Source organism: Echiichthys vipera (genome assembly GCF_963691815.1).
Source record: "Echiichthys vipera genome assembly, chromosome: 10".
Taxonomy (NCBI): domain Eukaryota; kingdom Metazoa; phylum Chordata; class Actinopteri; order Perciformes; family Trachinidae; genus Echiichthys; species Echiichthys vipera.
In genome coordinates this window covers 21,172,008-21,275,932 of record NC_139835.1, presented here as the reverse complement: position 1 = coordinate 21,275,932, position 103,925 = coordinate 21,172,008, and the positions used below count along the sequence as shown (strand labels likewise).

The following is a 103,925-nucleotide window of genomic DNA, read 5'->3' as shown; positions in this document are numbered from 1 at the left end:
CCCTCTGAGCGCTAGCAGAGCAACAACACATTCCTGTCCGCATTCCAGCCTCAGGAAAAACAGTGTCCGGAACATAATAAAAGGCCAAGCACGTCATTTGTTTTTAAACCCACTTGCTCACTGGAACAAAACTGCACTGAGGGCAGGATTGGGCAAATGTGTTTGTGCATAAGAGAAAGAGACAGTGAGATGGATGTGTTTGTGTTGACATAGATGCGGTAATGACACACGGCCTGCGCCCAGCCACACGACCTGAAATACAAATGCATGGAGAAAAAAGGAGACACACTCTGATCAGCTCCTGTCTCCAGTCGTCAAGCCTGTCAGCACATTATATGTTACAATTGTCCCATTCATCTCCTATGCCAGTTGTTATTGGCATTTTGTCCAATTTGTCTCATATCTCTTTTGCACTCTAGGTCAAAGGAAAATCCCCAGGTACACTGTGACCTTGTTTTGGCTACCTGCACTTACAGGTATCTGCTGTTCAAACAAACGCACCGGACAATGGCACACAAAGACAGAAAGACACACGCACATATTTGGCTGTACACACAATAATTATCATGGGACAGCTGATAAGAGGAGTGCTGGACATTTTGGCGCTGTTCAAGTCGCTCTGACAGTGGTGGCAGGTTGAAGGTCAGGCCAGTTTTAATGGAGTGTTGTGTCCGTGGCGTATCCTTGGTCAGAGAGCCCCTTGACCTCCACATCCTGCCTGGAACAATATCACTTTCACTCCCCCTAGACTAAGCCAGCAATCACTCTCCAAGAATGACTGTGACTGATTTCAGTGCAAAAGCTTCTGTGTTGACATTTCCCATCATTCATCCCTATTTTTGTCTTTTAATCCATCCAGTCTACTACATCGCCCCCCCCCCAAAGTCCTAATCCATAGCACTGCTGACCTCATCCTGTCCTCCTCCGTCTGTTGCTCCCTCCTGCCGCCGGTCCCATCAGCTCCTCAGGAAGCTAATAATTTCCTTCCTGTATTTGACACAGAATGTGGCGGCTAGCGGAGCCCATGTGTGAAGGGGATGCAGGTGCGAGTGTGTGAACTTACACTAGGTTACAAAAACGAAACAACAAAAGGGAAAGAAGGGAAACTAGCGTTGCCCTTTTTTTCTTATTTTACCTCACCATATCACACTTTGACTTGCTTTTGAAAACTGTCTGTACATCTAGTCTGAAGTACATTCTCAAGGAACATTCGGTTTTTCATGAATGAGGTTAATGTGTGGGAAATGGTACATGCATGGTTTTATTAAGCGGCGACCTCCAGGACTAAAAAAATATGGAAAGAAGTGCCAAAAACTGGAGTTCTTAGTATGGCCACTTGAGGCGGGCTCCAAGAGTGAGTCAAACTCCCATAGAGCCCTACTTTAAAATGCTGAACTTTACAGTAGAAATACACATTTTTACAGCTTGCTATATAAAAAGGCTTGGTCTCTATAGCTAATTTCCCCATTAGCAAAGACGGTAGGTTTCATTTAGGCCTCAGCTTAATCCACGCTCAACCTCTTTGCCTAGATTTGCATTATACGGGGGCCAACTACATTGTTTGTTTTTACTGTCGGTTGGTGTCTGGAGCATGGGGCAAAATCAATTTCTCTGTGTGTGATAATGAAGTTGCTCTCAATCTAAATCTCTTTAGAAACATTTATTTATTTGTTTATTCCGAGCATGTCAGTTAGATCAATCATAATCCCACATTATCTTAGTTTAAATCATACAATTCACAAGCGGGGAAGCAAAAGCTTATCTAGTCCCGCCCCCAATTATGGGTGACGTCAGCTCTGATACACACAAAACTGTAACAGCAAAAGTAAGGCCTCTATCTTCATCCAGCTACATGTGATCTCACACAGGTACCCCACAAAGGAGACATCAAAAGGCCAAAGTTAACAACCCACCAATAAACCAGCAGTTTGTACAGCCCACCTCTTACGACCCAATATCAAACTACCACTCCGTTAGGACTTGAGGGACCAATAACCTGTGTCATTAATGGCCGCTGTTGATCCTGCCTCTTGACCTGGACATTTCTCGTAAAAGAGGAAGAAAAGAAGTGAGCTCCACCCATTTAACCTCCTTTCTCTACTGTTCAAGCCAGTGAATGTAGGTACACGTTGCCAGGCAGCTTCTTCATTTTAAATGACAATACCACTTGGCTAGGTAAGAAATACTGCTATTTCATTGTAACAGTCAGGTAAAAAAATGCTCAAAATTGTCTTGCTCTTTCAGTCTGTCGCTTTCACTCGCTCCTATTCTGTCTCACCCTGCTTCTTGTTTTCCCTGTAATGGTCTTGATGTTGTAATCCACACCTGGACCGGCGCCAAGCATGTCTGCAGACACCTGTGTCAGACTGACTGGGAAAAACAAGAGTGAAAAGAACAGATCCCTCCCCTTCATCCCTCTGCTCCCTCTCTCTGTGTGTCTTCCTCTGTGTTTGTCTGTGTTTCTCTACCCTCCATCCTCTCGTCTCTGTGAGTATGAATGGGTCATGTGACTTCCTTCCTGTTGTTTTGACCCTGGGGTCAGTCTGCCTCAGGGTCAGTGCCCCCCCCCCCCCCACCACCACCACCACTACCCTTTGCTTATTAAACACAATCTTAAAATCTCTTTCTCTCTCTCTCTCCCTCTCTCTCTCTCTCTCTCTCTCTCTCTCTCTCACACACACACACACACACACACACACACACACACAACCACACATACAGACAGATCAGGAGAGAGAGGGAGAGCGGTGTGCCTCTGCTGAATCTCATTGAACTTTAGGAGAACTCAATGACCACTCTCTACTCCTCTTTATGGTGCTCCGCGCCTGACCTTTGTGTCTGTAGAGGACGGCAGACGGTGGGGGGTTGGGTGCTAGCCTCTTGTTATGGCTAACTAAAATAAAGAACACACTGTTTTGGGTCCAAACATCGACTACCATTAACATCTGTCAGCCGCAGAAGATACATCACATTCTTCCACAGCCTACACAGCAGCGTATCCTGAATGTTCTGCATGTTACTCTGTCTTTCATGCAGCTCTTCATTTTAATATCAGTTATCTAGGGCAACCATTATTTTTGGCTTTCAAAGGAGTTTTGTTCAGGTCAGTACAACAGTTCAATCCAAAGCCATCACAACATAAAGTGTACATTATCAAAGGTCCCGCTATCTCACAGCAGGCTTCTGTTCCTATCTACACACCATTCACAACACTTTGCCCATTCAGAACAGGCGTCAGAGGGCCCACAGTGGATCTAGTGTGTTGTCATGGTAACAGATAAGGCTGTGCGTTATCAATCTCTTCAGCTAAAGCACATGACTATGAATTATAGGGCAAGTGGTTTATATGCGTATTTGCGCATGTGTGTGTGTGTGATACTGGGTATTTGTGCACGTGCGCACGTAGTAGCAGCAGCGTCACAAGCTGCAGGGAAAAAAAAGACATTCACGCAATGAGTCTTACTCTTACTGAACTTGTCACTCGTCATCACAGTCTATAAAGTAATCAGTGAGTAAAAAACTTCTCTTCACTTATCAGCAGAAACTTTCCTGTCGATGATGGACTGGCATTTGCACTGAGTGAGGAACACTCTGTCTTGCTCTATGTTTAATCTTTCTGTGTGTGTGCGTGTGTGTGTGTGTGTTTGTGTGTGTGCGTGCGTGTGCGTGCGTGTATGTGTGTGTGTGCGTAGCAAATGCTTCACTCCGTGTACTTCAGCTGAGCGATAGAAAGGGGTGTTCTCCGCACTGCTTGACAGCCCGGGGGAACGCAGGGTGTTAAGCAGTCCAAGTTAAACCTGCCTTCGGCTGCGTAACGTTCTGTTCCCAACCTGGGAACGATGAGGCCCCTGGCACAGTGGCAAACAGAAGTTTGAGTGCTTCTCAACACCTTATTCAAGCAGAGCAAGGTGACCTACTAGTGTCATGTCAGCCATTTGTGCAGAAGAAAAGTTGAGAAGACAACTTTCTCCTTGCAAATGATAAGGTTGTTTGTTACCACTCAGGTGGAAGACAACAAAAACAGTGCTGATAAGCCTTTTTTCAAGATGTATTAATCTATCTGTAAACAAAATGATGCTTATTTTGCTCTTTTAAATCTGCTAGATAATTTTTCATCATGCAAACATGACAGCCTTGATAGTTAGGAATAATGTTTGCTAAGAAGAAGTCACTCAGACATTTATACAAGCATGAAACTGACAATTGCCAATACTTTTACTTAAAGAAGTTTGTGTCTTTGAGGGGCTATACATTAACTAATATATAAAGTTCTGCATGTAAACACAGCAAACATTTTGATGCTTTTAAAATGCGCCTCTGAGCCCAGAAACTAGCAAGTGTTTTTACAGTAAAATGGGAGTTCAGCTTATTATTGGCATGTTAGTTATGCAGTCGACTGTGAAGGAGCTGCTGTATAAACGGTGGGCTGTCCGAGATGAGAGCAGACCTCCGCAAGTCAGTAGCCACCAAAGACTAACCTCCACACCACTCTCTCTGTCTTTCTCTTTACATGCTCTCCCTCACTCGTATACTTATTATATGACCACTAAGACTTTTCAATTCTGAATGACTGGCAGGTCTCCATTAATTTCTAGTAACTGGACAATAAAACCACACACTTCTGTTGCCAGTGTTTTCTGTTGTAATGAATGCATAAATGATAGTGATAGACATAAAATAGACAAAAATTCCGGAAATGTGGAGAATATCGCGTTAAGTATGTGTTAGAGAAAGAGTTGTCCTGGCCTATTGGACAGAGATTCCTAAAACATAACACAAAATTATTAAAATTTGATCCTAAAACACACACAACAACAACTCTATCTCACTACTAAAGCAAATAAAAAAGCTGGTTAAAAAGGAAAACATGAAGATGTATGCCTTGATGATGTAGATCAGAAAAATCTGGCAATCAAGAGAAGACAGGTTGTACACACCAATGAGCATTTTGATGACCTGAATGCATTTACCCAAACAAGTCTGTCCCCCATCATGCTACTGTGTGTAAAGTGCTCTACACTTAAATGATAGATCGTTGTCTGATTCTTGCTTCCTACTGACAGAGGGCGTCGGTTTCTTTTTGCCACAACCACAACCTTTCCTTAACCACCACTATTTCTATACGTCCCTTTTGTATACCTTGTAAGCATTTCACCATAACATGCTATCCTAGACCTCGAATGAACCCAAAGTTGGATTCACAGAATTCCTGTTTGCTGTCTTGTGTACTGGGGAGCAGAATTTGTCAAAAACTCATGCTAATTGCCATTGCAAGTGAGCATTCACATAACTGCCAACTGTGATGTTTAACAAATATTTTATCATGTCTTACTGAGCTATTTAACACATAATAAGAAGTCTGAAAAGGGCTGTAAATATGGAGTAAAAAAAATCAACCCCCCATCTCATGTCCCTACTAGATGGGTTGCAACCTCAATGTGGAGGGCTAGTGCTGTAAAGTGTAGGTTTAATTCAAGCACACTCATAAATCCACAAGCATCCATCTCTGTGTTATGTTTTTTAATCATTCTTATAGATAATATGGCAACAAAACAAAGTATTTAATCCACATGCATTGTTCTTATGCATTGTTCCTATACCATAACCTGAAGAGTAGGTAACAAAATGTGACAGAAATCAGATGACTTGGGTGTGTGTGTGTGTGTGTGTGTGTGTGTGTGTGTGTGTGTGTGTGTGTGTGTGTGTGTGGCTGTATACTAATTCATAGATCTAATGTGGTTATTCTGATTTGGATGACCACTCTGACAGGATGAGGAGATGAGAATCATGAACGTGGAGTACTTGAACTAGAATGGTGCCAGTACTCATACACACCTGACAGGCAAAAGGGTGGAAGGCTTGATTACTATACATGGGGAAAAAAACACTTTTATTGCATGTCTGCTTTACTGTATTGTATGCAGATATTGTTCCAATACTGAAAATGTGTCAAGAGAGTTTTGATGCGTATATAAACCATATTTGCAACTCTGTTCTCAGTCACAGTACATCAAGTTAAACATCTACAAGTATAAAAGTCAAATTCAGAGATGTTTGCTGCATGTAAACATATTAACTATCTCTATTTACAACTACAAATTTAGATCAAATAAAAAGCAAACATCGTTCTCATTGCCATAGTACTCTCATAGACTGTTGATTGCCTCAAGCACCTATTATTTAAATCGTATCTATTAAATAAACCATGTCACCCAAAATGTTCCATATTCATGGGATTTGTTCAGAGCTATACGTATTCAAATTGTATACCTATCCATGCACACATATGTAGTCTCTCCCACTTATTAGTGTGCATGTGTGGGTGCGTACATGTGTCTTTGTGTCCTTGTCAGGTCTTAACCCTTAATTTTCTTGACAGACAATAAATGCAGATGGCCTGTGGGTGACTCCAGGGGAAATTAGGTCGGACCAAGCATCTCATTGTGGCACCTTACAGACAGCCAACCTTAATTAAATTACTTATACCTCTTAAGTAGGGCAATTATGAGATTTAATTGGTTAGCGAGTGGTTGATTAGATAGTTAACCAATGCTTGATTAAAAAAGTGCTACAGCACTATGCAGTGCTGATTTTCATTCACTCTTGGGGGAGGGTATAAGTTATGAAGGGGAACTCAGATCTTTTAAAATAAACAAATGTCCATGTACATGTAGGATCAAAAGAAAAATGGTAGGGTGTTTTCCTCTCTCCATTTGCCACTGCGTCTCCCTCAGATGTTAAGTGTATAAATTGTCTGGGGTTTCTCTAATCTTTCATTTTACCACTGACAACAAAGACAAATGAAGGAAGAAAGCCAAGCCACCACACAAAGGCGAGGCATAGGGGACCAAGCCGAGGAACTTCTGACATTTTCTCCTCTTGGCCGGGCTGCATTGTTTGCGGAGCATTTGCATATTCCTGAGATTTTACCAGATAAATGTCCCTCTTCTGAATTCATGGAATTCATAATTAATTGAACTTTTGAATGTACAGATCCATGGTATCAATCAGTATTTTCACAAACCCTGAAAAAACACTGAGCATACAAACAAGCTGATAGGCATATCCCTTTAACACCGCTCTTCACAGGCGCATAGACCACGCTATATAGAATACCATATGTTAGCTTTTGGGAGTAATGTAAACATGACATACCACAAAGAGAGATCCTTGGAGAGACGGCACGAGGGGGGGGAAGCAGCATTGCAACACAATGGTTATGCTGCGCTGACAAGGCCTCCCGTTGCCAAGGAAACGATGCAGAGGTTATTGACATCATTTTCAGAGAGTTCCCAGGAATCCTACATTATCATAATTTTGTCCATTTCCTTGACGCCTGTATGGTAGAGCGACTGGAAGAAAAAGCACCTGATGTTATATCCACACCCTTTTAACATTATATATAACATATGAAAGCAAAAGCGAAGTGAACTGTTGGATCGTTAGTGGAGGCCTGTTTTTTGCACTATACAGGTTTGTAATCGCATCTGTAGCCACATTACGGACACAATTACATCTAATTACGGTTTCCCCATGATCCCCTATGAGTACCCTACCTCACAGACATGTATGTGTATGTCCCTGTCTATATGAGCGAAATGTCTGTCTCGGTCTTTCTGACCTCGTCAGCACGATAGAGCCATGTTAATTGCCATGTTAATTGGCTTTATCATCAAAGACCGCCTCAGTGTCTGCCGATATGCTGACTGCTGGGTAAAAAAAGGAATGGAAAGAGGACGATTTCAACCGCCGTCTGGATTCAGGGAGGGTGGAGCAGACAGGATTCATCTTCTGTTACTGATCTACTGTCAATGATTTATCACTTTGTTTTCCTTTTCTAAAAGCATATGAGCACGGCACGGGATCATTGTGGTTCTATATCAAGTCACAGATAGCAAGAGAGTCTACTGGTCGTTTATCAAGTTCAGATGGGGGATGGAATTTCCATGTTGGGTATGTTGGAAGCGCATGTGTTTGTTGAGCTATTGATACAATGCTTACCTCTACATGGGGACTGATGAAAACAGTGTTGGAGGGTGGTCAGAGTGGAAAGGAATTAAGAATGCTTACTCAAATACCATACACTGCAGAGGGAAATTGATTAATGTACACATAATTATCTACAAGTCTTTTTGAAGATTAAGTGGGGTTTTTTGTGATTGGAAGGCGATGGGGCAACCTGAAAACACAAAAGACCTATTGTCGCCCTACATAGTTAATGACAAACGTGTTTGCCAACAGTTTACACATCCAGCAGATGCCAAGAAACATTAGCATTTATTTGGAGTTGTGGCGTCCAATATTCATTATCCTTAATTTTATACTAGCTCTCTTCCAGTCTCCCCTGAGAGAAAAACATCTGGCTCACTGTTTGTTGCTGGGCAGGTAGAGTTAATTCAGTTTATCACAGCTTTTCAACTGAAAACACATCTGCCTGCTGTGGCTGGAAACAAGGTTGAATTCTCCATAGGTTTATCACTACTAGCCTTTGTTTGTATAATACACTACTGTGGTATCCGGCTGTGTGATTGCAAGAGTCTCTGTGTGTGTAAGTTTATGTCTAATCTGGTGCTTCGATGGCTGATCTGATGTGATGGATGTGTCTAGAGAGATGGACCTTAAAGTCGTTAATTGAAAATTGAGACAGTGTTGAGATGATGTTATTGATTTTCACACTCTCTGTGAGCAGTATGCGGAAGCCCGTGCCATTGCGAGAAATGGGTAAGGAGGCGATGAGGGAACAAAAGTAAAGGGTCAAAGGAGGATAGAGAAAATGAGATGGGAGGATGAGGAAGAGGGGATCACAAGGTTAGGGTTATATGCAATAAAATGGAGTTAAAAGATGGACATTATGGCCTTTAAATGCTTGGAAAAGAGCTAGCATCTTATGCGGCTCAAGGTATGTTACGAGCATAACCCTAAACCTCTGGCTATCATAAAACCAATGAAGGTTCACAGCTAAGGGAACAACCCTTCTAACCTGCGCCTTTTCATCGCAGCATCGATCAGGCTGGAGCAAGGCAGTCCCCAGGCTGTTTATAAGTCAACATAAACCCACGAACCCTACAACCAGTGCTCAAGCAATCAATAGGCGGGAATCGTGTTTACCCCTGTGTTTCACGGCCTTTCATGGCTCCTATAGCTTTCATCTTCTTCCTCTCTCCTGCTGATCCCTCTTTGTCAAGTGCACACACACACACATAGACACAAAGATAAACAGTAGTGTATGTCAGTCTGTCTCTGGTGAGCTTGTATAGGTGGTTTGTAGACCAATACAAGTACATATTATCAATAACTTGTCTTTCCATTCTCATTGGCAGCACATCGCATACAGTAGTTTTCCCTTTCACCCCCACCCACTCTGTTGTGCTTTCTTGGAACAATAACAACCTCCGGGGTTTGATCCGGCACAAGATGATGCAAACCTATTATGCAAATACTGACAAATGCATCCAGACTCTTGAATACTGTGAATGGGAACTTTGTGTTCAGTTTAAATTACCACTGACCCGAACCAAAAAAACACCTCTTGTTATAAGGGCTACCTTTCTTTTTATGGTCAAATACAGCAGAGGACACGGTTGATTTAAATATCCCTATGCATGTGGTGGTCACACACCTGCCATGACCTGCTGGAGATGCTCCCGCTCCCTTTAGTTACTGTTGCTACACCCTGTACGCCTCTAGCATGGCACATATGCAGTTAATGATGATAGCGTTGACAGATTTGTTATGAAAATGCTAAACTCTTTGAAACAGTTGATCTTAGAGTTCAGGCAGTGGTCATTTCCATCAACTGCCAAATTTGCTGACCAAATTAACAGTTGCGGGAAGATTTTATCAGCTCTAGCTGGAATGGTCAATTCAAGGAAAAATGCTTTCTGGTCAGCTTCTTTCATATGTTTTTTTTCTTAACCATTAAAACACACGGACACAGACACACAAACACTAGGTTATTTATAGCCGCAGTGCACACCTGGGTACATACTGCTCCTAAAGTATCCCTGAGGGGGAGATGGAGACCAAAGAGAATCAGGAGAAACTGAGGATATATGGCAAAGGTGACCACAGTTAGTGCCCTAAATGGAAGACGGAGAGGAAGGGGATGTGTGTTTGATTCAGGGTTTATTGGTGTAGCATCAGGGGGCAGTTTGGTCCATATTACCTCTTGGCCATTTACCCCCTCCTTCTGTGTAATGGCGGACCTTTTCAACCCAGGAAGTGGCCTAGTTGCCATTTCTAGTGGTGGCAATGAATTAGGAAACAGCACTTCTGTTGTAGTGGTTTGGATTTAGATGAATGGTCAACAGATATAAGGGAACACCGCCACTGTTCCTTATTTAACAGTTGAAAGACATTTTTTGTTAACAAAGAAGAAGAAGAAGAAGAAGAAGAAGAAGAAGAAGAAGAAGAAGAAGAAGAAGAAAAAGACATGCAGTGTTAGGGGCTTTTACAAAGGTTTGTTGTGAAAAAATTGACTTGAGAAAAATAAAACTAGGAAATAAAAGCACTGTACTGTGTTGGGATAAGTACTGAACCTGTACAGCAATAAAGCACAATTGTGTCAATGCCAGTCTTAATGTGTGTGCGTGCACGTATGAACACAGTGTAAGTCAATTTGTGGGCCCATAAACAGGTGCCAATAAACTAGACGACCTCCACCTCTAAATAACTCATGCCAATAGTGTAAAGGGATGATATATGTTTTTCAAATATGGCAAAGAACAAATAAATACCTGGGAGCTGTAGTTGAAAAATAATATCAAAATGGCGAAAAATAAGAAAAAAAGAGATGGGTGTGGCCCATAGATACATGTTGGATCAAAGAAAAGAGCAACTAACCAAGGAGTAAAAACATAATCTCACTGCAGTAATTAGATTGGATCAGATTGTGTCTCTCCTCAGTCCTTCACTGCTTCCCACTCATCCATATACTGTACATCTGCATACATATGCCAGGTGTCTACTAGAGCTTTGCAAAGTGTTTGCAATGTTTATTAAATATGAGTTTTGTAATGATGTCCTTGAGTTTGTACAGAACAAATTGAATTAACCAACCAGTTTTTACTGCTACAGCCTGAAGCACATACCTCCAAACATGGATAGTGATGTTGTTAGTAGTATAAATATTCACAGATAGGGAGTTCCTAGTGACTAATAATAAGTGGGCAGATATTCAATAAATGTTTGTTACAGAGACGAGCTATTAACTGCTTTTAATATCTGGGTATTATAATTAAATATAATAGTTTGAAGAGTGTCACAAGCAGAGCTTTGGAGCTGCTGTAGACTGGTGGTTGGTATGCTGGTAGATATTAGATCAATCATAGTAATAGCATTTATTATGTTGTATTAATATGATAGTGTATGGACATAGACAGCTAAATTCTTGAATATGGTCTAAAAGTAAGAGTAGAAAAGGAGTATTATTAGTTAAATGTATCTAGAAAAGGTATTGCTAAAGTTATTTTATATATAGTACAGTATTTTATATTCTTACTCCAGACTACGTTAAATACATGAAGTTCAACAATCGTAACGTCTCTTTTTTTCTTTATAAACATGTCCATCACTCTTGTAAACTGTTTTGAAATGATTATCTCAGAGAAAATACCGTACACACCTAGGCGTGTATGAGTCAGCACCCTGTGGTAAAAGCTGCTTACTATGACACACGCTGACACATAAACTTCAAACACAGGCTCCCACAAAATGAAGTGAGTCTTCTATAGTGAATACTGCTTGGGGGAAACATTCCTCTAAGGTACTACAGCACATTATTATTGCGGGGAGACAATGTTCGATTGTTCCAGCTGACAGGACTTTTGCTTGTCTAGACCTGATTCTGAACAGAAACCACAGCAGGTTAGTAAATACCTGGAGGAGCAGCCTCTTCATCCTGGGAAATGTCACTTCACACTGACATTGGGCCCTGCAAACATATTAAACCGATTAAAGACCTAGATATAAAAGACCTGGGGAAATGAAACCGAAACTATCTGTATGGTTACACATAGGGTTACACGTGATGCAATGTCCTCTCACTCTGTTGTAAAACATTCATTTCTATGACTCATTTTGCTCTACACATGCCAATCATTAGTTGTATGATTTTTGGCTATATGCAAATAGAGAGCTACTTAAAGTGATACACACGCATACCAAGCCAGTGGTGGTATGTAACCAAGTAAATAACCATGAAGTACTTTACACTGTATGCTACTTTTTACTTCAACTCCACTGCATATCACAGTAAAAATGTTTTAATTTTTACTCCGCTACATATGACTACTTTGGTTAGTAGTTACTTTTCAGATTAGTAGGCGACTGAAACGATTTAGCAATGCCAGGCTCACGACAGCTAGTTTTAAAAAAGGATAAACCTGAATGCAGAGCCGTATATATATATATTTTTCAATTAATTCTTCTTCCATGTAAAAACTTGAAGCCTACATTACCCCCAAGCTCAAATAAACCGCAAACAGTTCAGGTGTGTCAATAGCGGCTCATGTAGCCTCGAATGCCTTTGAAAGACTCCTGGGCCAGACAGTCATTTAATAGAAACTAAGTGGAGCTGCACCTCTCAAACCCCTGCCTGCCAGTCAAAACTGTAAGACCTAACGCCAGAATACTACTATCATGAGAGAAAAAAAAAAGACTCCTCTGAACGCATTGATGTAGATTTTATGTTTGTGGTGTCAAAACCAATGGGAGCAGGTTAGAAAGCTGTCACTGTCCTCAGTCTCCATGGTAGTGAATGCACCAACTATTTTCATACTAAAATTATGTATGAAGAGTAAAGCTCTTGAAAAACACGCTGACAGACCGCAGCACTGGACCGGAAGTGCAACAATGCGCAAAAAAACAATTTCACAGATTTAAGCCAACAAAAGGTGAAGGTTAGGGTTAGGCATGAAAAACACTTATACTGGCACTAACTAGCACTCTAGCGAAAAAGATGTGGATTGGTTTAGTACGGACAGAAATTGAACCCTGCTCCCCTGGCTTAAAGTTTGTTGTTTTTGGAGCTGTCTTATACTAAGTCCCATGCGTTCACTATGGGGAATACTGTATGCAATAAATACATCGAATACACACACATTACTGTGAATTACTTTTCGTTTTTATGTGTATGAAAACAGCATGAGAACAGCCTGTTGAAATACTGAACTGTCTTTCAAAAATAGTGGAGGTTCTCTGATCTGATACTATCACATACTGTAAACTACATACAACAACATGTATAGTAATTGTTCAAAGTACTTTTGTGCAAATAAAAAGTACTATATCTTTTCGTACACACCAAATTACATGGGGAATGGACACGCACCGCATGTTTGCAGGGTCTTACCTACTATACAGACTCTGTCGGTAGCATGTGGCTGCTGCCAGCTTTTGAAGCTGTGCTGCTTCAGATTGGTACAATGAGGTATGTGTTAATTATTTTTAAACATATTGTGCTCGTGTTTTGTACAGGTCTATGTAGTATTTAGCTGTTGGAGGGCCGCATAGCAGTGCGCAGATGCCTTAATTGGATATAATGGGTGCGCAAAAAAATGCATTGCCCCAATTGAGCTGAATGTTCTGATGTTGGAATCAAGTTACTTCCAGCGCTACTTTACATTCGGTTAGATAACACAAGGTATGGTGGCCGTTCTGGATAATGACAGGATCTGAAAACGTCCACAGCTACACAAAACATTCAGTCCCACACTTTTGTTATTACATATGGGTCCTGGAATTGACCTGGACTGTTTTCATACGTGCACGCACACACATTAAGACTGGCATTGACACAATTGTGCTTTATTGCTGTACAGGTACAGTACTTATAAAACATTGGGACCATAATAATTATGAAATATCATATACAGTCTTTTTCTTTCCAAAAACACATATGTATGCAGGTTAAAATATACTGTATGTCATGGTCAAAAGAAAAACTACAATTAAAAAAAAAAACATTACGAAAGGCAGTGAGATACCCTTGTTATTGTGACAACTATACATGGGACTGGGGATAATAAAATGGCCATTCTGCACTGGCTGTAGCACCAGAGAGCTGATCTCAGAGCAGAGGATTTTTTGTTTCCTGACAAACAACAATGACTGGCTGCCGGAGTTTAGTAATGCTTAATGACAGACTGAGCTAGGTCATCAGGGACTGTACATGGAGGGAGCTGATATGTGCACGGCTCAATCCAGTTAAAAGTGGATGATCAGTGTTTACATGAGAGACGGGGGACAGTGATATGATTCACAGTGCAGTGGGAAGCAGTTCTTCACATTAGACAGCCTTTAAAAAAAAAAAAAATCTTTTCACCATCAGCATTTTATTAAGGGCCAGGCCCAACATGTGGTGATGCAAGGTAAAATACACTGATATGCTTTAAAAGACTTTAAAACAATTCATATCATCATTTTAGTAAACATGGTAAAACACAACCGTAGCGCACATGACTTACCAGAACCCTGATCATAATGAAGGACCAATACAGAGGCTATACCTTCTCTTTCATTGGCACTGGCAAAGTTGAGTAGCTTGATCTCGGCTACTTCCTATTTCTTTGATTACATATAGGTTTAAAATCATGTGAATCCTGTGTGAATGAGCTGAACGACACCATGTTTGACATGGTTCTGCATTTCAGTACTCATGCAACCCCAGTCACAGCACAAAAGGTGTGAACCATGGAGCAAATGAAAACCTTATTAGAAATGCTGCATCTTTTTTTAAAAAAAAGGACTGTATACATAACTTTTGAAGACAATAATCACATTAAGCAGTCAGGTACACTGTATAGATACAGGCAAATGCTCCAGTAATAAGATACACAGGGTTTCAGGCAGTGAAAGAAAAACTTTGCATTTATACATTCAGCCAGTCATTCATAAATGCAGCTCAGATGATTTACCATCTCTGTTGTGAATATTCGTGATCTCCTCTTAATGCCTCTTGAATATTTGTGCATCTTCGCACACCGACAGCAGCTGAGATCGATCCTGTGATGGTGCTGCTAATTCGTAAGGCTGAATCAATCAGACACATTGTGGGTGATCAGTGGGAATGAGAAATCAATTACAGCTATTGATACTTTGCGGCTCTAACAATCTGGACCGATCTTCGAAGATCAAACAGCTTGTCGAGACACACCCAGCCCATTACAGAAGTCAACACAACACCACATAAACATTGTGCAATAAAACATCCATATACAATGAAAATATCGGCCTTGCATCATAGAATAACAGAACAATGGGGTCAAGAGTGGGGGAAACAAATAATATTAAATAGAGTATAAAGAATTTCATAGCCATAGACAATCATTCTGAAAAAAAGATATTCACATTTTAAAATAAACCTCTTCTCTTTACCTCAGTCATTGCATCTAACCCTAGACATTCTTAAATCTCAGTTTCACCATCATAGACAGTATTATCTCATCTCTTCCCCGTCTTTCAATTCAGTCTCTGTGCTTTTCTGCTATAGTAAAAGCTAGAACATACAATACTGGTGACTATTTACAAAGTGGTTACCATGGAAACACCCGTAGAGTCGGTTTGATCCATTAGGAAAGAAGGGGGGGGGGGCAAAGACCAAGTGGGGGTGAGGGGTCTGTTTGTTAGGGTCAAGAGGGGAAAAGAGATAAAGGGAGGAGGTGGAAGGTGATGGGCAGACCCACAGTGGGGGAACCTGTACAATAATCGAGTTCATCTGTGCGCGAGTTCCTGAGCTCTGCACAGCCTCCCAAACAACACTGTACACATGAAACTGTTCATGATGAGACACTAGTTAGGTTGCTACTTTTGTGAGTGTAGACTTTGTTCTTTTCTTCTTTTCACCATGTTCTTCTGATCTCTAATGTAACATCATCACTAAACCCCTATAACAGCTATGATTTGGTCATTTATCTCTGTACATATGAATATATGGGGGCTACCTGTATGCATCTATTTTTCCATTTATATGTCTTGGTTTAGATGCATCTTTCACAAGTTGTTTCACTTTGGCACAGAGTTTCATGTTCACAACATGAACTTTATACCTGTCAGCTAAAGCTATGTTATTTAAGCTTAACCTTTGTATCTAAAACCAAAGCAGGGAGTTTTTTGTTGGATAACCTAATAAAGGCTAGTGCAGTAGTTTACATTTTGGCCAGAGGTTTCTGTCCCTCAAAGGCTGGTGGTAACAATGGCGTAGAGAAGTGCACATTGGGATATTACTGAGGTTACCCTGACCCGTGGACGCCTGATGCCAGTGCCGCAGTGATAGGCTAAGTGAGAGCTGCACCAGTGTCAGTTGACTTGTAAACTTCAGATGACTGAGTCTTGGGGGCGCACGCACAGGCATTCATGGTAACATCACAGGACAGCACGTCAAGTAAAATCAGCACCATGTTTTGGGATGGAGCTCCTTTGTGTTCGGCAGAACAACATGTATACTAATATACAGGTAGACTAAAAGGGCCATTTTATCTGACTACTATGAAAAAACTGCTCGACTGCTCTTTATTTCAGCCTGTCAATGATGGACGGCATACATTTTCTATCAGAGACACGGAAAATAAATAATGATCTGATGTTCTGTCTGTTAATACAATCTTTGATCACAAAAGAAGAGCTCCCCATGGACATCAATTGTGTCTGCATTCCACCTTTTTTTCATACGTAACACTTGTAAGTGTTACAGAGTGCTGGGCCTATATCATATAGGTCTGGGAATTCTCCACAGTCGAGGTCAAAGGCAGGACCTTCAGCTCAGGGACGAGGCTCATGTGTTGGGACTTGGGGCTTTAACCTAGCCCCTGGGCATTGAGGTTACTTGGTCCATTTAAAAAAAAAAAAAAAAAAAAAAGAAAATAGCAGGGAGGAACTTCACAGCCCAATACATGTGACTGCATTACACAACCCCTGTCATGGAGAGGCCTTCCTATTGGTCCAGAGCAGCGTGGGGGGCAGGGATGAGGACTTAGATGGACGATGCTTCCAGTCACCCTGCCCCTCACACTGCGCTCGCCTCCATCGCAGAAGCGCCCCAAGGGTGGCACTCTCATCCCCGTTGGACAGACGTAACCGCTGGAACACCTGGAGTGGAGATTGAGGAAGAGAGTAAAGAACATGTGTGTTTACATTCAGATCACACATGACTTTCTTCTTAATGGACCGACATGTGGATGACAGAAAGCCGAAATGAAAAGGCTGTGATTGGAGGTGGTAGGAAGCGTGGAGTGTAAATGACAAACAGTGGTTTTATAAAGGAAAACCTTTTATCTCATTGTCACTGGGAAGGCATCCTAAACAGATGCAAGAGATTTAAAATATCATCACTTCTCCATTAGAGTTTACCACCCACAGAACAAGAAAATAGGACTGTTTTGTCTGATTCATTATCTTGAAAGAGGCAGTGATCACTGGGCTGGGGTTCTTCTTTACTTAAAGTAGGACAGTTTTTCTCATGAATCATTTTAATAAACAACACATAGATGAATCTGACTGACAGCTTAAACAGTGATTTCCATATTCTGTGTCTGGACCCTCCAGACATCAACCCAAAGAAGGTCTAGCGGATTACAGTAGGGACCCCATGTGCAGCGAGCACCTTATATGTCACAGACACTTAAATACACAAAGGTACACAGATGCGCATCATTCTGGGTAATGCACGTTAGTCAGTCAATACCGAGGTACGTAAATCAATCAGACAGGAATTCCAATCTGCCTCACTGAGTAATACCAGCAAAAGGACCCTAATGATCAATCAACAACTGATAGGAGTGGGAGGTTGTAATGGTGACAGTTGATGGGCTGTTAAAGTGCAAAAAACTGTTCCCTCGTGGTCAGAGTCGAGCTCTTAAGGAATTACTATACTGTAAATGTTTTTTACAGTCAACACATCCCATGAAAAATGGCTCAAAATATATTGTTTCTTTTTTTATTTAAAAAAAAAAAGGCTAAATCATTTAAAAGACATGGACACAGTAGTTTTTAATAAAAGTTACCCAAACAGGAGAAACTATTACATTTGTCAGGGACAATTTTCAGCCGTGGATTGATAAATAGATTAGATTAGAATAGATTTGTTGCACCACCGAGTATTTACTGCAAGAGGATGTCTTTCTGAGATTGAGACTAAATCCACACTAATACATTTTAATTTAAAACTCCGGGGTAGCATTTAAGTCTGCACGGGCAGAAATCGAGACTTATGGGGAAGATGATGAAGACACGCGTCAGTGTGGGTACTCCTTTCCTTTGGCTCTCTCCTGCAATGGATAATGTTCCCAGTACCACTTTAATATGTCGCTGTTTAATACAACACCTCCCAATATGAGTTTTTCACCACCGTTACCGCCTTACACTCATGTGTAACATTCAGTTCCACCTCAGTTCCAGTCCAAACACATTCCTGGTCTTACTTTTTCGCCATTGCTTCTCTTCCCTGAAATAATTTCTGTATCTTAAATTCATACATCCATGAATTCCAAAAGCAGAATAATGTTAGAAAATCTGCTTCCTGTTTGCACTGAAGTGCACACCCAGTGTACGTGAATGGTTACATGACGTTACATGCGTTTTCAGGTGTGGTAATATGGACGGAGAGGATTTCTGAAATGGAAATAAAATGTTTGCGTGGATCGTTTTTGCAGCTAGAGACAGCTGTCATGACTGGATGTAGCCTGTCAAAATAAACTAGTCTGCCAATGTTGCTCATAATGTAGTAACATGTCACCCAGTGTAATGGTGTGGTTCATTTGTAGGTTTTTCAACCATTGTTGGACAACAATGGGCCACATCGTGTGCTGTATTGTATAACACTTAATTTTATCGATTCATTGTTGATTGATTTTAGTCTTTTCATGGGATTTATTGACAATAAGAAGAATCTATTGCTAGCCCTATCCTTACACATTACCAACTGATTAAAACTTGATTTAATGCTGTAATCACAGTTGCCTTCATAATTTGTCTACTGGAAAAGTTTTTCCCTCTCCTCAAGTGAACAGTACATAAAATGCAACATTTTCTCTCCATATTGCCAAGCATACAGTACATTTAGTGATGCATTCCACGCAGACATTGCCACACACACACACACACACACACACACACTCACACACACGCGCGCACACACACACACACACACACACACACACACACACACATAAACAATAAATGCACGTTGCACACAGTAAATACTTGGACAAACACACAGAGCCAAGATCACATACACATATCTCCGGAACAGCACACCTGTGAGTGTTCATGTGCACATGCACTCAAACACACGTACACATTGATTGCCTGCACAAGCATAATACTCAGCGACCTAATCCATAATTTACACCTCCCTGCCAGGCTATTCTCTGCACTGGCGCCATCCAAGAACACCAGCTACTGGAACAGTAGACAAGTAGGAACACTGTGTCCTTCGGCATAGCATGACTGTACATGGACACACTGTGGCCTTGGTGCCATAAAATATAAATCATTTTTAAACTCATCTTAAGAGTGTCTAGGTTAGACAGTATTGCTGCATTTAGAAATGTACCTCATTTCTAAAACTCTCTCTTATGGTAAGTATGTGGACAGTTAAACATCTCACTTGAACATCTCAATCCCAAACCACAGGCCTTAATATGTTTCTTTAACAACTTCTTTGAACATGGCTGCAGGGATTTGCTCTCCTTTAGCCACAAGAGCCTTTGTCAGGCCGGTCAAGTACTTTCACTCCAAATTCAGAGAAACATCTCGATGGACCTTACTTTGTGCATAAGGGGGTGGACAGAGGCTTCCCCAGAGTGTTGCCTTAAAATGGGGATTAATTACACTGTAACATTATAGATTTCCATTCATTAAAACCAAGAGCCACAGACGCATACAATTTATAAATCTGAAATTTTAACCACACCCTTGCTCACAAGGCCATGGGGGAGGGAGCCGATATCCAACCAACATGTTAATGAGTTGTTGATGCTAATGACTAGTGTTCACTCCAAACTATTACTCACAGACTGGCTGTCATGACAATAATCAGAGCTTTTTCTCAGAAACAAACATCTACTGCCAACTCCTATACATGTATGTTTTCTGATTGATCCTCATTTAATTTTGTTTGTATATCAGATATACAACCTCTGCACAGAATATAAATAATTAACAATATATTGGTGCCAAGGAGGTGCTATAGCTTCGATCATTACAACACTAAGACAAGGGGAAAAAATCAATACTTGTTCTAGATCTTTATCAAAGGAGTGAAAACAGAGAGGTCACTAAATAGCTTGTATTTCTTGTACAATCTTACCCGGACTGTTTGTTGGAAGGAGAGAAAGCAATGGGTGGCAAAATAGAGGGACGGATTAGAGGGAGAGATGGTCATTGAAGACCGTGTGAGGTCTTTCCTTGAAACGTCACTGGATGGGTTAAGTGACCTGGGGATCTCAGAGAAACTAGCTCTACTTTTTTTCCCAACACTTGCTTTAACCCTGGCAAACATGGCAGATTCATGCAGAGACTCTCTGTTCCTGTGTGTTCTTCTCATCCTTTAAAAGTGTTGTTATTCTGAATAGCAAATGTGTGGCAAAGTCCTTCTCCCACCTGCCTGAATTTTGTCTGAAGGGAATAACAAAGCATATTAATCTATGAACCATCCAATCATTTAGTTGGCAAAACAGACAGTCCGCCTATTCTTTATATGATTAGTCTAGTGCTGCTGACTACTAACTACAGGTTCCAAAACAAGCCAGTCCATTCATTCTTAACAGAATTATATGTCCCCTTCTTCTTCCTTCATCCTTTCCTTTTCATTTATCCCATTAGATCTGCTAATCCTACATAAACACGGACAGGAATGCAGCTAACTGAAAGGCATTCTGGGTCACCGAGCTGTTCCCATCTCTTGAATGAACTCATGGTAATGAACCTGTTCCAGACAACACATCAGATAAGTGAAGTAAGGAACCAAGACAAAAGTGTCTCCCTTTCCACTTTTCAATGGCCCTGGCCAGGCTCTGACAGACCAGTTCTTGCACAGAGATAATATCAGACATATGAGGATGGAGATCTGGAGTTACTTTTGAGGTTATAAAGCTCTTAGTTAGATGTAAGACCAGTGACAACAGAGAATCTGGAACCTTTTTTAGAAGGGTAAAATAAGGGGGTACTGATGATGGATTGAGCAACTTAAAATCCCAGCAGATGAATAAAGGACGATGAAAACGGCATCTCTCATTTTTTGAACAGACTTAATCCAAGTTTGAGTGTCCGTTAGCAGTAAAATGCATGTGCATCACTGTTGGTATGCATGCTCATTTGCATGGGCATTATCATATGCAAATCCAAGGACAGAGCCAAAGGAAACAAGGATGCCTATGGTCACTACATGATGCATTTAATTAACACTGATCAACACTGGTCACCTCACGTCTTTAGGAATGCACAATATTGAAATTGTCAGCAATATCTAATAAACTACATTTTAATGGTAATTTTGAACAAACACAATTTCAACTCTAATGTAGAAAATCTTGCCAGAACATTTTCAAAACTCTTATTTCTTGATTCTTTTCCACAGCATGTGTAACCTAGAAAACTGTAGAAGCTGTCTGTCATGTTGCTGCCTCTAATGGAAAAACATCTTATATTTCAGATATCATATATTATTGTATATATTTTGCACTGATGCTGGAATCATTTTTGTTTTAGTCTGTACAGTTGTTTGCCTTGTTTTGCACTGTTTGTTTTCGCTGCTGTTGTTTTGTTTCTGTTTTGTGCGGTACAACTACTCTATGTGCCCTTGAATTGTCCCTCAGGGACAAATAAAGTTTCTTGAATTGAATTGAATATCAGCGTCAAAGTAGAACAGCTAAAATTACCAAATGAAATATCCACACATATATACCTCATATATCTGGTATAATTTTAATATCACCAACATTTAATATAAAATATAATAATAACAATAATATCTCAAATAATTATTCAGTTATATGGAAACGCTGACTGATAATGCGCACCCAATCCTCTCTCACAAGAATCCACTGCATCGTTACATAGATAGAAAGCAGATTTTAAAATAATTCCACTGAAGCAAACAATGCTCATAGCCTTAAATGAGATGGATTTTATGTATGTATGTATTTATATATATATATATATATATGGGGAGGAGGTAAAGCTAAAGCTAAATCATGCCCTGTAAAAGCAGTGGTTTTCAAGATTTTTCCTCAGAGAGCCGACATTTTCCAGAAGAATTGTATATTTGGATCAAAACATTGTTATAATTTGCCTTAAATACTGGTAATTATGATTGGAATGTATTATGATGCATTGGTAATTCATGATGACCACAGCCTCTGTTCTCCATGAAGGAGCAAACTAGCCAATCAACAGGAGGGTAAGCCATTGATACTCCAAAAATTGACTTAGGTTGGAGTATTACTTTAAACTCAGACAAAACTTCTGGGGCTTTTCTTTGTTTCAAAGTAAGTGTCAATACTGTTACAATCCCACACTAGGTCTATGAAAAACACTGCTATTAAGGGTGAAGAGCGGCAAGGAATGACATACACTCACCACATCCCTACATGTGAACAGAGCTTCCAGTGAAACCCCCTGCCCTCCCTCGCTGTTTTAGAGGGCGGCCCCCGCACCGAACGGAGAAAAGTTGAGATGACCCCTCTGGAAGATAAAGGAGGGAGTGAGAGTATAACAGCCAAGCTCATTAGAATCAAAGGGAGAGAGAGAACCAGAGAAAAATTGTCTTTTTCATACAGCCCAATAGTTCACATATTCTGAGAAAAACCTTGGGAAACTAACAGCAGAAAGAATGTGCTTCAGACTTTTTGAAGGGTGTAAGAGGGCGGTCTTAAACAGGTGAGTTTAATCAACCTGAGGATCGTGAGGTGGGTACACAGTGTACCACATCTCTAGTGGCAGTATCTTATGAATGGTGTGTCCTTAGTTACAGTAAGAGAGGAACACTATGTGCTTTCTTCATTCTTGTTCTTTATGCACCACTGATACTGACACTCAATCATTCACTGATGCAGTCTGTGATAAATCCAAATCAGTTTCCATGTGGTGAAACTTCCTTTTGAGTCTAGACCGGGATGACTCTGCAGCATCCCGGAAATTGATGCAGTTACACAGAATATTATATGTGGATGCCATTATCAGAATCAGCTTTACTGGCCAAGTATGAATAGACACACAGGGAATTTGACTCTGGTTTGTTGTTTCTTTCGATTGTACATACTCAGAAGAGACATACAGCCAAGAGGAAGACAGCAAACTGAAGGAAGATAAACATTTGTTTTACTCAGATATATGTAAGCAAATGAAAAGTGTTCACCTCCTTCTGTATGTAACTTGCATTATTTTGACTTCAAAATTAAACTAATGCAGTGGTGGAACAACTGTGCAGTAAAAGCTGTAGATCAATTATTGTTGTGACAGCCGGTGTCTTACATGAATCCAATTTCCTGTTAGAGTGTGTGGCTTCACTACTCAGCCTGTGGACATGATCTTAGTTACAGCAAAGAGAAAGAAAGTAAGTGTGTGTGTGTGTGTGTGTGTGTGTGTGTGTGTGTGTGTGTGTGTGTGTGTGTGTGTGTGTGTGTGTGTGTGTGTGTGTGTGTGTGTGTGTGTGTGTATCTCTGTGTGTGTATAAACAGATTCCGGCTGTGTCACTTTCCGGCAGGCCTCAGCAGCCACATTTCTAATACCTGTATATAATACAGGTACAGTTGTTCTGCCCATATTTTTCATGTTTCTCAAGCATTAAAACACATTGACAGCTTATTCTGAAAATGTGTAACAGATGCACATGAATATGACAACCTTTTGTTGCCTCCAATGAGTACGCATTTTAAATGTCAATACAGCTGTATTTCACAGCAGAGTTGCTTTCATTAATGTGTTTTTGTTTATTTTGTCTTACGATGTGATTATAAAATAATGATCTTTATCTGCAGCTCAGCAGATTTGTAATAAATGCTTATGAGCTGCAGACACACACACACACACACACACACACACACACAGAATGGTGAGGGATCGTCTCCCAGAGCCGCTCATGAGCCGGATAGTGAAGCAGCCGGATCCTGTGTACATTAGCTGCTCAGGAGTAGTGAGTGTATTATTTGTAACCAGATCCTTTTCTTCTCTTTTCTCTCCCAGTGAATACTTTTCAGGTTGCAGCAATTCGACTCCAATGGGATGACATTATCTAAAGGGGAAGTTATAAGAAGCTATAAACCCAGAATAGAAGTTTTCATGGTGGCTGTATGACTAAGCCGCTAGACAAGAAAAGATAAAAAAAAGTGTGGGTGGATCTTTTTCAGCCTAATGGTTGATTACTAAGACAAAGGGAAGTCTGCAAATCTAAAGGGAGAAAGACAAATCGGATTGAATGTCTATTTTTGCTTGAGGTGAAGGCACAGGATAATCTGGCTGTCCCTGAGGAGGTATTGTACTGTATGTTGTGATGGTCATTATCGAGCTGGCAAGCCCCTATGTGTTTAAATCTTTAAATTATTAAGGCTTTCTAAAGTACGTGCATTCAGCAGTTTGTGGTGGGTTTCACTTTTCAAAAAGTTAATTCATTCAAGATGGTTTTCACTTGGTCAGAGTTTTATCAATTGCATATATCAGAGGCTGTGTGTGTGTGAGCCTTCGTGCAAGTGCTCAAGACATTTGATCCTGTAACCATACACCTGTCTACAGAGCGAGAGAAAGCTCGTATGTCATGAGTGATACATGTTGTTCAAAGGAGGCCACTTTCCTGTCCACTCAAAATGTCAATAAACCCACAACAAATACAGACCTGATATAGCTGTGTTGTGACTATGTGTTAGCGTGCATTTGTGCTGTTAAGTGCCTATCTTTGCGTGCTTTACCTGAGTATGATGGCTGTCCATGTGTCTGTGCAGAGAGGTGGAACTGGAGGAGTTTGACTTGCTGTGACTCTCATCCTCCAGCGACCCTGAGTGAACACACAATATCAAAAGCACATTACACAGCACAAACATCTGCCTGCAAGTCCTCCCACACACAGGCAGGTGCAGACTGAAGGACACCTCACTCTTCAAACACAAGCAGGGGTTGAAAAAGCTTTCCTCACACAGAAAGAAATGGTAAGAAAAGACCCTGGTTGTCAATTTCTCTGAGTGTTTCAGGAGTACTGTGATCCCTCTTTTATGATATCTGTGGTCTTCTTTCCTTATTTCTCAGGTCACTTCATAATGTAATTTCCCTCCTACCCTACTTCAGTACCTGTGCAGTGCTTTAATTTCATCATCATCTTTTTTTGTGCAACGGCCCCTGCCCCTCTCTCCCTTCTTTGCCTGTTTGCTGCTGTCGTGCGGCAGGGGATCTTTAGTGCCAACTTGTCCGGTGTCCCCAGTTTTTAAAGCCCTGTCTACAGTGCAGCTTGCTATCTCTGCCTGTCTTTCTGCTATCTCTTTAATAACCTCTCTAATATCTTTTAATAAACCTTCATCACATTGTGTCTCCTGTTTGTTGTTGCCTTAGAGTCGGGTCATAACAGTTGTGACAATATGATAAGTTATCATCTTTCAATGGAATCATATCATGAGGAAATCATATATTGAGATATTGTTATATACAGTAACACTGTCTAAATTGATAAAAACAAGCACATTCATTTTTCTGAAAATTTGATGTGAAATATTTTGAGGTAATATCATTTGAAGATTGAATTACTTGCGGTCATGCATGTAAACAGGCAGTGTTTAGCTGGAAATATAGATATTTTCTATATTTTAATAAAATAATAACAATATATATATATATACATTTTTTATTTTTCTAATAATTTCACTTAAATCCCAAATGTTCATTTTGCGCTAAAGTTTTTGGTAAATTGAGAAAATTCATAAAACAAATATGAGTAGCTTTTCCAAAATAGGCTTTACCTTGTAGTTGCTTCATATAGACTATTTATTGAATAACCAAAAATATGAATATATAAGAGATATGAAATGACCTATATCAGGATAGAAGATTTTGGCCATATCGCCCAGACTTAGTTGTGACATTGTAAGAGAGTAACAGATGACTTCCAGATTACTCTGGATTACTCCACGGGTAAGTGGTTAGTCTAGTTGTAGGATAAAAGCGTCAGCTAAATGAAATGTAATGGATATTTCAAAACATTAATTTCAGCAGTAGCCTATTCTTTATTTAGAATCACATGACCTATATGGTTCCTGATTTAACAGTCGTTTTTGCTGTAGTATAATGTAAAATAATGCAAATTTAAAATACTTAGGCTGTTACCGTTGGAGATCTGGTTGCCGTTCTCTACGGGGGCGGGGCTTTGGGAGTGAGGATGTGCGTGGTTGTTGGCGTTCTTGTCCTGTAGCTGCAGAGATGGCGAGGTTGGGGCAGAGCCGCATTCTTCCCTCCCTGGCAGATTGATATTAGAATTGAATCCTAGGAAGAAGAAGAAGCCAAAAGAAAAGTACACTACATGTCAGTGCATGTAATACACAGTGGAAATTAGAAACAGAATATATTTAGATTAAATCATGAATAGTATTTTGGTCCAAAACAGTGCAGGGAGTGTGTTGTTTTAACTGCTAAAATTGCAAAATAATCAAATTTTGCTAATTATATTATTCTTACTATGTATTTTTTATTCAGCTAATCGTGTGTTAACTTCCAGTATCTTCTCTCCACTTAGTTCCATCCTTCCTATCCCATCAAACCTTTCAACCACCCTGTCTGGTCGGAAGGTGACTCCACATGACCTGCCTGTGTCCTTGCTGCTGCTCCTCTGGGCTCACATGCTCACCCACTGAATGACTAAGTGACTGTTGCTACATACGTGCATAGGAGTGTGAATTGGAATTTGTCAGCTGCTGTCCCACACTGAGAATGTGTGCCTCCTGCTCCCCCCATGGTCACAAGATGCCTAAATATAAACTAAGCAAACTCTACTATACTGTAGGTCCCATGGGGCAGGTATGTGTTTCTGAGGGACAAAAGGCCTGGTTCAGGGAGGGAGTCCATGTGATGGTTGCATGCTTGTGAAGAGTCACTGTGATTATTTGAATTTGTACAATGAGGACTATGATGAGGGACAGTTGGACTTTTATCCAAATTTCGGACATTCGTTTGTTGCTGGCCATGAGGAGACAGTGATTTCCCCAAGCCTGCCAAGACCGCCTGCCCTCTTCCCTTACCATTCCTGTGGTTTTCTCATTACTTTAGGATGAGGAAGGGGAAGGAGGAGGAGGGAGAGGCAGCTGCTCTTCACAGAGATGTCTGGGATAGCAACTGTAACCCCTGGCCACTCCCACAGCGTCAGGTATCACAGTCAGTCATTTAACAGCCGAGAGGGAACGGAAGTAGGCAATCCTGTTAAGCCCATCGGCATCCCTCTGTGCTCTGATCTAAGCAGGCCGCCTTGCTTTGCCCACTCAAAATAACGGCAAGGATGTAAACCCCAGTGCCAGGTTCCCCTGTCACACACACCATTTCCATGACGCCGGCGCATTTCCTACTCAGGTTCAGGTGCTGACGAAGAGTCAAGCACGGGGTGTTACGTGAGGCAAATGCGTCAGCCTATGCACTTGCTGTCATGCCGTCTCTTATAAGGAGTTCAGCCTCAATGCTCCTTGAACTTCTGTTAATAGAAGTATGATACAACTGTGTCTCACATAAATCATGTTGCTGCACAATAATATGAGCCTCTAGCAAAATGACTGATTATTGACACCAGCTAATACGTTCACTTGATTGTAATTGTTTCCTGCTGCTGGGCAGTCACAGTGCCTTCAGTAGAACATGAATGAGCTGTTAAATATTTTATACCCATCCTCAACAATCTACTGCTCATGAATTATTAACCCAGCCACAACTAATACACAAGAAACAGAGATAAAAACACAGTGGGACAACACAGGTTCTACCTTTTCTCATATGCCTGTGCTTCCTCAAGCTGCAGCATCAATGGGAAGCTCATTTTCATAAAGGCACCACAAAGTAATCTCTCTGTGGATTTGAAACCTCTGACACTAGGACCCTCCCTTTTCACTGACTCAGTATGACAAATACGTTTGGCCTCTTTTTGCAAAGGTCGACCTTTGCATCAGTGTCACAGAGAATGTATGTGCTCTGCATGTAGTGCACTGAGCTATAACACGCATAAACACAGCTAGATCATACTTAAAGTGTAGTAGGATGCTAAGTGGGCTACACCAGCTTGCTCATTAGGTAACATATTAGAAGGCAGCTGCAGCAGCCAAAGGGCACTGCACTGGAGACCGTAACAAATGGGTTGCCTCAAGTGGGCCAACGAGGGTGGCTGGCTACAACACCTGAATCAATGCAAGGAGTTTGAAAATGTAGAAAAGGGGGATTGATGAGAAAGGCTATTATGTGCTGGTCCATTTCTCCTCCCTCCTACTCAAACACAGAGCATGTGTGTATATCCACAGACTCATACCCCCACACAAAAAGGTGGTTATTACTTACCTACAACCCTACACTACTCCTGCTCTACAGGAGGTAATCTCCCAGTACTCAATAAATCATGTGGCACAGAGCTGGCTGAGACTTTGATCATGAACTCAACACAGTAGATAGAACACATAAACACACACACACACACACACACACACACACATACACACACACATACAGACACACACACGGCATAGTCTGGCCAACGTTATCCCAACAGTAAAATGGACCATTCACCCATGAATATAGACGCATTTAAAAACAATAAATGGTGGAAAAACTAAAGACAGTATAAGAAATGTTTATTGTATCCTCATGTATGTGCTGTAATATTCTCTCTGCTTGTGTTTTAGATGTGTTGGACTGCGTGTGAGTGTGCAAGTGTGTGTGAGCATTACTAACAGACCTCCATCTCTCATCTTGCGGCCAGAGGTGGACTTCCTTAGCAGGCTGCGTCCTGAGCTGAACAGAGTGTTAAGCTCATCCAGCGGGCTGGTCAAGGGTCTGCCGTTGGCTGGATTGAACAGCAGTGGAGAGGAGGAGCATGAGTGTGCTCTCCGAGGCTCAGGACGAGACATTTTAACTGGAGAGTAGGGAGGTGGCTTCCCCAGTGCTTCCCCACTTACTCTTTGAGAGGATGAGGTTTTGGGGGAGTCCGAGCTTCCTGTGACAGATGCTGCTCTGGTCAGAGCCAGGAAGTTGGCCTCAGGCGGGAAGGGGAAGTGTGAAGGAGGTCTGTAGGGAGGAGGTAGGGCACTGGGAGGAGGAGGTGGAGGTGGAGGGGTGAGTGGAGGTGTGGACTTTTTGTCTGGCATGAGGACAGTGAGGCTAGGGGAGGAGTCAGCCCTTTGGCGGGCATATTGTGGGGACAGGGGACTGTCTGGACCAGTCGCATAGTTTAGGTTGGTCTCAAACACAGGCAGCTTCTTTACCTCGAGCGGGGTGAGAGGTGACTCATCTGAAGCAGGGGAGCATGTGACTGGGGAGGGGGGGAACACCAGCAGAGGCGGACGGTGGGGAAGCAAGTTGGGGAAGGGAGCAGGGATGTCACAGCTGCCATCTTTGCCATGCTGTGTTTTGGGAGCCCCGCTGTTGGATGTGCTTTGTAAGTGAGTGACGTCCATGGCAGTGGTCACCCCTGCTGACATCCGTTTGATCTCCCCGCTCTGAGGGGGAGATGCCCCTAATCCTACCAGGCCCAAGCCTAGAGCCTCCAGTTTGGCTGCCTTGCTAACCACAGTGGCAGGAGTTGCACAATCTTCATGAGGGAAATACTTCATCTCCTCATAGACGGCCTCTGAGTCAGCCAGCTCTGGACTATCAGGGGGCTCCTGGAGGCTCCGAGCTCGCAGCTGGGAGCCCAGCATCTCTATGTACACATCCTCTTCGTCTTGGTCCCGGTAAAGGCTCAGTCCTACTCCTTGTGGGGCATCTACAGAGGCTGCTTTCATCAAACCACCAAACCCTCCAAATCCCCCAGCACGGGACAGCAAGGCTAGCTTTACATCAGCTGGACGAAGCTGGTGGATGTGGGGTGCTACAGCATTGATCTCCTCATACGAGCCTGTCAGCTTAGTGTTGGGACTGCGCTTAGGTTTGGGGGGTGGCACTTTCCTCATTGTTGTGTAGTCATCACTGTGGGGACGGGGCTTGGACAAGGCTAAGGAAATATATACAAGAAGCAATTAAATGCAGAGAAAGTTAAGGCATGAGGCAACAGAATTAAGGCACATAACACCATCTGTTGTGTCATCTAGAGGTGATTTACCTGCAGGGTCTGTGGGGGAAAGCTGGGATTTAGGAGGGCTCCCAGCTGGTGAACCATACCCTTCTGGAGTGGGACTCTCTTTGGCTGCCATTGTCAACCCTGCACTAACTGCTTCATAAGATGCACTCAGACGAGTGTTGGGGTCCCTCTTTGGTTTGGGAGGAGGTTGCTTCCGAGGAGAGGAAAGACCTCCCCCAACCGCCCCGTCTTCGTTTGTGTGAGCTACCGGCTGAAGGGCTGGTTTGATGGGTGGACTGGCAGAAGAATGGACCATGTTCTCCATGGCGAGAGGGATGGGTACTGAGCTGGACCGAAAGTGGCGAATAACTCGACTGCCCCCATTGACAGGACCCTCATAGATTTTCCCACTTTTCTCCATGACCCTATAAATGGGAAGAATAACAGAATAAATATTTAAATGTAAAAGAGGAAACAATTTTTGGACCATTAGTATTATCTTCTTCACTTGTTCTTGATTAATTAAGAAGCATATAATAGCTATACAGGCACAACTTTTCCCCCCATCCTATAGTTTTCTGAGCCACATTGAGTTAATGACATTATTTAGATCAGTATGCTCAGCTGTCATGCCACAAATATAAGCTAAAGAGGCCAATTGCAGGATAAAGACCAAAGAGATTATGCTTTAAATCAAATCTCCTTGCAGTAATTTGATAACATCTATTTTGATATTTCCATTGCTAATCTGTGAGCCATCTGTTGGTTCCAGGATTGCAGACGGGTGGCCGAGCACGAGTGTAGGCGATGGGGGAAGGCATGTTAAAAACCTCCAGAGAAATCAGGTGAGTTTGGGTGAATATTAAATCCCCTCTACGATACGGCAAACACAGCTTCTCTCCGAGTCCACCTACTGACACCCCTTCTCCTGTTGGAAGCCTTTGTGTGCTCCTGTCTACAGTCCCAGCACCAGATGTAAAATACACAAGGACACATAGAGGGCAAATAAATCATTTGTGTATGTTTCTTTACATCTTTCAGAACGAATTGCTTAACCCAAATGTTAAAACTCAATTAAATAATTAAAATATCTCAACAAAACTTCTGTTGTGCTTATTACAATGTGGTGACTTCAACTGTGGTCATAAATTAAATGGTATAGTGAGTCTTTTTCCACTTCTTTTTTTCTTAGCAATAATTTTCAAGCTGAGCTGAAAGTCAGTATTATGTAACAATGGCCATAATCAACACAAATGCAGAGAATAAGACGATGGTCTCGAAATTATAAATTAATTATTCCACAGAAAATATATTACGTGTATGCATTTAGATGTTTGTTAGTTTCCCCTCTAAAGAGATGCTTATTATCCATTTTTTTAACCCTTTCTAACTCAGCCCTCCAGGATTATTCCATTTTCTCCAGACATGATATCTTATATTAGAATGAGGTAAGGTATAAGGATAGTGTTTCATAGGTGCAGCACAATACTAATAAACTCTGATAACACAGCTCATTATCTGACTATCCGTCATTACACTTAAAATGGAATACAATGATCATAATAGAGGGAACATATCACACATGGGCACAGACATGCAGAAATACACACAAACACACACACATATAAAAGGCAAACAATTCCTTCATACAGACATAAATCCTGTCAATGACAGTAACTGCAGATTGTTTACTTTCCAGGCTAAATGCACTCACTGTGAGGCCATCACACATAGTATTATGACTTATACTGTAATGAGCAATAAGGGCCCTATTTCAGAGAAAATAAAATCTTGATTGGTTGCATTAAAGTGAAGAAGTCAGTGCTATAGTAATGGCAAGACTATGATTCAAACTTTTTTTTTAGTCAAATGAATATTTGGCGAGAAAAACAAAATTATATCAGATTTACAAATGGGGGGGGAAAAATAACTGCACATCCACATTGCTTGATTTCTCATATGTGTGCTGATTTACCTCCTGACAGGCTGATCCTCCTCCTTGCCTACTGGCTCAGGCCTCTCACCAAGTGGTGGGCTGTTGCTAAGGGTGTTGACAAGGCTGTTGCCATGGCAGCGCAGGCGGTCGCTCTCCCTTGCGATGTCGGATGCGTTTTGGATGACCAGCTGGTCATAGGTTCGCAGTCCCATGTCTTCCGCCCCCTGCAGGAAACGCTGCACATTGCACTCCTCTTTCTGCTGTAATGACAGCCTGCGATGAACGCGCTGTCTGGCCAGCCAGCCACGCACCACTGAGACATTAGGAAGAGGAGGAGAGGAAAACAGATGTCAGAGGAGTCGGGTGAAGAAAGACGGATTAACCCGTAAGAACAACGTGGGTTGTTGGTTCTCTATTTTTGATCTTACCTTTCTGACAGGTGATGATCTTTTTATGAAGCTGGTAGCAGCGGTCATTAAGCTGGTCTGCCTGCCAGTATCTCAGAAACACTTTGCTGCTGCCCATCTACACACACACACAAAACAACACAAGTCATGTAATCAAACATGTATGCAATAACACTGTTGTAAACAACGCTGCCACCATCATCAGCTTCTGGGAGTCTGGCTGTCTTCTGTTGGAAATCTCAGAAGAGTGTAACTTGATGGTTGAGAGATGGGAAAGCAGTGATGAAGCAATGATGTATGATAATAGGTGGGTGTGGGGAGGGTATGGAGTTTGCGTGTTGACACTGCATTCACTTCCTGGACTCAGAGGGCATTTGTGGGGAGACAGAGGTCACTCTATACCAGGTGCACATAACTGTGGGAGTGATATGCTTCCACAGACACTATTCATTCCATCACACGCTACTTGTAGGAGTGGTGCGTGTGTGAGTGTGTGTAAAGCGGAGCTGTATGAAAAGGTGTCTGCAGGGCATTGTGGTGGAGTGTGCATGCGTGTGTGAGGCGGGAGCTGACGTGACCTGTAGGGTCACACACTCAGACACAACAGCAGTCTGGCAGACAGGACAGAGAGGGGGGAGGAAGGGTCCATGCGGCTGCTGTGTGTGTGTGAGGGGAATGATGATGAGGTAGGACAGCTGGAACGAGTTGTCAAAGATTCCATGGGATCTTTAAAATAGAGGGTCAGGGATTAAGTCATTTGGCAAATCTTTTGTTATTGATGGAGACAGAGGCAAGAAACATGCATGCGCACATAAACACACCTGCCATCCCTGGAGTTTGGACTGTTGCAAAACTAAGCGACATCTCTCTTCTGGTGACAATTTCTTCTTGTCTCTCAAAGTTGGGACACAGAGGTCCTTATATCTAAGACAAGCAAATAAAGACAGAAAACATTAGAGATGAAGTGCTTAACTTCAAATAATAGGTGGAACAAAGTAACCCCCCTCCAGAAACAATAGATTCAAAGGTCAGTCGGGTCATACGGCAGACCAACCAAACAGCATCTGTTCCAATTGGTGTTGCCCTAGGCAACCGTTGCTACGAATGGTCAGCTGGATGGAAACAGTGGATTGTTTGTGCTTGGGACAGTGGGGGATGAAAGGGAAAGTGATCAAGAGAAATGTTGACACAGAATCAAATCACAGAAAATGTATAGCTCTTTATGTGTACATAACTGTAGATGTTTCTGTATGTGACGTGAATTCTGAATGTGTAGATATGAATGAAAGAGTCAGGGTGACAGAAGCTGGCCAATTAAGGAAATTGCCAATCTGAATGCCCGGACCACATAAAAAAAAAAACATAAGCAGTTACTTTTACCCATTTCCACCTGTTCCAAGAAGACTCAGCGGCCACACAGTTCTTAAGTGTAAGCATAATTGAAAACTCCATGAATATGGTTAACATGGTGTAACTGACCACAGTGCTACACCAATAGCCAGTTGAGGTTTGCTCCAAAGCGAGTCCTTCCCCATAGACCTCCATCTTAAACTGCCCAACTTTACAGCAGAAATAAACATCTTTACAGCCTGGGACAAAAAACGCGTTCGGTCTCTATAGTTAACTTCCCTTTCTCAGGACAACTGTATGGAATGTGACTTTTTTTATACAACTTAACCATTTAATTTATTGAAGTCTTGAAGTTGTGCATAATAAAGGGGCATGGCTGATTTGGGTGACAGGTGGGTGCCATTACAGGTGGCTAGCTTAGCAACCAGGCTTCATTCAGCCCGTCTCGTTTGCACTCTGCCCCACCTCTTTGCCCATTTTTGGATTAGCTGGCAACTGGCGTGGTCAGGCACCACCAAGATAGTTACGGCCAGAGCTGAGCTTCACAACGGCTCTTCAGAAACCCATTGTTGAACTCACATAGACTACATCCGTGTTTTATATGGTCCATGGTATACAAATGTTGTAAAGAGTATATGTAGATAAATACACAGATAAATATTAGAGAACAAATTATAAATACATGATTATTCTGAAATACTGTTATTTTTCATTGTTCAGAATTTGATAGACTATTCGCTGTGGCTATACCACTGCTGCACTAGCATGGTTTTTAAATAACCAAGGCACTTCAACAAAAAACTTTATTTTGTGAAAAAAGCAGTGAGTAAAATTAGAGAACAGTAACCACCGTGTAAGAAGATTTCAACAATGTTTTCTTAGGGCTATATGATCCAAAAATGAATATGAAGTATAGAGGCCCTTGCTTTGAATGATTTCAGCACATCTGCGCCCACAGGAAGTCACTATTCTTCTTGCAGTCTCTTCCACAGTTCGGTGGGTTTCTTAGCCATTACTTTGTTGCTAAGGATTTGGCAACTAATTCAATCAATTCTGAGTGACAGAACTGATTGCGTGCTCATTAAACAATGACAACGACAAATTTGTGCGACATAGAAAATAAAGATTTTTAGTTTAAGTGTATTTGTTCTGAATGTACTCCAGCAAGCAAAGAAGAGCGAGGTGTATCCAGCATGCCATTAAGTGGCTTGACATTTATTAGGAGTCCCCTCTCAATACACTACAGTATGTTTGTAATGCACTTCTTCTGGGCTTCTGCCTTAAATGTACATAGCTAATAAATATGGCCCGTCGATCTCAAGAGCTTGCACTCAACACTACACTTCCTTGGTTCCTTGGGAATACACCCGCCAAGTGTAAAGTCAACAGGATGAACAGTTCTTGAGAAAACAAAAGGACAGACATACCCACAACCTCCCTCCATTTTAGGTAGATGTAAGCTATGTAAGGTAGATGTAAGCTATGTAAGAGTGTATACTGTGTGTGCACAGATAAGTGCAAAAGAATGACATTATCTGAATGAAATGGGAATATGACCATTAACAAAACCCCTAAACTTCACATCAGTTGGTTGGTGCATTTTTGACTTTTAGTGTTAAGCCTGTATTGTTATTAATGAGAGGCAGAACCAGTTGATCTCAAATGATGACGCTACATGAGAAAAATTTAACAAGCAGATGGCTGGAAACATAAACCACTTGTGTTGTCAATATTGAGTAAGTAAGTGCACGTGAATGTGGGATGCGTTTGATTTGCAGGAGTGGGGTCTGTCTGAACTCTCCTTAACCCTCTCTCTGTATGGTAATACCAGTCTTGCAGACAGCACACGCTGTCCCCCTGGACTCATAAAACACAAAGGAACTCTGTAAACCCATGACCTCCCCTATGAGGATATGAAAACCATCGATGGTCTCTGTTTTTACAAGACCCAAGGGGGCTTCATATGGAGTCAGAGAAGTGAAATAACGCCTTTGATAAGAGTTTAAATGGAGGTCTACAGCACGCTAATGTGGTTTCCTGTGACCAACATCCTTCAGATCACTGTTTGTGAGTGTTGCAAAGATGGTTTAGGCAATGCAGCTGGAATCTAAACAACTCACTTCCTCCTATCTATCCGACAAACGTTCAGCAACATCCTCAAAGCCGGTTTTGTTTAAGTCATATATATTCATCCCAGTGGTCAGTCTGAAATTATGGATAGTCTTCTGTAGGTAACTTAATAACCTACAAATGTGTTTATCCACCAGTGGAAGGTAAAGAGGACTTATAGAAAACATGTCCTATATGCTTGTGAGCATTTTTATATGCTCTATGAATACGGATGCCTCTTTCTCATCCATTTTGTAACAATGAAGAAGTGAGGAAAGAAACAAGGTTCAAGTGGTAGTATTTGACCTTACACATTGGCAGTAAATAAATTCTACCTCAAAACACAGTGTATCATAAAAGACAAATAAAATCAACAGTAAAATAGATTTACTCATAAATCACTCTGGTTACCAGCACAATAATGAATCTGCTTCAGGCGACCACTATGACGTGGAAAAGTGGCCTGCATGGTTACAGTGTGCAAGTGTGTGTTTGTGTGTAAACATTGGTGTGTGATTGTTCACGAGAATATAGCAACCTTACGATTAATGATTGATTTATGGCCCTGCCATTTGTTTAGTCAAGGGTTGGGTCCTGTTTTGAAAGAGTTAAAAATAAAAAATAAATAAATAAATAAGAAACAGGAGAAAATTGAGACAGCGTGTGCACACAAGATATGGCCATGGAGAAAAAAAACCCCTAAGATAAAGACTGAAATGAAGAGACTGAAAGGGGGAGGTGGGGGGTTGTGTTGTCAGGTAGAAAGAAAAGGCAGGATGATGAAAGAAAAAAAAACAAAATGGCAGTTCAGAAAAGGGATAAGAAATTGAGTGAGAAAGCGCTCTGAAGACAGCAGGGCCGTCCACCCCCACTCTGCAGCAACTCACTCCTTGGCCGAGGCTGTGTTCATTCATTGGCCATGTCTGTGTGGAACCCAGTGGAGGAGGGAAAGAGATATGAATGGCACTTGGGCTGAGCTGACTGGTGTCTTTGTGAGTGGCAGCCACTCAAATTAAGCATGGCCTTAATGTATAAACAGAGGAACAGGGACACACGTCAGACAAAGGCCCGCTCAAAATGTCCATTTGTATGAACACAAAACATCCATATGCAATGTATACAAACCAGTGCTGGGTAGTATTACAGAGTTAAGCGTAACAGTCATTTGATTACTTTATCAATTATGATTATAATTTGAAATTGATTAATTTAACTACAGTTTCTAATCCAAATAAGATTGTTACTTTAACATGATGAGAATTCATGAAGCCGTTCAGGGCCCTGCAAGCTCAGCCATCCAAGTGTATCAATGAGAGGATGAAAATCTTGATTTGTGATCTCCTTACTCAACACACCATGCCAAGCCAATGTTACCACATTATACGCAAAGCAAGCATCTGCCTGCCAGACTTTCTAATATTTTACAGTACAGTAAATCATCCAATTATAGAACAAGAGATGGCAAAGCATCTGCATTCTTTACTACAATACATCTGCTGAGTACACTGAGTGGATGGATTGCTGCTTTCCTTTCCAATGTTCACCATTAGGGATCACAGAGAAGATAAAATGATCTGGCTTCTCTGGAACAGCTGGAAGATCTGGTAGAGTTGAAGTTTTTTTTGGTTAAATTCACTACTTTACCTTCAAATACTGGTCTTTCCACAGTGTCTCTTTGGTGTGAAGGAGCCTAATAGAGATTAAAGCTACCCAGCTGTCCATGCAGGAGCACAAAACAGTTCGCTGGCTATGAGAGGGATACTAACTTTACTGACTTTCAAGCTTACCGCACTAAGCATCCAGCAAAAGATCAGACCTGACGGTGAAATCAAGTTTTATTGTTTGCCTCACCTGTATCTCATTTGATGCTGTCCACTAAAATCTCCCAAGGGATACATCTGTATTCTGCTTTCATAGATTCAGAGTGGCAGGTGACCAGTTTGACAATTCCCATGACATGAAAAGTGGAGAATTCCTTTTAGTTTATTTTGAGAATAGAACATCGTCAATGCTACCGATGGTTGGCCGCTTTATTGTCAATTCTGCAATATGTTCCAGACAGAGGAATCGGAAATACATTTCTCTCTGACCCATGGTGCAATAGTACAATATGTATATATATATGCATACATACATACATACATACATATATACAATAAATAAATAACGCCTAGGTTCTAAACATTCTTAAGTCTTGGTAAAACTGCACCTAGCTTGGCATAATCCCCATATGAATAATGTCTATTGAAGTATTCTGGCAGACCATTATGATGCCCCAGTGAAGTTAAAATGTGTTTTGAGAGGTTACAGTGATCTTGACCACCAAAATATAATTAGTTCATTCTTGAGTCCAAGTAGACATTTGTGACAAATGTGAAGACGTTCCCTCCAGGGGTTCCAGGGATATCAGAACTGTCCTGCTTCTCTATCCTTCCACTGACGATGAGCTCTATCCACGCATGATGCACCAATGTGCAACAAAGTCATAGATGCCACCCTTACATCTCTGACAAGCCGCTTGAGAGTGATATTACAGTCTAAATCACTCCAACCTCTGACCTATTAGCTGGAAATACACCCAACCGAAGAAAGTTAAGTTTCCGCTTTCTGGTGACCAGCTGGTCCTTGTAATGCTCTGTTATCTTCTATTCACACCCAATGCTAACACAGCTTATCATTCAACACATGGCTGCCTAAATTTATCTGACACTCACATACCCACACACAAGTATGGCTTAACAAACAGATTTCACAAAACCGTCTGCAGGAATCTTTCAATTACAGCCTGAACAATGAGAGCGTTGGCTCTACAAGGTATATCCATCAAAAACACAAAGGAGCTGGCAGCAGCCTATGGACAGACAACACTACTATCTATATTGGATTCACTTCACCATTTGACATGGTTCTCCAGATTCATTTCCCTGTCCAGGTTTTTCCTCATGAAAATCTATTATATATGAGTTGCAATCATCTATTACAATTCCTTCATGTTATACCAGAAAATATTAAGTGTCAGACAATAAAGGCAGCACACTTCAACCACACCTCATGGGTTATCTTTTTCAAACATTCCACTAGTCAGTATTTTTGCATATTCCATCCTCTTTGTCGCACTACACAGCTCTTTTAATTTTAAAACAGATATATTTGACTAATTTATTTTATCGTAAATGTATTTATGATTCTTGGCTTTTTGCAGTACTTTGTTTTTTTTTCCTTTTCTCATACTGATGTGTGTGTATGTGTGTAGGGGTTGGCTGGGTGGGTGGAGGGGGTGATGATGTTTACAGCAGGGTAGTGGAAACTTTTGGGGGGGTCATGTGACCAGCTTTGTCCTCTCTTATTATCTGCCAGGAATGGTCATGTTAATCCCTTTATCCTCAAAAAGAGCGAGAGGCTGGGAGACAGACTGAGGATGGGGGAGGGAGAAAGAGAAAGAGAGAAAAAGAGAGAGAGAAACTGAAAGCAGCTAAGTCAAGAAGCAATTGAAGTAGTGAACAAGAATCTACCACTTTGCAGGAAAGCCGGGAACACAGTGGAAGAGTTAAGCAAAGAGGTAACGAGGAGAAATAATGTTGAACATTTAAGTGTTGGGGGCACAGAGACCTTACACACAACTGACTGGTTAATGTGTATGTGTCGGGCTGACATGGAAACTGTGATAGAAGCATTCATCAGCTGCAATAGACTCCCATCATACTCTAAAAAGCCATTCAAGGTCGTGTTATCCTGGGTTGCAGTAAAGGTTGCTGTGACTTGTCAATGCTAATGTGGCAGTCTGCATGTGAACATGTGATCCTGTACAGTATATGCCCTTGTGTTCATTTTCAGACGTATAGAAGGCATACACTGTCTAGCTTTCGGGTTACTTTGACCTGCTCGCCCTGTCATTTATAAACCAACAGAGATCACGGTGCCCTGCTGCGAGTGTAATGTATCTGAACAACTGAGATCAGTAAGAGGAAGCAGAGAAATCCATCATCTTTAAGACCTTTCCGTTAAAGAAGAAGCTGAAAAAGAAGAAGAGGCTCTGAAGTGAATGAATCAGCATACAGAGACCAAACAATAAACATTAGAGGACAAGTTATGGCAGCTACAGCACCCTTAATTATGCAACATGCTCTTGCACTGACCTGCTGAGGAAGCCTGGGAAGGACAGGCGGACAGGATATCCATAACGGATCATGCGCACCATCTCAAGCACCCCGATGTACTGCAGCTGGGTAGACACATGGAAGCTGTCAAAACTGTCTGGCTGTCCATTGGCGTTGGGGCGCACACACTCCACAAAGTGAGGAGTGCAAGCCTGAAGCTTACTGATCACTTCTGACAGCGAGTTCTGAAAGAGGGGAAAAGGAACAGAGAAACAGTTTTAGGCGTCACTTTTAATTTTACAATCATTACAGAATGAGCAATACGTTGTGCTCTGATCAACAGCATATGCCTTTCTCACACAGTAAGTACTAGGTAACTAGGTAGTGACTGGAGTGAGATCACATAATGTTTTGGACAAAGTGGTCTGATTTTTGGGGGTGTGTTTTGCCTCTGGAGAAAGCAAAAACACAAAGAGCTCTTTGCTCTTTCAAAGGGTGTGTGAGTGTGAGAGAGCTTTTCTTCCAGCCCTGAATTCACAGATGCTGCATCGAAAGTCACACACACACACACACACACACACACACACACACACACACACACACACACACACACACACACACACACACACACACACACACACACACACACACACACACACACACACACACACACACACACACACACACACACACACACACACACACACACACACACACACATTTGTGTTTCTGCCACTTTTCAAACTGACGTCAATCTATGCTCTGCATCCCTTAGGTACAATGATCAACACCTCATCCTTCATGTTTGAACGTCACCACCAGTACTTACGTTGCCGTCCTCCCTTCAAACATGCACACACACAAAAGCGGGCGCAGGGCATACAGTGGTTGTTGTTCATTGTTCATTCATTCATGTGGAGGGCTTCATGCTTGGCTTGGTACAGCATCATTCTTCGGCCCACTCTCTCCTTCCCTGCCATTCCCCGAGGGACTCGTTCACCACAAGCCCACAACTCTGATTGTGAAACACACTGGATTCATTCACGCCAAAGGTACCGCTTCTCTGAGCCACATTTCCGCCCCCTTGCATCACCGGCAAGCACTGAACTACTTTCCTCTCACTGAATATTTTTGTTGCTTTATTTAGTTATGAAATCACAGTATCATGCAGCGATTTATTGAGATGAAGACTTAATTCATGAAAAAACTGTTTCATTAACAAATTCCTGCGTTCATATGAAATCAGATCCAGATGCGTGCAGGTACTCTATGTAAGGGACGGGTGTTAAGTAAAATAAAGAAAGGAAATTACACTTGAAAGGAAATTAACTTGGGCTGTTATACAACATATTAGCTGCAGTAGATGCTTGTCATGAAAATGACAAACACTACTTCAACAGTATGCTTGTCAAGTTTTAGCTTAATTTGTTTAGATTTCTTTAACATTTTGCAGGATTGAGAGAATTCATTAAACTCAAAAATACATGCATTGGGCACAAGTGAGGGCACACTGTCAACTGGATCCTAGATCATTACAGGGCTAACATGCAGATCAACAAACACAATTAGACCTATTACAATTTAGAAGACCAATCATGTGACCTGCACGCCTTTTCACTATGGAAGTAAACTAGCGTGGGAGAAATCTCATGCAGATGACAATCAAACTCCACACTCTATGGCCGGCAGATTCAGAGCTTCTTGCAACCATCCATCGCGGTTTCGACCTTGAATTAGACCTGACTCATCAAAAACTACAAATGTGTGGCGAATGGAGGGTAGTGGGTCTTACCCTGAGCTGAACAGCCATTGTGATGGGCCCACAATGCTCCAGTCGTTGGAGGAAGGAGCTCGAGCCTTTCTTCTTTAAGATCTGACAATGGAAAGAGAAAAATGAGAAAGCTATGAATTTAACTTCAAGAGTCCACTGAGGAATATGGAGTCATTACCACATAATTATCAATAAATTAACATCAAATTAGGCTGCATGGCTTTGACTAGAGATGAAAACATGACACTTAAAAATCCTCATCTTGATTCTGTGCAGAATGTTTGTAAAGCATGCTAAACAGTCCCATTAGACGACTTATCCATCAGTCCCAATTAGTCTGTTTCATATGCTTTCAGCCCAACTCTTCCCATGGCATTAATTGTCTTCTATTGTCTTATTTACCGTTTTTACATCCAGTGTCGTACTGCAATATTACCTAATGTTACTGTATAAGGCTGCTGGGACAGATCTGGGAAGTGAAAGGGGTCTTATGTAAGCCTGTTTTCTAGATGGCTAATGAGCCACAGAGACACAGGCCGGGCACCCAGGAGGTTACACAACCAGCAAGTCTTTCCAGTCACACAATATGCTTTCCGAAACCCTAAAAAAGATCAAATGAAGACAGAAATAGAAAGAAGGGGAGGATGGACTGAAAAAAGAAGGTCGAGAATATATATATTTTTTATTAGGTGGGTGATGTGGTTTTATGAGTAAAGTGTGATCACATGACTGCGTGTACACATGTCTGCATGCTTGGGGAGTTTCTATGTGAAATAAATCCCAGAGGTTTATATATTCAGCACTGTGGTGGGAAGTATATGTAGTAAGACTCCCCCCCCCCCCACACACACACAAACACACACAAAAATATCTTTCTTTGTCCATTAATCAACACAGCAGTCAGTTGCCCTGAACAAAGAGCTTGTGACTCATTATCAATGGTTGTTCAGCTAATCAATTCCTAAATTTTATCTACTAGTTTCAAAAGCTAGCATGAGTAATGCACATTTTGATTGTCAAATCGAATCCCCAAATGATAATAATATATTTAGTGGCCAGAAAATGAATAAGGCCTTCAACATCCTTTGATGCTTAAGTGTATTGTGAATTTGGTGTTGTACCTTGGTGAGGTCATGGTACCTCCGGGGCTGTGTGGGGACAGTGTTGGCAGTGATGAGGGAGGCTGAGGGCATTCTGCGGAGTAACAGGGCAGCTTTAGGCCCCCTCAGTCCTGTGCGTCCCTGGGCTGCTGGCACCAGAGAACCAGTCTGAGTCAGCTTGGACTGGAAGAGCTGCTGCAGTAACACACTCTCACTGGCTGCTAGGCACAAAGAGATAGGGAGAGAGAGAGAGAGAGAGAGAGAAAGAGAGAGAGATAGAGAGAGAGAGAGAGAGAGAGAGAGAAGAAGAAGTAAAACAACAGTGAAAAGAAGCAACAGCATTGGTGGAAATCAAGGGGTGGAGATGAGTGAAGAAAGAAAGGTGGAATGAACAGTTATAATGAAAGAAAGGAGGGGAGAACAGTGGGGAGGATGTAAACAAGGAAGGCTAGAGGCATCAGAGGAGGTGGCATAAAGTTAGGCTCCATGTAAACAATCAGTCAGGCAACAAGAGGGGGTGGACCATGCTACTCGTCAACACGTGGAGCGGTCCACAATAACAATGAGCTCATTCAGTAAGCCAAACAACATGTGTGTGAATGTGGGCGTGTGGCTCTCATCTGAAAGGCTGAGAGAGAGAGAGAGAGAGAGAGAGGAGGAAATGATGATGGCAGGTAGGCGTTCTAAGCAAAGAAAAACAAACATGAGTCCTGGACTCATTTAAGGACTTAATTACACACAGCTCCATGGGTAATTGTCTTTTCAATAAAAGCAATCACTGCCACCATCTGAGTATAGACTTACATTAATCCCTCTGCTCTCCTTTTAGCTTTAAGGCTTAAATGTTTAAGTGGGGACGAGTGGGGATGACGTCCATAAGAAGAAATCACGTAGTACACATGTCAGTGTGTGCCGCTAAATAGCAGCGACGTATCGACCCGGTCAGACAGAGGGACAACAGCCATGTGTGAGTGAAGGGCTAGCCTTTAGAAGATTAGCCTCATCATGTAAATTATAGCAATTAGGCTGCTGGATGCAAGGCTAGCTTGGCAGTCACACAACAACTGCCTGTGTCCTGCTAACCACAACACCCCACATCTGGCACTTTGTATAGACAATATACACACAGACGGAGCTGTCTGCTGCATACGGGATGAAATGCACACATAAAAACACTACCACACTTAGACAAAGAGTGGTTCTGTGTGCTGTTAGTTTAGACAAGAGTGCATCTTTGTGATCAAGTGTGCCCTGACGCCAAAATGTGCTCATACTGTGTGTTATTCATTGGGTACTTACACTTCATTGTGAACAGGAGATTCTGAGGAAGGGAGTCCTTGTTTCTTGTGAGTGATCCTGTGAGGTCATATGAAATCTGGTGGAAAAACAAATCATACATGCATATTCACTTACTTTTAACATCTTATATGCAACATAAAATAGTTCTGAATATAGTTGACATGGCACATAATTCTTTGTAAAAGAACCAAACCGGTTTATTTGGCTATAAGATGGTAGCAGAATTATAATCATTAATAATGATGTGTTTGACGTGTAGGGCTTCTTTCATGTGTTAACCTGATGTGCCCGATTGTTTGTTACACAGAACCATCTGAGAGGCCGTCATTGGACATTTTTTGGAAAAGGGCACGCATTTAAAAAAAAAAAACGTGGCGGGTGATTGGATGAAATATCTCTCGCTGAAGTCAGTCAGGAGAAGAGCAAAAGAACATCATCTCCATGGAGAAAAGCCTTCAGTGCTGTTCTTTGCTCTTTTTCAAGGGAGAAAAACTCTGCAGTTCTGATATAACTAATGCAATTGCAGAATCTATGCTAACCTCAATAGGAGCAGCCATTTTTATTTTAATTAAACAGTCGCACGTCACACACACCTAAACCACGCCCGGAGCTGCCAGTAGCGCCTCACAAGACGCTGATCGGTGGCTCGAACACAAATGCAATAACTTGAATTCTGACAAGATGGATTTTCATGTGATCGTGATTAATTTTATAATGTATCATTATCGTTCAAATGCTCAGACCGACCACCTCTAACTACACTTTCTGTAATACAGACCTGTCCGGCGTAGTGGCTGACAGTGAAGGCCGGGCCCTGGTCTTTGGGCGGTGGGTTTCCGTTGCCATCCTTAGTTGTGAGGGAGAGACCGTGAGTCGGACTGGACTCAAGCTGGGATGACAGCCTTTTGTACAGGGTCTGCTCTGCTGGCCGCAGGCTCTGGCTCTCCTCATCTAACACGCACAGTAATCCTTGAGGCTTCTAGACGAGGAACAAACAAATGCTCAAATGTTACTTATGTCAATCATGTCCCAGTGCTTTGATAAAAACAATAGGAATAATTTTTTTTCATTAGGACACTTATTGATCTGTTTTTTGAGCATTTTGGCCGTTACTGAAGTGAGTGGTGTTAAAAAAAAGGGTAAGTGGTGTAATTAACAGCAGCACAGTCAAAGGTTTGTGTACAGACTAATATATGCTATATGTTTGTATTAATATAATCAAATATAGTGCAAGAGTCAATGTAACTTACAGTTATATTGTACATTATGATATAATGAGGGGAATGACAGTATAAGGTGCAATAGAGTAGTAATATACCGTAGCAGAGAATAACACAATATACAGTAAAGTACTACAAGATTAACACTATGTAGTAAAGTGCATCAATGTAACCTGAGAACTTTAGGTAGTGCGCAGCAGTAGTATAGTATAACATATTGTATGATATAACATATAAATGACCCTTCAATTAAAAACAAACTCATTTTTCTGAAATTATTTCCAACTTTGATAAAAAGAAGAGGGGAAAAAAAGCAATGAAATAGAGCACATTTAAGCTGTGTAATTTTAAAGCTTTTATCAAAACTCTGGGAGGGCTCGCATTGTTGAATTACATCATGTGACACCAAACTGGCCTGGGCTGGTCTAAACCAGCAGTGTACAGTACCTGAAGAAAGAAGTCCAGAACCGCTTGCTGGTTGCCTAGGGAGCGCGGGGTCTCCATGGCGATGCCCTCCTGTAGACACTCAGCCTGTTCCTGCTGGAATAGCACCTCACAGATGTACTGCCTCAGCCGCTCGTTGGTCACATTTACACACAGCTGGAATGCACACAACATACACGTTAGTGCACTTGGCATGACATTTATCCTCAGAGACGCAGTGATGTAGGTTTGTTTTTAAAGCAAACAAAAGCACAAATACAATCTGAAACACAAACTGTTGCGGCACCAACGGGGAACTCAATGGGGCATAAATTAACCGATTATTCATATTACACACCCGAACCTGGAATTATGAGAGTTGTTTACAGGGACACCTCATGCATGGTATACATAGTAATAGAAGTCCCCATGTATGGTCTTTTTTTCAATCCCACTACAATATAGACAAAGTGTTCCTGCTGAAACACATGAACTCTTCCTAACCCAGCAGTCAGCCAAACACAGCACAGGAGTCAATCAGATGAGCTTGTCTGGCGTGTGTGTGTGGAGCTCTGGAGGGGAGACTCAAGTGTGCCTTGTCACATTGATGTAATGAGAAGGAACATAGAATATGAAGTGGAACAACACAGGACAGCAGACTGCAGGAACAGGCCCGTATAAACTTCTCCTGAACCCAAAATTTGTCACAAAGTGGAACACAAAAAAAATCAAAGTGCTGTAGTCTAGAAATGAATTTGTCATTCTTGTACTTCAGTGAGGTGTCCCTCATTTCAACCTGAGATTTGATGCATCTATCCTTTGACATCAGAACGAAAAAAGGTAAATAAACATACTTTAAATATTCTCTTTGGGCATTGTCATACTATTAAATTAGTGCCATGACCCACATTTTGTCTCACAGCCTGCTGATTGACATGTGCTGATCTAGAGGTGTGTTATGCTGTGCTGCAGGCAGGCAACTATGGTCCTGTTTTCTTTCATCAGTGTTTGTCTTTTCTTTGTCTTCAAGCTAGTCTAGTACATTAAAGGCTTAGTCCCAGCAGGTGGTTGATTGAGTTAGCTCATTAGCAAAGTGCTGAGCAGGTACAACACACCCCTGACAAACACAGCTCTAATTAACAAGCCCTAATGACCCTGATCATGTGGAGCCTAGCGTTGTATGTGTCGCATGTGTATACAAACATGTCAGAGTGGGGGGGGCTTGTTTGCCACATCTACTGTAAGAGATCATTGAGTTTGTTTGTGAAGACCTTTCTCCTCCTCTTCTCTCTTCTGTGGGTGGAGGGTATTCTGTGTGATTTGAACAGGCTGATATTACAGTATTGCCTATTACAGTAATAGGCAACTATTAACTAACTCTATCTAACTACTAATTAACTCCTAACTACTATGGAGAAGATGTCTGAAGAAAAGAGGTGGGCGATGCCACGGCCTGCCAGAGATTCTCTCTTTTTTCTCTCTCGTTTTGTTAGCCTGGCACTTGCACTCTCCGTGACCTGAAGAGGACAGGTCACACAATCCCTCGCTTCCACTTGGATGAGAGAACTAAGAGATAAGGACATCTTAGTGGCCCCCGCGACACACACACAGACACAGACACACACACACACACACACACGCACACACACAACTAAAGTCAAACACACGCAAGCAACGACAAACACCCATTGGCCTTAATAAAAACTGGGAGGAGATTGAGAGTTCCAGAGGGAGGGAACGTAAGCATCGAGTAGCAGCAATAAGCACTTAGCCTCTTGAGCACTATAAATTACACCCTAAGACCTCCCCCCCCCCCACACACACACACACACCCACACACACCCACACACACGTACACACACACACACACACACACACACACACACACACACACACACACACACACACACACACACACACACACACACACACACACACACACACACACACACACACACACACACACACACACACACACACACACACACACAGTCTTGTCTGCCTGGTATTACAATGGTCTATAGTCTGTTAACTGTGAATGCTTGATGAGCACACAACAGATTTACAGCCCATAACAGGTGAGCTGTAGAGAGCTGTTGTACTCACAATGTAACCAAAATAAGACAAACAACCAAGCATCGCAGACATGCTGATCCATCCGTGTGCATTTTACATGCAAAAGCACACACTGTAAAATACAAAAACACATACACACAGGGGATGGGGAATTATGTACACTGAGAAAAAGAAAAAAAAGAAAGTTGTAATTCCTATTTTTATTTATTCTCCCAGAAACTTTGTTTCCAAAACCAACGCTGTGTACGCAGCATGCCAACTTTTGTAGGAAACAGGGTTGTAAAAAAAAAAGGAATTTAGGGGCTTTTGCTGTTCTATATTCAGACTCCTACTGTCGTGCACTGAGCTGAGCTCATACAAGATGGATTTACTCATATTTAAGCCAGACTGCTAAACATTAAACATAACTGGCTGTTGAACTTAATGTATGACTTAACACTTTCTTTACTTTGAAATAATTTAGGTAATGTCCATTGTTGCTGCTACTTGGCTAAACAGCCAAATGAGGCACGCCTAAGGATTCCCATGTTTTGTTTTATTATAATGAAGCAGGGCAGAGGTGCTATATACATACTGTAAGAATCAAAAACACGAGAAAAGTACACAGCCTGTATTCAGAAACTGTGCCTTTAAATCAACCATCAGGTCTCCCGAATGGTTGTGATGTCAAAACTATATTATATATATAATACTAATGATATAAGTGATTATTAACTTATATTAACACACACACACACACACACACACACACACACACACACACACACACACACACACACACACACACACACACACACACACACACACACACACACACACACACACACACACACACACACACACACACACACACTTATAGTTGCCCATCACTCCGACATCTCACACACAGAGCAGTCATTGTGTCGGCCACTGGTTCATTTGAGGACAGTTGAAAATTACGCCACAGTCGCCTGTCAAAGACCTCATCTCATTCATTAAAGTTACAGCCTAAATTGTTCAGACTAAAATAGATAAGAGTCGCAGATATTTTCACAATTGAATTAAGATTGGTTTGAAACTACAGTGGAATGTTACGAATGCATTTGTCTGGATTAGGAAGTAATAAGAAGTAATTAAATTAAGAAGTAATCTGTTGGCTTAAAGGGAAAAGGAACACAACTTTGATACGTTTCTTTGGGATTGGCTGGAATCGAATAAAAGTAAGCATGGTCCCACCTGCTCAAATCCATTCCTCTGAAATTCTTCAAAACCAAAGATGTCCAAGATCCCAATTTCCAAAGCAGGATCACTGGAAAAAAAATTGACAGAGAGCATATTTATTATGTTACACCACTTTCACTCCAGGTTCAACGCAAGAACTTGTTTGCTTGCTTGCGTCACTCTGACAGGAATTATCATGCTTGAGTGAGTATTTGTATTTTTATAACACAAACTGAAGGGGGTGTGCCAGTAGTGAGTAGTGTGGTTGACAAATGTCTGTGGTTGGTGTGTAAACAAGGCAAAGCACAAACACATTACAGAGGATGGAGCACCGGTTATCTGAGTGTGATAAGACTCCACAACATCAACAACACCAAGGATGGCCTCCACCTGTGTGTATTTAAGTTTTTGTGTGCAAGACCTTCACATAAACCTTGGGTGTGTCCTCCATCTCTACCTTGTAGTTCGGTATTTTCCATTTTTTTAGCGTGCCTATTTGTGCATGTCATGAAATGAAACTATTGCAAACCTCCACTCTAAACTAGGAGTCATGTCACAGTATCAGCGTTATCACTCCAGAGGCCCTGAATGAGTGACTGCTCTTGCGCGATGACAGATAGACTGCATTTGTGTTGTTTGTGATAACAGTTATGAACAGCCTGGGCTTCCAAAGAAAATTCTTTTAACGGTTGACACGGAAAAAAACCATGGCACACATGCATAAACACAGACGTGTGCACACACAGAGAGCACGCACACACACACAGATGCGCACACACAGACGCGCACACACAGACGCGCACACACAGACACGCACACACACAGACGCGCACACACACATACACACACAGACACGCGCACACACACACATACACACACAGACACACACACACGCGCGCACACACTCACACACAGGCACACACACACAAAGACAGCTATACCCAATGCTGTCGTCTTGTCCCTGTAGGTAGTCGTTGGTACTGTTGACCAGATAGCTGAAGAGACGTCCATAGATGGACTTTGCAAGCTGGTCTCTGTACTGCTCTGACATCTCCACTGTGTGGCGCCGAGTGATCACGTCACCTGACACAAAAGGGAAATGGCAACAAAATTTCTTGACAATCAGGTTGATAGCCCGGTAATAGTAAAGTATTTATATGGTCAATTTTTGGATTGAATGTCCTAATGCATACAAAAGTTGTTTTCTTTTACAAGAAGACACTGATGATTGTGGTTTTAACAAGTCCTCCGAATAATTCTAAATAAGATCGATACATCTGCATAGCAAAGATGAACAGCTGATTTCAGCTTATCTCTTAAAACCATAAAATGTCTCGCTCTTTACATATCTTGGTCACAATTAAGGATCCTGTATATCATATGTTTATGTTAAAACACAAATATAAGCCAATATATTGTCAGTCTTAGTCCGGCTTATCATTCATGGAATAGGGGGGAAAAAAGCTCTTGGCTGTTCTTATTTCTTTAAGCCAATCACAATTGTCTTTGGCAGCACTAAGCCCGATGCAGCAAGGATTAGTAACAGCCTCGAAGAGTCTTCCTTCTAGCTTTCTGGAGCTATTTTACCTCACAGAATATATATATTTTCCAATATGACGTTATCTACACCCCCCGCCCAATTTGGAACATCTACTGTAATTCCCTAAACACTATGATCAATACTCACCTACTATAGGCACCACATTAGTACATTAGACTGATATTACTCTCATGAAGACATGCTTCTAGTTAAAATGTAAGTTGCTGCACCTTATTATAACCATTGTGACATGTGACTCTCCTTATGTGTGTGGAACAGTTAAGGCAAAGGATGGTGAGTGGATACCTTTGAAGTACTGGACGTCAGAGGTGAGGGCAGTGCTTAAGTCATTAGGGCAAATCTGCAACAATCCAGCAACTGTGCAAAGAAAGACCGGAAGAAAGAAAAGAATAAGGTACGTGATGACAGGAGGAAAAACATCTAAAAAACAGTATTAGTCACCGAATGTGAGGATGGGATGTGTGTCAGAAATGTAGTGCTGATAACATCCCAGAAATAAATCTGTTCTGAGAATGACATCACGTTGCCAGCACAACAAGCTGAGCTCTGCTTCAGATCATTCCCACTCAATCGATCCGCAAAGCCAACAGCAATTAGTCATCAATGGATTTCTGAGCAGAACCCACAAACAAGCAACAGACACAGGTGACAGCAACCCAGAACCCCTTTGCTGACATCACTAGCCATGACATCACATCTCCCTGACAACTGGCTGACCGGCTCTTTCCCGTTCGGGCACTGAAGTCATTTGTTTACCATCTCTCTAAGGTAAGGGGTCACAGGAGCAACTGTAGTGGTTGCGTAACAAAGGCAAAACACCTAGACATCAATAGCGGGAAAGTTTGTGTTTAAGAGGGATGTGTCCTCACCGTGGTTACCCTTTGGCAGAAAATGTGGCTTACCAAACAGGTGACTGTCTGGACTTTAGCTAGTGCTGGCAAGCTGCCAAGCAGAGCTCCAGGGAGGAGAGAGAGGGAGGAGCGATGACGATCAAGTAAACAAGTCGAGGTGGTGTGATGCACCCCTCCGTCCTGACTCCACACAGGGTGGAAATGTGACCACTGTCGTGTGTGTGTGTGTGTGTGGGGGGGGGGGGGGGGGCACTGACCTCTGTCCAGCAGCTGCAGGTCAGAAGCGAAGGCTGTATTGGCATCTGTCAATGCAGTAAAACGAAGGTCCCCAATATGGAGCACAGCAGACAGCAGCGTAAACACTGAGTCAACCTCCTAGCAGAGAGAGAGAGAGAAAAAGAAGGGGGGGGGGGGGGGGGGGGGGCACGCAACAGTTGGAGATGAGTAAAATCTTGGTGCAATCAAAATTATGTATTTACTTCTTTTCACTAATTATTATTAACTTGCACTTCATAAAATGCTGAGGAGAATTTTCATGATCCTAAATCCAACTTTTAAAAAATATTCTATATTTATCTTAATGTCAAGTCCCATTGAAGACAAAAAAATGTACACATAAAATCCAACCCTTTTCATAATGCATCCAACCCTCTGATCCTCCCTGCATTCACACACTTCTATTCCTCTGTCCCACTCTCCCTTCCTCTCTGCCCTTGAGTAGAGGACGCTTAATGGAATACCCCATTACCCACTGCTCTGAATCTCTGAGAGGGGGATGTTCGAGTTTGAGGGTGTGTGTGTGTGTGTGTGTGTGTGTGTGAATATGTCTTTGTGTGCACTCTCTCAAGGCAGGATATTGGAGCTGATATCAGGGAGATAAACACAAGCATTAGTCTCTGTCTGACACACTATACACAGAAAGATTCAGCTTAGGAAGGAGAATAAAGGGAGCGAGCGCGCAAGGGAGAGAAAAGGAGCGATAGGGAACGTTAATGACGATTGACCTTTGGGTCTGGACTGGGAGTCTTCCCATGATTACAATTAGACAGAGACCAATGGGTGGTCTACCACTTCCACTCACACTCCCCCACTCATTCTGTCGACTGGACTCTCCCTCTTATCCAGTGGACACTAGTGCCCTCTGATATAAGACTATCTATCCCTGTATGTCCCTTCGGCCTTGCCTGTGTGTATTGACTGCTGCTGGATTAAAAGGTGAGATGGTGGTCAGTCACTGCTGCCAGATGCTGACTGAGAATCTAAGAATAGAATCCGATAATGGGCTGGGAACACGGCTGGTGGTGCACAGGGCACACTGTACCGCACACTGTTGCACATTACATGCATGCAGCATGCATAAATCTAAGACCTTGTCTTTTGCCTTTGGTCACAAGTTTCATATGGTCTTTAGATAGATAATTGGAACAGATCATGAGTCCCAACTCAGGATACTAAGAAATCTAACAATCTAGGTTGACTTTGTCATAACAGACCAATGAGGCCCATCTCATTTCAAATGTGCAAGCATAGGGAGTACATGCTGTTTTATCCTTGCAGTGGTCATTTGTTTAATTGAGCATGGGCAATCCTGTTTAACTTAGAAATTACTTGTGACCATACCATTATTTACCAGGAATTACTAACATACATTTTGACTGCTCTCTGTGAGATTAGAGACACATCATCCGGGAAGATCCAGCCCATGGACTCGGACACATTTACAAACTTAGTTTGTGCTTGTAACAACCTGGGGTAAGATCTCATCAATGATCTCATATGTGGCCACTTCAGGATCCGTGACATCAAAACTTTGAATGATCCCTGCTGTCAATAACCTTTGAATAAACAGGCTCAACAGAAGCCGTATGCAGTGGCAATCCATACCTGCTTGTTAAAGCCCACGGCTCGCAGGGCTTGTTTGACTGCTGCGAGGCGTTCCCTGCTCTGGGTAGAGGCTGTAGCTACTGGAGGGTTCTCCCATGGAAGTCCTCCACTAAGATACCTAGAGTAAGGACAGAAAGATGGGACTACGTGGACCAATATTTCAGACTACCACAAAAACAAAAGTGACCTTCAGTGACTATTCAAATATGTCTGATGCGTCGATCTAAGGAGGGTTTTATAGAACAGATACACTTCCATTATATTAAATGTATCAATCCAAATGACCCCCGCCCAAACACACAATTCTTTTTACGCTTTAAGTCTATTTTTGTTGCATTTAGGCTCAATCTCCATAGACGGTGTTTAAACCACAAATTCACCCTGCTGTATATGTGTTTTGAAATTATATCAACAGTTTCTACAAAAATTGAGGCTCCCAGTCTGTCTGTGCGCTTGCCTGTTTCACTTCAGGAAGATTCCCCTAACCTGAAAGATAAAAAAACACTGCAGATTTCTTCTCATGAAGGAGCCGACATGAAAACTATTTTGGTTCAATAAAATTCTGCTGTCAGTCAGCGTGGTGAAGGCACATTAGCAAGCTGCTGTCTACTCTAACAGCAGCTGAGACAAGCAGGCATTTATTGAAGACGTGGATTGGATGACAGAACGCTTAAATAAACAATAAAAACAAAGCACCTGTATAACGATTTGGACGTGGATTACCATGGCAACGGTTGAAGCTTTGAAGCATTTGGGTTGACTTTAGTTTTTAAACTGCAGAACTTGTAATGCACACCCGGCAAAGACACATGGAGACCCAGTGGGTTAAGTTCAATGTCAGAGGGGCTAGCGTACCTCTCAGGCTCCAAAACAGAGCGATTCTGGTGGCGTACAGTGGATAACAGAACAGTAATAAAACTGTCACCCTACAAGTAAAAACACATGAGTAGAGATATGCAACAAAAAATATCTGATGCAAGTAAGTAATGCACGTTCATATAAATTGTCATACATAGACATGCACAGAAACCAGAAGCATTCTCTCTGGGGATATCATATATTAATTTATTACAATGTCACTGCTGGACTGGACTGTATATGTGAGTAGCTGTTTTGCAGAATGTACTTCATGTCAGCAAGTTGAGGCTTCTGAAATGATCAAGAAAGTGTCCAAACTTTTAAAGAATAATTTACCTCAAGAGCTCTTGTGGATGCGATCACCAACCCACAGGACTTTCAACAGTGATTTTATGAACTGTCGATATACAGTCACGTACCTATGAGCCAGGACATTGTTGAGGTAAAGTGCGCTGTTCTCCTCAGCTGACAGGCCTTCAGCCATCAGATAGAAGATGTTGAAGCTGTGTTGGTGAGGAGGCAGGTGGACCAGACGAGATTTCTCCAGCATGTGGGTGTGCACACGGGCTTAAACATCAGACAGGTTGTATACTTCAATAACGCCAGTGTAAATTACATTTTAACAGTGCTGATGATAGTAGTAGTACTGAACATTCAATCTGTGGCCAGTGCTGACTGATCAAAATAACTGGGGTAAAATGAGGTGAGCAGGGATGTAGCACAAATAGAATTGTGGGCTTTTACTGCCTCCTGCTGGTGATTAACTACTATGCACCTGATCCCATAGGAAACTACAGTATATCATCATACAATACTGTGCCTTAGATATATTGTGAGTCTTGTATGGTTCGTGTTTAAGATCTCTGTACTATCATCATGAAGCAGTGACCCAGACTGTGACTATTTGTTATTTAGACATTAAATATTTAATTTATTCAAATGAAGAATTAAAATATGGGGGAATAAAAAAAATGTAAGGAAACATTTTATGTCAGATATAGCAAAATCAAATCATAATAAAGATATTTTGAATAACTAAGCCCAATGTTTTGACAGCTTTTCATCCAACTCAGGGAAATATAGACAATACTTTGTGACAGTGAAAATAAAGCTCAGTAACAAAGTTTCATTAACAGAAATGTAGGTTACCTCTGAGCAGTGTCCTCCTTTTGTCACAGTATTGGATGGTCAACAGCTTGATAAAGCGGCTTGAGTTGTTGTTCCTCCGAGTCTTTGCATGTCCAAAGGCCTCCAGAATACAGTTAACCTGCATATTTCATCAAACCAAAGGAAACGTAAACAGTGAGTTGAAATATCCTTTGGAATGACTTTCGCCGAGTGTGTATCCCTTTATCTTTTTCAAAATAATCAAATCAACTGACACACAGTATCTTTCCAATACAGATGTCAAAACCAGAAAGAGAAGGGAGTACTGCTCCCATTCCACTTTCTACCACTAGATGTCAATATGCATCCGTTGTTTGCATTTTTTGTGTCCCAGGATGATCGGAGAGCAAGCTGACCCAGATATTGACTACATAACGATGACTTCATCAGAACACAGCACTTGCAATCCCAGGCTGCACACTGCTTTGTTACCCAACTGATTGTAGAGTAGTAAATCATGTGTTAAGCACCATGAACACATCCCAGTCTTAACCGCAACCACACAACATAGAAGACAACAAGAAGCAGCAGTTAGAAAGCTTTCTTTCTTTTTCATATACAATACGAGAGGGGATACTAAAGTCCGACTTTGCTTCAACGCATTCAAATACAAAATCCAAATTACTGGCCATCATCTATACAATGGTTGTAGGCTTTCTGATTTCTGGAAAAGTTGCCATAAAGATAATATTGGTATTTGAAGTCCTATTGTACTTTTTAAATCAATACTCCCTTATTACGCTGCAAAGTATAAGGAAAATGAGCTGCCTCCTATGACAAACACCCAAACAATTTACTGCGCTGCTAATGGTTCTTTCCTAAAGAAACAGCATTGTAACATAGCGTCATCTTAATGGAAAGTTTGATGATGTCTTAATGCTCAAATGATGTCTTTGAGAAATGAACAGCTAGGAAGAGAAGAAATGACTACCAGTATTGCCCCGGACTCTGGTGCACTAACCTATTCCCTCCTCCAGCACCTCCTTCTTCACTTTGAAGAAGACACAAATAATCATGAGGACTGATTGTGTAGATCAAGAAATTTGAAAATAAAAGCAGCACATGTGTCTACTGTTTGATTATTTTTCCAGTGTTTTGCAAATCCAAAGTAAAGATACAAGGACATGACACCATCAAAGTATTCAAGACTCATGCCAAGGACGCTTCGGTTACATCACATGTTCCTTAGCCATATAAGCCTCCAGGACACCTGACGGCTGCTTGAAGTGTGAAATAAAAGAGTGAGAGATCCAGACTTACGTGTTTCATTCTTGGCTCCAGCGCAAAGCCTTTGGGGCTGGAGCGGGCTGTCAGGTGTCTCACTATGTACTTATAGGCCTCCGTTTTCCCAGAGCCACTTTCACCACTAGAGAGATAGAAAAATTCTCATTTATTTGTAGTTTCTGCCTTCAGTGATGTTCATATTTATTCACGTGTTGGCATTGCCCCTTATGTTTTATTTACAGTACAAACATTAAGCATCTGTGTGTTACACTTGCATTAGTCATCAGGGTGTTTCCCAAATATGTCACCTCAGATACATTTCTCCACCTACCTGACATCACCCTTTCAGGGAACCCTCCACCCATTAAATTCACAATCTATTCCATCTTTCTAACACAACCAATATTGTTCAATTGATCCCCACTTTCCACACGCTGTTACAGCCACAACTTATCTGGCAGATGATGCCTGTTCTTAATTTGGCGTTGAGTGGATGTTAAATGTGACATAAGGTACCTCTACAGTACATGCACTGACACTCACTGACACGCAGAGAATTGAGACCGGCATAGTCACACCAAGCAGATGGCTTCAGAAGGTCAGGATCCCTCACTAATGACCGCAGTGTGCTGTGGTGGGCTGTTAGTCTGTTTCTATATTTCCTACAAACAGCCCTGCTGAGTGCGAAGTCCAAAGGCCTTTCCACTGCTTTTTCATTTACCAGTTTTTTATTAGATTTCAAGGGCATTTTGGTAGAGCACTAGCCTCGAAGGATCATAGCTGCTGATTGCCTGTAAAGATGTAGGTGTGTGTGCGTGTTGTGCATGTGTGAGGAAATACAGAAAGTGCAAAAGGGAAACAATGAAGGAAACAAGTGTTTGTATGTGAGAATGCACGGTACAATGTCCCAGCACGCGTGTGTGTATTGTGTGTGTGTGTGTGTGTGTGTGTGTGTGTGTGTGTGTGTGTGTGTGATTGAGATGGATAGCCTGTGGCCAAGGCACATTAACTCTCTGCCAGATTGGTTACAACTCAGCGGGAATGTCACTGGAGAGCCGGAACAGAATTTAATTGCAATCAGGGATCTGCCTCCGTCCAGCCGAGGACACAGAGCAAGAAGCTGTAACACTCCAAGCAAACCTCCATCTCTGCGTGAACACTGAACAGGTCCACAACTCTGCTCAGGCTGAGAGCATCTCTCAGGGAGTGTTTAACAGGTGTGAGGCAGAGGGGTGTGGACAAACCAGATGGCCATCTTAACGTCACTATTATTCAAACGATTATTTCGCTCTGTTGTGATTTTTGTCTCATAATACCAGTGTGTTAAAGGAGATGGGTGTACCTCAAAATAAAACACTGCGGGCGTCTCTCCTGCAGCATCATGTGGTAAGCTCTTTCTGCTGAGGAGAAGATGTGAGGTGGCAGAGAGGAGCACAGACGACCCGTGGAGCTCAGGTACAGCTGACTCACCTGAGAGAGAAAGACAGGTAGAGGCCATTGATAGTGCCAACAGATACTTTTCTAAGTAACTAAGTGAATGTTGATTGCACGATATGATAGCTATAGAATAATGATACCACCAGTGTTTAGATTGCTTTGCTATAATTGTCACTGTCTGTAAGCAGATACGAACTCTCGGCAAAATGATGATTCGCTTTACGGTACAAAGTTAGAGGAAAACGCTTGAATTGTGCCTGCAATAAAGTAATTAAAATAATAACACAGAGGATTCATAGTCTGAACCAAGACAGCAAACTATTTTGCCTCCCACACTGTTCAACAGCAGCGCATTACAACGTCACTATTTCTTTCTTACCTTTAACAAAAAAAGCCCTATACATATAGCATTTAAGTCACACAGCATCTCTGCTTACCAGAAGCATTAGGCAAGTCAACAAAATAGTTTACGACTCAACAGAATATCTATAAGTAGCTATCATCAGTTAGTGTGAATGACAGACGGGGGAACAACTGAACTCTAACGATACCGTCAAGAGAAAAAATCAGCCCTGTGGACAGAGGAAGAGGGAGAGTGATAAGAACCACTTTCTACTAAGCTAGACCAGGACGTAACAAAACCATCCTACTTATTAATACTACTGGCTGTTTCAGAGTACTGAGATTACAGTTGTGTCTAGCCATGTTGCTAACAATATGAACAAGTAAAGGAGCCAACCTGACATGCTTGATCTACTTGTTCATTGGAAAACATATGTCATCACCGTATAAAATATGTTGCCGTTTGTAAACAAATGCAGTATGCCCTGTGTTGTTGGTAACTGAGCTCTGAGGAACACAGAAAGAGATCCCTATCTGGCTGTCTTTGATAATGCAAGACATTGGATTACAACCTTATTTAACATGGATACACACATGGGCTGAGCAACACACAGGATAAAGTTTCAGCAAAACAGTGAAACCACGCAGGGTGTAACTTTCCATACCTGTGTGTTTGTGTGCATCCAGCTCACTAACAAGGTGTGGTTTACCAATCAGTCTAACCATGTAATTCGACTCAAAGTGACAAGTGATCAATTAGGCGTTGATTGAAAAACTGTCATCAATGTAAACACACACTTAAGCTGACACAGATGCAGCTTAAAGGTAGCATATTGTAAAAAGAGAGGTTTCCATGTGATTTTAATTACAAAGGAGGTCAATATTTTTAGCGAAAAACACTCCGTAATCGTTGTAAAGTAATACTACTACTGGGGGAACTATACAAATACTCATTAGAATTTTGAACAATTAGACTCAACCTAAAAATGTTGACAAGCTTTTGACAAGCCCAGATCTGAAATCAGTTTTTGTGAAGATGTTATCTTTCGGGCGTCTTTCGTTTATCATCAAGATCTGCTTAAATAAAAATAATAAAAATAATAATTTGTGAATCAGGGATTCCACATATTGCATTTTGCACCATAGTATATCATTTAAAATGTTGCACAATGTATGCCTATACATAAGAAATTGTGAACACTCTTAGTTCCAACTGTATCAGGGAGAGAACCCTCCATTGTCTGTCATAATGAATATGTGATATGATTGCACTCATGTCACACCTCCCATCTGTAACACGTCCAGAGGATTTGTGCCAGCTGTATTTGTGGCTCTGGTAAAGGGGAGGAAGGATGGGCCGTGGACCACCAGACCAAAGGGGGTGACAGACGACCAGCAGAACACACATGTTGTGACATATGTCCTTTTCACACTGGCTCCTCCCTCGTCCACACACCCTCTAAGTCGGGTATGGATGCCTGGAGTGAATCCAGACACATGCAGGAATGGGACAGCCAGAAGGGACTTGGCTTCATTTTATCATGGCAGGAGAAGATGTCTCCTCTTCCATCCAACCCCTCCTGGGTCCATGTGAGCAAGCTCTTAGCTGGCATTAATTTAACTATTTCAAAATTAGTTATCCACTGTTGAAAATAAGGTGACATACATTGTTGTTGATTGATATCACATTATTAAACAAAGGATACTATCTAAAAAAGTGTCAGCCATCCACTAACAGTTTTCTCAAATGCAAACCAATAGTGTTTTAAAATAATTGTGTATAGTGAAGAGGTGGTGAAATAAAGTCTGTGCGTGTGTGTGTGTGTGTGTGTGTGTGTGTGTGTGTGTGTGTGTGTGTGTGTGTGTGTGTGTTAAACTGGATCTCTCTCTTCCCGAGCTGATGCAGAGTCAGCCTAGTGCTGTGTATCACTGACAGGAAGACTGCATTATTTATCACCCACAAGGTCCATTTCATCTGTTCATGCTCTGCTTATTATACAGAAAACATACCTTCTTTATGTAATGCTTTTGCATGTAAAATGCATAGCCTAGCATGTGTAAAGCCACATGTTTTAAGCATGAATCATAGTACATAGACCTGCAAATTCAACAGTGAGAGAGCTAAGCATGGCATATTGTAAGCCTGTGTGAAACAGAGGTAATTTAAATGCATGCTTACCAAAGTGGAGTAGATGGGCAGCTCTTTGTTTGGATTTACCAGCAGAAGGATGTGTCCAATGTAAGTCTACAAAAGAGAAGAAAAAAAGCACCTTACTGATCTAAGCATTTTAACATTTATCTTTTTGGTGGGAGTTTGACCATTTTGACACACAAACAGGCTAAGGCCGGATTATAAGTACTTAAAGACTGCCTGAAGCTAGCACTAAACTCAAAGTGCTTTCATTTACATCAGTATTCATGGTGGCGACAATCTCTATCCATAAGTATGGGGTATGGTAATCTCATGGCTGAGAAAGGTCATGAGGAGACCTCCGTCGATAACCTCAGTACCGTAATGCCCTTTCTCAAATAAAACCCCCCAAAACAATTCTGTCCTTCAACACAGCGTACACCCACAAACCCTAAGACCATTTGCATAAAAATAACCACATCCCAATTCCTGACCCTTTCCACTAAAGTTCTAACCCTCTGTTTCTTACAAAGAGTCCTGGAGGCTGTTTGAAAGCTAACACAGTCCCATGGGAAAGCGCAGACACTGCTACAATCTATAACATGCTGCTCTGTCCTTAGGCCCTGGCTCAAGGTTAATGACTGGAACGAATTCCTGCTGCTTGCGGATACAGAGCAAAATTCGCACTTCAAGCTCTTCTTTTTTTAACGGAATAAAACTTGACTGAGAACAATGCACCACTTCCACGTTAACTGATGAAGGCTGAATGATGTCGTCTGTCATATGCTTCCTTAGCTCCTAGCAACTCTCCTTAGGGGTTTCGTGGTGCACTGGTCGTTCTATCCTGGCAGAAGGCAGCAGACCGGTCATCAAAGCCCCATGTCTGACCACCCTGCTGGGAACATATGGAGCATTCACTGCCTTTGTCCTCCCCCTATTTCTGTCCTTCATCACATCTCTGCTTTGTTCACCTCTTTCTTGAAATGCCCTCTCTGATGTATATAAGGTCATACCTTAAGTACAGAAACAAGGAGGTGAGGAAGGGCATAAATGCAAAGAAATTAATTAATTTGCCAACATTAAAAGCGTAACAAGTTCATTTCTAAAGTTTTAGACAATATGGCTACTATGTTGAAAACTGTATATATACATGCAAAGCTCTTATTTGCTTTCCTGGCTTATTTAGAAATAAGTTTGCATGACACATGACTGTAGCGTGTGCTCCAAGACAGAGGAGTTATACACAATAGGATCAGGCGTGCTCCTACAGTATATGCCCGTGATAGCTGCAATTTGTCCTTTCGTTTCACTTTTTCTTCTTCCAAACTGGACTGCACCTCAAATCAGCCCTCATTATTCTAAATTCTAATCATTTCTCTTTTTTTTATCCACCACTCTACGGCCTTTTATTGTCATTCTCTTTTCTGTTGTCCCCTGCTGTGGCTAACCCTACTGTCTGTCGCCCATCTGGGTTTCTATAATAACAGACTATTAATGCCTCTTCACAGAGAAGAGAGAGCATTGGATAGCTCCACATTGATCCGGTTCCAGTCTTTATAGAGCTTGGTCCCTGTGGAGAAGTATTGGCCAGGCTACAGTTTTAAAGGAAAGGAGAAAATGACAGGAGTATAAAATGGACCAATTGTTGGAGATGAAGGCATTTTACTGAATAGAGTTATGGATTTATCTTACCAATCGATATAAATGGAAGGGATTTTACAAGTGTCACCAGTGTAAATATGTGTGTGTGTGTGTGTGTGTGTGTGTGTGTGTGTGTGTGTGTGTGTGTGCCGCATCAGAAAGGGGAAAGGATTCAGCTCATGAACACCAAAAGGGTGTACACACTACTGAGACTAATACAGATTTAACTACATTCAGCAAAATAACTGTTCACCAGCAGTCATTCACTGCCTGTAAAAGTAGCCAGGTGTCAGAGGTCACAAATATTAATATTATCTGCACAACAGTCTTCAGGAGAGGAGGCATAGGATTTGTGATGCACTTTGTGTGGTGTTTATATTTCTGAAAGGCTGGAGGGAAACCTACTGCAGTGCTCATGGGTATAAAGAACATGTGATGTGATCCAAATAGCACACTCTGAGACGGTAAACAACACAACACATTTTGCTACAAATAAACAATCATAGTGGCACAGTTATGCACAAGAGTGTGTATTTTTTTTTCTGTTCTGTTTTGTTTTAATGCATATTTAATGTTGAGTGGGACTTAGAAGCAAAAGGACAGTGGAGGCTTACGTAGATTTGGTCGTTGCCAAAGCGCTTCTGCATCTCGTAAAGCAGGCTGCTGTCGGTCAGTTCACTGAGGGACGCCAGATCATCATTGGGAGCTGGAGGCATTAGTTTGACCTGAGGAGGTAAGGTGAGAGTTAAAGACACCATGCTGACATTACAATCTGCAGCTTGAGGCAGAGTATTTGACATATATCATCGTATATATCATACTGTCTGTCTGAATGTACCTCTATTCACCCTCTTTCTGAAATGCTTTGATTTAACGTCTGTCTCTGTAAGACCCCCTAATGAAAAAGCCCAGTCTTCTCCGATTGGTCAGCATTTCCGGTTCTTCTGCGAACGGTCCCAGCAGCCGAGGGATGACTTTAGCACTGTAGCAGCACTTTCTACCCATACGTTGTCACACCGCGCTGGGGACTGACCTGTCTCTGGGTTTTCCGTCTTGTGAATTTCATGTTTTATTTTGAAAAGTAACTCTCCTCTCGTTTCAGGTCACTTGCCCTTCCTCTTGTGTCAACGGTCTGTGGTTCCCCCCTGATCCATGATGGTTTCCACCTGTGTTCTGTGTCTGTGTCTTCCCGTCTCGTTGCCAGAGTATTTCGTTCGTCTTGTCGAATATGTCCAGCCCCGATCCACAGCCTTGTCCCAGTCTTTGAGTCTGAGTATCGCCACGCTCTTGTTTTCCGCTTTTCCTCTGATGAAGAGTGATTTTGATTTTGATTGCATTTTTGTCCACTTTGTTTTTTGGAGAAGCTAATTTTATAGTCCCTTTGTTTTCCTCCTGTTCAGATTGACTTTGTTTTGTGTTTTTACCAGCTCAGTGCAGCTTCAGCTTGGTTTTCAGCCTTTTGAGAGCTGAAGTTTCAGAATAAAAGCCAGCATAACCTATTCACCTTCGCATCTGAGTCTTCATTCCTGCCCAGGCCTGACATACGTATAGTATAGTTATAACATCACATCCATAAGGAATTGGCTCGTTGAAAAGACGTTTTCTAAATACGCAATTTGTATCAGTTTTTATGTTTTGATTTCTGTTAGATTCCCTGCCTCTTTGTCTTTCTCTTCAGATACTTGTATGAAACACCAAAGTAAATCTGTAGTGTGTGATGTTCAAGATAAATATGAGCCTGAAAAAGCAGACGTGAAATGCCATGCCTGAAATTCACAAAACAAGTTTAATCTGAAATTGATAAAAACATAAAAATGTCAAATTTTAAGTTGGTCCAAATTTGAATTTCTTTGGTGTTTGGCAACTCTCTTTTTCACTTATAAAAAAACAAAACAAGGCAAAGTAACAAATGGAATACATGAAACTGTTCTTCTTGTGGACATTTGGTATCCTCTATGTTCTTGTCTGCCTTACTGTGTTTTTTTGTAGTGTGGGAGCTGTAAGATGACAACATACCTGCTCCAGTTTGTTGGCTCCAGAGCTAAAATGGCCATCTAGGCCATTGTCCTGCGAGGGCTGTCGGTTCAGTGCCCCACCTGCCTCTCTGAACATGGCACACTTCTCCAGCAGACTGTCCCGCTTAGAGATAGAGAGCCCCAGGGGGTTCCTGTGTAATAGGTGGATAGGGATGGAGTCGGGGGAAAAAAACAGTAGATGGAGGGAAAGATTTGGGGCAAAGTGAGTGATGTGAGAAAAAGAAAAGAAAACATGATTTACAGTCTGTGTCGTATCCATAAGACAAGAATTGTGCCCATGAAACAGTTAACCCACAAGTTCTTGATGGGTGTGTTGAGGTCGTGTGAACCGCCATCATAGCGTTGGTCAGTGGAGGGTAGAGGAGTGGAAGGGTCCTTTAGTCTCTGCAGCCAGCTCTCCTCTGCATTCAGTAGCATATCAGCGATTGGCTCTGATGCGGCAATGTCTGGTGAAACGACACACAACACAGGCTAATCAGTACAGCTATTTGTTGTGACGTGAACTCCACGGAGACAAGTTTTATTTGCTAGAGAGGTAAACTTCAAATGTCATATTTGTAAGCTCCAAAATTGATTCTCACCATTCTGTGCAAGTGAACAGCTAATATTGTAAGCTTGAGACCATAATACTTCACACTCTAAAACAGCCAGGTACGCCGTCTTGTCTTTCGACATGCCAACCCTCCTTCACAATCTGCGTGGATGAGCCTGCACTGGTGCAGAATGTGTACCCCACTGTGGATCAATCCAACTGTGCTTAAGAGGAAGGGGGAGATAAATTCCCCCAGTCTGTAATGAGGTCTAACAGGGCACGAGGGAGGGGAATGGCTTCATCCTGTCTTTTTATTTCTGTGTGACTGACAACCCCCTAGACTCCTATCTCTCTTGCTCCGGCTTTCTTTCGTCATGTGGCTGCTGAGGGAGGGGGCGTGGGGCTCCATGTGAGAAAGAGGGGGATTGTGTCAGTCTCCAAGGACTTGTCTCATCTTTTCCAAGCCTACATGCTAGAAGAGGCTATTGATTAAGGTCGGAGTGAGGCAGTCAGAGGTGTGATGAAGCAATGGGAGTAAATGGTTAGAGGCAGCTATGATATTCCTTTCCACAAGTGAGAGGTTAAAAGCACAAAGACCATCTATATGACACATTGTATAAGTATCACACAAGAGACGACGCTTACACTTTCAATGACTACACTACATTCATCAGCGACCTGGTTCAGTGAATGGTTTTATAATGGCTCTGTTGAGTTTGTGATGCAAGGAGTTGAACCCCTGCTGTGTGTTTTTGTTTGGGAGGAGATTTTTCTAGATTGATTGGGATCATCATCAACATTAAGGATGGATTGAAATTAATACAAATATGTAAATGAATACTATTACACCCACTTGTTTACACATTTATAGCCGTAGTAGTTTAGTGTTTCTCTTCAAAACACATCGTGTGCATCTTTGCAGCCTTGAAAATGTACTTTCACTTCTCATGAAACATTTACAAAGCCCACTTTTTGAAAATTTTGAAACATGCAATGTTCCCTGCTTTTTGTCTGTGCACTGCCATGTTTCTTGCAGTGTTTTCATCTCCGACTGTTGATCACTGGTATAGCATGAAACCAAGCAACAAACAAAGGGGCTCTCACTATACAGTATACTCTTTCCTTCCATTCTCCTCCCTTCCGCTGTCTTGTAGTAAGACCAAAACATTACAGGCTACCTTTAATGCCAATTAATTAGAAGAATAGCATTTAAAGAGGACATTTTTACGGTAGCTGTATCAATCTGCTATTTGCAGCTCAATGAAAAAAAAACAACATATGCCCCTTCATAATATGATACCTTTATGCCCATAAACAAATTAATCGCACAAACCTGTGATTACTGCTAAGACCTGATTTAATTACTGTGTGTTTATGTGTACAAGCATGAGTAAGGTGTTTTTTTGCATTCAAATTAATTATCTCTTTCAGATACACTGAGATATGCAGATAGGCTCAGTAGATGCTGATTATGACAGAGCCTTATTCACTTTGTACAGTGTGTGTGTGTGTGTGTTTGTGTGTGTGTGTGTGTGTGTGTGTGTATGTGTGTGTGTGTGTTTGTGTGTGAACGAGCCTGTGTTTTATATTATCACCGTGATTATTAATGCATTAATTAATGCAGACATCAGCTAAACAAGTCAAAATCCATTTATTCGCTCCTTTGCTTCATTAACTCTTGCTTGCCAAAACACGTTTGCCCATTCCAGCAGCAATATTTGTGTTTGTTATGTGCACACATAATATATTATATAGTATATTTGTGTGAATGCCTAAATATGTTACCTGAGGGCTTGTCCTGGTTGCAGTTCAGCAGAGTTGGGTTTGCTCCATGCCTCAGGAGCTTGCTAACGATGCTTGTCTGTAAAAGATGGGAGAAACGCCCACATCAATTTTCATCAGATAACAGAAAATAATTCTACCATGTCTGGAACACTGTTAACAGCATCTACACTGAAACGATCAGTGCAAAAACACATTTTTTTTTTAATCAGATATAGACCACAGTCCATGATGCAGACGTGTAACACATAGCAGGTCTATATACAAGTGGTGCCCCTGACTGAGGAAATCCTTTAATGAGCAACCCTTTTCCATCACATATCATAGTGGAAGAACCCCATAGTCGTCTACCCTCATTTCTACAGACAGTGACCTGTGATGGCTGTCACCACTGTCCTCTATTGTTCTGTCTAGGTTTTTCTTTCAGTCTAAGCTCACAACCCCTCGGCCTTTCAGTCAGACTTGTTCCTTTTTCCCTCTCATTGACCTCCTTTTTGCATTCTCTCTCAGTCACAACCCCTCTTTGACTGAGAATATCAACTGCATCGAACCCAAGAAGTGTGATGTATGTGATCCCTGAATACACATTAGTGTACGCAATATGTTGAAGTATCTGAAGTGTGACAAAATGTATTGATAATAGACAAGAATCTTCCATCATCTCTAGGTAATGTAGGAACAACGGCATGACCCAGAAACTCAGCAGCTCAATAAATAGAAAGACATTGTTTAAAAAATTAAAATGAGACGAGTATAGTTGATAATTAAACCTAGTCAACCGGAGACGATTACTAAAAAGTGAAATTGATAAGCCATCAGATTGCATCACATCCGCTTCTAATTGCTAGTTTTACACACACTGTTTTTGTTGCGGTTTTTTAATGTTGTTTTTATCAAATAGAGACAGGAACAAACGTCACAGGGCATACATGACAGAGCTAAAAATGAATGAATAAATAAAAATGTTGAAATTGAAAATTGGATCGAATTGTGACTCCATAAGCAAATCGTGGACCTGGAGAATCACAACACCCCTACCATAAAATGTGGTACCGTGATCTAAGTTTGGAACACACCATGACAGCCAATCAGGTGCCATATTTCCAATTATGTGCAGTTAACCGGTGCATAGAGTACATTAAACAGTAAGAGACCATATTACTATGCTTGAGTTAAGTTAACTTTGCTGAGAAAACGACAAACTACTTATTCTCAGCTGTTTACTGCATCAAAAAAGGCTTACAGTAAAATCATACCTACATTTTAAAACAATAAAGGGGTAATTTTATTCATCATGGGCACTACTACTACAAAAAAACCTCGTGTTGTGTATTTTGTGGCTCTGGAAGAGCTTTCCAAAGTAGCAGAAGTTATTTGTACAGCAGAGTAATGAAACATAGCCTGCAGTATGAAAGAGAGTGATTCAGCACAGTCAGACCTCCTCTGACCCACAGCTGTTCGGCTATCTGTCTACAGTATCTCTACTGCCCACAAACCCTGTCAGCGGCACTCACACCCTATAAATACAGACAACACGTCAGTGGCACCACAACATCAGAACTCTTCAATGGGTTAGGAGGATCAGGTAAAGTTCATTACATTGGGCTTAGCGGGGAGAGAGCAACTTTATAGCTGATGTAGATTCAGACAGTTTTTGGCAAGGGCCCAAATTTCTTTTTTTTTTACATATTTCAAAGACTGCAAAACCTTGAGATTGACATTAATGTACTTTAATGTGCTAAAATTAAACTGATTCACGCTTTCACATGTACCTTCATTATAAAATGTAATAAAATAATCCGATCCCAGCAGGGTCGTATTTTAACATCCTGTCATTTTTGTTTTAAAATCCACCCATAATACTAATTAAAATTCCTCCCTTGAGAGAACACATCTTAAAAAGCCTCCACTCAAACCCAGGACTCCGAGAGCCAGGGTCCAACTTATCAAAAGATGTGAGAGGGAAGCTTAATTAGCTGAAGTAATAGGGTCATGTATCTTTTTAAAGGGTCAGTGTAGTATCTATGCTACACTACAGAGGGGGTCTCTGGGTTTAACATACCAGCTAGCGTTACAGTTGCTGGCAAGTGTTTGTAGGCAACAGCATCATATCAGCAAAACCATCTTCTTATAGTGGGACCAGTGGTTTAGTTGGCTGTATACATACACATATCTTGAACCCATAATATCCTGCATAACTGACATGTCACTGTCAATACAAGGGCAGGGTGACAGGAAGTGAGTGTTAAGAAGGAACAGGGAGTAGTTGGTATGCAGGAGGCAAAGCACTGGCACCAGTAAAGAGCCGATGGCTGAGGTGATTTAGCACTGCAAGGGAAACCTAATCGAATCTCCAATCCACTAGTCTGCCACTCTTAAGTCAGATGCACTTACATTTTACAAACACGCACACGCGCGCACACACCCACACGCGCGCACACACACACACACACACACACACACACACACACACACACACACACACACACACACACACACACACACACACACACACACACACACACACACACACACACACACACACACACACACACACACACACACATTGGAAGATCTGTACATTTACAACTGGATGGAGGAATTCTGTGATAGGATAAAAGTAATCTGTATGAATGAATAAACATAGAGAGGTGGTGAGGTAAAAGTGAGGAAGAAAGAGTTTTCAAGAGACACTCTGGCACTCTACGGGGGGGGGGGGGGGGGGGGGGTAACATGGCTTGAGGGTAGAACCAAAGAAGCAGAGAGAGCGACTCTATATAGCAAATGAATAAATTCTCTTTGTCAGCAGCCAAAGCACACAGCCCAGAAATGTAATTAAATATCCAGTTTGGTCAGCAGGATGTGAACATGAGCACTTTCCTGCCTTCATAGTTGGACCCCTCCCAAACCACCATCTCATCGCTCTAACAGCTCACCTCCGCCCTATCTAGAAATCAATCTCTTTTCCTCTAAGAGAGACCATTAAACTGCTAATCTAAAATGCTAGAACAAATGCATGTACCATTGCAGTACTGCTCTGTTTCTGATCAATAAGCCCAAAAAGAGCAGTTTATCAGCGTGTGTGCAGGGTAACCGGAGGCAACTTCCTCAGAGGAACAATCCATCCATCAACAATTGCCTTGTTATTTCATTAATGATTACATTCACATTTGATCAATGCAGCTAGAGGAGGAGTAATTAGGGAGCTACTTCATAAATGTCAACAACATTCTGACATTTTGTTGAGCAGGTTGGAGTTACCTGTCCGTATTTAGCAGCCAGGTGTAGAGGGCTCCAGAAGTTGTTGTCAGCAGGATGAGGGTCCGCCCCACTCTCCAACAACACAGACACCACCTCTCTATAACCACTGGCGCATGCTATGTGGAGCTGCAGAGAAAGAGACAAAAAGATAAAGTTGTGACAGCAAAAAGGGGAAGCCACAGTGTCTAATAGAAACTGAGCTAAAGAACGAGAACACACCATAAAAAGAGAGGTCAACTCAAAAACACTTAAAAACAAACATGACCTTACCAGAGTGACGCCATCATCATTGGGCTGGTTGAGCTGTCCCCCTTTGGCTACAAGCTGTCTAACATCAGCCATCATTGTGCTGGGTCTCTGCATCTTCATTGTGTGCATGGATGATACATCAACACCTAAAACACACACGCACAGACACACACACACACACACACACACACACACACACACACACACACACACACACACACACACACACACACACACACACACACACACACACACACACACACACACACACACACACACACACACACACACACACACACACACACACACACACACACACACACACACACACACACACACACACACACACACACACACGCGTAACAAGTGTTACAGAAAGTCTTTAGTTGTCATAACTTAAGAAATAGTTTAACTATAGGGGAATACTTAGAATCACTTGCCACGAACTAGATGTCAAGAGAAGGTTAGTGTAGCTTAGCATTCAGACTGAAAACAAAGTAAATCAGGACCCCAACGGAGAGGCTACGTCTATTTTTTATACAGTCTATGATCGGCCTCCACCTGATAAATTACGGATTTACAGGGTGTAACATGCTGGACTATTTATTGACCGGGAGCAGCAAGTTCCTGTCATCAATAATCTCATCCCTCAACAAGAAAGCAACAAACCCATATTTCCCAAAATGTCAATCTATTCCTTTAAAATAGAGACATACATGCTCATCCATGCCAAAGAAGGCATGTGCTGGGCCGAATGTAGGCACATCTTACAACAGAAAATAATAGCTTGCACAATTATCACATCAATTTATTGCACTAAGGTGCACCAATCATTTTCTGTTGTCTGAACTATTCCTTTAAACCTCATACCCAAGATTCAACTGTTTAGAAGAAACTAGTTGGTTTACTGACTTCTGCAAGATGTAAGGATGAGTTACACTCAGGTACCGGGTTCTGACATGTTTTACATTCAAACATTCCCCAATTTCTCCATGTGATATGGTTAGGGTTCAGCATTGTGTGTCCAGTCCTCAACCTGATTGGTTCAAGGCCACTGTAGCTCGTCTCCTGGGCCAACACAGGGTGTCTGACCCAAACTCTGGAGAGCAATGCACTGCTCCATATTCACATACACACAGTGGACCTGACTTGGCTGCTGTAATAGTGTGGATTGATTATCAATCAATCTATATTTCACTCAGATAAGCTCTAGGGCCCAAACTAATGGGACTTTTCCAAGTAGACTGGTTGGATTAGCTAATCAATAAGTTTGACAGCCACAAGGTAAGTAGCTTTTTGAAAAAAATGCTCATACAGTTGTAACAGAAGATCATCCTTATTCTCTTTAGTGCCAATAATTGGACAAATCCAGTATTACATGAAACACATGTCAAGTGAATAAAAATATAATGTATACTTGATGTAGAGACACATGGTCAGTCTGTCTCTTTCCCACAAACACAGAAACTTGATGTGGCTAGAGAGTGTACAGCCAAGTTGCTATAGCAACAGAGGAAGAGTGAGCCTGTGTGAGTTAGAGTGTGTTTAATGGCGGCAAAGCCAAGCACGATGAAGGGGATCTCAAAAAATTCAGTGGCTGGGGAGTCAGAGTGAGCTTGTGTGTGTGTGTGTGTGTGTGTGTGTGTGTGTGTGTGTGTATGTGTGGGGGTGTGTGTGTGTGGTCTGAGCTCTGATGAGTCAGAAGTCATCTTGCATTTGTCATGTGAACTTGTTGCCAATGGCAGATGGATGAAGGAAGACCCTCCATCACCGCCCATATCTGTTTCTGTCTAGCTTGCCTGGCTAGTTTCTGCATGCTTCTCTGTAAATCTCTGGCACGTTTCCCCGCCTCTCCCTCTGTCACTCTATGTCTGCCCATGTTTGTCTCCTATGCATTTATCTCTGTCATTTGAAGCTCATGTGTTGACCTTCTCCTTTCTCAGTTGGAGACAAGTGCCCCAATGGCAATCCACCATCATTAGGCCTGTGGGTGCATTTCACCTTCAAAGAAACACACACACAGAGAACACCTCCTGTTTAACCACAAGCATAACATATTAACACATTATACGCGCAATGCCTGAATGAAGGAAATTAAATATTTACTTTTTCTCACAATGCTTTTATCTTTTTGTCTTTCTGAAAGGGCTGTAGGACATAAGCCAACCTTATCCACTGTTAGTGGCTCTCATGTTAAATTAAATGTGAAATGCCAATGTTGAGAGTTGAGCAGAGCTTTACCATTTTCCTCCAGGTGTTTTCGCAGGATGTAGCTGGTCTCAGTTCCCTCTGAGGCGTAGTCCAGAGGAATGTTTCCGTTGACGTCCTGCAGCAGAACATTCACCCCGGCCTTCCACACGCAGGGCAGAAGAAAGAAGAGAAGACACAAACACAAACTGAGTTTTAGCCTGGCCATTCATCAGACTTGAATCGATGATAAAGTAGGCACAATTATCTTCGCTTCCCAGAGGCTTATACCTGAGCAGAACCATGGAGACATTAACCGACAATACAGTGAATTAAAGAACTCATTAAATAACTGCCTGGGGGGTCGGGGCATTGAAATGTGAGGGCATTGGTTACCGTTACTTGGGTTCATCAGGGTGAGCATGTGAGACAAGATTAATGTATGTTTACTCAACATGGACCTGCAAGAGCACTCTTCTGTTATAGCATGAGATAACTTGGGAGGCCTGCCCTCAGGCTCCTTTAATGACTGTTACTCTGATGGCGGCACAGTCATTGGTCACAATATGGTTATGATTGATTGCTTCTCTTCGGAGGAACTCTACTGCACTCATTATTTGTAAAAAAAAAAAAAATACTGCAGTGCTTTACCAGCAGAGCAGAAATGTGTACAAGCCATGCAAAATGTACTTGCGGATTTACTTCTGTCCATTTCATTTTTATTAGCCCCTCTTTGGGGTTAGGCACTAAAAGTAACATATATCCTTTCAAGTGTCAATTGTCAGTGTCCAGCTATAAATGGCTTCCTGTTGTTTGACTTAACCATAAAGACAAGCTGGTGTAACGATCGTAGCTGGAGTAGGCCTGATAACAGGGACAGGGGACTCTAAGTGAGGATCCTTATTGAATATTTACAGCTAATAGAATTCTAACGACCAAGTTGCAGTGCAGCAAAGAGATTTATGACCTAGTCTTTCGGCAGACAGAAAGGGTAGGGGTGGGGAAAGGGGAAAATGGGAGGTGGGAGCAAGCTGATAGAGCAACACAAGAGCTGTTAACCTTAGTGATCCAAAAAGCAGCAAAACCACAGGGACACTGAGCCTGACACCTTGCAATTCTTAAGTGATTTATATATCAAAAAACTTAACTTATTATTTTTTTTCTAATTATTAAAATTGTTTTACAGATATTCAGAGGAAACGTTTTTCATCAAAGAAATGCAGAGCAATTACAGTGCGATAAAGGCAGCACAATGCTGTCATTTCCCCTTATCAGTGGATAGTATTCTGGTGAGCGTTGCAGCTTCATTGTGCACCCAACCGGGTCGTCTAGTGGGAGCTGTTTTCCCTCACCTCTGAGGGTTAGTTTGGGTTAATAAAGGGAATTAATTAACATTAAAAAATGAGCTGCTGCTACGATACTATTCATGAGAAACAAAAAAAACCTTATCGCAGCGTGAAGCACAGCTCGAAGAGCAAGTGATGAGATAAGTGAGTCAGAGAGAGTTGATATTATTATGCACCCTCCGCCCACCCCAACCCCGACAAACACACATACTTCATCTTCCATCCCTCCCTTTCCTTCCAATATCAAATAGGGACTGCTCCATCTGTATTCCTTAGATTTGTGCTTCGCCCCCAAAACGGTAATCAACTTCCTCATAAACCTGACAGCTCCACTTAGGGTGCATCTGTTAACATGTGAGTGTGTGTTATTGTCGGTGGATGTGTGTGTGAGTTTAGTTAAGGGCTGTGCTAACACAGACTATTTTCTTCAAGGTCCAGTAAAAGTCAATAGGGAACTGGCTGGATGAAGCTATCAGCTGACAGACAAATGGATTTTGCTCTCACCACTGACTGCCTTCCCTCACAGCTGTACAAAACACAGCTGGATAAACCTTGAAATGAGGCGCTTTGAGAACTGTTCTGTAAAAATGTGAAATAAAAATATTGGCGCGTTTTACGGCAGGACGGAAGAATTGGTCCTTTCAAACAATCACAAGCCTGTAAATAGCATAACAATGTGTAATGTGGAAAATGGGCTAAATGTGAAAATGCTATAACTGCCGTCCAGAGCAATTTATTTATTTGACAACAATAAAAAAAACTGTCACTACAGAAATAATTTATCCAAAGTCCAAGACCAGCAGACACAGATTGTGGTGTGTGTGTGCTATTGATTCCAGGGACATTAATCATGTGTTTGAGCTCACATGATAAGTGCTGACAGATATAAACGAGTGAGTGCCGGCTGGCTGCCACACAGTCTGCGAGGGGTTAACAAGTTGACTTCTGACCCCGACATGCTCCCCAGCCACAATATGATGAATCCACCTCGGACGTCCCGGACATTGAAATCTGTTAAGCTACACTGTCTGTGGTTCATAATGGCTGTTGTTACATGCAGTGACTGCCATGGAATCAATAACAACTAAGATATGTGCTGAAAGCTCTCCCTGAGGAAATCACACTGGCACAACTCAGTGGAAACCATTTCAAACAACAAGAACATTTATATACACTTGTTTTTCTTTCAATCTATACTGTTATGTTTAAGGATAGATTATTTTAAGTGTAATTCCGGTGTAAAATCATCCCATGGTCTTTTTCAGCAATTACATACATCAAAAGAAGAAGAAGAACTTTATTTATCCTGCAACGGGGAAATTGAATTTTTCACTCTTATTATTATACATGTTACACACACAGGCCCGTAATACACACAGGGACTTGAACCAGTGACCCTACGGTTCCCAGCCAAGTCACCTATGAACTGAGCTACTGCCGCCTTCACCGTACTGCCCCGAGCTAATCAGTGTTAGCCACGTCCAGCTGTTAGGGACTCTCCAGGATTTCTCCATTAATAGTTTATACACGAAAAAAATTGTCTCCATGGCTTATTTGATGTGTAATTGCCGAAAAAGACCCTGGAATGATTTTACGCCGTCATTACACTTTAAATGTGTATGAGGGTTCAAAGTAAGTCCGGAGATTTCCTTAATAAGACACTAGCATACTATTACAGTGCATTCTCATTTTCCCTAAAATGTCATCCAGTGTTAAGAAACCCTCAAACTTGATTATCAAAGAGCTGTGAAATGTACCAAAAGCAATTGAGCAGTGGCTCAACTGTGTGTTGTGATGTGTCGTAAACAACAGTCTGTGTGAAAAAATGTAAATAGCCACAAGCATTTTTACCAGCTGCAACGACGCTGTAATTGTTTTCAACTCGTGAGTCTGTGTGTGTCATCACGGCAAAATGTGGAGTCCTTTGAGTCTTTTGCTGCGTGTTTATATGTCTATCTGTCTACTTTACCCATTTTAATCCTGGCCATGGAAATGTGGGCACTGTGTTCAGGTGAACGGTGTTTGACTTGTGTCCGTAGAGGAAGTCCCTGAGGAATGGAGATGGGGAGATGTGCCATAATCTGCTAAATAACGCAAAACCCATCATCCGGAGGATTTCAGCTGAGACCGGACAAACACTGTTCATCTGCTCACCATGCCCTCAGACCTGGATTACAATGGGTAATATCTATTTAAATATCCCTTTAAATGGCAAGAATTGACTGCTATTGAACATGATGTTAATTTAGCCATTAATTTTATTTTTATTTATTCATTCATTTTTTTACCTTATTTATTTGTTCTTCCTCTTCTTAATTAGTTGTCAATGTAACCTAATAACATTATTTAAGAGAGCAGCCTTTTGAATACCTTTGCATAGTCATATATATATATATATATATATATATATTCAATTCATAGGCAGCCATATCAGGAATCAGTTTATTTTTCTAAAATCTGTATCAGGTTGAAAAATCCCATATCAGACGGCCTCATCTTTCAAGGTTTGGGACTTCAATTAAAGCAGAACTCAGACCATAGGAGTGGGATACAATTGTTTGATGAACCACTGTCATGTTTAGACGAGGGAGGGCTACATTATAAACATGAAAAAAAATTCAACTGGTGTGAAGTGGAATGCAGTGCAGCCAGGGGCTTGCTGTTAACCGTTTGACTTCAAAGGACTCAGAGTTCAGAGGACTTAAATTCATCATTTACAAGCATGGAAAAGAGGTCACTTCTGCAACTGTAACCAAGCTGGTTTTTCAGCTGTAAGATGAGAAATAACATTTTAGAACAGAACCTGTCTCCCAGGGATCAAATGATTGTATTGCTACATCTTCCCCAGAGTAAATTTAAGAACTGAAAGAGAGTATCTCACACAGAACTACGATATGAGGGAGAAAAACAGGAAAGAAGAACACAAACAAAAAAAAAGCAGTTTAAGACTTCAACTAAGTCCATCAAAACATCATTAGCCGACCAACATTTCATTAATCTATTGGTCGCAGGCAAAAAGATTAAAAATAAACATTTGCAGCTGTGACTTAAGTGAAAATCTATGTGACTGGCGGCTGGCCTAAATGCTGGAGGGCTTTTAATTTGAAGGGCCAGATACAGGAAGTTGTGACACTCACTGTCATTGTTTTTTTAAGATGGCAGGTCCCTTCGACATCACGTTTAGACAGTTAATAGTTAATAGCCAATCATGTCGGAAATGACGTCTACATATGGGATCACTTTGAAAATAATAAGGATAACCCCCGAGAAGGTCACATGCAAACTTTGCAAGAAAAACTTTGCCTATCACTCGTCCACGAAGAACGTGACCTACCACCTAAACATGTTAGTAACTTTAGCCTAGCTACCTGCCCATGGCGGCCCGAAGTTTGAAAGCAGAGATAAATCATTTTTATTATTGTTATACGCTAGTATTAGACTAATCATGTGTACTTTGCCGGTGTCATTAACAGATTAGCAGACTTATAGCGAGCAGCTGTGCGCTGAGTTGCTGAGGCTATACTTGGGGGGGGGGGGTTTTCAGAGTTTCATAAAAAATGAAATTAGAAAGACATAATTGAGCCACTATAGGCAGGAGGATTCGATAAGTAATGGAGGCTGTGGCTTTAAGTAGAATGGCCAGCTAAGATGTAACACATGGAGGCATGCTGATGCATGTATATGAGCCAAGTCTAACTACAATGGACTATACTGAAGTCTATATGAAAAGGTAGAGAATTCTTATACTACTACTACTACCACTGATAATCACATTTTTACCATTGGATATCACACTAATAACGTAATAATAGACTACACACCCCTATTTTCATTTGCCAAGAGACAATCCATTGTTCCAGGGTCTCAATGACCAACATTAACCAGAGCTGGAGCTAGGAATAGCCAAGCTTTAGGAATGTATTTGGAAAAGGGTTGGGAATGAGACAGTTTAGAAATGGCCTTCTCCCTCTCCCACTGTTTGGAGGCAGGAGATAAGAGAATTAACATTTTTGCCAATATGGACAAATAGCGACAATGAACCCAGACTTCTCATCAACCCCCCTCCATTTCCCACAAGACAAGCTTGGTAATTTCTCTGTCAGCAAAAACCTCTCTGCTTCTCACTGAAGGAACTGTAGACAGGAAATCAAGGACAGAGAAGCAGAGGGTAAGGGGAAGTGTTGGAGGAGTAGGACACAATAGATTAGTACATATTAGCAGCACTATTCCTTCCTCTGCCAATCAAAGATAAAGCTGCCACTCAAGCTCCTCTGGCGAGACCAGTGTTCCACTTCTAATTAAAATGTAAACTCGAGGGAAGATCTCCCACTTACAGCTCTGATAAAGCTGCAGCTTTAGAACAGAGCAGAATGACTGGGCACTGTCAGGGTCTGTGGTGGAGGAGATGAATGTCAAAATAAATGAATAGCAGAAAAGGGATACTGCATCTCTATTGGAAAAATGGCATGACTATAAAGCTATATTCATCTTTAGAGAGGAAGAGCATTGCATCCTGCTGATTATACCAGTAAAATAAATGTGTTTATCTTAAACTTAAGAACAAAACACCTGCAAATTCGCATCATTTTTTAAATTAAAACATTCTGCTATCCTATCGTACTTGGCTAGTTCCCTCACAGCACACATGCTTTCACAGTCTCAAAGATATGCACTAGGGCACACACGCATGCATTAAGTATACACACTCTATGCACTAATAAATAAGAGCTTAGTATCAAAGGAAGTTCAATCCGGCAAAGCTGAAGGCATGTTTTGATGTTTTTAGGGTAAGCTGGAATTTTTCTTTAAACTTTTTAGAATTTGTTAGAAATATTCTTCCTTGCTCATTCTGTACCCCCTACTCTCTTCCAACACGGCTGTGTACATATGACCTAATTTACTAGAAGCTACAGTAGTTCTGTCTTGGTAGTGAATGGAAGACTCTTTGTTACTGCCTCCCAGGAAGCAGCATTAAATCTCTCTCTCTCTCTCTGTATCATGAAAGCAGTGCCTATCATGAAAGCATACTGTAACTCACTGCATAAATTACATTTGGGGTATATATATCACACCCTGCTCTACAAACTAGGCAGCCTGCATGAATCTTTGCTTCAAGGGAGATTAAACTCATGCAAAAAGGCAAACACTCAACATACATATGAACCAACAGTTGTAGAGTCACTACAGGCTGACAGAGCCACTCCGCACCTCCTTTGCCTGGCAGCTCTTCAAACATATCCATTCCTCTTAGGAACATCGTCTTCTTGCCCCCGCAGACAGACAGTCAGAAGTCACTCAGGAACCAATCAGCAGAACCAGGCTGTATTGGATACTATGTAGCTCTAGACTGCAGTTTACCCACCCTGGGTCTAATCAACACCAGCAGAACAGACCGAGCCCACTGAGTGATTTGGCTGGATGTGCATGCCCTCCCCTGCAGCTGGCCCCGCTCTCGTTATGGACCTAATCAGTACAACCACAGCTCTTGTCAAGACAGACCCGACAAGAGCTGGAAACATCCTCCACAGAGCACTGTTTCTCTTTGATTTCATGTTAATGCCCAAATTCTAAATATTCTCAACATGCGGTGATTCAGCTGGGTTTGTGAGAGAATGAAGAATTGTTGCAGACCCTCAGTAATCCAAACCCCCTCATCAATAGAGTATGCTCCACTTGGAAAGAACATTCTGGGTGACTAATGTGAATACAGCCTCTGGTTCAAAGCTGATTCGAAATATGGAGTTGGTATGCCGACTCATTCCAAAACACTAATCTAATTTGTAGCTGACACGCTTGGAATTTGAAGGCTCTACAAGGAAATTACTAAATTACAAAACGTGTGTCCATGCATGTGTGTGTATTTGTGTCATTCCCACAGAGTATAGTGCATGTTTGTTTGCATGTGTTTCTTACCACCAGCAGCAGCAGCACCACGTCTGCATGATCACACACACACGCTACATGCAGGGTTGTCCACAGGTCTTCGTCCTGCAGGTTCACATTCAGGCCTCGTTCAATCAGAAGTTCAGCCGCAAAGACATTGTCATGGCGAGCACACTGCAGAATGCAAGCACAGCAGATTTCCTCATTAGTTTACAGAGATTATTATTTCCTAAAGCATTGCTCTAGCATTACTCTAAACAGTTCACAACAGAAGTTGTAACAATTACATACTTGTATTGCCACAGGGGTAAAATGCTAAATGATAAAGGTTGAGGACAACAGTTATTGGCACTCATCATGTTAGAGGACAACATCCCCAAGTTTTTTGCTACAATATTTTCTTAATTAATTGATTTGATTACTGGAGGGAGACCGATATAGGGGTACTGTATATACCAGTGTCTAGGAGTTTAGTCAACCATGTAGACCAGCTTCAACAATTTCAAAAACAAAAAACATAAATCCCCCATACATGTGTATACATGGACACAACTGCATTCATAGACACAAAAAACACAACTAAAGTAGACTACTGAAAACATGAATATAGTATAGTATATATTATATATTATAAAAGTAAAAAAAAGAACTGGGAGGTAGGGTTGGCTGATATGAAGATACACACAGAGACAAGAAAAAATCGATCTGTTCTTGACTTGTTACGTATTTACAATTTTCACAAATTGTATTTATATCTCCATAATAAAAATACATTTATCTTGTTATCTTGAAGATATTATTGATATTGCAAACACCTAATGGGAAGTTGTATAAACTATTGTATAAATTGAGATTTTATGTAGGGCGGCATGGTTGTGTGGTGGTTAGCACTGTCGCCTCACAGCAAGAGAGTTCCTGGTTGGAATCCCGGCTGGGGCCCTTCTGTGTGGAGTTTGCATGTTCTCCCCGTGTCTGCATGGGTTCTCCCCCCGGGTTCTCCGGCTTCCTCCCACAGTCCAAAGACATGCACGTGTTACGTTAATTCATTCATTCATTCATTCATCTTCAACCGCTTATCCCGGGGTCGGGGCCGCGGGGGGTGCTGGAGCCAATCCCAGCTGACATCGGGCGTGAGGCGGGGTACACCCTGGATAGGACGCCAGTGTATCGCAGGGCACATAGAGACGCACAGAGACAGACAACCATTCAAACCTACGGGCAATTTTAGAATCATCAATTAACCTAACACGTGCGTGTCTTTGGACTGTGGGAGGAAACCGGAGAACCCGGAGAAAACCCACGCAGACACGGGGAGAACATGCAAACTCCACACATTGACATATCTAAATTGCCCATAGGTGTGAATGTGAGCGTAAATGGTTATCTGTCTCTGTTTGTCTCTATGTGCCCTGCGATAGACTGGCGTCCTGTCCAGGGTGTACCCCACCTCATGCTCGATGTCAGCTGGGATTGGCTCCAGCCCCCCGCGCCCCCGATAGGGACAAGCGGTTGAAGATGGATGGACGGAGATTTAATGTAGCTGTAACTGCACTAACTTTACATAAAAAATACTTTGCAAATTATGATTTCAGAGCAGATGGTACTTTTTTAGTTTCAATGTTTGATAAAACGAATGTTGATACTTTTAAAGGAATAGTTTGGATTTTTTTGAAGTGGGGTTGGATGAGGTACTTGAGGTCAGTGTATTTCCTACAGTGTGGATGACAGTCAGCACGCCTCCAGTACGGAGAAGTGGGCAGGAGTCCTGACACAAAAGTTAAGCAATGCATTGCTGTGGATGGGGATAGCAAAATAAAAGTTTTTTAGCCACCTAAAAATTGTATATAAGTTTTACTGTATGCTATATTTAGAATGGATTTACCGCTTTACCTTGTTGTCGGGCAGCCCTTTCACACTGGGAACTGAAACCCCTGTCCATCTCTGCTCTCCTCAATGCCACTAGACTCCTTTGACAAAAGCAGCATTTTTTCCTTGCAGAAAACAGGAGCTGCTGGTCTACTGCCTCCTTGATAGGTTAGTTTGTTTAAGTTATTGTATGAATTGTGTTTGGTGAGTCTGAACTTACCCTATAAAACACAAAAGACACTGACACTGTGTTTGTGGGTGTGTGTGTGTGTGTGTGTGTGTGTGTGTGTGTGTGTGTGTGTGTGTGTGTGTGTGTGTGTGTGTGTGTGTGTGTGTGTGTGTGTGTGTGTGTGTGTGTGTGTGTGTGTGTGAAGTTGTGTGTGTCTCACCAGGTGTAGCAAGGATCCCCCAGAGGAAATGGGAGTATTGGGGTCTGCTCCCTCCTTCAGGAGACGCAACACTGCAAAACAGAAAACAAATCTATAAGTTAACACCTGCTCTGCTGGAAGACAGACAGGGCATGCATAAACACACACACACACACACACACACACACACACACACACACACACACACACACACACACACACACCTGTGCCACTCAGAATAAAAACCAATATGTGTCTCATGTCCTCTGACTGTCCTTGACATGTCAGCGTCAGTGTTGAGGCTGTGTGTGCTTTGTAGCTCCTTGTTCTCGCAGCGGGTCAGAAAGCCTCTGGGTTACACACATTCACGTAAGCTCCAGTGAGCCGCACAACCGACTCACACACTGACACAGATATACCGGAGAAAACATGAAGCACTACAAGCAGGTTCACGCAGTCAGCCATGAACGAATGCTAATAGTAAATTTTACTATACCACTCCTATATTATTTATTCAACTTGTACAAGAAATAAGTGCGAGCACAGATAGATAGAGAGAGGGCAAGGGGGAAGGGAGAGAGAGGGGAGAGAGAGAGGGGAGAGAGAGAGAGAGAGAGAGAGAGAGAGAGAGAGAGAGAGAGAGAGAAAGAGAGAGAGAGAGAGAGAGAGAAATAAAATGTGTATGTGTGCGTTTCGTACTTGATTGTGTGACGGATAAATGAAGCAGGATGGAAAAACGAGAGGGCGAGGAGAGAGGGAGGTGGAGTGCAGTTGTGTTGACATATGCGATCTCAATGACACTGACAGCACTAGACAGATACTGACTAAACCCTGGAAGACTTTTAAAAACAGCCACCACTGTCACGCAATCCCATCACACACACACATACACACACACACACAACCACTGGAGTCTTTGAGCAAATGGCTGTGTGAGCAGTTACCATGGTAATCGCAGTGGTGATAATTCCCCATAATGAACTCTCTTGATGACCCCCATGAGGTCATTTTACTTAAAAGGGTCATTATGTTGACAGATATGCTTAAATAACCTCTTCAAATCCCCACACAGCCACATACACACACAGCAAGTATTTTTAAAAAAAAGGAAATGTTGGTTAATAGCCCTGTGCTAATCTGAACACACAACTAGATATGTACATGGGAAGATTTATTTGTTGTCATGAAGTACTGTAAACAGAGTATTAAAATAACTGGTACACACTGTATGCCATGCAATACAACAAAACCATAATATGGGCTTAAAACATGTATTTAAATCAGCACATAGTTTAAAAGTCTCACTAATTACTGAACATGTATCACTCCATTTATGACCTTCCTTATAATCAATTGCTTATTAAGAGAAAGTATATAATTTACAAATAAATGAATAAGAGAAAGCATCACATTGTAACATTTAAGAAGCTATAACCTGCAAAGGTTTGGTATTTTTATACTGTCTGTTGACTAATTGGTTAATTGATTAATCTTTTGGGAACATACACACATGATGTGCATAGACGTTTCCTCACTCTTCTAATGGCCTGTAGTGCCTAATGGCCTTTAAATGGTTGATGAGAAACAAACCAGCCAACCTTTCAGTCAATCAGCACAATTATGTAACCATCTCGTCAACATACTGTTAGGGCTGAGACTGTAAACCTCAAATTAAGGCTCATCAAGCACTAAAGTTGTTGCCAGGGAATAGATAATGCTTTTGCTTTCCTGCCTACGAAACAGTACAGGGTTACTCATAAGTGAATGCAGAGCTGTAATTTTTAAGCACGTGCGGTATCACATGATTCTGTTAGTGACAGTGTTAGTCTTTAATAGAAGAACCTACCGGAGTTTTATGGCACATTATTGAATGAGACTAAAGAGGGGTGGAAGTCAAGAGCTGCTTATTGACTAGCTAAGCATTTGTCTGGCGGTATGGCCATTTGGAATCAATAGTACTGTTGTAACTTTCGCGGAGTTGTCAAAACCAACCACTGTTATAATCTGTGTGTGTGAAGCCCATGTATCAACTGTGTCTATTCGCTTTTTGCATGATTAGTGAGTTTGCCAGCTATTTTAGGTAAACAGTTCATTCTTTCTTTTAAGACTAGTGTAAATTAAAGTATAGGTGAACATGTTTTTGATGTCTGTTTTAAAATAATATTCAGACGTTCACATGAAAAGTTAAATAGGTTTTACATGATGTTCATACTGGCCATAAAGGGAATCCTTCCTACGGAGCTTCCCTTGTAAGAGATGGAAGACAAATAACACATCGAAAATACAGTACAAAGTTCAGCTGAAGCAACTACGAGAATTCAGCAGTGTGAGTTACAGAAGGTTTACACCAGCCGCTGAAACTCTGCGAACGGAGCTTGGCTCACCATCTGGAGCAATCGTTTTGGCATCTATTTATATTTAAATCTTGCGAGAAAACGCACAGATAATCTACTATAAACGATATAAACATCATATCTTATATGATATCAATGATCGGATTCTGATAAATGATAAAATATGCATCCCATGCTTGACAACCCTTTTGATTTTTCTGCCCCTCTTTCTGCTGTTCTCCTAGAGATTAAATTCCCCTGGTATTTACATTATGAAATATCAAAACCTGCCCATCCATTATATTTCTAAGAAAGAGCCTAGTGTCACTGCTCTCTTTATTTTTTCTATTTTAATCACATAGCCTAGGCCTACTTGCTCCTTCCATTTGTCAGTTGTGTCTAAAGAGAGAGCAACAGAGACCAGCAGGTAGATACACACAAACACAAACACAGATTAGAAAACAGCAGAGGAGCAAAATCCCCTGTTGAACGGCGTGGAGAAATGCACTCCTGGTGGATGCTACTCTGGACACATCGAAACGCTTCGTTGCTTTTACGCTCCCAATGAAAACCCACCATTAGCGTTACTAGACCTCGACAGCACAGAAACACTGTCCAGGGTAACATAAAGAGGGAATTTCATACCAAAAAGAGTGTGAACTTGGCAGGTATAACTTGATCTTTCCAACTAACACCCCTGACGCTAACATTAGCTACAGTTTGAAATACAATTTGAGGCTCAATCTAGGACCAAGGGTAACCAGGCTTTTTCTGTTAGGGCCCTAACTCTTTGGAAAACCCTGCCTGAGGAGATCAGACTGGTGAGCTCCTTAAAGTCAAAGTGGGCATGAGAGTTTCAAGATGAGCTTAAAAAGATCTGAAACTATCCTTAAACTCATGGTTTGAAAGTGTAAATCAGCTTTAATAATTTCACGATTCCAACAAGTGTACCCTTCAAAGGCATTTTAAACAGAGAGAGACAGCCATATGTCAAGTCAACACCACGATGGATACAAATTACTTTCTTGTCTTAAAGTTCTAATACTGCTGGAAATGGCAACCAATCTAATTAGCTTGAGGTTAATTTCAGCTCTGCTCTTAAATACTATAAAGTTCCATAATAATCAGGTATAAACTAGAAAAAGGAGCATAAATTAAGTACAACATCAATATTTACTGTATTTGTTGTTGTGTTGCAGCTTAACAGTAAAGGATTTTTTTTTCTGTAATGTAGTTGAAAGGGAAAAGAAACACTGGTCATCATAGAAATGTTTAACTTCAGCACAGCTATATTATGCTTGTATCACAGAAACAACAGAATTTTTCTCTCTATATTAAATCTTTATATGTTAGTTGGTGTTTGATTTTATGCTGATCACCAGCTTTGGTATTGGGAGTGTGTTTTCTATGTATTTACCCCTCAATACCCACTCTCCATTCCCCATACTGCTGATAGGGGAATGGAGAGTGGGTGCAAAGCAAAGCCGGCTGTCATTTTGTGGAAAATTGCAAAACAGCTGTTTGAGACGTATGTGGAGTTTCCATGGCAACCCGAACTGGTAGCAGAGTAGAAAAGAGAGAGAGGGGGAGAGAGCATGAGAGAGAAACCTAAATAAGCTATAGATTGATTGAATTACGTCAGGAACTGGAGCCAAACTGTAGCTCAAACCATGTAGCATTAGAACGACAGCTTTGCAGTTGTATGCATCGGCCAACCAGTCAAAATGCAGTTTATATCCATGTCTGTCCAGACAGACATACTATATGTAGTGAAGACTTTAAAAATAATGTAATAGGGTAAAGAAAGAAAAAAGTGTATTTTTGGTGAAATGTAGATGCTTCACACATCAGCAGCACAGAAGATCACTGTGGTTTCAAGATTGTGTCACCAATTCAACTAGAAACCGTCTCCCCTTCTGTTCCTGAGTAACGGGGTTGAATAATGACCAGAAACACATTTTTGCAGAACCGTATGACGTCACAGTGAAGTTGACCTTGGACCTTTGTGATATAAAATGTCATCTTTTTATCCAATTTGACATTTGTGTGCCATAAGTAGCATAGTATGCTTGAGTTACGGCAAAAAATGCATTTTGTGAGGTCACCGTTACCTTTGACCTCCAAAATAATCAGTTCATCCTTGGGTGCAAGAGGATATTTGAGAAAGACAGACGGACGGCCGAAAACATAATGCCTCCGACCAGGGCTGTTCTTGCGCAGAGGCTTAAAAACTGGATTAATACAGCATCTTGATTACTCACCTGCTAGCCTAAGAATAAATCTATGCTGTCATTCAGAGTGACAGATATTCTGTCCTTAACCTGTCTTTGTGTTTGTGTTAACACCTGAATACAGCTCTTCTTGCCTACACAGAGTAAGTACACTTGACAGTAATTTTTTTTTTTTACCAATTACCCTCTCCTGAAAAGGTCATTGAGTTATACCTTCTATGCTAAGAAATAATATCACATACCTAAACAGAAAGTGATAAAAAAAAATATTCCTTGTTGAACTTGAAGTTGATATGATGCAAATGCTGAACGTGGTACAGTACAAGATTTAACATGCTTTTCTTCAGCCTCTCTTTTTGATTCTTTGGCTCTCTTCATCTTCCTGGACCGTGATATTGCATGAATTTAATAAAACCCCTGTGATGTATCCTCTGTAATATGTCACTTACAGCAGTATTGCCAATTTTCTTCATCTAGCCAGCAGAACTATTCTTCCCATGTACAGCATCATTCCTTGGCAGCCCCATATGAGATTCTGTTCAAATCCCTCACCCTAATAAATGCTCCTGTCTCTCTGGTCCTTATCACACAGTCATAGTCACAAGAGGCACCGTCTCACCTCACTGCCCCATGTTTCTGAAATGAGCTTTGACATTTTTTCATACTTTTGATCCTGATGAAAAAAAAGGTACTTGTACAGTTCTCCAATAATGCTTGACTCTAATACATATTATCATGAGATGAGTTCTGTAAAATGGAACGGGTATCTCTTAGCCCACATTTACAGCAAACACAACAGGGTTTGGATGTATTTTCAGTAGATAACATTTGCAGTAATTCAAGGACAATTGAGTAAGAACCTTCCAGAAATGTTAACATTGTGTAAATAGCCTCAGAGATAAAAGAAAAATAACTGTCAAACAGCACGCACAAGCCCGCGCGCGCGCACACGCCAGCGCGCACACACACACACACACACACACAGACAAGGGGGGCATAATTATGCTATTCATGCCAGGTGTCTGATTCAACTGTATTTTACTTTAGTTACTTGGCTGCACACTGAGCAGAAAACAAAATGATGCATTGTAATGTTGCTCTGTAGCTGTAATGTTTCATTGCTGGAATGACCTTGCCTGTATCCAGACCTTAGAAAATGCAGGACCTGCATTATCTGGCATGAAACTGCCGTTTCTCAGTTAAAAGCACAGAAGAGCCAATGAGCACCTTGGGGCTGGCGGAGCAGATCAGTACCATAGGCGGGACTAGCTCCATTGTCTAGTTGTGTGTTTACATACACAACAATCATTGGCCAATCATAACCTCTGCGGAATGACTGGTTTCATTATCATTTTGGAAGTTAGCTGGTTCAGACCGGACGTCTCTTGGGATTGGTTGGGGAAAATGGAATCTCCCTCCACCTTGTAATTCAGTGAGGGTGCAGACAATGTCAAACTGAAGAGTGGAACAGAGTGTAACTAGTTGACTATTCTGTCTGATATCAGGCAAGGAATTCCCCTGTTTCTCTAGAATACAGACTGACTAGGAAAATGTCATTGCGTTTTTTTCAATGGTGGTTTTTGTTACATTTCCTTCAGTAAAATTTCCGGGAATGTTTCTCTCTTTCAGAAAATGTAACTGTTTGTAAGCAGTAGAGGTGAATGCTCCAGAGATTGCAAACAAGTAAATGTGTTTGAATCCATTTCTGTGCTGGACATATTTGGGAAGTAAGTGTCATTACAAACTTCTCTTCCCTCTTGGTTTGAATTGAAATACTTGAAATAAATATAGAAGGGACACATCTAAATTGAATTTCAACTTCGAAGTGAGCAGTTGGGGAACTCTGAGAAAATGTGTTCACAAAGTACTTTGACTGTTTATGCTCTCTTCCTCGTCATCTTTTGTTCCCTCTCAAATAAAAAGGTAGACTGAGGAGGCATCAAGTGCGAGGTTTAGTCATAGAAGCCCGGGTAAACACCACTGCCAGTGAAATGTTTCAATATGCTGCCTGATGATGCATTTGACAGTAAAAGGTATCCTTTTAGATATCCTCGGCCCCGTTCTGTCAAAAACACGACAGGTGTTTGACATGCCTTTAATCCCAGCATGTTCTATGGCAGAGAAATATAATTGTATTAATCTTACATCCATATTCACCTATTTTTCCATCTCTCTTTTTCTGATTAAATTCTTTCACAGCTCTATCTCATTGGCTGTCAGGATATAGTGACAGTTTCAGCAAACATGAAAAAATACAACTATATTATTTCATAGAAAATTACCTTCTTAACTTCAACTTTAAGTCCAAGTCAATTTTTTAGGCATTATAAATTTGTGTCCAAAGCTTTTTTTTTGCTACTCCTCCTACAAATTTTAAGCAATCATAACCCAATTTGGTACGGTATATCTCTGTGAAAAATGCATCAACAGGAGTTAGGATGCAAATTCAAGCTGGCTGCAATACTTGCACATACATATATCATATTAGATGAGGGTTCAATGATGATGAACAGGTGCTGTTTGTGTCCAACCTGTAAAGTTGGGTTTTCAAACCACAATGTTCCCAAATGATGTGACATTACAGGCCACCATAGACTCTTACTAAAAAGTCATCTTTCATTTAGCTGGATTGGTGCTCACCTTTCCTCAACTTTAAAACTTAAATGTATTAACTTAAATATTTCTCACATTGTTATTTAGCAGCAATCATCATCTCGGTACACCACATGTCATATCTAATATCATTATTCTGTTACAGAGGGAAGTCATTGGAAAAATAGATTGTCAGTTCCATAGCTGCAAGACAACAGCTGCTGCCGCTTCACTTGTGTCTTACTTTGATGCAGTTAAGAGATTGGTTTGGGAAAAGCAATTTCACCAAATGTCAAAACGCAAGTGAGCCAGATGTTTGCATATGAAAGATAGAAATGGGGAATCCAACTATAGGGATGTGGGCTCAGGTAGATTTTTTCACCTTAACCCTACAATATCCTCCTTAACATGAGGCTTATTTTCTGCTGTCCTTCAATTGCTTTGACTTTCCAATTGTCCCACCATGTTCAACCTTTCCTTTGTTCTCCACCCTGCTTCCCTTTATCTCATTCTCCTTCATCTCATTTCCTGTACAACAACTGATAAGAAAATACATCTTTGTGTGACTGTATGTGTGTGATATCTGCAGTAGGATTACCTGGCTGTCTTGTCAGCAGACTGAATTTCTGCACTCTATGACTACAACTCTAAAGCAGGCTTTAATTAGGACACAACAAGGGTGCACTAAATCGCTTTTTTTCATCTGGCTCTCATTTGGATAATCTTTCTCTTCCTCTCTTGCACACTCACAAGTTCTTGAAAACAATGATGAGTTGCCAACAAATCTTTCTATCAATCTTTTTCATTAATCATCACCATCTGGGGTACATGGTGCTGAAAATTGAGAACTAATTAAGTTGAGATGTGCACACTTCATTTAAGATAACGGCAAAGATATAATTATCTATCAGTTAATAGGCGTTAATTTTTGTTGGCCTCTCGCGCTTATGTTTCGACACAGTCCATCATACTCATTTCACACTCCACACTTAAACCTTCGTGGATTCCTTTACCGATAATACTGAGAGCATAAAATAATCAAGAAATTGATTACTTTTCTATGATGAGATATGATGAAACTACTTCCATCATTAAGAAGAAGTCAGCACCCACATATCCTGTTTAGTATTTATGTTGAGGTCTACTATCCAGGCAAGAAACTGGGATATCTTGGCAGTGTCAATGAGTCAAGTGCATATCCCTTATTCTTTTACCCCTACCCATCAGATTAGACCCTTGGGCTCTCATTGCAATGAGTATGTGTTTACACAATCTCTCGTCTTTTAAAATACTTCAGTAGTAAAGAAATGTTCTTACATTACTCTGGGGAAAGTCCAAGCCTGAGGCAATTCCTTTCATTGTACAAAAGGAGATGAGAGTTAACTTAAGAAGCAACAATGAGAAAAACTGTTATCACTCAGCTCACCAGGACCAGTGAGAAATGCTTGAGAACAAATGATGTCGCAAGTGCTGATCCATGCAACCAAGTGCTACCTCAAAGTGGTTTGGACAGATCCGCAAGCCTGCAATGCAGGCAGAAGAACAAGACAGGCCGAGACATCACAAAGCTTTTCAAGCAGTCCCTTAACTAAGGGAGTGTGTTAGAGGTGAGTCTGTCACTCATAGTTTGGTACCAGTTCAGTGTCATGGAACTGCCTGGTTGGTAGGTAGGCATTAGGCAGAGGGGTAGCAGAACTGATTCATGCCAAGCCAAGGAACCCTTGTTTCAGTCTGGCTGTTGCAATGGCACGCCAGCTGCTCCCACAGACCCCAGCTGAACCTCATTGGCAGCCAGGGAGCAGAGATTAACACAGTGACCTGCAAAGACTGCTGGTAGGACTGACATAGATACACCCGGACAGCTGGGTAAACGACTGGCAAATGACTGGCATAGCCAAAAAGAAAGACGTTGAACAAAAAAATCAATGCCCTTCAGAGTAAAGACCTCTTGTATCTTCTTGAGTTCATTGACTATATGATCTCACAAAACAGCCAGGGTACTTGAGTACGTTTTTACTGAGAGACAAGCGGGCGGCAGTCCTGCTTAGAGCCGGGGCCCGAGGGGTGATATAATTCGATGTGTACCTAGAAAATCTCTCATAGTCCTTTTGCCCAATTGACAGTGGATAGAACAAAAGTATTCAAGTACACCCAGAATAAGCAAGCTCCCATTTGTTTGGAACAAATGGCTAAAGGGTTGAAACAATGCCCAGTATTCATTGTCCCCGGGCTAATATTCTAACATGCTATTTGAGAGGTTTTGATGCATTACTTTGTTACAAATATTATAAAAAAAAAGTGATTTTGGCATTTGTTTATCTTTGAAGAATATTTCAAACCCCCTAGGCACTGCCACTGAACAGTGCAAGTGACGGAAAGCAAGAGTGAGTGGGATTCTTTTACCTAGAGTCCAGCGAAAAGTGACTTCCATTCTGTGGAATTACTTTTTTTCTCTCCACAGGGGACATAATCATCTCTGCTAAGGTATTTTTATCCTTGAGAGCAGTTTGTATCAGGATAAAAGCTGCACTTTGTTCTTGAGTGGTCAGCCTCCAGCAGAACCAGAGTGTGTGTGTGTGAGAGAGAGAGAGAGAGAGAGAGAGAGAGAGAGAGAGAGAGAGAAAGATAAAGATAAAGATAGTCTAATTGGAGTATGTAATAAAAGAGCCAGCACTACACATCGAGTAGCTAGATCTCAACCTTCAATATTTACTGAGTACACATCCACAAACACTACTAACTTTTCACTCAACCCTAAACACAGACAAACAAACTCATACGGGCGCCTGCATACGAACCTTCTTTGTTGTCATGGCGAATGATGGCATCCTGTATGACATCAGCGACGTTGAATTGGACGCGGCGCCTCTTGCGGTGGGCAGGGGGCGCTCGAATTTTGATTCCACCTTGCTGGCGCTGAAGAGTCTTTTCCCTCTCATAGTACGCCCTGATTTGGTCACAGCGCATCCTCCTGACCAGTCGCTGGCGCTGGCCAATGGGGAGAGACTCCAGCAGACACTGGTCTATCTCCATGTTCTGACGAAAGACATTACATAGCTGGAAACAACCTAGTGAGAAAAAGAGGGAGAGCAAGAAAATGATAATGATGTTAATGTCAGAAGACGAAATGCCAAAGTAATTTCAAGCTCTGGTGGAAAGATGTCCATCTAAAGAGTAAAGAAGGCAATCTGGTGACTCAGTGAAAACATTGCAGCCAATGATATTTAATCTCAATATGGTTTGATACTGAGCTGATGAGACAGTATCAGAGTGTTGAGACATATTGCTAATGCTCAGTTTTATCTCCAGGCAGAACTGTGTTTAAACGCTTTATTGTATGGTGTGCATGCCAAACAGAACTGTGTTTAAATGCTTTATTGTATGGTGTGCATGCCTGTGCTTTGCATGTCTGTGTCTGCAGATGTATGTGGGCAGTCCTTTAGCATATTTACTGTAAAGGATATTTGCTGTGTCTGTTGCACCATGGGGGTTGAGTGTAGAGAAGCATAACAGCATTTTGTGTGTTGTCTCTTCTGTCCCAGTGATTCTCCTGACTCTGCATCATCTCTCTGCCTCTCAGTGGATCTTAGACAAATAGATCTCAGCCTAGGCAGCTGCTAAACCTATTATGGTATGCCCGGATGATTGGGATGCACAACGCTTGTGCAGTAGTCGGGCTCAGAATGAGATTTACTGAGGGTGCTCAGGTAAAAATAAAGCGAGACAAGTACAAAAAAAATGTATAATATGAGGTAGGTTTTTTCATTGCGCTCATCTTTATGCTTGAACTTGTATTTTGGGTTTTACTAAAACATGTTTACATGCTTTAAAGTTACAAAAAATGCATACTATTTATCATAATGTCTATCTGAATATACCTGTATTCACCCTCTGTCTGAAACGCTCTGTTTTAGCACTTCTCTCCTGAAAATTCGGTTCAGATTGGTCAGTGTTTCTGGGTCATCCACATCTCTGCATCATCATTGTATCCAGCACTGCAGCAGCACTTGTACCTACATATAGTATAGTTGTGACACCACAACTGTACAAAAGTCCTGATGGCTCATTTAAAGACAAGGTTTCTGAATATGGGCTATGTGCATTTCTCTGTGGAGTGAGTGTTTTGACACGTTCACAGTATTTATATAGCTCCTAAACCTCCTTTATGATAAAAAAGACATGGAAATCCAACATTTGACAGTATAGGACTTTTAAGTAAAATGATGTGCTTCAATCTGGTATTGACAGCATTTGACAAATTCAGGTCACAGCTACCCCAGAGGGCAAGTAAAATATGAGGAGGATGTCTTTCTGACTCACCAACTAATCCCTCTTTGGCCCATGCTGCTTCTATATCTCATTCCTTCTTTTATCAAACTCAAGTTCTCATTCTTTTGGGCCAATTTTGTTTTAAGTCCCCCCCGCCCATCACAGAGCAACTTTTTTCCCATTGATCTCCAGAGATTATCTATGTTCCTATGTCTTCTCTCTATTTCTCTGTTAGAGTAAAGGAGGGCCTATCACTCTGTTCGTCAAGTGGAAAGTATTCTTAGTGGGACACCTTTTAAGTGTAACATGTTTCAGTCCCCATGTTTCCCCATGTTTCTGTCTCTTTCTAACTACTTTACCATCTCCCCTCATCTCTATGCACAGAAGGACATGTGAATTTGAACAGTTAAACATGCAGGAGGTGAAAAGCAACACAACAATAAAAGAGGATCTTGTCCGTTGCTACTTTGTGTCTACTTTATACAGTAAACTGCTGTTTCTCCTTTGTTGGGGCTGATGTGTGTATGGACTAGATCTTTATCGGGTAGAGACAAAGCCATCCAGCCAAACAAATGCACCTGCTGCATCTTTCACTTCTACACATTTATTCAAACATCTGCCCCCTCCACCCCAGTTTGTCTGACACACACACACACACACACACACACACACACACACACACACGAATACACACATACACACACATACACATACACATACACATACACACACACACACACACACACACACACACACACACACACACACACACACACACACACACACACACACACACACACACACACACACACACACACACACACACACACACACACACACACACACACACACACACACCATCTGCCCTGGTTAGACTTGTAAAAAAAACTTCTTTTGTATTCGGGTACCAGACAAGGGGGGCATTATTATACTATTCATGCCAGGTGTCTGATTCAACTGTATTTCACTTTAGGAACTTGGCTGCCCACTGAGCAGAGACACATATAAACACAAAAACACTCTCAACCTGCTGCCTTTTCCAATATAATGCCACTCCATCTCTCCAAAGTCCAGCTTGCTCAGTCCCTTGTTATTGCCTTTTTTCTTCTACTCTTACACTAACCTTCTCTTCAGCCCATTTTGATATGTGACTTGCAGTAGTAGTTGTGATGTGTGTACAGTCTTGTGTCCTTAGACACAAGAGTGGGTGCACCGATATAAGTTGCCCTGCTCTATCAAATTCTAACACATAACCCACTGGAGGGCTAAAAATACAGAGCATCAAGAGCATAACTTGTCACCACTCCCAGAGAATTAGGTTATACGATGACTAGCAGAGGCAAGTGTGTCAGTCTGACTAGCTAAAGGTGAATATTTTGTGAGGACGAGGTTCAGGTGACTGGGAATGATTAGAGAGAAAAGAGCTAAGGCTACAAGTAATTATTATTCTCATTCACAAGTAATTAGACAACTATTTTCTTGATCAATCGATTCATCGGTCAGTACAAAAAATGTCAGAAAATTGTGAAATAAATCTCATAAAGCCTTAAAAAATAGTTCATAAAGCCTTACACAGTCATATTGCTCGTTTTATCTGACTTACATTCTTAAATCCCCAAATATTCAGTTTACACACAAGATAAAGAAATGCATGCAGTTAATCACAAATGAGAATCTGGAACTTGGCAATGCTGTAAAATGACGTGTACGATTAAGTGATTGTCAAAATAGTTGGTAGGAGTATTATTTTATTCTTTTAATAATTGATTAATCAGACTCAGCGATATAATGATATACATGTCAAAGAAATGTCTATATTATGTATTTTGGATATTGTTTCTATCGCCATGCCAAAAAACATTTGGACGACACTTTACATTTTGATCCTTGCACATTATGTTCATTTTGCGCTACATTTCTTGATAAAATTAGAAAATACCCAGTGCCATTGAATTACCAAAAAACTTGCAATGAGGTGTGATATACATAGTTATTGAGATATGAAATGACCTACAGTATATCAGGATAGGAGATTTGGGCCATATCGCCAAGCCCTATGGACTACACTGGCAGAGATCATAGCACATGGATGAGAAACTGTCACAAATTCTTTCTAGTTGTCTTGATTTAAGGCTGCAGATTTGTTTCTTCTTCTTTTTAATAGTCAGGTATCAGTATGAGTGACAGTACAGTAAGTAGCAGAGATCATAAAACACACTTGCTCTGTCCATTTTGCAACAGACATTGATATGGTGAACTGTCTGTTTCCATCTCTACCTTGACTTTGTGGCTGTCATCTCTTCCATGGTTTGGCCATATCCTTCAAACTCTCTGTTAACCTCGTATATCATCCACTATACAGGCATTCAAGGCTACAGTCACAAATAACCCATAAAATCTCAGCACATGACAAACGTCCCATACTGTAACATGGCATACTGATACAAACATGACTGACTCACAAAGCATTAAGGTATAAACAGTATGTAGATATAAATCCATTGGAGTTAAATATATATATATATATATAATTCATACTAATATTAATTTAATTATTAGAATGTTAACATGAAGTGGTACAAATGCACTTGTCTAAATACATTGTGATGTATGCCCAGTGGGCTAAAAGGGTTCACTTTAACGGCACAGCAGTTCACACATGGCACTTAATGTTGTGATATGTTGTGACTAGCAAAGCTGTCCCTCATGACTTACCATAACCTACTGTTTGTTGCTGTATGAAATGTGGCTAAATTTGTTATATATACATGCTTGGTGTATAATTACATTCCCAGGATTGTCCTCAATCAATAAATACTTGAATTTCAATTTTTCTAATGAAAATTTGCATGGACCTAGGTGATGAAAATACATAATTCCTCCTTCCTGATTCCAACAATTGTAAAAACTATGACATAATGTCTGCTCTGAACAGAAATATCACTGGTGGTGAATGGCTACGAACAGGTAGGGGAAATGTGAATGAGAGAGGGATACATCGTAAGAGCTGACCCTAATGGAAAACAGGGCTGAATAAATCTGAGAGAGATGGAGTGAGTGGAGAGACAGAAAGAGAGAGATGGAGGAAGGGAGGGCTGGAAATCAGTTACATTCGTGTGTTGCCATCCCATCACCAGGCTATCAGTTATTGATTGAATGTGGAACATCCCATACAGGCTCCAGCTAATAACACTGACAGCACTGCAGGAGCTTGTAAATTAGAAAATAGCACACAAACATGTGCACTATCACATACACAGGCTGCAAACTGCAGACACCATACATTTGTAGGATATAGATAGATGTCTGTAGTGGAGAGAGATTTGAGGGTGAGACAGGTAGGGTTCTCAGAGTCAAGGAGACAGCATGACAGCATGCCTCACCTCTATTCCCTTTTTTCTCCTTCTATTCTGTCTCTTTTCTTTCCTCCTTGCCATCACCTAAAATAACAGCATCTGTCTCCGTCATTCCTCCATGAGTCTGCTCATCATACTTCGCAGCACTTCATATGTCACTCATCCCATCCTCACATCCCTTCTATTTCCCAATCCTTCCATTCCCTCCCCTCTCAGCAACACTCCTCTAAATCATCCTCAGTTTCTCTCCATCTGTCCTCCTCTCTTTGCAATGACTTTCTTCCCCGTCAGTCTGTCACTGTGTTATGAATATGCCAGACGCTCATGGGATCTGCATCTTTGGTGCTCCATTTCATCTTTCATTCCCTCTGCCAGTACCTGCCGCATTCACCGGTCAACTTCACACATCTGCAGCAGCTCTCTGCAGCAAGCTCAGACACCCACTAACTGCGTGCACATGCACACGCGCACACACACACACACACACACGCACACACACATACACACACACACACACACACACACACAAGCACAAATGTGCACAAAGTTTAGATTGTGCTCATGTAGCAGCTGGTGACTAGAATTCCTAAGCATGTAAACTTATACACTATATGACACTCTGCATATATAGTAAGTGCTGATACAACAGGCACACATCCATGGCTGAGGCACACACAAGTACACTTGCACACACACAGTTGCATGCACAAAAAAGATGGGGACTTGCTACTTACAGCATTTGATGAAATGGTAGTGAGACATTTTCCGACTGAGTCAGACAGTCCTCCAGGCAGGCAGAAAGGTAGGCGGAGAGTCAGTAAGTCAAGCAGGCAGGCGGACAGTAGGCAGCTACAGGTTCCAGCAAAACTAACTAATGCAGAGCTCGTAACCCAGCAGGATGCATTATTAATCTGGCTCCCTGCATGCTATCCAAACTCTGTTCCCCTGTCTGCATTATTCACCAGCAGCAACAGCAGCAGCTCCAGTTGCAGCCCATGCAGCATCTACATGCGCACAGACCCAGACTCTCACTCACACACACACACGCGCACACACACACGCACACACACACACTCACTCGCACAGATTCACATTCACTCCCTCGATCAACCCGTTGGCAAAGGAAGCTGCGGCTGTTTCTAGCTCTCCTCGCCTACAGCCAGATAACCGCCGCACAACGTCTTCCCAGCCATGAACGGCGCACGTGCTCCACTCGCGTCACTGACTGACAGCCGGCTCAGCCCACTTCACTCTCAACACACCTCCAATGACGCAATGCTCTTCGCCTCCTTACACACCCCCCTCCCAGTCTCCTTCAATCACCCACACACACACATACCCTATGACTCATAAGGATGCACACCTGAGGGGGCTGGATTAATTGTGCCTCTGTACACTGTAGATATAACAGAGAGAGATTAACATATAGAAAGGTCATTGGAGGAAACAGAAGGATAAAGATAGATTTGTAAAATAGAGGAAATGCAGATACAGCAGGGGGAGCAAGAGTAAGAAAAATAAGCAAGTGATGGCAAGAAACGGAGAGAGAGGGGGAGCGTTAAATTGAATAGAAGGACAGTAAGAGAGAGAGAGAGAGAGAGAGAGAGAGAGAGAGAGAGTGAGAGAGAGAGCAAGAGAGAGCGAAGCTGCTGCAGTGCGGCTTTTGGTGCGGTGACAGGTTAAGTGCTCATCAACAGTCCTAAACTGACCACAAATTAACTACAGATAAGTATAGACTACTAGAATGGCTGAGACCAGTCAATTAACACACACACTCTATCATGCGTTTATCATACACACACACACACACACACACACACACACACACACACACACACACACACACACACACACACACACACACACACACACACACACACACATACACACACACACACACATACACACACACAGTTAAGTGACGCAATATGCACTAGGGCTGAAACAATTACTCAAGTAACTTGAATTGCATGCAGAAATGCATCAAGGCAAAATCTCTGCCTCGATGATTTGTTTAATTCCTATCTTGCGCGTTATGCGGCCTGTTCAGCAGCCTGTTCAACGCATGGATCTCTGTTCTGCAGGGATCATTGTTACACACGGATCGTTTTTGTGGATGCACATCACTACATCCGGAAAAGGCAGAGGATCAGTTCACACTTAAAAAAGAAGCCAAAAGGTGCAATGTGTCCACTGCAAACTAGAACTGTTATACCACAACAGCCCGACGTCAATGATTCAGCATCCGAACCGAAAGCAGCCTGTTGTTAACGCCACTTCTAAATAGGGCTGTTGTCGTAGTGATGTGTAACGTTAGCTGTCCTCGTGAATGCCCTTTGTTTAGTTTTTCATTACAATGTTAAACATAACATTAGCTACCTGATCAGTCTTTATAGTTTTGTTTGAGTAAATGTGTCAGTGGCATTTTGTACGTTGCTTGTTGTTACAGTAAACAGGAAGAGAGCAAGTCCTGATAATAATAATGATCTATTTCTAATTAATTTTCTTAACAATTGTATTTGTCTTAGAAACCTGTTTGAGTAAACACGTGCGTCACATAGAATTTTATGCACCACATTGAATTGTTTAAATAATAAACTTCTCTTCTCATCTCATCTTCAACCGCTTATCCCGGGTCGGGTCGCGGGGGCAGCAGCTGTTAAATTGCGAATGTATTGCCTTCAACACACACACACAAAGACAAAATCTCTATCTCCCCCTCACGCACACGTGCACATTCAAACACAAACAAACACACACACACACACACACACCAACCCCTGTTAAGTTACCACAACAAATAGGCTTACCCCAGACATAATATATATATTTTTCAAAATAACGCAAATTCTAAGGAATTTTTACGCAAAATTATATATATTCTTTTTTATCCTATTACTCAATTAATCGATGGACTAATCGGTAGAATACTTGATAGCTGAAGCCCTAATATGCAGTACTGTGCTTGCAGTGTCAGTAGGGTAATCTCTATGACTTTGTGCTTTAAGTCAAATTTGCATATATGACAAAGCTATGCATTAAAAATAGGTATGCAAAAAGATTGTGAGAAGGTGTGGGTGAATGGGGAGGGGGGAAGAAAGACAAGAGGGGACAAGGGGAATAAAGAGCAGACTAAAGAGAAAAGATAAGAAAAGATATAGTGAGATGGCAAGAAAGACTGCACACACAATATAGATGAGCGTAAAACAGCTCAACGATGTGTGCAGTGTGTGACTAAAGCAGGATTGTGACACTTTTTTTTTTTACAAATCTGTGCCACGGTGCTCATACAACTGCAGGTTATATAGCATGCTGCATTTTAAAGGGGGTTTGAGCTGTTATCTCCCATGGCTGTCAAACATGGGCATAAGGAGATGGGATAAAAGGATGTGAGATGCAGGTGAGGTGAGAGTAGTAAACGACGGGGAGCAGCGGAGGAAGCTTGAAAGGGAACGAGAAGAAGGCAAACACTGTGTGTGTGTGTGTGTGTGTATGTGTGTGTGTGTGTGTGTGTGTGTGTGAGTGTGTGTGTGTGTGTGTATGAATGCTTGAGTAATTCCTGTCATACGAAATCAGGTCACAGAGGCAACTTACTCGCTGCATCTTCTGTAAAACACTGCCGGAACAACTGCCTCAACATCTAGTTGAGTAAAATAAGATTTGTTTGTGTTTGCGTGCATGCAGAGTCCGAATGTTTGAAAAGATTGCACTATGCCGACTACTAAATATGTCATGGCTAAATGTTAGGAGTTAGGTCCTCTTCCTCTCTTTTCTATACTATTTGGCCACTTTGACGTTGAGAGATGGTGTGGGCGTGGTAACGCTGTGATAAAGACGTCATTGCACTCACAACATGCATCAGCTGTGTAGTTAGTATTTTTTGGTCAATAACACTTTACCTCAGACATCCAGACTTCACAGCAGTAGATCTGACAAGAAAATGTCATGATTTTACATATGAATGTTGTGAAGTATTAATGGCTTGTGAAATCAGTGCCTGTGGTGATAACAAGCTGTATCAGAGGAGCGGTAATGTGCTGGAGGACTGGGACAAAAGGTAACCCAAGATCTCAATGTAAGATACCTAACTATAAGGCAAGTTATGTCACCTTACTCTCGGAACCCACTGGCCAGGCAACAATTTAGCCTCTGGAGGCAACGGTAGATGCTTGATCATAGTTACTGAATGCGGTTACCAAATGTAAACTGCAATCTTTTACTTATAAGGTGAGTCACGTCTTCCTGCATAATTAATTATGAAGTAGATTCTGGCTGCGTTGTGCAGTGTGCCAGTTATGTTCAGTAACGGCGTTGGGTAACGGCGTTGGGTAACGACGTTCGGTATCAACGTTCAGTAACGACGTTTGGTAGGACGTTCAGTAGGGACGTTCGGTAACGACGTTCGGTAACGACGTTCGGTAACGACGTTCGGTAACGACGTTCGGTAACGACGTTCGGTAACGACGTAACGGCGTTCAGTAACAGTGGTCAAAATTTTGGGGGTTGTTTAGAGTCTGATTAGCAACTTCAGATGTGAGAATATAGTTTACTCTAAGTTAAGAAATATGAATGCAGATACATTTTTTAGAAGGCTAATAATAAGCTTAATCGACGTCAGAGGATAGCAAATGGGTTATAAGATTGCATTTTGGCCAATGTCGTTTTTTGCTTTCCACATGGACTGTTTACCTACATGCAGCCAAAGCCCACTCATACTTGATTGATCAATACTACATGGACTAAAGGTCTAATTAAAATCTGAATGTTTCCGATACAAACCTCTTGCCCCATTGTCTACAGATCTAGCATTCATATGCAGCTATTGGTTTAATATCTCTGGTGTTATAGCAACAGGAAATGGCTGGGAGTCTCATCCTAATCATTTCTACCTCTCCACGGCTACAATTATGTCAAGCACCTAAGCAGGGAGGTACACACAGAGGGCAGATGCAGTGGAAATAGTAGTAGTTAAAACAGTGATAAGTAATAGAGAGAAGGCATTCTCTATATATGTCAGACAGATTTACTCAACAGATTTTTTAAATACATTCAGTCCATTATCTATACCTTTATGTGCATGTTTAGTATCAGAATGTTTGCTGTGAATGTTAGCTTAAACTGTAGCAAATGCTGTGTAAGGATTGTGCCTCCGTGCTTTGATACAGCATGACAAATTGTCATTATCACTGCTTTTGTCCCACGAGATGACAAATTTCATTCTCTTTGACACAGCTGTCATTCTGCCATCATCACCCTCAGGTGTTAGTCAATACTACGACTGTGTCACCACCATGATTTCTATGGTTACCACCCTAGAGTATGTGCATATGCTTGCATGCAATTGGTCTCACTGTTGCAGGAAATGTTCCCAATTACGGCAAAGCCAAAGGCACTTGGTTAGTTTGGGGTTGATGCATTATATATGAAAAGAGATCTCTTTGGATTAATTATTCATCAAATGTGGTATATTTACACAAATAAATATTTATTTATTTTTGCAGCCACATTTAAAATGTTGAATACTATTTGCATGCATATGGATAGCTGTTTTGGCATGCAAATAAAGACATCGTGTACCAGCTGAAAAGAATCCCTAAAGTCACAATAAATTATTTACCTGCATGATCATATCATGTTGTTCTCCTTTAAATACACAGTGCATTATATAATTTAGCATGTGTATTGTTTAGGATGTGCTGAAATACACGGTGCTGTGGTTGTTAAGCTGTGGTGACAGCTTGTGTTTTTGTCACTACATTAGGTTTTATTGTTACACTTCCAATTGCACGGTTGTTGTTGTTTTTGTTAATTATGCTACTGATGAAAGACTCTGAAATGGCCCATCATTGTTGTTTACATGAGATTTTCTATATTTATTAGGTTTTAACTAATTGAGAATGGAACTGTAAAGCACATTCTCAGACACTGAAACATTGTCATAACGTATGGTATCGAACTGAATGTTTTGAGTCGTTTCAGACCCTATTACGTTTCACACATAAGTCTTTCAAGTCTAGAAAATACTCAGAAGGTATTTTTGATGGTCTCTTCTTTCTGTTGGCTTACCTTAAAGCCTTATACTAACAACACCAAAGTACTGTCAGCATTTTGCTTTACCACATATTTTTATCCACATGATTGTTTTTTGAAGGATTAGTTAAAACATATGTTAGAAGTTGTAAAAACTATTATGACCAAATGCAACTGAAGTGGTAGTGGTAAAAGTGAACAACCATTCTTTGGTGATCAGCCAACGCTTAGATTGTGGCTGATTTCAATGTTTGTCCTGTTTAATTGTTTAAGTGTTTCTATGCATTCGATCTAATGTGTGTGTGGTTAAGACAGATTGGCCCTCTGTCTGTTGTGTGGCACTGATGTCATGCAGACTGTCTTGCCTCGCTGTTGAGGTTTAGGGAGTGACGTGCTAATGTATTTTTTTTATCAGCTGGTTGTTACACACAATTAGAAGGCTGATAAAGTGCAAGTGTTTTAGATTGTATGTACGTATTTACACCATTTTGAGGTAATACTGCTTTGTGTTTATTTACTTTAGTTATGACAAAATGAATTGCACTTAATTTTGTTAACATTTTGCAAATAATTGCAATGCACATGTATGACATGACAATGAGTAGACCCGAATATCTGAGTGAATGCGAAATAGACAGTTAAAATTGCACTCATCTCATCTCAGGTTGTTGATCTGTTTTGTAATGGGCTTGTTCATTAATTATGACTGTGGACAGAATGTAATTGCACTTCTTTACACTAAAGAAAGGAAAGGAAAGTATTTAGAGAGTCTGTAATTTGTAGGTTATTATGCAATGGTTGTACTGGTCCAACCCACTTGAGATCAAATTGGTCTGTATGTGGCCCTTGAAGTGAAATGAGTGTGACACCCCTGACAAATACAGTTTTCTTTAAGTGCACAGCGGCCTGTGTGCATGTGTGAAATCTATTTATAATCTGCGTATCACCCCTTAGGCGGATTATAATGTTATCCAACCACTTTTTCCTCCAAAACAACAGCTCAGTCCAGGGTTAAACTGGATAGCAGGAATTAATATTTAATATTCATAACACTAGTTAATAGCCTAGCAGCTATATTGGTCAATTCCAAGTTGGATCGTTACCTTCAAGGGGAGGATTTAAATGCTTTGCTGCATGATGCTGCAGAGCCCCTGAGAAACTCCAATCAATCAAACAGGTTTATGTACCTGCTCAAAGTCCATATAGATGGTAACTAAAGCTTCATTATGCAGTTCATGACCATTCAGAGGCAGACGGACAACCCACGTATAGCAACAAGCTCCCAACCATCCATGACACAATA

At 41.4% G+C, this 103,925-nt stretch overlaps 1 protein-coding gene across 1 annotated transcript; it reads right to left on the bottom strand.

Annotated features, from left to right (window-relative positions):
• Positions 1–16,914: 16,914 nt before the first annotated feature.
• myo16 (myosin XVI) lies at positions 16,915–97,354 on the bottom strand (the record flags this gene model as incomplete). Its single annotated transcript, XM_083921329.1, has 35 exons — positions 16,915–17,085; positions 24,900–24,985; positions 26,302–26,457; positions 28,898–30,151; positions 30,260–30,642; positions 32,193–32,466; positions 32,582–32,678; positions 33,382–33,484; positions 40,156–40,361; positions 41,909–41,989; positions 43,009–43,205; positions 44,287–44,362; positions 45,065–45,265; positions 45,954–46,106; positions 49,221–49,293; positions 50,147–50,288; positions 51,052–51,123; positions 51,875–51,992; positions 53,502–53,619; positions 54,779–54,926; positions 55,509–55,626; positions 56,787–56,892; positions 58,093–58,220; positions 60,709–60,774; positions 62,916–63,026; positions 64,318–64,468; positions 64,633–64,783; positions 66,655–66,730; positions 69,913–70,038; positions 70,183–70,307; positions 72,403–72,511; positions 79,608–79,751; positions 81,833–81,903; positions 91,766–92,035; positions 97,327–97,354. 35 exons carry the CDS (start codon positions 97,352–97,354, stop codon positions 16,915–16,917), a joined length of 5,889 nt encoding a protein of 1,962 aa, XP_083777455.1.
• Positions 97,355–103,925: the final 6,571 nt, after the last annotated feature.